The sequence below is a fragment of the Jaculus jaculus genome, chromosome 8, assembly GCF_020740685.1.
Source record: "Jaculus jaculus isolate mJacJac1 chromosome 8, mJacJac1.mat.Y.cur, whole genome shotgun sequence".
In the NCBI taxonomy this organism is placed as follows: Eukaryota; Metazoa; Chordata; class Mammalia; order Rodentia; family Dipodidae; genus Jaculus; species Jaculus jaculus.
In genome coordinates, this window is record NC_059109.1 from 74,584,648 (window position 1) to 74,728,826 (window position 144,179).

Here is a 144,179-nt window from a genome sequence, read left to right on the forward strand (position 1 = left end):
TTAGGCTGACCTGGAATTCACTATGTAGTCTCACGGTGGCCTCAAACTCATGGTGATCCTCCTACCTTTGCCTCCTGAGTGCTGGGATTACAGGTGTGCACCACCACACCTGGCTCTATGCCTGGCTTTTTATGTGGGTGCTGGAGATTGAACTCAAACCCTCATGCTTATGCAGCAAGTGAGCCATCTCCCCAGCCCCAAACCACAAAATTTAACTAATGCTTTCAGTGACTCAGTGTTGTTTCTTTTTTTAATTAATTTATTATTAATTTATTATTTTTTATTAACATCTTCCATGATTGTAAACAATATCCCATAGTAATGCCCTCCCTCCCTCCCCCAACTTCCCCTTTTGAAACTCCATTCTCTATCATATTCCCTCCCCCTGTCAATCAGTCTCTCTTTTATTTTTATTTATTTATTATTATTTATTATTTATTTGAGAGAAACAGACAGAGAGAGAAAGGTGGGGGGGGGGGAGAATGGGCAGGCCAGGGCCTCCAGCCACTGCAAACGAACCCCAGATGTGTGTGCCCCCCTTATGCATCTGGCTAACATGGGTCCTGGGGAATTGAGTCTCGAACCAGGGTCCTTAGGTTTCACAGGCCAGCGCTTAACTGCTAAGCCATCTCTCCAGCCCTCTCTTTTATTTCAATGTCATGATCTTTTCCTTCTATTATGATGGCCTTGTGTAGGTAGTGCTAGGCACTGTGAGGTCATGAGTAGCCCGGCCATTTTGTGTCTGGAGGAGCACATTATAAGGAGTCTTGCCCTTCCTTTGGCTCTTACATTCTTTCTGCCACCTCTTCCACAATGTACCCTGAGCCTTGGAAGGTGTGATAGAGATACTGCAGTGCTGAACACTCCTCTGTCATTTCATTCTAGCATCATGATGCCTTCTGAGTCATCCCAAGGTCACTGCCATTTGAAAAGAGAAGGTTCTCTACCAAAAGTGAGAGTAGCATTAATTTATGAACATTAAGAGAAGTGAGCATAGTATATACATTTAGCCAGACAGCAGCAGATATTACACCCTTAGGGCTCATGACTACCTGTTTTAGGTTTTCAGTATCAGGGATGTATTCCCTCCCATGGAACGGGCCTCCAGTCCAATTAGAGGGCAGGTGGTTTTCACCATGACAGACGTGCCACTATTGCACATGTTGACTCATTTGGCCTGGCTGGCCAAATATAAGGCTTGCAGTATCCACTGTTGAGTATCTTTAGTGAACTGCATGCAGAATGGCTTCTTCCAGCTTTCTGTCAGCTGGTTTACATGGAGGAGGTTGTCAGCTCAGTTCCAACAGGATTTCTCAGTGGCCTTGCAGCCCAAGTATGTGGATTCTTCATCAATAGGGTCTTACCATCTATTCCTGGTGGGAAACCAAGGGCCTTGGCAGTGGCCTGTAATGTTTTGGGGGCATCAGGGACTTCCCTGGCACAACTCATTGGAAGGTATCCCATCTCTGGCACTGAAAATTTTCTAGTAACATTCTATGGAGGAGTATTGTTTCTTCAACGTCTCTATTACAGGATCCCATAGGACATTTAGCCACCACCTTTTTTTTTTTGGAGGTGGCTTCCTCAGATGGCCTTAAAAGCTTTGAGAACCTGAGGCTATGTGGCACAATGCTCTTAGCTGGAACTTTGTTGACATTTGCCTTATGACTGGGGCTTTCTGAAATGGCAAAGACCATTTGGCAAGGTCTGTAATTTACTATGGTTGATGGCGGCCTTAACTATCTGGCTGGGGTTTCTGCTGAGTGATGGTCTTCCTCTGAGTCCATCCTCTCTGGAAGGAGTCACTGCCTAAATCACATGACTGGAGACCTAAGTCTCACTGCCTGGGGTGGAGCAGCTGGGTCAGACATGTGCCATACAACTGATTGATCACCAAGTGGTCCCACAGGATTCTGTTGCATGGTGATGTAGTTGTCTTAGCTTGGGCAACCACACTACATATTTCCACAATGATGAAATTGACCAAGCACACATCTCTCAGGATGTGTCCTGTTAAGTGATGCATGATGGGTTTTGAGGGCCATGTATGCTCTGGTTGTGTGCTGCCATGAGTTCACCTACTGGCCTGTCTTTGTGGAATGTGTTTCCAGGTACTAATTCATCCCTTATGTGTGCCAGCACAGATTCTTGTATACTAACACTGTGACTCATGCTAAGTTAATCACAACACAAGCTCTGGCAGTGGGAGCACCTTTGAGACACTTCACCCACATGGCTGCTGGTTGCTGCTCTGGACATTCCAGAATCACTAGGTGGCTTATCTGGTCTCTCTCCTGCTCAGTCCTGGAACCAGCCAATTCTCCAAGGAGACCAGGTTGCAGTCACTGGAGAATAGGGTTAGGAGCTATGGTCTAGGTGCTGGATGAGCTCCCAACCTGCTGGGATGAGAGGTGCCTGTACATCATATGCTGTTCTTTTGCAGCCGTTGCAGCTCTACTCAGCTGAACACTATCATTTACAGCCTACCACTGCATGGCTCTTTGTCACCTCCCCTCATTCACCTCTGGCCCTGGGAGTCACTTGCAACTTCCCTTTCCTTTTTTCATTTCTCTGGGACTATGTCCATCCTATTAAGTTTTGTGTTCTCTGGCTTTCCTACTGGCATTCCAGGGTTCTCAAAGGTGCCCATGAATCCAAGGCTGCTGCATTTTATGCCTCTCCCTCCTTTTCTCCAGTGGCATCTTGGTGCAAAGGGATTGACATTAGCCTGTTAACTCCGCAGCAGAGTCCATAAGGGAGACTGTAGGAAGCATGGCAAGGTCTCTGCATGTGCTGAGTCCTTCGTTGCCAGGTTATTTGCTCTCCAGGAGTTGGGGATTGCCATGTGCACTGCAGAAGTGTCATCAAGAAGGGGACAGGGCACCCGGCATCCTGTGGCTGAGAGAGTAACTGCTCCAAGTTTGTTTCTGCTCTTGCATCAGTTTTTCAAACTGGAAGGATGCTGTACTCAAAAGGCAACCTAGGTAGTTTCCAAGTTGGTGAGGGTACCACTTTGGTCTCATTTCTGCCATGGCCTCATCACCCACCATGTGATTTGCCCTGGGCAGGACAGAGGTCTCAGTTCTGTGATATTCTGGTGAGCAAGGAATCCTCTAAGTGCTTTCTCAAACTTTCCACATCAGTATTTGATGTTCATGCTTCTCCAAACTGTCCCTGCTGAATAGCTAATGAACTTGTAATTAAAGCAACTTTTCATTTGTAGAAGTGAAGCATGAGCAGCTTCTGACCCAAGAATGGTGCAGCCTGTCCTTCAGGGGACCTCTGCTCAGCTTGAGGAAACAATCCAGACTTCAGCGGACATGAATGAGCTAGGAATAGTGGTCCCGTGACCCTGACAGAGACGGGCTTTCTAATGCTCACTTTACCCATTGGCCCTGGTATTATGGGCATGGTGAACTGCTTCTGCTTCTTTGCACTTTCTTGGTCAACAGTACCTCAACTTTCTCTGGGATTGACATAACCTATTGGACATATCATGGTGCCAGCTGATATAGCCCAGGGACCTCACTGTGCCCACTGGAAGCAGTTCCCTGGAAACTGAATTCTGGAGTTGAAAGAAAATGGAGGCTGGGCATGGTGGCACATGCCTTTAATCCCAGCACTTGAGAGGCAAAGGTAGAAGGATCACCATGAGTTTAAGGACACCCTGAGACTACATAGTGAATTCCAGGTCAGTCTGGGCTAGAGCGAGACCCTACCTCGAAAAACAGAACAAAAACAAAAAAAGGAAAAGGCTGGGATGCACACAGCTCTGAGGCAGTGTAGCCTGTGGCCCATGGAGCCTGCCTGGGATAGCTCCTTATAGGTGAGGAGTCCAGGTAGAGACAGTGTGGAGGGCACAAGCCCTCCCTACTACCCTCATTCCTCATTGCTAAGGCAACCAGTGTTGAGAACAGCTTTGCCTTGAAGAGGGCTGTCTGGCTTGAGGCTGGTTTCTGGAACACAAACCCTGTGGAGGTCCATTTACTGCTGTTTCAGTAAGCACCTACCCTAGGGTCAGGTGTCAATTACTACCCTTAGAGAAGCCACAAACTAGGTCAGTGAGGCAGGGCTTGGGACCTCCCAATTCAGTCAACGGAGAAGCAGAGAAAGCACTAGAGAACTCATTATCTGCAAGGGGGTCTGTAGGTTCCTCCATCTTCCACTGTGATGCTGGATTACATGGACTCCATGTAGTACTGCCCTGGATAATATGGACCAAACACTAATGGTCATCTGAGACCTCAAAGCTACCCAGGTAGGGCATCACTGTTGCATCCCAAATGTCAAAGCTAATGTATTTCTGGGTATGGTGGCACATGCCTTTAATCCCAGCACTCAGGAGACAGAGGTAGGAGGATCTCTGTTGAATTCAAGGTCACCCTGAACCTACATAGTGAATTCCAGGTCAGCCTGGGCTAGAGAGTGTGCCTATCTCAGAAAATCAAAAAACAAAACAAAACAAAAATAATGTATCATTAAAACACCTCAATCAGACATGAGCCAAACAGAACCCCAAAGAACCTCATGCAGGCTGGGCATGGTGGCAGATGCCTTTAATCCCGGCACTTAGGAGACAGAGGTAGGGGGAATGCTTTGAGTTCAAGGCCAGCCTGGGACACAGAGTGAGAGTTCCAGGTCAATTTGGGCTAGTGAGACCCCAATGTGGGGGAGGGGAGCAGGGCAAAACTCCACGAAGGGCCCCAGACCTCACTGTCTGTTAGTGTGCTCTGGTGACAGAACAGGTATGTCTGCTCCACAGGGCAAAAGGAACTCACTATTCAGCTGGTATCTCCCTCCTTAGCTGACAGAGACTTTTCTTCCCCTCCCTCCCTCTCTTCTCCCTCTCTTTTAAAAAAATTATTAAAAAATTTTTTTTGTTCATCTTTTTTAAAAATTTTATTTTATTTATTCATTTGACAGAGAAAGAGGGAGAGAGAGGAGAGAATGGGCGCGCCAGGGCCTCCAGCCAATGCAAATGAACTCCAGACACGTGTGCCCCCTTGTGCATCCGGCCTTATGTGGGTACTGGGGAATCAAACCTGGGTCCTTTGGCTTTGCAGGCAAATGCCTAACCACTAAACCATCCCTCCAACCTCCCCTCTTTTATTTACCTGCAAGGAGAGAGAGAGAGAAAGAGAGAGAGAGAGAGAGAGAGAGAGAGAGAATGAGAATGGGCACACCAGGGCCTCAAGGCACTGCAGAATCGAACCTGGATTGTAAGGCTTTGCAGCCAAGTGCCTTAATCACTGAGCCATCTGAACAGCCCTACTTTCTTTTTTAAATTTTTATTTTATTTTTTGGTTTTTTGAGGTACGTCTCACTCTAGCCCCGGTTGACTTGAAATTCACTATGTAGTCTCAGGGTGGCCTCAAATTCACTGTGGTCCTCCTACCTCTGCCTCCCAAGTGCTGGGATTAAAGGCATGCGCAACCGGCTCTTTTTTAAATTTTTTAAAAATTATTCATTTCAGCCGGGCGTGGTGGCGCATGCCTTTAATCCCAGCACTCGGGAGGCAGAGGTAGGAGGATTGCCATGAGTTCAAGGCCACCCTGAGATGACAGTTAATTCCAGGTCAGCCTGGACCAGAGTGAGACCCTACCTCGAAAAACCAAAAAAAAAAAAAAAAAATTATTCATTTCAGTCAGGCTTGGTGGTGCACACCTTTAATCTCAGCACTCAGGAGGCAGAGGCAGGAGGACTGCCTTGAGTTCAAGACCACCCTGAGACTACATAGTGAATTCCAGGTCAGCCTGAGCTAGAGTGAGACCCTACCTTGGAAAACAAAACAAAACAAACAAACAAAAAAAATTCATTTCAGAACCAGGAGTGGAGGTGCATGTCTTTAATTCCAGCACTCAGGAGGCAGAAGCAGGAGGATCACTGTGATTTCAAGGTCACACTGAGACTACATAAGTGAGTTCCAGGTCAGCCTGTAGTGAGACCCTACCTGAAAAAAATTTTTTTGGGTTGGAGAGATGGCTTAGTGGTTAAGGCACTTGCCTGCAAACCCAGGTTCCATACCCACATAAGCCAGATATACAAGGTTTCACATGTGTCTTGAGTTTGTTTGCAGTGGTTGGAGTCCCTAGCATGTCCATTCTCTATCTGCCTTCCCCCTCCTTTTTCTCAAATAACTAAATAAATATATTAAAATTTATTTATTTTCATGTGTGTTTCACGTATGGGTGCATATGTGCAACTGTGGAGGTCAGAAGACAACCCCATGGTGTCTGTGCTCTTCTTCTACCTTCTTGGAGACAGAATCTCCTTCTACTGCCAACAAGCACCAATCTAGCTGGCCTAGCAGCTGCAGATTCTCCTGGCTCTACCTGCTATTGTCATAGGTGGATTGGATCATAGATGTGTGTGCCACTTTGTCTGGTTTTACATGGGTGCTGGGAGGATCAAACTTGGTTAAGTAGTCTTTTTGTTCATTTTTATTTATTAATTTGAGAGTGACAGAAAGAGAGAAAGAGGCAGAGAGAGGGAGAGAGAGAGAATGGGCGCACCAGGGCCTCCAGCCACTGCAAATGAACTCCAGATGCGCGTGCCCCCTTGTGCATATGGCTAACGTGGGTCCTGGGGAATTGAGCCTCAAACTGGGGTCCTTAGCTTCACAGGCAAGAGCTTAACCACTAAGCCATCTCTCTAGCCCTTGGTTAAGTAGTCTTTGAAAGCCAGAGCCTTTAACTGCTGAGTCACCTCCTCCACCTATAGAAGACACTTAATCCTGATTCACAAACCCAAACCATTCACAGTAGAGAACACAGAAGAACAAGGGGACTACCTGTGAGCCACCAAGGGCCAAATGCACACACAGGGCTGAACATAAGGACTGTTAGAATCAGCACTTGCTCAGTGAGCTGTGTGATCAGACATGAAACATAGTTACAGTACAACCATGTACAAAGCCAGTGAAGCTCAAGTGACACAGAGTATTTACAAGCACAGAAAGGCTAACTAACCTCCTTAACATGCAGAGAGCAGCTACAATTCAGTATGATACTGGGAAACAAACAGGCAGTGGGCAGGAATTCATTTAGAAATAATACTAGTGCATGCAGTTTTACACTTTTTGGTTTTACTTATTTATTTTTTTTTTTTTCAAGGTAAGATCTCAATCTAGCCGAGGCTGACCTGGAATTCACTATGTAGTCTCATGGTGATCCTCCTACCTCTGCCTCCCGAGTGCTGGGATTAAAGGCATGTACCACCACGCCCAGTTTAATTTTTTGAAATAAATTTTTATTTTATTTGAGAGAGAGAGAATGGGCACACCAGGGATTTTAGCCACTGCTAACAAACTCCAGACACATGTGCCACCTTGGCTTACATAGGTCCCGGGGAATTGAACCTGGGTCCTTTGGCTTTGTAGGCAAATGCCTTAACTGTGAAGATATCCTTCCAGCCCAGTTTAATGTTTTTTTTTTTAAAAATTAATTAATTAATTATTATTTACTAATGAAATAAGGAGGTCATTATAAGGCATGAGTAAGAAAATAGAAATAATGAGAAAAATGCCAATCAGATATACTAGAAAGAAGGCCGAAGCGTGGTGGTATAAGCCTTTAATCCCAGCACTTGGGAGGCAGAAGTAGGTGGATTGGCGTGAGTTCAAGGCTAGCATGAGACTACATAGTGAATTCCAGGTCAGCCTGGGCCATAGTGAGATACTACCTTGAAAAAAAAAAATCCTAGAAAGGAAAATCAGTGTAAGTCAAATAGAAAACCCTGTAGAAAGTCTCACCAGTAAAATGAATTAAGGAGAGGACAGAATATCTAAAGTAGAAGACCAGGTGGCAGATCTAATACAGTCCAACAAAGAGAAAGACAAACTAATAGGAAGGCATAAATGGGAGTTTCAAGACATTTGGGACACTGTGAAGATCAAACATAAGAATCCAGGGCGCAATAGGGGGAAAAGAATTTCACTCCAAAGGCATAATATGTATTTTCAACAACAAAATCATAGAAGAAACTTCTTTCAAGTAGGGAAAGTGACACCAATACAGATAGAGGAAGTTTACAGAATGCCAAACACACAAAATCAGGAAAGAACCTCTCATTATCATATCATAATTAAACTACAAAACATACAAACTGAAGAAAATATATATTGAAAGCAGTTAGAGAGAAAAATCAAGTCATATACAAAGGGAAGCCCATCAGGATAATAGCAGATTACTCAACACAAACTTTAAAAGCCAGAAGGGCTTAGAATGATATATTCCAAGTTCTGAAAGATAACAACTGTCAATGAAGATTATTTTATCCTGAAAAGCTATCCATTCAAATAGACAGACAAACAAGGACAATCCATAACAAAAGCAGGCTAAAGGAATATATGAACACTAAACCAGCTCTACAGAAAATACTAGAAAGGTAGCTGGAGAAATGACTGAGCAGTTAAGGCATTTGCCTGTGAAGTCAAAGGACCAGGTTCAATTCCCCAGGACCCATGTAAGCCAGATGCACAAGGGGCACACACATCTGGAGTTCATTTGCAGTGGCTAGAGGCTCTGGAGTGCCCATTCTCTCTCTCTCTCATCTCTCTCTCTCTCTCTCTCTGATTGCAAGTAAATAAAAATAAAATAAAACAACAACAAAAAAGAATACTAGAAAGGATCCTCCATGCTGAAGAGATAAAAAAGCACACACATAAGGAACCTGGAAAAAACAAACCATACTTGCCAGGCATGGTGGCTCATGCCTTTTATCTCAGCACTCAGGATGCAGAGGTAGAAGAACTGCTTTGAGTTTGAGGCCACCCTGAGATTACATAGTGAATTCCAGGTCAGCCTGGGCTAGAGTGAGACCCTACCTCAATAAATCAAAACAACAACAACAACAAAAAATACCCAGCTCTTAATATCAATGGTCTCAATGCCCCAACCAAAAGACACGTTTGCAGACTGGGTTAAAAAGCAGAATCCAGGCTGGAGGGACAGCTTAGCGGTTAAGGTGTTTGTCTGCAAAGTCAAAGGACACAGGTTGGATTCCCCAGGACTCACATTAGCCAGATGCACAAGGGGGTGCACATGTCTGGAGTTCGTTTGCACTGACTGGAGGCCCTAGTGTGCCCATTCTCTCTCTCTCCCTCTTTCTCTGTCAAGTACAGACACACACACACATAAAGAAGCAGGATCCAATTTGTTGCCTCCAAAAACCTCACTTTTCCACTAAAGATGGACACTATCTTAGGATAAAAGGTTGAAAAATGGTGTTTCAAGCAAATGGACTTAGAAAACAAGCAGGTGTCACTATCCCAATATTTGACAGGGCAGACTTCAGACCAACATTAGTTAGGAAAGATAAAGAAGGTAACTTTATATTGATTAAACGAATCCTCCAACAGGAGGACATTACAATCCTAAACACATATGCAACTAATATGGGGGCTCCCAATTTCATCAAACAAACAATACTAGAACTAAGGTCACAGATAACACCCAAACACAATTGTAGTGGATGACTTAATACCCCACTCTCACCAATTGGTAGCTCATCCTGGCAAAAAGTAAACAGATGCATCTGCATTAAATGAGGTCACAGAACAAATGGACCTAAGACATATTTACAAAACCTGTCATCCAAATGCAGCAGAGTACACACTTTCTTTTCAGCAGCACATGGAGATTCTCTAAAATAAACCATATATTAGGACACAAAGCAAGTCTTAAAAAATACAGAAAAATTGAAATAATTCCTTACACTATATCTGATCACAATGGGATCAAATCAATAGTAAGAAAAGCTATAGATCATACACAAAACCATGGAAACTAAACAACACACTACTAAATGATGAATGGGTCAATGAAGAAGTCAAGAAGGAAATAAAAAAAATCATAGAATCAAATGATAATGAGAACACAACATACCAAAACCTTTGGGACACAATGAAGGCAGTCCTAAGAGGGAAATTTATAGCCTTAAGTGCCTATATTAAGAAATTAGAAAGGTCGCAAGTAAACAACTTAATGCTTCACCTAAGGACTTGGAAAAAGAAGAAGGAAAGCCAAAAATCAGTAGACTGGAAGAAATAATAAATATTAGGGCAGAAATTAATGAAGTAGAAATAACAACAACAACAAAAATGTAAAGAAGCTGGGTGTGGTGCTGTACGCCTTTAATCCCAGCCCTTGGGAGGCAGAGGTAGGAGAATTGCTATTAGTTCAAGGCCACCCTGAGACTATGTAGTGAATTCCAGGTCAGCTTGAGCTAGCGTGAGACCCTACCTTGAAAACCAAAAACAAACAAACATACAAAAAATAATCAATGTAAAGAATCAATGAAAGAGTTGGTTCTTTGAAAGGATTAACAAGATTGATAAACCCTTAGGAAATCTGACCACAAGAATGAAAGAAGAGACACAAATTAATAAAATTAGAGATTAAAAAGTCACCATTATAACAAATACCAGAGAAATTCAGAAAATCATAGGGACATACAAAAAGATCATATACTCCACTGTTTGAACATCTGAAAGAAATGGATGATTTTTATATGATGTACCAAAATTAAGTCACAATGAGATTAACCACTTAAATAGACTTGTACAGAGATCCAAGTATTTATCAAAAATCTCCTGCTGGGCGTGGTGGCACATGCCTTTAATCCCAGTACTCGGGAGGCAGAGGTAGACGGATTGCTGACTTTGAGGCCACCCTGAGACTACATAGTGAATTCCAGGTCAGCCTGGGCTAGAGAAAGACCCTACCTCAAAAACAAACAAACAAAAAAACAACAAAAACCCCTCCCAACTAAAAAAAGTCCAGGCCCAGATGGATTCACTGGTGAATTTTACCAGTTACCAGTTCATGGAAGAAGTAACACCAATGCTTCTCAAATTTTACCATAAAATAGAAAAGGAGGGAATTCTACCAAACTCCTTCTATGAAGCCAGCATCACCCTGATACCAAACCAGAAAAAGATAGAACAAGAAAATTACAGACCAATCTCTCTCATGAACATAGATGCAAAAATTTTCAACAAAATATTGGCAAACACAATACAAGAATATATCAGAGCCAGGTGTGGTGACATACACCTTTAATTCCAACACTTGGGAGGCAGAGGTGGGCGGGGGGATCGCTATAAGTTTGAGGCCACCCTGAGACTACACAGTGAATTCCAGGTCAGCCTGGGCTAGACTGAGATACTACCTCAAAAAAAAAAAAAAAAAAAAAAAAAAAAAAAGAAAAAGGAATATATCAGAAAGATCATTCACCCCAACCAAGTAGGCTTTTTCCCATAGATGCAGGGATGGTTCAATATATGCAAATGAATAAATGTAATACATTATATAAATGGACTGAAGGACAAAAATCTTATGGTCATTTAATTCCATTCGATGCAGGAAAAGAATGTGACAAAATCCAACATCCCTTCATGATAAAAGTCCGACAGAAACTGGGAATAGAAGGAAAATATTTCAAAATAATAAAGGCTATTTATATGACAAACCTACAGCCAACATTATACTAAATGGAGAAAAACTTGGAGATTTTCCACTAAAATTAGGAACAAGGAAAGACTGTCCACTGTCCCTACTTTTATTTAATATAGTACTGGAAGTCTTAGCCATGGGCAAGAGACACACCTAAAAGGCATACAAATTAGAAAGGAAGAACTTAATTTATCATTATTTGCAGATGATATGATTCTATACCCAAAGGACCTAAAGACTACTAGCAAACTGTTACAGCTGATAAACACCTATAGCCATGAAACATGATACAAAATAAATACACAGAAATCAGTAGCCTTCCTATATGCTAACAACAAACATGCTGAGGATGAAATCAGAGAGTTACTCCCATTCACAACTGCATCAAAAAAAAAAAAAAAAAAAAGTAACTTGTACCTTGGAATAAGCCTAACCAAGGAAGTGAAGGATCCCTACAACACAAACTAAAATACTCAAGACAGAAATTGCAGAAGACACTAGGAAATGGAAAGACATCCCATGTTCTTGGATTGGAAGCATCAATATTGTGAAAATGGCAACCTTACCAAAAGCAATCTACACATTTAATGCAATCCCCATAAAAATTCCAATGGTGTTCTTTACAGAAATAGAAAAAACAATCCTAAAATTCATTTGGAAGCACAAAAAACCTCAAATATTTAAAACAATTTTGAGCAAAAAGAAAAAGGCTGGTGGTATAACCATACCTGATTTTTACCTTTATTACAGAGCCATCGTAACAAAAACAGCATGTTACTGGCACAAAAACAGACATGTAGATCAATGGAACAGAAGAGAGGACCCAGATGTAAGTCTGGGTAGCTATAGCCACCTGGTCTTCAACAAAAATGCTAAAAATACTAATTGGAGTCTCTTCAACAAATGGTGCTGGGAAAACTAGATATATATCTGTAGAAGGATGGAAACAGATCTTTATCTCTTTCCACGTAAAAGAATTAAGTCCAAATGGATTAAAATCCTTAATGTCAGACCTGAAACTCTGAAACTGCTAGAGGAAAAAGTAGGGAAAGGCTAAAGTGATGGCTTAGTGGTTAAGGCGTTTGCCTGCAAAGCCAAAGGACCTTGGTTCGATTCCCCAGGACCCATGTAAGTCAGATGCACAAGGGGGTGCATGCCTCTGGAGTTTGTTTGCAGTGGCTGGAGGCCCTGGTGTGCCCATTCTCTCTCCCCCTTTCTCTCTCAAATAAATACATAAAAATAAAAAAAAATTTAAAAACGTAAGTGGAAACCCTAAAACATATTGCTATAGGCAAAGACTTTCTGAATATAATTCCAGTTGCTCAGGAAATAAAACCACTAACCAACTATTGGGACCTCATGAAATTACAAAGGTTTTGTACAGAAAAGGACACTGTAAATAGAGCAAAGAGGCAACTTAAAGTATGGGAGAAAATCTCCACCAGCTATACATCTGATAGAGGATTAATATCCAAAATATATAAAGAACTAAAAAAACTAAATAACAAGAAATCAAACAACCCAATTAAAAAATGGGGCTATGGATTTAAATAGTTCTCAAAAGAAGAAATACAGATGACATATAAACATCTAAAAAATATTTTACATCCCTAGTCATCAGGAAAATTCAGATTAAAACTACAATACGGGCTGGGAAAGTGACTTAGCAGTTAAGGCATTTGCCTGTGAAGCCTAAGGACCCCAGTTCAATTCCCCAGGATCCATGTAAGCCAGATGCACAAGGGGGCACATGTGTCTGGAGATCATTTAGTGGCTGAAGGCCCTGCTGTGCCCATTCTCTCTTTCTCTTTATCTGCCTCTCCCTGTCTCTCAAATAAATACATTTAAAAAAAAAAAAAACTACCTTGAGATTCCATCTCACTCCTGTCAGAATGGCTACCATCATAAAAACAAAGGACCATAAATGCTGGCTGGGATGTGGAAAAAGAGGAATCCTTCTACACTGTTGGTGGGAATGCAAACCAGTACAGCAATTGTGGGAATCAGTGTGGAGGTTCCCGAGACAGCAAAACATAGGTTTACCATATGACCCAGCTATACCACTCTTAGGCATTTATCTTAAATACTCACTACCTTAGATATACTTGCTCAACCATGTTTATTGCCGCGCTATTCACAATAGCTGGGAAATGGAACCGGCCTAGATATCCTTCAACTGATGAGTGGATAATGAAGATATGGCACATTTATACAATGGAGTTCTACTCAGTAGTAAAGAAAAATGAAATTATGAAACTTGCAGGAAAATAGATGGACCTGGAAAGGATTATACTTAGTGAGGTAATCCAGGCCCAGAAAGCCAAATGTCAAATGTTCGCTCTTATATGTGGATCCTAGCTACAGATGATTAGACTTCTATGTTAGTAGGAATAAAACTCCATAGTAGAGGCCAAGAAGGGGATATATAAGGAATAGAAAGGGAGGAAGAGGGGACTTAAGAGGATGGTATTTTATATGTATCTAGGTAGAAGAACAGATTAATGGGGATGAAAAGGCCTAAGTGATGTCAGGGGAAGAGTTTGAGTAAAGGAAAGGTGGAGGGAGGGCTAATCAAAATCTAAGAGGATATAAATAAATCCTATGGAAACTTATTTTTGGACAATGGAACACTCAGGAGCCATAGATTGTTGCTAGAAAATTTTCAGTGCCAGGGATGGGATACCTTCCAGTGAGTTATTAGCCAGGGAGGTCCCTGATGCCCCCAAAACATTATAGGCCCTTGGTTTCCCACCAGGAATAGATGGCAAGACCTGATTGCTGAAGACTCCACATACTTGGGCTGCAAGGCCATTGAGAAATCCTGCTGGAACTGAGCTGATAACCTCCTCCATGTAGACCAGCTGACAGAAAGCTGGAAGAAGCCATTCCATATGTAGTTCAATGGGAGAAAGAGAAAACACTGGTGAAGATACTCAACAGTGGACACTGCAAGCCATATAATTGGCCAGCCAGGCCAAATGAGCCAATGGGTGCAATAGTGACACATCAGTCATGGTGGAAACCAACTGCCCTAATTGGACCGGAAGCCCGCTCCATGGGTAGGAATACATCCTTGATACTGGAAACTTAAAAAAGGGGTAGTCATGAGCCCTGTGGGTGTAACATCTGCTGCTGTCTGGCTAAATGTATATACTATACTTACCAAACTGCCCAGTAAGCACTTCTCTTTAATGTTCATACCCTTATATTAATGCTACTCTCACTTTTGGTAGAGAATCTTCTTTTCAGATGGCAGTGACCTTGGGATGACTCAGAAGGCATCATATGGTGCTGGAAAGAAGTGACAGGAGTACTCAGTACTGCAATATCTCTATCATACCTTCCAAGGCTCAGGGTCTATTGCAGAAGAGGTGGCGGAAAGGATTTAAGAGCTAAAGGAAGGGTAGGACTCCTTCCAACGTGCTCCCCCCAGATGTGAAATGTCCTGGATATCCGTGACCTGACAGTGCCTGACACTATCTACACAAGACCATCATAAGAGGAGGAAAAGATCATGACATCAAAATAAGAGAGATTGAGAAGGGGAGAGTGGAGTTTCAAAGGGTAAAGTTGGGGGAGAGAGGGTATTACCATGGGATATTTTTTTATAATCATAGAAGTTGTTAATAAAGTTTTGAAAAAACAAACAAAATTCTTAGAAGATATAAATTTATAAGTCATATGAAAACCTCCTTTTTTGGACAATGGAACACTCAGGAGCCAAAGATTGTTGCTAGAAAATTTTCAGTGCCAGGGATGGGATACCTTCCAGTGAGTTGTTAGTCAGGGAGGTCCCTGTTGCTCCCAAAACATTCTAGGCCATTGCCGAGGCCCTTGGTTTCCCACTAGGAATAGATGGTAAGACCCTATTGCTGAAGACTCCACATACTTGGGCTGCAAGGCCATTGAGAAATTCTGCTGGAACTGAGCTGATAACATCTTCTATGTAGACCAGCCTACAGAAAGCTGGAAAAAGCTACACTGCATGCAGCTCAATGGAAGAGAGAGAAATCAGCAGTGGAGATACTCAACAGTGGACACTGCAAGCCTTACAGTTGGCTAGCCAGGACAAATGAGACAATGGGCGCAATAGTGACACGTCTGTCATAGTGGAAACCAACTGCCCTCTAATTGGACTGGAGGCCCGCTCCATGGGAGGGAATACATCCCTGATACTGAAAACCTACAACAGGGGTAGCCATGAGCCCTAGAGGTGTAATGTCTGCTGGTGTCTGGTTAAATGTATATACTATGCTCACCAAACTGCCTGGTGAGTACTTCTCTTAATGTTCATACACATGTATTAATGCCACACTCATTTTTGGTTAGAGAAGCTTCTCTTTTCAGATGGTGGGATGACTCAGAAGGCACCATGATGCTGAAAAGTGACAGTGTGCTCAACACTGAAGCATGTCTATCATACCATCAAAGGCTCAGGGTCCATTGTGGAAGGGTGGCAGGAAGAATGTAAGAGCCAAAAGAAGGGTAGGACTGCTTACAATGCACTCTTACAGACACAAAATGGCCTGGATATCTATGACCTCACAGTGCCTGATACTACCTATACAGGACCATCATAATAGAAAGAAAAGATGATGCAATCAAAATAAAAAAGAGAGTGATTGAGACAGGAGGTGATATGATGGAGAGTGGAGTTGCAAAGGGTGAGTGAGGGAGGGAATTACCATCGTTTATTTTTTATAATTATGGAAGCTGTCAACACAAAAACAAATTTATGTATATATTTTATTGAGAGAGAGGAGGGAGAATACGGGTGTGCCCAGGCCTTCAGCCAGTGTAAACGAACGATGGACACACATGCCACCTTGTGCAGTTGGTTTACATGGGTGCTGGGGAACGGAACCTGGGTCCTTATGTTTCACAGGCAAGCACCTTTACTGCTAAGCCATCTCTCTAGCCCCTCAATTTCTGAGACCATGCTTGGAGGTTCTAGTGGGGAGGTACCTATTACTTGGCTGAAGAATGGTCGTATTAGGGAGGGATGCATATGGAGCACTGGATCAGTAATAGACAATGGAATAAAGATGTCCCCAACTTCATTTAATTTAAAAAAAATTTTTAAATTTTTATTTATTTATTTGAGAATGACAGAGAAAGAGGGAGAGGGAGGGAGGGAGGGGGGAGAGAGGGAGAACATGGGCATGCCAGGGCCTCCAGCCACTGCAGATGAACTTCAGATACATGTGTCCCCTTGTGCATCTGGCTTACGTGGGTCCTGGGAAATGGAGCCTCGAACTGAGGTCCTTAGGCTTCACAAGCAAGCCCTTAACCACTAAGCCATCTCTCCAGACCAGTAATTTTATTTTTTTTGAGGTAGGGTCTTGCTCTAGTCCAGGGTGACCTCAAACTCACAGTGATCCTCCTACCTTTGCCTCCCAAGTGCTGAGATTTCAGTGCCAGGAGTGTGATACCTACCAGTGAGTTGTTGGCCAGGGAGACCCAATGCCCCCAAAACATTACAGGTTATTGCCAAGTTGCCTACCAGAACTAAATGTTAAGACTCCATTGTTGAAGACTCCACATCCCTGGGCTGTAGATCGCTGAGGAACCAAGCTGGAGTTGAGCTGAAACCTCCACCCTGTTGACTAGTGATGGGAATGCTGGAAAGAGCTATGTTGCATGCAGTCTTTTGGGAGAGACATCATCAATGGTATTAAACAGCAGTGGACATTGTAGGCCCTTCTGTTGGCCAGCCATGCTAAATGGGTCATGTCTGTTGTGGGAGAAACCAATTGCTCTGATTGTACTGGAGGCCCTCTTCATGGGAGGAAATTCATTGCTGGTACTGAAAACCTAGTAAAAGCCTATGGCTGTGGAGGTCATGAGCCCTAAGGGAGTGATGACTGCTGTTGTCTGGCTAAATGTCCACCAATGTGTCCTCTAAGTACTTTATAATGCTTGTTAATGCCCATGTTAATGCTACGTTTGGTTAAGAAGCTTCTCTTTTTAGGTGGCAATAATTACTGGGATAACTAAAAACTCACCAAAGTGTTAGAAGTGACAGTGGAGTGTTCAGCACTAAGTGAGACATCTCTATTACAACCTCCAAGGTTCAGGGTTCACTGCAGAAGAGGTGGTGGTAAGAATGTAAGCATCAAAGGAAGGGTTGTACTGCTTACAATGTACACTGTTCCAGATACAAAATGGTCTGGATACCCATGATCTTGCAGTACCTGGCACTACCTACACAACTTTCATAATAGGAGGAAAAGAGGATGACATAAAAATAGAAGAGAGACTAATGTGAAGGGAGATTCAATGGAAGGTGGATTTGGGATGGGAAAAATAGGGTGGTGGGTGGGAATTGGCATGGTTTATTGTCTATATTTATGGGAGCTGTCAATAAAGTTTTTTAAAAAAACTTAAATCACTTTTAAAAAGGAAGTCTTTCCAGGCATGGTGGTACATGCCTTTGATTCCATCATCAGGGAGGCTAAGGTAGGAGGACTGCTTGTAGTTCAAGGACAGCTTGGGACTACATAATGAGTTCCAGGTGAGCCCGGCCTCAAAAGTACCCCTTCTCAAAGGGAGCCTTTTGGTCTTTCTGTCTCAGCAAGAATAAGAGTTTAGAGTCATACTGTGCTGGTGAGGATACAGAAAGGCAAAGGAACTGTGCAGTTAGCATGCCATTGATACTTGTGGGAAAGATGAGGTCTGCTTGAGACGTTTCCTGTGGTCAGCTGAGTAGTAACCCCATGAAGCCAGCAGATCAAGTTAGGTATACTCAGTATCAGGAAGCCCCTTAAGGAAGTGTTCAATGTGCAAACACACGGCAGGTGCAGGCTGCATAAACATTAACTCAGAAAAGCCACAGGTGCCGGGCGTGGTGGCGCATGCCTTTAATCCCAGCATTCGGGAGGCAGAGGTAGGAGGATCGCCGTGAGTTCGAGGCCACCCTGAGACTACATAGTGAATTCCAGGTCAGCCTGGGCTAGAGTGAGACCCTATCTTGAAAAACAAAACAAAACAAACAAACAAAAAAAGCCACAGGTGAGGAGGAGGCAGAGGTCTGAATATTGGGAAGCAGCCATGTCACAAGCACCCCAGGTGTGGCACAGAACAGGCCACCAGGGAGGTGATGATGACAAAATGTGTGTGGTGCATACATGGAGTGGAGGAGCCATTCAGGCCAGGTGGGGTTCTACTTGCCCAACACAGTCTGCTGTGCTGCTTTAGTCTCTAAGATCCGTGTGCATTTCTGTGTCCAGCAGGCCACCTTGGCCAGGCCCACCCATTTCTCATGGACCCTCATTGTCCAGGGTGCCCATTACCAGAGCAGGGCTCTGGAAGGGACCTCACGTTAAAGGAGGAAACACAGATGCTCTGGGTCTGGCACATCCAGACCTGAGGTGAACTTGAGTGATGGACCAGAGCCTGGCACCACCCACAGCCCAGGTCAGCAGGTTCTTGCTTCTGTACATAAGAGTACAAATACTCTTATGTGTCTACCACATCCTGCTGTAAGATCAAATGAATCATTCATGATAATATCAAGGATTACACAAACCTGCGTCTTCATTTCACAAAGGCACTGGGAGTGCCTTTTAACAGGCAGTACTGGCTCCCAGCAACATCTGCTGGAGTGCTGTCACCTAGGTTAAGGGCATTTCTAGTTGTGCTAGCAGGAGTGCACGGGTGCGAGGTCCTGGGGTAGTCCCCCCTCCCACAGCTAGGTAGAGGCCACTGACAGAAGTTTCATCGTAACTACTGGCCAACACATGCCATAAAAGAAGAGGCTGCCAAGGGCTGCTACTAGAAAAGGCATTTCCCCAGTTTATTTAATAATACATTTTCACAGAAATGCGATCTATTTACAAATATACAGGTGAGAGACTGCTGGTCAGAAATGTTAAACTGAAAATGTCATCAAAAATTAATTTACAAAAACCACTGACTGTCCCAGGAAAGTCAAGAGTGGAGAACCTGGATGGCCATGCGAAGTCTGCACAGAGCAAGCTGCTTAGCTCTGACTTTCCAAAGCAGCTGTTTTGATTCATCCCAGCATCTGCAGCTGCACACAAGGCTCTGTGCAGGGCTGGCACCACAGAACACAGGGCTGGCTCTCACACTGTCCTCTCAGGATGTGCTGGTTTGCAGATTTTTGGAAGCTGCGAGCATTGCTCTTACTTTGGCCATGAGATCCTGTGTGGAGAGAGATGGAAGGGAGCCTGTAACTTCCAGGGTATACAGCCATGAACATGTTCTGGGTTGCACAGTCAAAAGGTACCCTCTTGGTCTTGTCCTAGACCTCCTATAACCATGATTTCATGTAGCCCATAGCCCGTGGAGCTGGACTTTCACAGCATGGCAGCTCTGAGAGGAGGGAACATTTTCTGTGGGAAATGATTCAGCCCTCTCCTCCCAACACAAGCTTGAACAGTTGGGGCAGGTCCAGCACCACTGGGCCTACAAGTAACCAACTCAAGCCTTATCTGGATAAGCAGTGGTGAAACAAGGAACAAGAATGAAAGTTACAGCCAGGTGTGATGGCGCACGCCCTTAATCCTAGCACTTGGGAGGCAGAGGTAGGATGATCACCAAGAGTTGGAGGCCACCTTGGGACTACATAGTGAATTCCAGGTCAGCCTGGACCAGAGTGAGACCCTACCTCAAAAAACCAAAAAGAATGAAAGTTAGCAGTGAAAATGGGGTCCCCTTATACAAGATGAGAAGGAAAGGGACCACTCAACCATACCTGAGTTATTTTGCTCTGCACAGAGGAGACGATGGCGGAGGAGATCTGACCATCTTTTTCCTGAGAAACTCCCCTAACACAAAGAAAGAGACCAGAGGCACAGGCTCACTCAAATATCCAGGGGTAAGAAGACACTGAGTAACTTAGAAGCCACCAACACCCCATGCCCTTAAAGTCTTAAAAAACAACAACATATCTGTTTACAGTAACCAAAATAGAAAGAAGCTTATGAATACATATTTTATACCTATTTGGACCAAACAAATTTTAACCATCATTATATAAAACATTTGGGAAAAAGAATGGAAGTCAAGTAAGGAAGCCCTGGTCAGGTGAGGACCACCACTGGACTGGTATCACAGCCTGAGTAGCCCTCTGGCCCATGGACACTATCCACCTCTCCGGTGGCCAGAGCCTCCTACACTTGTTCTCATCTTCACCTTTTGGATGCTGACCACTTTAGGTGAGCTGTGGCTTTTGCAGGACTCAGTAGGACAGCCATGGCTCTGCCACCAACTGAGTGTGCCCTATTTATGCTTATCAAAGTACACACCAAGAAGAGTGATTCCTCTAGGGTATGCCAGGTTGTGGTGAACCTTTAAGCTAATTGGAAGACATGACCTTGACAGGAGCAGCCTCTTGACAGCTTCTCTGTCAATCCAAGACTTGTTGCATTCCACATGAGATGTAGGGCTTTGAGGGTGGGTGTAGTGTATGGGCCTTACATCCCTTAGTTTGTGGCACTGTTCTGAACCCCTTGGGCTCTACAGATGCCCAATATCTGGTCCTCTTGGTTTGATCACATGTGGATCAAGCAGATGGGGCCTCTGTACCACCTCCCTCTCACCCCTAGGACGAAACCAATGCTGTGTCTGGATACTGGCTAATTTAAAATGTAGCATCTCAGTGGCCTGGTGGCCTCCAAAAGGTGGAAATAAATGCTGCACCCCTCACAACCCTCAACTACCCAGAACTCCTCAGCACTTCAAGGGCTCTTCTATTTATAGAAGGCTCTGAATCACTGGATGAGTTATAATTTCTATGGCAAAGCTCTAACATGCTTGCATCTGAGGTTGGGACACTCATTTCAGGGCATGTAATTTCTCCTGTTCCCTGGAGTAACAGTGGAGCTCAACCAAGGTGCTCACTGCTGGTGTTCCCCAGGGCCTAGGTCCTAGCTACTACCCTCACTCTTTGCACGTTGAGAACCAACCAGTGGCTTGGGTCACCTGGAGCGTTCCTGACTGGAACCCCGGCTCTCCACAGGAGAGATGCTGGCCGAGTGGGCTGCAGAACGTTGTGCCACCTGCTTACTCGGGGACACTGACTGGGACCGGGCCTTGGCCTTGGTGCGAGACCTTGAACGCCTCTTCTTCTTTTTCTCATGAGGACTTCTGAAAAGAAAGTGTTCTTGTGAGGGTGGCATGGAACATAACAGAAGGCCCCTCTCTACATATGGGATTTTTTTTTTGAGGGTGTCGTGCATCTCAGGCTGATATGAAATTCAAATTCATTATGTAGCCAATGACCTTGATTCCTCTGCCTCCATTCCCTACCTCTACATTGCCAGGATTATAGGTGTGTACCACTATGCTGCTGGGGATCAAACTCAGTTCGTGCTAGGCAAGCACTCTAAATTGAGCTGTATGCTCAGCTACACCCATCTGCCTTTGAAAGTTATATTTTTAAAAATATTTTTTGTTCATTTTTATTTATTTATTTGACAATGACAGACAGAGGGAGAAAGAGGCAGATACAGAATGGACACGCTAGGGCCTCCAGCCACTGCAAATGAACTCCAGATGCATGCGCCACCTTGTGCACCTGGCTTACATGGGTCCTGGGGAATCGGGCCTCAAACTGAGGTCCTTAGGCTTCACAGGCAAGCACTTAACTGCTAAGCCATCTCTCCAGCCTCATTATTTCTTTAAAAATTTTTTTATTTTTAAGGAAAGGGAAAGAGGGAGGGAAGTAGAAGAAGGGAAGGACTGAGGGAGAGAGAGAATGGGTACACTAGGGTCTCCAGCTACTGCAACCAAACTCCAAACCTGGCTTTACATGGGTACTGGGAATCAAACTCTGGTTTGAGGCTTTGTAGGCAAGTGCCTTAACTGCTAAGGACCCCAGTTCGAGGCTTGATTCCCCAGGACCCACGTAAGCCAGATGCACAAGGTGGCGCATACATCTGGAGTTTGTTTGCAGTGCCCATTCTCTCTCTACCTATCTGCCTCTTTCTCTATCACTGTCAAAATAAATAATAAATAATAAAAAATATTAAAAAATATTTTTGAGACTTAAAGAAGCAAATGAACTCAAGATGCATGTGCTACTTTGTACATCTGGCTTTACACAGGTACTGGTAACTGAACCCCATCAGGCTTTGTAGGGCAGTGCTGACAATCCCCCAGCATTTCTTCTGACGAAAGGCTCAGTAGAGGCAGCCTAGGTCCTGCACAGAGGATGGAACTCTCAAGTCCAAGCTCAATTTCTTGTCAGATCACAACCTGCTCCTTCTCCTTAAGGCTGACATGTCCTAGTTGTTTCTACATTGTATATATATGCACATGTGTATGCAAGTACACAGCCACAACCTGGTAAAAGCAGTGTGCCAGAGACAGCTGAGCCTTTCCATTGTGGCCTTCTTTTAGATGTCACCTCAATACACGTGACAGCACCATTGTCGGCTTGTACATCTGTCTTCCACTGAGTTTTTTTTTTTTTTTTTTTTTTTTGAGGTAGGGCCTAGCTCTACTCCAGGCTGACCTGGAATTCAATGTAGCCCCAGGGGGGCCTTGAACTCACAGCAATTTTCCTACCTCTGCCTCCCAAGTACTGGGATTCCTCCCCTCCCCCTCCAAGTACTGGGATTTTTTACAGCCACCACGCCTGGCTTCCATGGGAAGATTCTTTAAACAAAATTAAGTCATAAATTTCTCATGTTTTTTTTTTTTTTTTTTTTTTTTTTTTGAGGTAGGGTCTTGCTCTCAGGCTGGCCTGGAATTCACTCTGTATTCTCAAGGTGGCCTCAAACTCATGACAATCTGACCTCGGCCTCCCCGAGTGCTGGGACTAAAGGCATGCACTACCATGCCAGCTCATGCTGTTTTTCTCCTTTTTGAGCCACACATGAATCCTAGCAGTGGGCCTGCAGGACCAGAGGACCAGTTGTCTGCTGGACAGCACCAGACAGTCTCCCTGCTTACCCACACTTTTGCTACCAAAATATATCCAGTTTGATGGAATAATGACATCTCACTGCTGGGCCCAGCTGAGAAGTCTGGGTTTCCAAAGGGATCAGAGAGGCAGAAAGACTATTTTCAATGTGCCCCCACCCCAGGCAGCACCAACTTCCACCTGGGCTTGATCCCAGTTCTGCCTCTCATTAGGCTGTAACTTCTTTGGCATCCTGCTAATGATAGGCTGTGCTTGGGGTCTGCAGTGTGCATGTTCCACTATGGAGCCCACAAGTGCTAATGAATGGACAAGGAGTAGCAGCAGGTCCTTGAACTTAGCAAGCACGAGGCTCCTGTGAACTCAGGTAAGTTATCCTCTAGCAGAGTAGCCTAGAGTAGCTGAGGGCCAGTGTTTCAGCCTGGGCTTCTTGGTACTGTCTGGGTAAGAACAGACTCTTGACACCAAGAAATGGGGTGCAACAGCATGGCCAGCCTGGAGTGTCCCACATAGCTTTATTACTCATAAGGAGGGCTATGCAGAGGAGCAACAGCGTGCAACTTAAATTCAGGCACTGGAAGGCAGCATCCTTGGCATCTTCTGGCAGAGACATGGCTGTAACTGAAGACGCAAGGTACGAGTACAAGCTGCTGCAGCACTGAAGGCTCTGAGAAGCATCTGTGCACATGAATGTCTGCTGATTTCAGAGAAGTAGCTCAGAATGATGTAAACCCCACATTGGCTGAGTGTGTGCACATGTATAAGTCAGGACTGAGAAGTGGATTCCCAAACCTAACTAAATGTGGCTCACTTGATATAGTCTGACTTTATAGACAAGGTCTTCCCAGCTTTTGCAGAAGTGAAACAGTTTGTTCATGTCTGAAGTTGCTGAGATATGCTCCTTAGATGACTTGAGTGGCCAAAGCAACACTGTGGCTCACCTGTTGTTCTGGAACATTCCCTAACACAACTTTCAGCCCAAGCCCCATATGCTCAGCGATGACTGACTTCTGGTGCACACACTAGCTCACCCTTGAATCCTAGTGTGTCATCAACTTGTTTGCTCTCAACTTGTTTGCTTATATGGATAGCAACACCACATGCAGGAACCCATCATTATCATCTGTTATTCGTTCTTCTGTGGACAGTGTTGGCAACCACACACACTTGCTTCTGTGGCCCAATGTCCAGAGTCTACACCTAGGAAGTTAAAAATTCCCTTTTGTGGTAGGATTTTCTGTATCTGAAAGAACTTCAGGCACATTCTGTTTACAAGGCTGATGGTTCTGGTTCTGGCCTTCACATTCAGATTGATAATCTGCCTTGCATATCCCTGTGCATGGTGTGCAGTTAGATACTTTTCATTCCAGTATCTAGTTGCTCAAATCCTGAGGAAACTCTATTGGCACTGTGGTATAGCCAGACTGGGCCACAGCATGGGTCTCTAGCCTGCTCAAATGCCCTACCTGCCTACACCATGCAGCTCGACTTCCACGACTTTCCAGTGGGTTTACGAATCTCCAGGTCAAAGCCTCCATCTTTGTTCTTTGCACTTTCATGTAAGTTTCAGGGTTTCAATCTGCCAGTTTCTACAAAAGACCTGGGGACTGTTGGGACTGGGTTGTATCTATAAATGAATGGAGAAGGGATGTAAAAGTGAAAATGATAGCTGGTATGTGATCTAGGAAGGATCATGGCATGTATGCTCTTCAGAGTACTGGCCAGTGCTGGCCTGGGGGCTAGCATCAATGGCCTTGCCAGGTAAGTCGGGGTGCCCCCATCTTCTTTAGAGAAGGTCTCTGAATGGTTAGCACATCCTTCCTACATGCTGTCCTTCCCTCCTACTTTCCTTCCTTCCCTTCTCTCTCTTCTTCTTTTTTTTTTTTTTCCTGAGGTAGGGTCTCACTGTGGCCCAGGCTGACCTGGACTTCACTGTGTAGTCTTAGGCTGGTTTTGAACTCAGTGATTCTAGTAACTCTGCCTCCTGAGTGCTGGGATTAAAGGTGTGTGCCACCATTCCCAACACCACCTTATTTTTAATTTTAATTTAATCTAATTTATGTTTTTTGAGGGAGGGTCTCACTCTAGCCCAGGCTGATCTGGAACTCACTATGTAGTCTCAGGGTAGCTTCGAACTCTCGGTGATCCTCCTACCTCTGCCTCCCAAGTGCTGGGATTAAAGGTGTGAGCCACCATGCTTGGCATCACCTTATAAAAATATGTCTATATTATATAAATATTTTTAAAAAATTTTTATTTACTTATTTGAGAGCCACAGACAGACACAAAAAGAGGCAGATAGATAGAGAATGGGTATGACAGGCCTCCAGCCACCGCAAATGAACTCCAGATGAATGCGCCACCTTGTGCATCTGGTTTATGTGGGTGCTGGGGAATTGAGCCTCGAATTGAGGTCCTAAGGCTTCACAGGCAAGTGTTTAACCACTAAGCCATCTCTCCAGCCCTGGGACTGTATTTTCTTATTTGAGAGTGATAAAAGTATGGGTGAGTCAGGGCCTCTTGCCACTGCATACCAACTCCAGACACATGTAACACTTTGTGCATCTGGTTTTATGTGGACATCGGGGAATCAAAATTGGGTTGACAGGCTTTGCAAGCAAGCACTTTTATCTACAGAGCCATCTCCCCAACCCTCTCTCTTATTTATTCATTTCTGGTTTTCCAAGGTAGGGTCTCACCCTATCCCAGGCTGATCTGGAATGTGTTTTGTAGTCTCAGGGTGGCCTCAAACTCAATAGTGATCTTCCGTCTGCCTCCTGAGTGCTGGGATTAAAGATGTGCGCCCTGGCCCCAGTCCCTATTTGGAATTTAATTTCTTAAGTGTCTTAGGACAGGGGACACACTTTCACTATCAGTCACTTCCAAGTATTAGTGAATTTCTCTGTTCCTTTTTCTTTTACCAAGGGTACACCAAGGCTCTTCTATTTAGTGTAGACACTTTGAACGTTGGCCCTCATGCTGGAACACCTTTCTTTATGTCTATCTCTCTATTTCTATCTCTAGGCATGCTAGTTCTAGACTGCTTGGCCTCACAGAAAGGCAGCCATGTCACCTATCTTACTATTAGGACAGTGAGGTAGGTCTTTTCTGTCTTTTAAATTCTAGCCCGTCTGTGTACTTATTTAAAATAGTCCCGTCCCCCCCCTCATCCGCCAAGGTAGGGTTTCACTCTAGTCCAGGATGACCTTGTACTCTCAGTAGTCCCAGGCTGGTCTTGAACTTACAGCAATCCTTCTGCTTTTGCTTCCCAAGTGCTAGGATTAAAGGCATGTGCCGCCATGCCTGGATACTAAAATGTTTTTATTAGGTTTGATTATGGTATTTTTCAAACAAATTACATTTTTGCTCTTCTCTGCCTTGTGCCCTCCTCCACCTACCAGTCTTGTTTCTGTTTTCTAAAAATATGCAATGCTCCACAAATCTGTGTGGCATCCTTGAGCAGGGTCAAGGTAATCTCTGTATCATTGCAATTTTACTATATGTTCTGCTGAAGTAAGTGCATGAATTTACTTTTAAAGAGTCTCTTTTGGAGACAGGGTTTCATGTAGCTCAGGCTGGCACTGAACATGCTATGTAAAAAAATGACCCTGAACTGTGATTCTCCTGCCTGTATCTACTGAGTGCTATGACTACATATGTATGCCACCACACCAGTTTTGTATCTTTTAAAAAATTTTTTTTTATTGTTTATTTATTTGAGAGAGAAGGCAGAGAGAGGGGAAGAGAGACAGAGAAAATGGGTGTGCCAGGGCATCTAGCCACTGCAAATGAACTCCAGACGTGTGTACCACCTTGGGCATCTAGCTTATGTGGGTCTCAAGGAATCGAACATGGCTTTATGTTGGTATTGGGGAAACAAACCTGGGTGGGCAGGCTTTATAAGCAAGCATCTTTAAGTGCTGAGCCACCTCTCCAGTTCCTACACTGGCTCTTTCGAGACAGGGTCTCATGTATTCCTGGCTGACCTCAAACTTGTTATGTAGTCTATCAAATTTCATCCTAAAAATACTCACTGGGCTCTTATCTTGACTTCTAAACACTTACTAAAAGTAGGGTTCCTTAGAGACAGAGCAGATCCCAGGCCAGGGCAAGGAAGACTCCATGTGAGCCTGGAACATCTTATGCAGGAAAACAACAATGTACAAAAAGCACTGGAATGATCAAAAGAATATCATGTCTGAGCCAGGTGTGGTGGTGCATGCCTTTAATCCGAGCACTCAGGAGGCAGAGGTAGGAGGATCACTGTGAGTTCGAGGCCACCTTGAGACTACATAGTGAATTTCAGGGGAGACCCTATCCTGGAAAAAAAAAAAAAGACTACCATGACTGGCTTGGAAGGTTCCCACTAACCATATCTGAGGCAATGTCATAATTAAAAAGAATGAGGCAATGGAAAACTGTACAAAAAACAAGACCAAACATCCCGATGTCCATATTGATGCCAACTAAGCAAGGGAAGGGCTCTTCATTTGAGAAGATGGCCAACTACCAAACATAAAGGAGTAGGACCAGACAGTAGTCAGTCTTGCCATCCCCAACTGATGTAGATAAGCTGTTGGGAACAGAGCCCATGGTTACACAGTGGAATCTCACAGGAGATTTACTTATTCTGAAAGGAAAAGATAGAGACAACCTTCCACGAGTGACTAGCTCAGTATCACTAATTATAGGACAAATGGACACTTCCATTTTTCTGATGGCATGCTGTGATGCTGGCTTTGTAGACTTCTATAGTACACCTGGCCTGGATTTTTCAGTATGTGGAAGAAGTAGTGAAAGAAGCAGCCTGAAGATCAGTCTGAAGAAATAATCCGCAAATCTGGGTAACAACTTTGCCCTACATGGTCTGAGTGATTATGAGCTCAGAGTCACAGTGAATTAGTTACATGCCTTTGGGTTAAAGCAGACCCAATCCATATTCTCAGATGGAAGGACAGAGACAGCTTGACAAAAGACTAAGAAAATCGGATGGCTAATTTTGAAATGCATTCTGATGTGCAGATCGGCTCTGCCCAGTAGTTGCACATATGGTCAGTGCCACTGGGCTCCCATGTAATAAGCCAGTCCTCAGCCCTGTGCGGACTCCAAGGGAAGCTCATCTACCTCTTCCATTCTTTTCTGGGATGATGTATTCTGATAGTAGGACCAGAGGCCACCTAAGTCCTGGTAATGAGCTGGTTGTGGCTGCCCTAGCCCCGTGGGGCCTTCACTACCACCTTCTCCTAACATCTCTCATTAAAAAAAATATATATATATTTATTTGAGAGTGACAGAGAAAGAGGCGGGGGGGAGGGGAGGGAAAGGAGGAAAGAGAGAGAGAGAGGGAGAATGGGTGCACCAGGGCCTCCAGCCACTGCAAATGAGCTCAAGACGTGTGAGCCCCCTTGTGCATCTGGCTAACATGGGTCCTGGGGAATTGAGCCTTGAACTGAGGTCCTTAGGCTTCACAGGCAACTGCTTAACCTCTAAGACATCTCTCCAGCCCCATCTCTCATTTTTTGAAGTAGGGTCTCACTCTAGCTTAGCCTGATCTAGAACTCACTCTGTAGTTCAGGCTGGCCTCAAATTCATGAAGAGCCTCCAGAGTGCTGGGATTAAATCCCTATCATCTCTTAATGCAGTGACTAATATGAAGGCAAACTAAGAACTTGGTTAAGAAAGACTTTTGGCCGGGCATGGTGGCGCATGCTTTTAATCCCAGCACTTGGGAAGCAGAGGTAGGAGGATCGTCGAGAGTTTTGAGGCCACCCTGAGACTACATAGTGAATTCCAGGTCAGCCTGAGCCAGAGTGAGACTCTACCTCGAAAAACCAAAAAAAAAAAAAAAGACTTTTGCAGTTAAGGATTAATTTTAGACCATGCCCTTTACATATACCAAAGGCAATTGATGAATTTCAAATTCTAAGCCACTTGCTTAAGGAATGAATTCTGTGCAGTAGTCACACATACTAACATGAGGAATGTGAAGATGCCAGAATGTGATTTAGAAGTAGGATGTTGATTTAAGAAACTTTCCCTAGCACATATCAGCCTTACAGAAAGCCTTTGCTGGATTTCCAGTTTAAGGAAGGAATCGTTTCCTCAATCAGCAGCCTGTCCTTTGACCAGCTGTGGAGCCATGTTTCCTATGGCTTCTGCTCTGAAAATCTCTGGAGAAGGCATTTCTGTGGTCACTGCTTGTGTTTTGTGGATAACAGACTGAGCAACAACTGGGATCCCAAGTGTGTTCCTGGGTTGTCCCATGAAGATTCTCAATACTGTGCCTATCCCTCAAGGGGTGGCAGTGCTGTTTTGCCACCACAGGCAAAGACCTGCTTACTCCTATCCACTTGGGAACAGAAACCTATCACATGACATCAGCTGGGAGAACTCAAGGAGGTTACACTATGACAGCACTCTGGTTGGGAAGGTAGCAACCTATGGAGGCTTATGGAGGTCAGTGGTAGCTACAGTAGATCTTAAATATCATAGGGTATAGGTCATTGAAGGGGACAGTGGGACCCTTTATTTTTCTTATAGTTCTTTTTTTTCCTTTTGGTTTTTCGAGGTAGGGTCTCACTCTAGTCCAGGCTGACCTGGAATTCACTATGTAGTCTCAGGGTGGCCTCGAACTCACAGCCATCCTCCTACCTCAGCCTCCCAAGTGCTGGGATTAAAGACATGCAACAACATGCCCAGCCCTTTAAATGTGATTCTCTTTGAATCCTGGCCATGAAGCAGGCAAGTCATCTGGTTTTACCACAAGCTGGAGGGTTGGCATAGTGGTTAAGGCATTTGCTTGCAAAGCCAAAGGACCCAGGCTCAATTACCCAGGACCCATGTAAGCCAGATGCACAGGTGGTACATGTGTCTGGAGTTTGTTTGCAGTGGCTGAAGGCCCTACTATACCCATTTTGTCTCTCTCTCTCTGTAAATAAATAAAATATAAAAAATCCTTAAAAAAAAAGAAATGAAAAAGTGTGACAAAAATAAACTTTTGCTCTTTGTAGGTTCATTATCTCAGGCATTGAGTTATAGAAGCAGAAGCAGAGACAGGTCCCACACAGGTCAGATGTACAGACATGGGCTCTCAAGTTAAAGAGCCAAGGAAGTGCAGCCTGGGGTTCTCACCAGGAGGCAGGTATCAGGAAACTGGCTCTTCAGACCAATGGGTAGTTCTGGTTATCAGTGGTGAGTCCCATAACCCAGTGGTTAGGGTTTCTGCCCTAACCATGGAGATAGCATCCAAGAGTGGTCTGGAGACACAGCATGGACGTGTTCCCTATCCCTGGTCACCATCACATACCATCCAGACCCCAATGGCCATTTCTGGAGATGAAGGAGGATGCTAAGATGGGGAATTTGTATTGTCATTCCCTACCTTCCAAAAGATAAGAAGGATGTAGCAGAGACAAAGTTCCTGGGTTAGTGCTAAAGGAAAAGGCCCAGAGAAAAGCCATGTGAGAGCTCTCTGGGACTGGGCACAAGTGGACTTTGGACCCCAACATATACCTGGCAACACTTTCTGCTGCTGGGCAAGCCTGGGCTTCCAGGGTGACAATACTATTCAAGACTTGATTATGTTCAATTACTCTGTTTCACACAAGCAGATGTAAGGCTTTCAGATGCTTTCACCTACAGATCCAAGTGTTAGCTTTACCTACCTAGAATGGGTCCGTTTCCTGCTGACCCCTGGGCTGCTGCTCATCCGGTAGGCAGTGGGTACACTTCTATCCTCCCGTCGTCTCTCAGGGGAGTGAGCTCTCCTCCGAGGGGACCGTGACCGTGACCTGGACAGAGAACAAGATGGCATTTAGCTCTAAGGTTTATTCTGTGGTGTGTACCCCCTACTGTGAGACAGAGACCAGACCCTGCCTGAGATGCAGGGTGCTAACAGCAGGTGCTCAGGCATCGTGCCTCCAGAAGCCCTGTTCTACTGACATCAAGTTTGGAGGCAAAGGTGCCTCTCCCCACCCCCACCCACTTCGCACTATGGCGTGGGTCTCTGGGAGGCTGCACTGGGACTGTTGCTGCCAAAAGGCTGTTCTTGCTCTTCCCTCCTCGTCTTTCTTTGCTCACTTATCTGCCTGAAAAATTCGGCTCACTGAAGCTATTAACCTCATGCAGGCTGAACCCTGCCCATATCTTAAGTACTGTCAGGAGGGAGGTATTGAAAGGTCATGAAGGAGAGATGGCAGATTGCACCTAGTCATCCCTCTGTCATCTTACTCTCAGGCCTCTAGCAGGACTGATTAGGGCCAAGATGCAGGTCTTACTAGCATGAAGCTCAAATCTGCACCTGCTCAGAACATGCCATTCCCCACAATGCTTTAATGATGTAAGTTTACATGAGGTTTCATGGACAAAAAACCATCCACTAATATTTTCTCTCAGTTCATGTTGGGACATAGTCTACATATAGCAACGAAGACCCTTGGGACCCTTATTCCTTTGAGGAAGTTGAGGTCCTTAACAAAGGGTTCTCTAATGATGACTCTGGGACTTTTATTTTAGTTATTATTATTTTTTTTAAATCTGTTTGGTGATAATTCTACTTCAGGAAAACCTGCAATAAGCAGAAATCTGGAAAAAAATACCCTTCTTTCTACTGTTTCTATGACAACTCACTCAAAACTATGTAAAAAGAGCAGTTTGATTTTGCTCTTTGAAAGTTTTCCATTGAATCATTTTAGTCACATTGAAACCACCCCAAAACAATACACTGTTGTTCCAATGGTCAAGTATAGGGCCTTTCCAGCCAGGCTGGCTAAGTGGCTTGCCTCCCCGGACCTTCCCTATAGCTACACACACTATAGAGGGGAAGGGGCAGTCAGACACCTTGACGGTTTACCAGGTTTCCCCTCAAAAGAGCTCCAGGAGTCAAATCTGCTCGAGGCCGAGGCTGCCTGATAACTCTGCTGCTGTGCTGCTGCCACTGCCGAGCTGCTGGGACAAGGCTCCGTGCTCAGGGTCCCTGGGGAGGCTGAGGGCCTGCGGTCGGAGGCACACACTTCACTTTCAGAATGAAATGTGCCAGGCTGGGCGCTACCAGAACCATGAGAAAGCTTCGCTTACTCAAAGTTTAGCACCTATGGATGCTTAACATAGAATTCTACAATAAACTCAACAATCAGGAAAAATAAGTTAGTTTTTGGTGCCTGCAGATTCAGAACGTTGAAGTACAATTCTGCTTTACAGTGCTATTAGCATTAAGATTTCTTTAGAGCAAAGTGGCTGTTCCCAGGAGATTTCAAGTGGTCTGGGAAGTAAGCCCACCTCAGAGCAGGGGCAATAAATAACAGTGAATAATTCTTTAGGTTGCACTTTAATTGAATAGGCCTTAATGCTTTAAATTTTGTTAACCAGGCTCTTAGTATTGGTGCCATGGCAGTTCAAGAACCGGGAATTCTATTTTAAAGGTAAACCATTGGTGTAGTATGGCTTTCTTAACGAAGACAAGATGGTCTAAATTAAAAAGTTTAAGTTTAATGCAATACAGACATATCTTCTTCCATAATAATAATGGTTTATTCTCAAAGGTACAAGGACTTTTTGTTCAGTGATAAAATTCTGGAACTATTTAACTGAAGGCCAGTGACTGAAAATATAGCTTCTTGGTAAGCTTAGTACTCTTGACTCTGAAAACAGCTTCTTTTCCTACTCTATTCCTTTCACTTTTCACAGGCCTCACTATAACTGTGTAAATCTGACAGGTGACTCAGCAGCCAGGGTCTGTATCTAACCTAGCATGAACTACCAAGAGGTTCCTACCTTCTGGTCTTGTATAACTTGGACCAGAGTTCATACCCCAGGCTTGGCCATCTGCAATGGTTGCTTCTCTCCAATATGCAAAGTGCAGACACTCAGGCGTTACTTAGGTTGGTCACAGGTCACTTCCCAACATAAAACTACTATCTCATACTAGCATGTGAGGAAATTTCAAGCATCTCATTTCTTCCCATAAGAAACAGGATTAGGTGACTGAATGATCCTTTATTGGCTTGCTTACAGAATTTACAGTGGGGAAAAAGAATAGTAAAGAATCAGTTTCAGGATGTGGGGGCAATCTGGCTATGACATCTGTCAGCCTATTGATTGCCATAGTTGATTTAGCTGATCTGGCTGGCTAGGTGGGTATCCCCTTCCTCCCTTCCGGCTCCATATGCGTCCCTCCCGAAGCTGCATGCTCAACCAGAGGACGATGTTCCCCAAATAGAGGACCTGGGTTCTGTCAAGGGTACACAAGTGGCTATGCTCCTCTGCTAAAACCTCCAAACAAGCTCTTAAGAATCAACTTTGAACCAAAATATGACCTTAATTTTTCCTGAGTTCTTTTCCCCTCCCTTTCTTTTATAGGGCTGGGCTTCATGTAGCCCAGGCTGGCCTTGAACTTTTGATCTCCCTGCCTCTGCCTTGTGAGTACTGCCACGATGCCTGGTTTGTACATGCTAGGCAAGCAGTCTACCAACTAAGCAATACACCCAGCTCTGACTTTTTTTTTTTTGAGGTAGGGTCTCACTCTAGCCCAGGCTGATCTGGAATTTACTCTATAGTCTCAGAGTGGCCTCGATCTCATATTGATCCTCCTACATCTGCCTCCCAAGTGTTGGGATTATAGGTTTAAAGGTGTGTACCACCATGCCCAGCTTGAGTTTTTTTTTTTTTTTGGGGGGGGGGGGAGGGTGGGCCCTTACATTCCTTTATTTAGAAACTTTTTGACAACCTTCATACATAGATAATGTATAATTATCATTTTGTCCCATCCTAACACCCTCTTGTTCCCCTGCCCCTGAGTCCCCCCCACACTGAATCTTTTTCTTTCCAAATAGTCTGTCTTCTATTTTGATATCATCAAATTTTTTCCTATTACCTGCATGTATTCTTGACAAATGCTAAGTAAAACTAGCATAAGGGCTGGAGAGATGGCTTAACTGTTAACGTGCTTGCCTGCAAAGCCAAAGGACTCAAGTTTGATTCTCCAGAACCCATGTAAGCCAGATGCCCAATGGAGTTCGTTTGCAGTAGCTGAAGAACCTGGTGCACCCATTCTCTCTCTATGCATCTTTCTCTCTCCAAGAAATAAATTTTAAAAATTGGCTTAAGGGTTGGAGGAATGGCTTAATGGTTAAGGCATTTGCCTGCAAAGCCAAAGGACCCAGGTTTGATTCCTCAGGACCCATGTTAGCCAGATGCACAAGGAGGCACATGTGTCTGGAGTTCGTTTGCAGTGGCTGGAAGACCTGGCACACCCATTTCTCTCTCTCTCTCTCTCTGTCAAATAAATAAAAAAAAATTTTAAAAATTGGCTTAAAAATTCCCATTAATCTTCATCTCTTACCCCGTTGAAAGTATTAAAGGAGTTATTTTTAGAAAAAAATTTATCTTTAACATTTAGCTCCTCTACACTAGAAGATCTTATAAGGACCTACTCAGAAACCTGGGACTCTGACTTCAGGAGTTACCAAATAAGTGTGGCTTCAACCTTCTGTCATAGAAGGTAGTTCAATACTACGTAAAATATATTTCATTTAACTCCAGGTATAAGAAAACTGCATATACACCTCTTCACCTCTAATGAAGACTGAGGGCTTGATAGAAACAAATGAAATATGAATAGCAGACATGGAAAAGCCTTAACACTTCAATCCATGTTGACTGCAAGACACTCAATACTAACTATCAAAACCAGTATACACACACACACACACACACACACACACACACACACACACACACACACTACATATATATTTCTTTTCGAAGTAGGGTTTTGATCTAGCCCAGGCTGGCCTGGAATTTATTATGTAGTCTCAGGGTGGCCTCAAACTCACAGTGATCCTCCTACCTTTGCCTCCCGAGTACTGGGAATAAAGGCATGTGCCACCATGCCCAGTACAGTGAGTTCCACATCAGCCCGGGCTAGAGTGAGACCCTTTCGTTAAAAAACCAAAATAAATAAATAAATAAATAAATAAATAAGACCCATTAAGTTGCATCAGGCCTGAAAAACAAGACTGACATGTCTAATGTACACATTATGTCTGTAATAGGTTAACTGTAATCTGAAAAGACAGTTACAGATAAAAACAGTGACAATATCATCACTATGTTCAATGTTGTGGTTAGGATTTAGCTGTTTTTAGATGTTAATAATTCATATTATGGAGAAACCACATTTCCTGTTTTATTTACAACTACAGAAAGTTTTTCTTTCTTTTAGACAGGGTTTCATTATGTAGCCCAGAATGGACTTGGGAATTTCTATCCTCCTGCCTCAGCTTCCTGAGTACTTCAATCACAGGCATGGTCACTGAGCCTGGTGTGACTGCAGCTTTAAGCTGGCTTGGATCCCTGGGAATTAAAAGTGCTTACAGAGCCTGAACTGAGCAGGAAGATCTGCCTCTAGTTTAGGAAAACAAAACCTACTCCATAAAGCAGGGGCCATCATTTTCAGGACTAAAACTGAGGCCCAAACCTGTAAGGTAAGATCATTGGGCCAAAGTCATGCCTCCCCTCCCCTGCAAGGCCTTGCAGCTGGAAGAATGTGGCTTCCACATAGCCAGGCTCTAGGGTGGAGTGTGGCGACTCACTGCTTTATATCTTACTTTATAGTAAGGTTCTACTTTGCCTTGATATTTTATCTAAAATGAAAAACCAAACAGAGGTCTGGTCTCTTTAGTGAACTTTTAAACTAAATTAATACAAAGGAAGGACTTGAGAAATCCTTGTCCTTGCTACTAGTTCATGTCTGGGAATAAAGGAATTATCCTTTCACTTGTTTGAGCCCTGAAGTTAAGGAAATTAGAATTTACTGCATAGGGTAAGCTTAGCATAGGCCTGCATTTTTTGTTGTTTGTTTTTTAGGTAGGGTCTCACTCTAGCCCTGGCTGACCTGGAATTGACTATGTAGTCTTAGGGTGGCCTCAAACTCATGGCGATCCTCCTACCTCTCTCTGCTTCCTGAGTGCTGGGATTAAAGGCGCTTGTGCCATCAAGCCTGGCTTGCATTATTTAGTGTGTGGGTACATATCTAAGTGTGTACATGCATGTGGAGACCAGAGGACAACTTGAAATGTTGTTGTCCAACCTTGAGTGCTGTCTAACCTTGGATTTTTTTTTTTTTGAGACAGGGTCTCTAGTCAGCCCAAAATTGGCCAAGTAGACAGGCTGGCCAGAGTTCCAGGGATCTACCTCATCCCCAGTGCTGTGATTACAAGCACATGCGACTACTACAATGGACATTTTTCTTTTCTTTTTCTTTTCCTTTCCCCTTTCCTTTCCTTTCTCTCTTTCTTTTGGTTATTTCAAGGTAGGGTCTCATTGTAGCCAGGCTGACCCAGAATTCATTTTGTAGCCCCAGGATGGCCTCGAACTTGCAGAGATCCTTGTATCTCTACCTCTTGAGTGCTGGGATTAAAGGTATGTGCCACCACACTCAATTTTTTTAAGTGTCTGAATGGTAGAATGTGACAGAACTTGCAAGAGCTAGAGCCTTGGAGACAGATCTAACAGAAGACTTAAGGTTTGATGTACATAAAGAGAGTATGCCTGCTTTTAGCACGTTTTCAGAGACTACTGTGTATTTTACACTCTTCAGGCAGAAAGAATACAGGACAGTTGCATTCTTCCTATGCAGAGAGACAAAATCAATTCTAGGAGAAACAATGGTGCCTGAAGTGGGTGATGTGTGAGAAGGTACTTGACAACAGTCTAGTGTACATGTAGGGACACTCTAGGCAGGATGAGAACTCCAAAGACTAGACAAGCCTTCCTGAAACTCAAGTTGGCCATTGCTGTGTTTCTCTTTCTTTTTTTTTGTTTTTGAAGTAGGGTCTTCATCTAGTCCAGGCTAACCTGGAATTCACTATGTAGTCTCAGACTAGCCTTAAATTCAGACAGTTAGCAAATGTGACAGGCACACTTCAAAACCTGTTAAACTTCATGTAATGCTAGCCCTTTTTTTGGATAGAATCTCATGTACCTGAGGCTAGACTTTTGCCTTATCTCCTGAATGTTGGGATTACAGTCGTATGCTACCATGCCCAGCAATTAGTCCAGAATGGCCTGTAGGTCCTACTGCGTGTACCTCCCATTACCGGGAGCTAGAATAATAAACATAAGTCAACTATTTCTTAATACCTGGCAGTAGTTGATAAGCTCTGAATTTTTTTGTTTTCCAAGAGATCTCAGCCAGCTGTGGTAGTGCACAGCTTTAATCCCAGCACTTGGGAGGCAGAGGTAGGAGGATCACCATGAGCTAGAGGCCACTCTAAGACTACACAGTAAATTCCAGGTCAGCATGGGTTAGAGTGAGACCCTACCTCACAAAACAAAAACAAAAAAATAAAAACAAAACAAAACAAAAGATCTTGTTTGGATTTGCAGGATATGCAGATATACACAGACTTACACACACACACACACACACACACACACACACACACACACACACCCTGTAATGAACACTGTGCTCATTTTAAACCTTTAAAGGTCCAGAGCACAGGGCATATGCAGGAGGGTATGAAGTGCCTGCACACCCACCTCGACCGCCGCACTGTCCGGTAGGCACTGGGCAGGGAGTGCTTTGCTTTTGAGTGGGATCTAGACCTGGACTTGGATGATGAGTGGTACTTGGGGGAGCGTGACCTAGTTCGAGACCGTTTTTTGTGCTTCTTCTTTTTCTTTTCTCTTTCTTCTCTTGGTGGATCTCTGCACCTGCTTGAAGGTCTTTCTGGTGGTTTAGCCTCAAATGTGGGCAAAGTTCTGCCTCCAGCCAGCAGAGGACAGGGCATGGCACTGGCTTCCTGGGAACACAAGCAAGCATATGAGTACCAATGAAGGAAACAGGACATCTAAAACGCAGAAATTTTAACACTGGGTACCTCACATCTTCAGTAATGTACCTGCTGTCTCTAAGGACCATCTTCCTTTTTGTGGGTACCTAGAAAAAGCTCCCTGCTGGGTGTGGCAGCTCACACCTGTAATTCCAGAACTTGGGAGGCTGAATCAGGAGAAATGCTTTGAGTTTGAGGCCATGACCCTGTCTCAAAAAACAAAATGACTGCTCAGATGAAGTAGATGACTACTCAACCTGCTTCCCTTACTACCAGGTTGCAGGTGACAAGTTAATGAAGGAAGTGCTGTTAAGTGAAAAGAAAAAAATGCACTAATTCTTTAATAATTCCCCACTAGAATGGAATCAGTCTATAACTTACAAAATTAGGTTTTCCATGAACCTGAAAATAATTTTGAGAGGTCTCAATTAAAGGAGGATTTAGCTAGACATGGTGGCACATGCCTTTAATCCCAGCACTTGGGAGGCAGAGGTAGGAAGATCATTGTGAGTTTGAGGCCATCCTGGAGCTACAGAGAGACTCTACCTTGAAACAGTAACAATAATATCATCATCATCAACAACAATAACAAAAGGAGGAGGATTTTTACATTTTAAGGGCACACAAGTCTCCACTCATGGCACTGAAGGTGACTTTTGCAGGAGCTGCACAGGATTAGCTCTGATGCTGCCACAATCTGTCTGGTCCCTCCCAGGACGCTGTGCTCAATTCTCTTGATGTGATTTTAACCATAGTCATTGGATGCCACACATGGAAGAATTCTCATTTTGTGCCTAGAGGATTCAGCAGTAAGGTTTATAGAAAAATTCAAGGCAGGCACTCTGGGTGGGTTGGTTTCTTTTTTTTTTTTTAATTTTTTCTTTTATTTATTTATTTGAGAGCAACAGACACAGAGAGAAAGACAGATAGAGGGAGAGAGAGAGAATGGGCGCGCCAGGGCTTCCAGCCTCTGCAAACGAACTCCAGATGCGTGCGCCCCCTTGTGCATCTGGCTAACGTGGGACCTGGGGAACCGAGCCTTGAACCGGGGTCCTTAGGCTTCACAGGCAAGTGCTTAACCGCTAAGCCATCTCTCCAGCCCATGGGTTGGTTTCTCAACCACTACCCCAGATGTTGTGACAAAATGTAGCAGAGTTACAAAGCCAGATACCTAGATGATGGGTGAAGATTTCAAAGGCAGCTCACAGGGCAACACCCATAAATGCCAAGGAACAAGACCAAATTATTTAGGACTACTTATAGCAGTTCTGACATGTAAGTTAGAACAGATATCACTTCCCTTCTACCATATTGAAAATAAGGTTGATAAATACCAGTGTGGAAGGGGCAAAAGGAAGGGCTGGTCAAAGGCAACCAACCAACCAAGTCATTTCGGAAGACAATTGGGAAGTGTCTCAGATTACAAAAGCAGCTTCTGGCTGGAGAGATGGCTCAGTGGTTAAGGCATTTGCCTGCAAAGCCTAACAACCCGGTTTGATTCCTCAGTACCCATGTAAAGCCAGATGCAAAATGTGGCAAATGCATCTGGAGTTCATTTGTAGTGGCTAGAGGCCCTGGCATGCCTATTCTTGCTCTCTGTCTCCCTCTGCTTGCAAATAATTTAATTTAAAAACTATTTTTATTTCATTTTACTTATTTATTTGAGAGAGAAAGAGGCAGATAGAGTGTGAGAGAGAGACTGGGCACACCAGGGCCTTTAGCTGCTGCAAATGAACTCCAGATGCATATACCACCTTGTGCATCTGGCTTCTGTGGGTCCTGGGGAATTGAACCTGGGTTCTTTGCTTTGCAGTCAAGCACCTTAATCACTAAGGCATCTCTCCAGCCCTATATATAATTTTTTTAAAAAGCAGCTTCCTCCAATTTGAGCCTCCCAAGTTCTAGGAGTACAGGTATGCACCACCATGCCCTGAAAACTGCTTGAGCAATTGGATTTGTAACAGGGCACTCGGGGTACAGAAAAGTCCTTGAACCCCAATAGGTTGGTTCCGAAAAAAAGGGCTAGAGATATGGCTCAGTGGTTAAGTGCTTGCCTGTGAATCCTAAGGACCTCGGTTTGAGGCTCAATTCCGCAGGACCTACGTTAGCCAGATGCACAAGGGGGCGCACACATCTGGAGTTCGTTTGTAGTGGTTGGAGGTCCTGGTGCACCGATTCTTTCTTTCTCTCTGCTTCTTTCTCTGTCTGTCGCTCTCAAATAAATAAAGGTAAACAAAAAAATTAAAAAAAAAAAAAAAGACTAAGAAGGACTTAAAAAAAAAAAAAACAGCAGCTTCATGGCCAGGGATATACTGCCAGAAGTGCAGAAGACACAGGACACAGATACGGTTCCAGCTTTGCTGTTCACAGCAGGAAAACAAACCAACCAGAAATGCTGACATTTCCAACACTGGGGTGGAGCTGACAAAGGGGCCACTTAAAGGCAAATAAATTACTAACAGTCATTTAGCCAACAAATATTTTTTAAGAGTGCCGAACACTACACTTAAGCATGGAAAGGAAAAGTAAGATGTGAGGATAATGCATAGGGTGTACATGGCCCATTACTTTGACATTTTATTTTATTTTATTTTATTTTTTGGTTTTTCGAGGTAGGGTCTCACTCTAGCCCAGGCTGACCTGGAATTCACTAAGTAGTCTCAGGGTGGCCTTGAACTCACTGCAATCCTACCTCTGCCTCCTGAGTGCTGGGATTAAAGCTGTGTGCCACTATGTCTGGCTCTTTTTGAAGACCTTTTTTGGGTGCCTTAACTTCTTTTTTTTTGGTTTTCTGAGGTAAGGTCTTGCTCTAGCTCAGGCTGACCTGGAATTCACTATGTAACCTCAGGGTGGCCTCAAACTTATGGCAATCCTCCTACCTCTACCTCCCGAGTACTGCGATTAAAGGCGTGCACCACCACGCCCGGCATTGGGTACCTTAACATTTTACATCTGTACAATGCTATATCTTCCCTACCCGGCTCAAGATTACACAAAAAGCAAGATGTGCCCCCAGCCACACAATAAGATATGTAGCCCTAAGAACAGAAAATTCTAAACTGGGTGTGGTGGCATATACCTTCAGTCCCAGAACTTGGGGAGGCAGAGGTAGGAGGACTGCTATGAGTTCGAGGCCAGCCTGGTACTACACAATGAGTTCCAGGTCAACCTGGGCTACAGTGAGATCCTACCTTGAAAATGAAACAAGACAAACAAAAAAAAAAAAGAAACAACAAAACCTCAAGAAATTCTGACACAGCTCACAGCATGGATGACCTTAAGGACACTGCTGAAACAATCCAGGACACAAAAGGACAAATTCATTAGCACTGCACTTGTAGTAGGAGCCTAGAGCAGTTAAATCCAGAGATAGGAAGCAGGATGGGTTGGGGACATGAGAGTTCTGTGGGTGGATGCCTGTCCAGAGGTGGTGGCTCCCCACCCTCAACTGTGCACCTGGAAACTGGGTTAAACTTCAGGCTGGACAGATGGCTAGGTGGTTAAGGTGCTTGCCTGAGAAGCCTAAGGACACATGGAAGCCAGATGCACATGGATAGCACATGAATCTGGAGTTTGTTTGTAATGGCTAGAGGCCCTGGTATGTCCATATTCTCTCTCTCAAATAAATAAGAATCACACAGAAATACTAGCATTTGGACCTTCCAAATGGTATGCATATACTACTTTTTATGAAAGGCAAAGCAAAAGTAGAGAAGTGTCAGTTTTTAAGGAAAACCAGTAGTGCTGTGGCTGTTTCTAGTGAATTATAAGCATGAATTACAGGCTCTTTCTCTCTCTTTTCTTTTCTTTTTAATTTTTTTTTTATTTTTTTATTTGAGAGTGACAGACACAGAGAGAAAGACAGAGAGAGAGAGAGAGAGAGAGAGAGAGAATGGGCGCGCCAGGGCTTCCAGCCTCTGCAAACGAACTCCAGACGCGTGCGCCCCCTTGTGCATCTGGCTAACGTGGGACCTGGGGAACCGAGCCTCGAACCGGGGTCCTTAGGCTTCACAGGCGAGCGCTTAACCGCTAAGCCATCTCTCCAGCCCTCTTTTTTTTTTTTTTTTTTGAGTCAGGGTCTCATATAGCCCAGGCTAGTCTTGCATAGGCTATTCAGCTGAAGCTGGCACTGAACCCCTGATCTTGCTGCCTCCACTCCTGAGTGCTGGGATTACAGCTGGATTCTGAGTTGTCCACTTGAGGACACCTAGCCACTTGGCAGGAATGGTCTCAGGATTGACAGATCTAGGGATGTTAACTCTTCCCCTAGCTTTTTGTTCCTAACTCAGGGTCCAAGGTGATCTTATCCAACAACCTTCTGGAGTAAAAACACTGTCTACGTCTATGCAGTTAACCAGGTGAAAGGTACTAGTATCTGTTAGTTAAGTGGACTTCAGGGCATCTGACAAAGTCAAGGGCAATCTGTTACCAGAAGATTCTTGAGAGTAAAAGCATTTTTGCATTTGACTTGCTTATGACAACTGCCAATTAATCACATCTTTTATTTATTTATATTTTTATTTTTTGTTTTTTTGAGGTAGGGTCTCACTCTGGCCCAGGCTGACCTGGAATTCACTATGTAGTCTCAGAATGGCCTCAAACTCACAGTGATCCTCCTACCTCTGTCTCTCTAGCAGCAATTAAAGACATTTATCACCATCTGCTGACCCTCTTCCAATTTTTGTTGAAACAGCTTTACAGAAATAATCTGTGTGTATGCATCCATATCCAGGAAGGTGGTCCCACAGACAACAGACTGGGCCAAGGCTAGAAAACAGGAAGGAAGATGAGCCCAGGGGAAAGGCACAGGCTGGGCCAGCAGCTTTGGCAGCTGTCACCAGGTCTCCAGTAAGCCAACAGTGAGTAACTAATGGTAATAAATGTCCACTTAAATTGCATCAAAACATATGCATCAATAGTGTAGTGTCATTTGTTACCAACTCTACTTGCAGATGTGCTTTATTGAACCCCTTTGATCACTGTACAAAGGACAGTGAGACATTCAACCAGCCCTCATGCATCTCTCCTATGGAAACAGTTCTGGTTTTAAGGTTCCTCCCTTCCTTGTTGTGCAAACCTTTTCTTTAGTTGCAACCATAAAGCAGCACTCACATTCTGTTGCTCCCTCAATGCACTGACAACACCGCCCCTGTGGCCAGTGCTCTCACATGCTTTGTTCCTTCAACACTGTAAGATTTTTTCTCAGAAATGAGAAAGACCAGAGGCCCTTTCTGAGGAGCCAGGAGGATGGCCTACCTCTGTGAGGCTCTGGGAAATTTGGGTGGTGGTGGTAGTGGTGGTGGTGACATTGCCTTCGAAGGGCTGCAAGTGTCTTCTACTTCTCTGAAAGTTCATTCTGGGATAGGCAATGCTGAGGTCAGCCCAAGGACTGATGAAGTGGGTCTGAAGACCCAGGAACTACAGCACAGACATCAGCCCATCACAATCTTAGACTCCACAAGTGATTCTCACTGTTCTTCCCAGTTCCCAGTGTTCTAACACCACTGGCCTATAGAGAGGCTCAGCCTTTCTTCAGCAGGAACTTAACTCTGAACACCAAGCATGGCCTTCACAGAACAAATTAGCCAAGTGATATGTGCAAAGGATGAATAGGAATAATGGTGTGGGATGTTTGGAAGTGTTAATTTAAAGTAAAAAGAACGAAAAAGCTGGATATGGTTGTGCATACCTGTAATCCCCATACTTAAGAGGCTGAGGCAGGAGGAGTGATGAGTTTGAGTGAGACTCAGTCACCAACAAGCCCCTAAGGCCAAACAAACCAACAAACCAAAACCAAAACCAAAACCAAAACAAAACCCCAGAACAGCTGGGTATGATGGCACATGCCTAATCCTAGGAGGCAGAGGTAGGATTGCTGTGAGTGTGAGGCCAGCCTGGGACTAGAGTGAGTTCCAGATTAGCTTGGGCTAGAGTAAGACACTACTTAAAACAAAACAAAACAAGACAACAACAACAACAAAAAACCAAAAGCAAACCAAATATCCCACCAAACAACTTGTATAACATTATAGGTAAAGCCTGGCACAGAAGATGTTTGGAGTGACTGGAGAAGAGTGGTGAAGGCTGGTAGGAAGTGATCAGCTTCTGTGGTTGGCATGTGTGGTAGTTTGAATGGATGTCATCCAATAGATATAGGGAGTTATTCAAGCTTGTAATTTAGATCTCCAGTCAACTGGCTGGAAGAGGTGTTACTGCAGGGTGGACCCTAGGGTCCAGCCCTAAGGTGTGGGAGCGGATTTGGAATTCTAGTCTAAAGGTATGCAAAGTGTCTGAGCTTTGTATGAAATTTCTGGAGTGTGCTTGCTTTAGGTGTTGGTGGTGGTTTTTCTCTCTTAGCATGGACCTGTGAAAATGGGCTAGCTTCTTCTGCCATTATGGAACTTCCCCTAGATCTGTAACCTTCAAATAAATGTCATTTCTCCCATAAACTGTGCCTGGTTTGGAAGTTCATCCCAGTGACCTGGAGGCTGTCTGCAACACCATGGCAGTTCCTGGGAGATGGCTCTTCATGTGGGAGGCTCATGCTACAGTACCTAAGGAAAACTTTCAGGTGGTTCAGGGAAAAACACAGAGTAACTGTATATACAGGGACACAGGCATGAGAACCTCCGCATACATGTCTTGGTATGGTGTGTGCCCACACTCACATACATGGACACAGACTCAAAATAAACAAAGTCAATACAAGTCCGTCTTTAATCTCAGCACTAGGGAGACTGAAGTAGGAGGACTGCCATGAGTTTGAGGTCAGCCTGGGCTAGAGAGAGATTCTACTTCAAATTAAAAACAAACAAACAAACAACTGAGACACAACATTGTCAAATTATGATTCCATACTCCAGCAGTGTTAGGATGGATTGATGAGACAACTGTTCAAATCTTGATGGATTTGTTTTCTTACTTAAAAAGAAAATAATGGGCCGGGCCATGGTGGCACACACCTTTAATCCCAGCACTTGGGAAGCAGAGGTAGGAGGATCGCTGTGAGTTCGAGGCCACCGTGAGACTACATAGTAAATTCCAGGTCAGCCTGGACCAGAGTGAGACCCTACCACGAACCCTTCCCCCCGCCAAAAAAAGGTCAGCCAGACATGGTCACATCTTTAATGCTAGCACTTAAGAAACTGAGGTAGCGGGGGTGGGGTGGGGAGGGTATTACCATGGGATATATTTTTTATAATCATGGAAAATGTTAATAAAAATTGTGAAAAGATAAAAAAAAAAAATAAAAAAAAGAAACTGAGGTAGGAGCATTACCATGAGTCCGAGGCCAGCCTGGGGCTACAGAATTAGTTTCAGGTCAGCCAGGGCTAATGTGAAATTCTGTCTCACTGGGCTTAAAGCCATGTGTGATCCTAACATGCTCATGACAATGGGAGGTGGAGCTGGGAGAATATGAAGCATGAGAACCAGCGTGTCAAGAGACCCTGCCTCAAACATAGAGCACAGGCAATCCTGACTTCCAAATGCATACTGTGGAACATGCCTGCTCATACATACACCTCCCATCCACATGTCTAAAAGATTTGGGGCTAGAGTTATAAGTCAGTAGTAGTGTCTGCCTGCTTCCCATGAGATCACTTACTCTATCCCCAGTACCTAAGTCCACTTAAAAAAGGTCTTAAAAATGACTTTAGAATGTTCACCGAATGACAGATTGCTGCTGCTGACAGTACCAGGCTTACTGAGGGCTCCTGGTTACCAGGAACTGTTTCAAAACCCTCCACATAGGAGTTTCATAAGGCACTGTATGGTGACCCCACTCAAGGCCAACTCTCAGACCCTACCTGTTTTCCTCCCTGGAAGGAGCTGGGCTTCTAGTGCCTCACTTAGGTTAGGGATCTATGGCAGAGGAGCCCACTCTCTCTCCCTCTTTCTTTTTGTTTTGGTTTTCCAAAGTAGGGACTCATGCTAGCTCAGGCTGATCTGGAATTTACTATGTAGTCTCAGGCTGGCCTTGAACTCATGGTGATCCTCCTAACCTCTCCCTCCTGAGTGCTGGGATTAAAGGTGCTCACCATTACGCCCGCCCAGCTTTTTTTTTTTTTTTTTTTTTTTTTTTGAGGTAGGGTTTTGCTCTAGCCCAGGATGACCTGGAATTCACTATGTACTTTTAGTCTGGCCTTCAAGTCACAGCTATGCTCCTACCTATCCTTTTGCCTCCCTACTACTGGGATTAAAGGTGTGAACCACCATGCCTGGCCACCACCCTCTTTTCACATACTATCCCAAGAATTCCACGGAGACTTCTATCAACTTACCTCTACACCGAAAGCACTCTCATCAAGTTTTCCTACTTCTGTTTCTGGCAGAGGGTTTTTTAATGTTTGTAAAAACAAAGCCGCTTTCCTTTTGCGTTCAGCCTGAAGCTGCTTCTCCTTTGATTCCTTGGATGCCTGAGCCAGCTTTTCCCTGGCAGCAGCAGCAAGGCGGTCCTCCAGTTTTTGCTTTGCTACAGCAGTAACAGAGAAAGTAGAGCCTAGAGCAAGCAGTATTTTTATCTTGCTATCTTAATTTTCACAGGCATCAGCAGGGCCAGACAATACTGCTATAATGTAAGCTTTACAACAGGTGGATACACAGACAAACCAAATTTCAAGACAATTAGCACCTAATGTCTTTTTTGGAAGAAGACATTTTATTTTCAAAGCCAAAATGTTTGATTAAGATTTCCCACTGGCAGAGATGGGTGCTACCTGGGTAACAGGAACTGCAGCATGGCTTTCCCATACATGCATTTAAAATACTTCGCATTGACAATGGAATCTTTAAAGAAAAGCACCTTCTTTCAGAGGACCCACCAAACTGCTGAGTTCACACACAGGGAGTATATATTTGGACATGTGTGTATCAACATAAACATGCTTAGAGAGAGCAACTGTGGCCCAGGGCAAGTTGCTGACATGAAAGTATATAGGTTAAAAAGCCACCCTTAATCAAGTATTGCTTGGTCTTTTTGTGTATACACACTGAAAAAGCAATCTAAGAAAACTAGTTAGAACAGATATGAGCACAAATACATTAATTAACTAACCACTTTAATACAGAATATAACTTATTATTTTAAATAATTTTATTTATTTACCAGAGAAAGTGTGCATATGGGCACAACCGGGCCTCTTTCTGCTACAAACAAACTTGACACATACTCCACCTTGTGTATCTGGATTTACATGGGTATTGGGGAACTGGCAGGCTTTGCAAGCAAGAGCCTTTAGCCGCTGAGCCATCTCTCCAGCCCATAACTTATTTAAGAGCAGAGCAGATATCTCACAAATGTCAAGCAAACACTTTAGTAACTAGAGTCCCAGTCCTAGCCCATGTCTCCAACACGCTGCTGGCTCTGAACCATGAAGATGAGCCAGGGCCAAGAAATTGGCTCAGGAATGCATCTTCAAGGGCTGATGGTTATGTTGTGATATAACCTCACACAAAAGGGCTTCTCTCAGATTGGTGCATTAACCCGAGCTGGGAATCTAGGCTGGGTGTCTGACCCCAGGGCTGTGGTCCAAACACAAAGTGAGTTTCCATTAGAGCTGTCTGCTCATCGCATTAGGCTACTCTGGGAACAGACTGCCAAGGGCACTGCAAGCTAAGGAGAGTGCAATAGAGTTGCATGCAGAGTGTTCTCAATGATCCCACATGACTGCAGGCTCTAGTTCAGTCCTAGAATTTCTGGCTTAGCACATATATCTTATATTTGTGTTTGTTTTTTGAGAACTTAATTTTTTTTATTATTGACAACTTCTATAATTAGAGACAATAAACTCTGATAATCCTCCTTCCCCCACTCTCTATCACTTCTGAGAACTTTAAAAGCTATTGACAAACCTTGCTTTGCTTCTAGCTCCTCCTGGGTAAGCTGGGGCTTCTTTTCCTCCACAACCACACAGGGTGGGGCTGCAGCTGGGATGGGCTGGGCAATGCTGCTCGAACTTTCCTGGCATTCCTTGCTTTCATCATCTTCTTCACTGTCATCATCCAGCTTAACTCGGTTTTTTTCCAGGGGAAGGAGGTCATTTTCTTTGGCCTTGATTGCAAAGCTAATTGGAGCAAATGAAGCTATTGGGAAAAGGTGAAAAGCATGACACACTTTTAGGGACTAGATGCAGAGTGCAGACAACAGGCTGGTCCTATCACCTACAAAGAAGAAAGTCAGTGGATGGGAAGGTGTGTATTCAGGGGCCTTTACAGGTAGGAGAGGTACTGTGTAGTGTCTAAAGGATCCTGCTTAAATGTTTGCTACAGGGCACAAGGCTGTGCTGTGTCTGCTGAACTGCGTCCAATACAGGCAGGTCACACCAATGAGTGCCAGAAAGGGGTCACCTGCAGTTTTAAGTGGTCAATTCTGACCTTTTTTTTTAAGTAACTGAATTTGTATGAATAGGCATATGGTATAACTCCACTATAACAGTATCTTAAAAAAAAGCCACCTACATAAAGTCTGTTCTTACAAGCAAAAACCATGTAATTCTTTTTTTCAGCTAATGTGACAAGGATTACATTAGAACACACTCTACATATGTAAGAAAATTTCAAATCTGGCATAAACAAACAGGTGATATAGTGTTTTGCTCTAGGTTATTTGGAACACATAATTTAAGAGAAATATAAAGGCCCTAAAGGAGAAAGCTTTCCTTTTACCCATTTGTTCAACAATACTGAGTTCCTCTGTCACCCACTATGTTAAGTGACCAACAGTCAACTGGACATAGCCAGACCCCAGAGATATCATTCATGAGAGGGATCTAAGGAAGCCATAACAAAGGCAAATTTTCAGTGTACTTCAAACTAGTTGGCTTTAAGAGTTAAGTGGATTGCGGGAAATAAAGGCAGGTTCTAGCAGGGTTGTGACTTACTGCAGTAACCTACCACTTGGTGGCTGACTCAGTCAACTACCAAGGCAATCTACCTAAGTGGGCCAAGGGTCAACCCAGCCTTAGTGTTCTGTGGTTCCATATCTCTCATGTGGTGTGACATGAGCCCATGACTGTGACACACACCTCTTTCCATGCCCAAGAATGGACAGAATAGACTTCTATGTCACACCTGATAAGCAGCACAGTGGTTAGCAACACTAACCAAAGGCTTTATCTTTCACAGTACACACCAACATAGCTATGTGAATACTGTGGCCATAAACACTTGCTTCAGAAGATTCTGTCAGTGGAATCAAGGATGGGACAGAGATGCAGAGAACATGGCCAGCCAAAGGCTGACTCCTCAAGTTGGGTGGTGAACATGTGATGGGGTAATGGCGTCACAGTACAGTGTGCTTTTGTATTAGCTGAAATTTTCCATAAGAAAACTAAGTTTAACAAAATAAGCTCTTTATTGCCTGTACTAACCCAGTTTCTTCAGTAAGCAAAAAAGGTCAAGAAACATTTTAAAAGGAGAGAAAAACTCATATAAAATGTTAATGAAATCACTTATGGTGCTAGACTAAAATATATACAAAAAGATTTAACAATTATTCCCATTCAATCTCTTCCTTCAAACCAGAAGAGAGCAGACAAGCAAAACATTACTATGAGGACTACAGAGATGGCTTAGCGGTTAACGCTTGCCTGTGAAGCCTAAGGACCATGGTTCAAGGCTCGATTCCCCAAGACCCACGTTAGCCAGATGCACAAGGGGGCACATGCATCTGGAGTTTGTTTGCAGTGGCTGGAAGCCCTGGAGTGCCCATTCTCTCTTTCTCTCTCTGTCACACTCAAATAAATACATAAAAATGAACAAAAAATAAAAAAAAAAAAACCATTTTAAGTACAATGATTGTGATGGGGAGGTAATATGATAGAGAATGGAATTTCAAAGGGGAAAGTGGGGGGGGGGGAGGAAGGGAGGGAATTAACATGGGATTTTTTTTATATTCATGGAAAATGCTAATAAAAATTAAAAAAAAATTACTATGAAAGCCTTGGAACATTTCCTGTGAAACAGGTGTTTTACAGTTAGCACTTACATAAGTAGACAGAGACAAGCAAGCACCACTACTCCATTGCAAAGTGACCTAATCAAAGAGCTATCTGACTTGCTCATTCTACATGCCCTGCCATCCCTGCTTAATTCTGATGACCCCTATCAGGTGCCCCTCTCCATAGATGAGGAACCAGGGTACAAAGATTAAGAAACTCAACTTAACAAAGGAGATACAATTAGTTCTTAATCTGGATGGAGTTATCCAATTGCAGTTTGCACATCGTGAGAATGAAACTCAAGCTCCTTCCCAAAGTAGCCAAGGTGCTGTGTGATGTGGCTACTCTGGCCCTTCTGCACTGTGCTTAGTCCAGGACAGTCATCTCTTGCTGGCTGCCTGTGTGCTCATTTCCTTCTGATTCATTTGACCCTTCAAGGACAGGTCAATGGTTCATCCTCAGACAGGAAATGCTCAGCATCCTAGCCTCTCTCCTGCATCCAACTCACACAGTTCTGTGCATAGGGTCTGTTTTCCCCAGACTGAGTTCAGGGTGGCTTGGATTGTGGCGGATGTAGCAACACTGTCCATGTTAACAGTATGGGTACACTTCCAGGTCAACACTGGCCATCCAATCATGTTTTCCAATCTCTCATGCCTGTTCCAGTTTCTTATTTTTTTAAAAAAACATTAAACCCTATGCTTATACCCTTGGGCAGACATCTTGGTGAGCCATGTTTTCAGGAACAGAAAGGCATTCATGTTTCAAACTAGTACCTACTGCTGGGCTGCTTCTTTCAGAGAGGATTATCAACTTAAGACTGCCAAAACTAGCATGCCCATGGCCTCTATTATCTAGTGATGTGTGTGTATTTTTATTTTTTCGAGGTAGAGTCTCTAGTCCAGGCTGACCTGGAATTCACTCTGTATTCTCAGGGTGACCTCAATCTCATGGTGCTCTTCCTACCTCTGTCTCCCGAGTGCTGGGATTAAAAGCATGCACCACCACACCCAGCGATGTGTGTGTATTTTGAGTCACGTTCTTGCTACTTTGCCCAAGATGGTCTTGAATCCTTGAAATCAAGACATCCTTGTCTCTGTCTTCTGAGTACTTTGGTAAGGAAGGTACACACCACCAGTGTCTAGGCAAGTAATAATATTTATAACTATCAATTTGGGAGCTAAAACCAGTATCTTGTTTAAAAAACAGTAATAACACACCAGACACCTGTTTCTTTTCTGAAAAACCTCCATGCCCTCAGTCTATTTTTCTTTTCTTTAATATTTAATATTTATTTATTTACTTGAGAGAGAGAAAGAAACAGATATACATATAGAAAGAATGGGTGCACCAGGGCCTCCAGCCACTGCAAATGATCACCAGACACCTGAACAACCTTGTTTTATCTGTGTATCTGGCTTTATGTGGGTACTGGGGAAGAATCAAACTCGTGTTCTTAGGCTTTGAAGGCAAGTGCCTTAATTGCTGAGCCATCTTTCTAGCCCCCCCCCTTTTTTTTGATGTAGGGTCTTTCTTTAGCCCATGTTGACCTGGAATTCACTATGTACTCTCAGGCTGGCCTTGAACTCATAGCAACCCTCCTACCTCAGCCTTCCGAGTACTGGGATTAAAGGTGTGTGCCACCATGCCTGGGATGGAGGGGGGAGGGAGGAAGAGAGAATACGTGTGCCAGGGCCTCCAGCCGCTGGAAATGAGCTCCAGACGCATATGGCACTTTGTGCATCTGGTTTACGTGGGCACTGGGAAATTGAACTTGGTTGTTAGGCTTTGTAGACAAACACCTTAGCTGCTGAGCTATCTCTCTAGCCCCCAGCCCATTTTTTCTACTGAAGTGATACCTTTCCTTCCTAATTTATGAAAAGTTATTTCTATAGTAAGATCATTAACCATCTATCTTCCATCCCATCAGAATTATTGCCATTTTGACATTATCTTTTAACTTTTTCTGGCCCTGCTTCCATTAGACATCAATATCTATGGCTTATGGCTGCAATTGTCAGAAAGGTCTTCCAAACTCTAATATTGTTAAAAATTATCTACTTTTTGTTCATTTGTTGTCTACATAAGACCCTGTCGTAAGGTCTTAAACTCTTTATCTTCCTGCTGTTTCTATCTCCTGAGCACTAGGTCTACAGGTCTGTACTATCATGCCTGTGTATATTTAAATATAGTTTATCTGGAATTAGTGTTCTCCGATATGATGTTAGTCTTGTTTGACTTTTTTTTTCTTTTTTCAAAGAGGAGCCTATCTGTCCAGCTTTAATTATTTATATACTACATAAGTTTCAGGAAGTGCCTTCTCAGTACCTACTAAGAGAAGTCTGTTCTGCAGATATGATGGACTGTAACAGAAGATGGAGCTGGCTACAATGGGACCTTGGAGCAAGACCCACTTGCTCATTCCTATTATTGCTTTGATTCATAACTGGATTCCACTTACTATTTTAACATTCATGTTTCTAAGTAGCTGTGGTCTATAGATTGTGGGCTGAGAGCTTCCTCATTCTCTCTCTGCTATAATGTTCTAGAGACACGTTATTTATTTATTTTGGTTTTTTGAGGTAAGGTCTCACTCTAGCCCAGGCTGACCTGGAATTCACTATGTAATCTCAGGGTGGCCTTGAACTCATAGCGATCTTCCTACCTCTGCCTCCCGAGTGCTGGGATTAAAGGCGTGTGCCACCACACCCGGCTAGAGACATTCATTGATGGAAATATTCTTTTCTTGAGGGTGATTCAAACCAACTTTTCATTTGTCTTGGCTTCCTGCCTGACTCTAGAGGCAGTTTACTAAACAACTGTTTAACAATCCTGTCAGACTATTATAGATCTATGACATTTTCTCCTCTCTTCTTGAAACAATTTTAGCAATTTAAGTTTTCTTTAAAAATAATACTTTTCAATGACTTTCAAATTCTTTTAAGGTTCTATTTGTTATCCTTGTGTACTTTACTGAATATCTGTATTATTTCTATTGAATATGCACAATCCATTTTAAGTCTTTAAAATTACTTCCTCTTTTTTTTTTTTTCCCTGAGGTAGGGTCTCATTCTAGCTCAGGCTGACCTGGAATTCACTATGTAGTCTCAGGGTGGCTTTGAACTCACGGCAATCCTTCTACCTCTGCCTCCTGAGTGCTGGGATTAAAGGTATGTGTCACCATGCCCAGCTAATACTTTTTTTTTTTAAATTTATTTTCGTTTACCAAAATAAACAGGTAAGGCTGTTTTTACTGGAATAATGTTACCGCCCTTTTTTGGGGGGGGGGGTGTGTGTATGTGTGATGTTGGGAATGGAACCCAGGGCTTCACACATGCACACATGGCATGCAGTGCTCTACAGCCAAGTCATGCCCAGGCCTTAATAACTCTTTGGTAAGTAACGTTCTCATTGTCCTTATTTTCATGAACTCAGGGTATCAAGGCACTAACATGTCTAAGTCCTTCTGCTCTAGGAGGCAGAATCCTTTTATCTGATGTGCCTTAACTGTCATCAGTTAGTGGTACAGAAAAGTTTGAGGCACCGACTTGCTTCTCCCCACTGCAGGACCAGAAACAGCCTGGTTGTTTCTACCTGAATGAGATTCCTCTATATCTGTTATTCCTGAGATTTCTGAGAACTTCTTGGGTTCCCTTCTCAATCTACTCTGACCCTCAGTGCTTCAATTATGGCTTAAAACTTGGCAATGTATGTCTAAGTAGTTTTATGTAAATGTACATGTTTTATAAATATTCAATCTTGTGGAAAGCAAATTAGAAACATAAGAATCTGCCATCACCTAGAAGTCTGTTTCAGAGGCGCTACAGGCTGGAGGCCCAGCTGTGTTTCCTGAACCTCTGCATTACAGCAGAGCCAGGTCTTTTTCCACCCTGAGCCTCATGGTGGAGCAGGTCTGTACTCTTCCAGAACTATCTGCTGGGAGGGGTGCTATTAAACATTGTGCTTGTCTGTTCTCACATCTTAGATGACCTGTATGTGTGGCTTCCCCTGCCAGAGCAGAGGGAACAAACTGACAGCTCGGTGATGCAATGTGTAGCTCTGGGGCACCTTGCTTGAGGCATCACAGCCCAGGGCAGGCCTGGTCTTCAAGGTGCTTCTTAAAGTACAGCTATATCCTGGTTGCTTCCTAGCTTGTTTCAGCCTCCTGCCTGTTCCTGGTGGCAGTGGCTTCCCTGTCTCACTAAAAGGTGTCTCTCCTCCCCTGTGAAGCCAGTTCTGGGTGGGCTACTGTCTTTTAAATAGGGGACAACTTTTCACAATGTTCCTGGTACAGAGGCTGTTGCTATCTGTTCAAGTCTATGTCTCTGCCTATTTCAGAGAGAGCTGAGGGTGGCCAAGACAGGTGAGAGACTGAACACACCTATTCATGTGATTTTCTAAACAATGCCTTCCTAGTGACACCTGGGTACTCTGAATCATCACCATTTCTGTCAGAGGAGGCCCTCCAAGAAGGGTAGGTGCTTCCACTGTTGTTCTTTTCTACTCTGGAGGTGTTAGCTTATGTACTTCTAATTCTGCTGCTTCAACAGCTCCTTCCAGCCTTTGTGTTAGCAAAGCCTCCAACAGACGCCATGCCTTCATCTCTTTACAAAAGTCACTGGCTAGATAAAGCCAACCCTTAAGTCCCATGAGCTGGCCAATGCCTCCCCACCCCCGATTGTGTTCAGGCCACCATCTACCTCAGACAATTGGATCACCTGTCATTTTGGTAAAGTGGCACAGTCAGTATACACCACAGTATTCTTTGGTGACCCTATTCATCTGTGAACACCCAGCCCCACACCCTTTCTAACACAAAGCCTCTCTTTCCCAGCAAGTGGAACTATTTGCTTCTTCACATTCTGGCACACAGGGCTCTGCTAATAAGCCTGTGCAAGGCACTCTCGTTGAGCCTCCTACTGTACTAGCCACTTACATGGTCTATTTTGCTAAATCAAACCCCCTGCTATGGAGATAGCAAGGAGGCCAAAAATAAGTGAGCATAAGATACTGAGCAGAGACACTCAAGGGCCTGCTCTGACAAAGAAAATGAATTTTACTGTTCAATAGTATGCATGTTTTACAGTTTCAGGGGCTAAAGGTAGAGCTTAGGATTCAGCACTGGCCTTGTATGTCTAAGCCCTGGGTATAATGCCAAGTACTGCAAACAACCAACCAACCAGTTTCAGAGGTCCAAGAGAGCATAAAATGTTATTCGAAAATTCATAAACATTTCCACTAAATGGCTTAGAACATGTTAAGCAAATGGATCCCCAGAATTAGACCGTATCTAAAGAATACCAAATGCCAAATAAGAAAAGCAGGGCAAGCTGGGCGTGGTGGCGCACGCCTTTAATCCCAGCACTCGGGAGGCAGAGGTAGGAGGATTGCCATGAGTTCAAGGCCACCCTGAGATGACAGAGTTAATTCCAGGTCAGCCTGGACCAGAGTGAGACCCTACCTCGAAAAACCAAAAAAAAAAAAAAAAGAAAAGCAGGGCAAAGTAAGCATGTCTGACAACAGCAGCTCTAAGACTGCACAGCATGAATCTCCCCATTGTGCTTCATGGCTGAGGTTCCTAGTCCCATGTCACTCAGGCAATCCACAAGGCCTAGGTTATACCCAGGTAGTGTACCTTTCACTAGCTTCCCATCCACGGTGCTCTTGCTGGATCCCGCGTCCTTCTTCCCACTTGCACTACCTCTTCCTCCCGCTTCTGCTACGTCCTCAGGCATGCTGTCTTCTCCAGCGTCGCCTGCCTTTTCAGCAGCAGTTTCTGCAGGAGCTTCTTCAGGTGCTGATACTGCCTGCAGAGAGACATTACTGTGCACTGTTATGTGAGAATCACATGGGTTTTTCAAACCACATATTCCATAGCACATGCTTGTAATCCCAGTACTTGGGATGTGGAAGCAAGAGGATGAGAAGTTTAAGGTCATCCTCTGGGACTACATGAGCTCTTGTCTAAAAAAATGAAACTAAAAGCTGGATGTGGTGGTGCACACCTTTAATCTCAGCACTCGGGAGGCAGAGGTAGGAGGATCACCATGAGTTTGAGGCCACTCTGAGACCACATAGTGAATTCCAGGTCAGCCTGGGCTAGAGTAAGACCCTACCTCAAAAAATAAACAACAACAACAAAACAACAACAACAAAACCCAAAACACTAAACTAGCCAGGCATGGTGGCCCACACCTTTAATCCCAGCACTTGGAAGGCAGAGATAGGAAGATCACTGTGAGACTGAGGCTACCCTGAGACTACATAGTGAATTCCAGGTCAGCTTGGGCTAGAGATCCTACCTAAAAAAAAAAAAAAAAAAAAAAAAAAGGTAAAAACAAACCAAACCAAAAAAACAAACAAAACCAAGAAACAAAACCCCAAGCCCACACTGTTCCTCCTGACATTTCCATATTTCAAATATAACTTGCTATTTTCTTCTTCTTTAAAAAATAATTTTACTTATTTGAGAGAAAGAAGCAGAGAGAGAGAGAAAGAGAGAAGGAGGGAGGGAGGGAGAGGGAGAAAACAGGCGTGCCAGAGCCTCTAGCTACTGCAAACAAATTCCCGAAGCTTGTGCCACCTTGTGCATCTGACTTACAGGGGTAATGGGGAATCGAACCTGGGTCATTTGGCTTTGCTGGCAAGTGCCTTAACTGCTAAGCCATCAGTCCAGCCTCTGACTTGCTATTTTCTTTGTTTAAAAGTTATTTATTTGTAAGCAGAGAAAGAAGAAAGACAGAGAGATGGGTGTGCCAGGGTGTGCTGCAAAAACTAGATATATGTACCACCCTGTGCCTCTGGCTTTATGTGGGTATTGGGGAATCAAACCCAGGTTGTTAGGTTTTGCAGCTAAGTGCCTTAACTGCTGAGCCATCTCTCCAGCTAGCCAGCCAGCCAGCCTTCCTTCCTTTCTGGTTTTTCAAGGTAGGGTCTCACTCTAGTCTAGGCTGACCTGGAATTCACTATGTAGTTTTAGGGTAGCCTCGAACTCATGGCGAGCCACCTATTTCTGCCTCCCATGTGCTAGAAGGCATGTGCTACCATTCCTGGCTCCCCCTTTCTTTTCAAAAAAACATTTTTCCTGTTTCTAAGGGGGGAGAGAGAGATAGATAGATATCAAGAATCAAGAGCATGGACGACACATCAGGGCTTCTTGCTGCTACAACAAACTCTGGATAAATGTGCCACTTTGTGCATCTGGCTTTACGTGGGTAATGGGGAACTAAACCCAGGTTGTTAGGCTTTGCAGGCAAGCGTCCTAACCACTGAGAAATTTCTACAGCCCCCATCATTTCTCTCAGAATAAGCTGAAAAAGAATGTTAAAGAGGCAGAGAATGTCAGGAGACAGAAGAAAGGATGACAGGGATAGGATAGTGAAGGGAACCATGCCAAGGACTATAGTGCATAGGGCATAGCTCTATCCTGAGAGGGTACACTGAGCAGCTACAGTGTCTGTAGCATAAGCCACATTTTAGTTCATAGCCTTCATGGAAAGGACTCAAAGGTAAGTTGGGCATGGGGGGGGGTGCATGCCATAATTCCAGCACTCAGAAGGTAGAGGAAGGAGGTTCAGGTGTTGAAGGACAGTCTAAGCTACATGAGACCTTGTCTCAACAAGATAATCCCACCCACCCCAAACACAAGGTCAAAAATAGTAGGCTATCAAAGTGCAAATGTCTAAAGAATATGAATTTATTTTATTTTATTTTGGTTTTTCGAGGTAGGGTCTCACTCTGGTCCAGGCTGACCTGGAATTAACTATGTAGTCTGAGGGTGGCCTCGAACTCTCGGTGATCTTCCTACCTCTGCCTCCCAAGTGCTGGGATTAAAGGCGTGCGCCACCACGCCTGGCATGAATTTATTTTAATTTGGAACAAAATGAACAAGTGGTCACCAATACACTATAAATGAGTGGACATTCTCAACAAATCAAAGACAAGTTTCAACTTTGAGAGGGGGACAAGTTAGAAACAGGCAAGAGATACACTAAGCTCTTTCCTGCACCTGAAATGAATAGGAAGTCATCTTGGCAACTGTAATCAGTTCTGTACCCTTCCTTCTCCCATGCCCATACCTGTGTGCCACTGCTGCGTTCTTTCTGTAGAAAGAATTGCTTCTTAAATTCGTAGTAGGCATTGTACTGGTGCCAGGGCTGAAGGAACTCAAATCTGTGAACAGAAAGAACCAGTTGAAGCTGGGCGTGGTGGCACATGCCTTTGATCCAAGCACAGGGGATGGGGGGCAGAGATAGGAGGATCGCTGTGAATTTGAGGCTAGCCTGAGACTACATAGAGAATTCCAGGTCAGCCTGAACTAGAGCAAGACACTTACTTCACTATCTAAAACAAACAAAGAAACAATAAAAAAAGAAGTTGACATGGCATGACCTATAGGCTATAGGGGTATCATGTGATTCGTGCTCTGTTCCAGGCACCTCACAGTGACTATCACCCCAACAACCTCACAAACAGTTTCAGCCCCATCCCATCCATTACACATGATGGAGCTGGAGGAACAGTAGGTCGTATCACCTGTTGCTAATGCAGGCCATGACTATCTGATTTGAAAACAAAGGGTATATCTACGTCTCCAGGGAGACCCTTGATAAGCATGAATTCCAGAACTTAGTCTTGGAGATGCATCCACATTTTTCCTTCACAGTGAAAACAAAAAAAAAAAAAGCTTCCCAACTCTAACATGATGAGCAAAAGTATGTCTATCTAAAGACACACCAGGGGAGAAAAGGGTAAAACATAAAGGAATTATGTGGCTACATTTAAAGAAAGCTTAGCGAAAATCTCAAATCTCACATATCAAACATGCTTTTTTAAAATTATTATTATTATTTTCAATATGGAGATCAGACCAAGATATTTGCACATGCAAGACAAACTTTGTAATGAACCAGACCCTAGCCTAATGCTTCAATTTTTATCTCACCTCTGATCATTCTTGGCTCGAACGCTGGTCTCAAATTTCAGGCCATTCCTAGCGACATACTCTGCCAGCTTGTCGATCACAGGCTGGATGTCAGGAGGTGGGGGAATGATAGTGGCGACAGGAGCAAGCGCACTGTGGAGGAAAGTCTGTGAGCAACGCTGTGCTGAATATAACTTGAGAGCTGGGCATTGGTGCAGGGTCCTCTCATGTTTTACGCACATGAATACAAAGTCATACAACAGAGGAGGAAGGGTCTTGGTATGAGAATGACATAGCCTTTCAGAACAAAGCCAGGTGACAGTGTACTTAAACAGGATCCAATGATCACTGCAGAGCTCTGTGGTGGTTCTTGGGGGTATTCCCAATATTGGACATGGGAGTGAGGGGCTGAGGCAAGAGGGTCTTGAGTTTCAGACCAGCATGGGCTACATAGCTAACTGCTCCCAGGTGACTATAGGAGTTTATTAAGAATGACAGCCAAAGTCATAGAAATAAGCTCCATTTTCCTCCTCATTAACATACAAAGTCAAGTCACATTAAAAAAAAAAAAAGGCTCCTAGCTGGGTGTGGTGGTGCATGCCTTTAATCCCAGGACTTGGGAAGCAAAGGTAGGAAGATTGCTATGAGTTTGGGGCCACCTTGAGATGACAGTGAATTCCAGGTAAACCTGTGCTAGGATGAAACCCTACTTTGAAAAACTAAAAAAGGAGGGGCCTCCCTTGTAGCCTAGTGCGGTGGCACAAGCCTTTAATCTCAGCACATGGGCGGCTAAGGTAGGAGGCCTCCCTGAGACTACACAGTAAACTCCTGGTCAGCCTAGGCTACAGCCAGACCCTAACCTTGAAAAGCAAAAACAAATAAATAAAAGAGATCCTAGTTGGGGATGGTGTGGTGGCTCATACCTCTAATCCTAGCACTGGAAAGGCTGAGGTAAGAGGAACATTGTGAGGTCTATGCCAGTCTTGGCTATAGAGTGTGTTCCAGGTTTAAAACAAACATAACAATAACACACCCTCCCCGCCACAACAACAACAAAAGCTGCCTAGCATGATTCAACTTCTAAATTTAATGTTTGATTTTCTCGGCAGTGCATCCCATGTCTGTATTCTACTTCATGCTGGGTTATGAACCGAGGGCTTCCCACATGCGAGGTGAGGGCTCTATTCCTTAGCTACTCCACAGCTTGCATGTTTCTCTCAGTCATATACAGGGTCATTTTTACAGAAATATCTGGGGGCTTTAGTTAGATTTTCTGAGAACTGGAAATAAGGCATGTATAGAGGGCTCCCTTCACAGGGGTGCTGAGCACTCTTGCTATTCTTGCAGCCAGATTCCAAGTGTATACCAATCCCACCTTCACCAAGCATATGAAAACCTGCTGTACTTTGCCAACAATTTTACTTTCACCTCAGAGTTTTGCCTGCTACTAAGGGGCAAATTTTAGCTCAGACGTACATTTACACAGGGTTAAATTGCATTTCTAACATTTTTTGTTTTGAGATGGGCCTTGTTCTGGAGTTAAGGCTAGCCTTACACTTTCTGCCAATTTTTGCCTTTTTTTTTTTTGAGACAGGATCTCAGATGGCCTAGGTTGGCTCTGAACTTGATATACAACCAAGAATGACCTTGGGACTCAATTCTCCTTCTCACCGCTTTAGCACTAGATTAGAGGCCCAGTTAGTCACGAACTTTTAATCCTCTGTCTCAGCCTCTCAAGTGGTGAGAACACGAGTTGGCACCACATTTGATTTTTTTTTTTGCTTGTTTTAAGGTAGAGGGGTCTCACTTTAGCCCAGGTTGACCTGGAACTTACTCTGTATTTCCAGGCTGGTCTCAAACTCACAGGGATCTTATCTCTACCTCCCAAGTGCTGGGATTAAAGGTGTGTACCACCAAGCCACACTTTTCCCCCCAATATTTAATTAATCAACTTACTTGAGAAAGAGGCTCACAGACAATGGGTGCCCCAGGGCCTCTAGCCAATGCCAATGAACTCCAGATGCATGTGTTACCTTGTGCATCTGGCTTATGTGGGTACTGGGGATTTGAACATGGGTCCTTAGGCTTTGCAGGCAAGTGCCATCTCTCCAGCCCCACACTTGGTTTTTTTCCCCCAAGGGTCTTGCTATAATTCAGAGTGACCTACAATTCACTATGTAGTCTCAGGATGGCCTTGAACTCACGACAATCCTCCTACCTCTGCCTTCCAAGTGCTGGGATTGAAGGTGTGTGCCACCATGCCCGGCTTTAATGAACCCCCTCCCCCTCACTGTAACCTGGGGACTAAGTAAAATCATGCTAATGATGCAGAACAATGGATGAAATTCAGTCACTGACTCAGATCAAGAACACAGAGGTACCATACATTTATCAAAACGAACAGGTGGCACCTGCACCTTGTGGTGGTGGTTGTGGAGGTCATCCCACTGCTTGTTTCGGCTGTGGTTGGGGGAGGTGGTGGCGTGGTCCTGGGAGGAGGTGGTGCAGTGGTCGTCACTCCAGGGGAGCTGGACACAGTTACTCCAGCTGGAAGGGTGCTGTAGTAAGTAGCAACATCAATCCCAGGTGGGGGTGGTGCCAGGCAGTAGGTGCCATCTGGCAGCATGTAGTAGCTGTAGTACATGGCTGCCACAGTTGCTGTAAGACATACAGTTTGTGAGTGAGAGACCAATGACATGGTTATGACTTGACTCTGAAACTCCCCCTTAGGCTTATGTTCTAGGTGTTTATTCCCTGGCTTGTGGTGTCATTTTGGGAGGCTGCAGAACCTTTAGGAGGTGGAGCTTGGCTGGCTGGAAATGGTCAATAGGAGCTTCTGATGGTTATAGCCCGGGCTGGCCCCCTTCCTCATGGTCTACCATAAAGTGAACAGCCACTGCCTTACCTGCCCACCATCACAGACAGCTGTTCTTGCCATGCCTTTCCAGCCACAATGAACAGAGACCTTGTGAACCTGGGAGTTACCTTTACTCTCTCTGTTTCTATACATGTTTATTCATATCAACAGCCCTGAGAGCGCTATTGAATACAAGAGGCTAGTCCATACTAAGTGAGAAAGAAACCTTTACCAAGTACAGTAGTATCATGCCAGCCACTCTGGTTCTCTCTTTAAAAAGAAATTATTTATTTATTTGAGAGAGGGAGGGAAAGACAGAATGGGCACTCCAGGGCCTCCAGCCACTGCAAACAAACTCCAGACATATGCACCACCTTGTGCATCTGCCTTATGTGGGACCTAGAGAATCAAACCTGGGTCCTTAGGCTTCTCAGGCAAGTGCCTTAACCTCCAAGTCATCTCTCCAGCCCCTCTCCCTCTTTTAAATATAGTTTTATTTATTTATTTATTTCTTGAGGTAGGGTTTCACTCTAGTCCAGACTGACCTGGAATTCACTATGTAGTCTTAGGGTGGCCTCGAACTCATGATGATCCTCCTACCTCTGCCTCCCAAGTGTTGGGATTAAAGGTGTACACCACCATACTTTTGTTTTTTGAGGTAGGGTTTCACTCTAGCCCAGACTAACCTGGAATTCACTATGTAGTTTCAGGGTGGCCTCAAACTCATGGCAATCCTCCTACCTCTGCCACCCAAGTGCTGCGATTAAAGGCATGTGCCATCATACCCAGCTTATTTGAGAGAGAGAGAGAGAGAGAGGGAGAGAGAGAGGGGGGAGGGAAGAAGGGAGGAAGAGAGAGAGAGAGAGAGTGAGATAGAATGGGTGCATCAGGGCCTCCAGGCACTGCAAACAAACTCCACATGCATGTGCCACCTTGGGTATCTGCCTTATGTGGGTACTAGACAATCAAACCTAGGTCCTTAGGCTTTGCAGGCAAGCACCTTAACTGCTAGGCCATCTCTCTAGACTAACTTCCCCTTTTAAACAAAGCACCTTTTTTTCATTTATTTGAGAGAGAGAGAGAGATAAAGGCAGCGGGGGGGGGGGAGAGAAAATGGGCGTACCAGCGCATCCAGCCACTGCAAATGAACTCCAGACACATGTGCCACCTTGTCCATCTGGCTTATGTGGGTCCTGGGGAATAGAACCTGGGTCCTTTGGCTTTGCAGGCATGTGCCTTAACTACTAAGCCATCTCTCCAGCCCCCTTTTAAAAAATTATTTATTTGAAAGAGAGGGAGAGAGAGAAAGAGAGAGAATGGGAGCACCAGGGCCCTTAGCCACTGCAAACTCCAGATGTGTGTACCCCTTTGTGCATTTGGCTTATGTGGGTCCTGGGGAATTGAACCTTGGTCCTTTGGCTTTGCCAAAGGCAAACACCTTAACTGCTAAGCCATCTCTCCAGGCCCCCGCGCTTAAGGCAAGGTCTCACTTTTACTCAGGCTGACCTGGAAATCAATCTATAGCACAGGCTCACTAGCTTTGAACTCAAAGCACTGTTCCTATTTCAGCCTCCAGAGTGCTGGATTAAGACATGTTTCACTATATAGGCTAGGTAAGCCAAGGTATACCCAGGTGTCAAATGGAGAATGGACAAGTGTAAGAATGTTCAAAGGAAGTCAATGTGAACATTACCTAAACTAGTTTACCATTTCAACAGATGCAGAACATGAAAGCAGGAAAACCCCCATTGTAGGAGGAAGTGAGTCCCTCATCCTATGTGGCCATGGTGGGCCCAGATAACCTGTGCTCTCATAGCAGCGGGCTTCCTTGCTAAGATACAAATTACACACTCTCTGGAATCTTTCTTTTTCACTCCAGGCTTCACCGCGGAATCCATGATGTCCACATTCCTAGGATGAAGGCATTCTATTCAGCTGAGAAGGCCAATAGTCTCTGTTGTCGTTTCTGACATATTTATTGTAAGCAGAGAGATAGAAGAGAGACAAAGCATGGGTGCTCCAGGGCCTCTAGCTGCTGCAAAAGAACTCCAAATGCATGTGCTACTTTGTACATCTGGCTTTACGTGGGTACAGAGGAACTGAACCCAGGTCATCAGGTCCTGCCAGCAAGCACCTTATCCACTGAATCATTGGACAGCCCCTGGCCTTTCTTCTTTTCAACACAGATGAATATCAGCTTCCTAAAGACTTTCTATACAAAAGCAAATGAATGTCTACTGTGTTAGCACAACAGTCCTGAAAGTTTAACCATCTTCTCCTTGGAAAATGTTTAAAATCAGCACAAACCACAGAGAGTTCAATGAGGTACTTTCACTTTTAGTATTCTTCGGAGGAGTCTAGCTTCATGAGGAATTAATTCCCTCTTCCTTAGAGAACTGTAAGAAGATTCTTCTCATGAAGGAATCTGTTAGGTGAGTGTCCCCTTCTTCTCTCACTGCTCCATGTGTGTCCCTCTCAAAGCTGTGCACTTGGTTGCAGAGGATGACCTTCCCAGCACAGGAGGCCCAATCTTCGGTCAAGGTATATGAGTAGCTGCACTCCTCTGCTATAATCTCCAAACAATCTTCAGTGAAGAAATCTTATTTTCTCACTTGGTTCATCTGAACATAGCTGCACAGTAAAATACATAGGCAGAGCTTTTACACTGACCAGCTTCCAATAATGCATGCCTGCTACTGGGGCCTATGTCACAGAGGGGTTAGTTGGTTTTTCTGCTCTGAGTGTGGAGACTGTAACCCCAAGTGTTGTTGGCACAGTTATGGCTGCTAACTATTCACTTCTTATTAGGCACACACACATGAAGTCCCCAGCATCATCCCAGCTCAGTCTCAGTGTGGTGCACAGGCACAGCAATACATTAGTTCTAGAATGGGCGATATGGTCTGATGTCCTTTCCACCTAATCTTGTCATAGGAACATCCACCATCACTTCTGTACATATTGAAGTAAACAGGGACGGGCTGCTCATGATGGGGCATACACTGCTACCGGCACCTCTAAAGGCAGACATCTTGTCTCTGGAACCTGTGTCTCAGCACTGAACACACAGTATTTGTTAGACAAAGCTGTATGGTGATTCAAATATATGCCTTTTCCCCCCCTCCTAGGTAGGGTCTTGCTCTATCCCAGGCTGACCTGGAATTCACTATGTACTTTCAGGTTGGAACATTTTTGTTTTATTAGAGTAGGGGTACAGATGCAGCCTGTGCTTCTGCAGGATTAGAACTCACCATTAAAGGAATGGAATTTCCATGCCTATCCATTCTCTAGTCTGGAGGAATAAAATCCCTATGGTTCCTCCTTCTTCGCTCAGCCTGTCTGGCCCCAGAACACCTCACCATTTACTTGTCTCTGGGAGGGTGTGGTGGGCCAGATAAATGCCTTCCCCTATTGGTCAGCCATCTCCCATGTCCCAAGCCTCACACTTCTTTTTTCTTTTTTTTTTTGGGGGGGGGGCAGGGTGTCACTCTAGTGCAGGCTGACCTGAAATTCACTATTACCTCTGCCTTCCAAGTGCTGGGATTAAAGGTGTGCGCCATCATGCCCACCTCAAGCCTCATTTCAGTGGGAAGGATAGAACTCCTATTTTGTATAGGCCAGTTTCTTGCCTAACAAGCCTCTATAGGGCTGGAGAGATGGGTTGGTGGTTAAGGCACTTGCCTGTGAAGCCTAAAGACCCAGGCTCAACTCCCCAGAGCCCATGTTAAGCCAGATGTACAAGGTGGTGCATGCATTTGCTTTGCAGTGGCTAGAGGATTTGGCGTGTTCATTCTCACACACACTCTTTCTCTAATAATAATAAAAAAATCCCCTTTATACAGTTAGTGAATTAATTGTGAGGTAGTAGTGATTACTGAAATCCAGAGTATCTCAAATGCTAGGCAAGCACTAGACCAGAGAGATATATCCACAACTTGTCCTAGTATATTTTATTTATTTATTTTTCGAGGTAGGATCTCACTCTAGCTCAGGCTGACCTGAAATTCACTATGTAGTCTCAGAGTGGCCTTAAACTCACAGCAATCCCCCTACTTCTGCCTCATGAGTCCTGGGATTAAAAGTACGTGCCACTACGCCTGGCACTTCCTAGTATATTTTATTTATTTGTTTATTTTTATTTATTTATTTGAGAGTGACAGAGAGAGAGAGAGAGAGAGAGAGAGGGGGGGGGGGAGGGAGGGAGGGGGAGAGAATGGGCGTGCCAGGGCCTCCAGCTACTGCAAACGAACTCCAGACACATGTGTCCCCTTGTGCATCTGGCTTACATGGGTCCTGAGGAATTAGAGTCTTGAACCAGGGTCCTTAGGTTTTACAGACAAGCGCTTGACCGCTAAGCCATCTCTTCAGCACCTTGGTATATTTTAAATAACAGTCACAAATAAGACATATGAAGTTGTAAAAACCAAAGCTTCTAATTTAGCTTCAGCTAAGTACACATAGTCCCAACACAATTTCCTTTTTTCCCCCTTCCTTCCTTCCACCTTCCTTTCTTTCTTTAGTATTTTGACATAGGGTTTCACTCTAGCTCAGGGTGACCTGTAATTCACTATGTAGTCTCAGGGTGGCCGCGAACTCATAGTGATCCCCCTACCTCTCCCTCCCGAGTGCTGGGATTAAAGGTGTGCACCACTATGCATGGCTCAACATAATTTTCTTTATGTATGAGGAGTAACATGTTTTCAAGATGAGCACCATTCCTTTGGAAGAACTAACATGTACTTACCAGTCTTGTTTCCTGAGTTTCCTGCTTGCCAAGCTAAGTGGGTGCTAAACTGAGCAGAATGGGCAAAATGGTTGATGTCTCTATACACCAGAGAATACTAGCTAGAACATGACCACTATTTAAAGCAGCAGAGCTCCAGAAACAAATTGGCTGGTGAAAAAGACCTCAGGCATACCCAAGACCAGACCTAGGAGCAATGAGGACTACTAGAGCTGGGCCTCTGGGCAGCACCTGTGAGGAGAGATGGTGTCTCCTGCTACCTGCCTCTCTATTTACCCACAACCTATGATGCTTCCCAACATGACTTCAACCCACATCACAAAAGGGAGAGCAGTGAGGATACCACCTAACCTTAAAACAACTCCAGAAGTGAGTAGAATGCCAGGAGAAGATGTAGGTGTGTCCTGCCAGTACAGATAGTCATGATATCAACACTGCTTTGGTACACACACTTCTTCCCATGACTGCTCCCAGATTCCTATTCATCATTCAGTGTTGGTGCTGGGAAGGTGTTAGGAGGCTGGATCGGTCCTTTTGCCCCAGGGGCACTGAGGTCAAGGGAAAGACCCTCCACAGCATGATCTGTGCCTGTACCCTTGAGCTCCTTAGACTTTTGTTTCTTGCCACTCTAAATGCATACTCTCCACAGTGTTGCTTCCGTCCTTGGCACATGTGCAGCATCTCTGCCTACCCTGAGGTCCCTCTTAGGTTTATACCACTAGCTAATATTTTTTGAAGCCTCAGCAGCCTAGGCAGAAGTAGGGGCCCTTATGCATACACCTTGAGGCAATTCCCTGAAACATTTGGTCTGTAGGCACTGCTTCTGCTCCAAGGGTCAAAAACAGTGACAATGGGCTGGAGAGATGGCTTAGTGGTTAAGGCATTTGTCTACAAAGCCAAAGAACCTAGGTTCAGTTCTCCAGGACCCATGTGAGCCAGATTCACAAGGGGGCATATACATCTGGAGTTCATTTGCAATGGCTGAAGGCCCTGGTGTGCCCATTCTCTCTCTCAAATAAATAAATAAAAAAAAATATTTTAAAAACAGTGACAGCAATCTCAGCAGGTCTTGTTGTGGTGGTTTACATTTATTGTTAACTTGAAAGGACCTAGAATTACCTGTGAGGGATCACCTTAAGTTAATTGAGGTAGGAAGACCTATCTTAACTGTGGGTGGGGTCCTGGGCTGTATGAAAAGGAGAGCTGGCTGAGCAGCAGCATTCTCTGTTCTTTTCTACTTCTTCACTAGTAGACTGAATGTGACTACCTCCTGCTGCCATGCCTTTCCTGTCATGATGGACTGTAACTAGAAACTGAAATAAACCCTTAAACTGATTGTTGTCAATATTTTTTTCTCAGCAACAAGCAAGTAACTGATAAAAGGTGCTTGAAGGGTATTCAGTGAGTGAATTCAAATCTGTGCTATTCAACACCTCAATGGTAAAACATTGCAGACCATGAACCCTGTGCTAGCATGGTCTTGGTTCAGAGGCCTCTTGGCTACATACCCTTTAGCAACAGTCAATAGCTTATGTGCCCTTAAACATAGGTCACAGATTTCCATACAGCAATTGCCTCAGTCTTCAAAGTAGCTGGGACTATAAGTGCACACACATCACCATGCCTGGCAGAGACTGGGTTTTGAAGTTAAATATGATGTGATAGGGTTGGAGAAATGGCTTAGTGGTTAGGCGCTTGCCTATGAAGCCTAAGAACCCTGGTTCGTGGCTCAATTCCCCAGGACCCACGTTAGCCAGATGCACAGGGGGGCGCACGCATCTGGAGTTTGTTTGCAGTGGCTGGAGGCCCTGGAGCTCCCATTCTCTCTCTCTCTACTGCCTCTTTCTCTCTCCGTCTGTTGCTCTCAAATAAATAAGTAAGTAAAAATTAAAAAAAAATGATGATGTGATATTATGTGAGTAAATATACTTCACAAGAACTGTAAAGACATGTACAAAATGAAGCTCAGAGAAATTCCACTAGGTGCATGCTTTCTAAACAACAGCAGCACAGAAAGTGGAGCTGTTGATGTGAGAGCTACTCAGAAGCTTTTCTTCCCCAACTGTGCATGTACTCTGACAAGTGCAGTGATCCAAAGTGAGGCTGATGGAGTCTGCTTAGTCATCTTAGTCACTCTTTTTCTTAAATTTGCTATGCAGCCAAGGATAACATTGAATTCCTGATTCTCCTGCCTCTACCTTCCAGATGCTATTATTAGTTGGGTACCAAGATGCCCACTTTTATGTGATGCTAGGAATTGAACCCAAGGCAGTGTGCATGCTAGGTAAGCACTATTTCAATGCAGCTACATTCCTAGCCCCTAGCTTAATCATTCTCCAAAGTCCCTTGATCCAGCCAGCTTCTTAGACAGCCTGAGTATAATTGTTTTGGAAGATAAGCTGCACAGATGTGTGCTGAGGGTGAGTAGAGCTTTCTTTCTTTCTTTTATTAAATTATTTTTACTTATTTATGAATCAGATGGTGTGGGGAGGGGAGAAGAAGGAATATGACACTGGGGTCTCTAGCCACTATGAATGAACTCTAGATGCATGTGCCACCATATGCATCTTGCTTATGTGCGTTCTGGGAAACTGAACCTGGGTCTTTAGGCTTCACAGGCAAGTGCCTTAACCACTAAGCCATCTCTCCAGCCCAACATTAAAAAGACAGCACCATAGCCGGGCATGGTAACACACACCTTTAATCCCAGCACTTGGGAGGCAGAGTTAGGAAGATCACTGTGAGTTCAAGGCCACCCTGGGCTAGAGCGACACCCTACCTCAAAAAACAAAAACACAGGCTGGAGAGATGGCTTAGCGGTTAGGCACTTGCTTGTGAAGCCTAAGGACCCCAGTTCGAGGCTCGGTTCTCCAGGTCCCACGTTAGCCAGATGCACAAGGGGGCGCATGCATCTGGAGTTCGTTTGCAGAGGCTGGAAGCCCTGGCGCGCCAATTCTCTTTCTCTCCCTCTATCTGTCTTTCTCTCTCTGTCTGTCGCTCTCAAATAAATAAATAAAAAATTTAAAAAAAATTAAAAAAAAAAAACAAAAACACAAAAAGCACCACCATCTTAGCTGCTCACATGTCATCAGCTGAGCACCTCTGAGAAGCTGTAGGGATAGCTCCTCAACCACCTCCCTTAAGGGTGTCCCTGGTAGGGTATCCTGACTCTGCCCTGGAGCTATGTCCCATTCTGGCCATACCTTTCAGCTTCCTTTCCCCATCTCAACTCCTCTGGTTGACAGGTGTCTGTGAGCCTCTCTGAGGCCAAAGGCTTTAACTTACTCTACTCTGAAGACTGAAGAGTTTGTCTTCAGTCCTGGCTGCACTCATCTTAGCATTCTGATTTGGACACCTCATATGTTTTTTCAAACTGACCATGTCTAGCACAGTCCTGAGTTTTCCTCCAAACCCTTTTCCTCCTGTAGTCCCTATGCAGGAAGTGCCATGTCTCCAAGAAGCCTGGATCCTGAAATTTCCCAGACTTTCTGGCTGATATCCCTGCCTAGTTAGTGCACAAAGGAGGGCCATTCCTCTTCCATGGGTCCTTTTTCAACCAGGGTACTACCAAGATCCTGGCACCAGGACAGAGCTGTGTGAGACTACTATGGGAGGTTCTACCATAAAGTCCCCCACCCAACTCCACCTGGGGCCTCTATGAGAACCAGACTTAGCTCACTTTGGACTGCTTCAGTTCTCTGGTCACAGGGGCCCTCCCTGACCCTACATCACTGACCTTTCCAAAACTCTGTCCCTGTATCCACTGTGCTGCAGGGACAACAGTGCAGACAAGTACTGAGCCCTGCATGGCTCTATTTTTTCCTGTACACTTGTACTTATTAGAGTTTCATTTACAGATTAAGCACAGCAGGACAGTCATAACAGAATCTAACAACTGCAATAACACACTGTAGTCAGGTACATGTGAATGTGATCTCTCTAAAATGACCTATTGTACTGAGCACACCTTTCTTGAGGTGACATGAACGAAGCAGGTGGAGTCCTGTGCAATAAGTAGCACTGAATGACTTTGGCACTAGGACAGAGCTGTGTGAGAGTACTTTGGAAGGGTCTTTTGAACATGACCTCTGTGTTACTACAAATTGAGCCGATACTGGTAACATGTGGTTCCTAAAGAACCAGCAGATAAAGTGATAACTCCAGTCTTGGGCGGGAAGGAGTGCAACAGTGCATGATCTCCCCATGCAATTCAGAATTGTGTACAATTTCAAGCTTGTGAACTGTTTATTTTTCAAATTTAAGGTTTAATCTTTTCAGACTGGAGCCTGTGGAAAGTAAATTACAGATGTAGGGACTACTGAATATTCACTGCTTACCATTTGCTCTATCTCCAGAAAGCCAACTGCACACAAAAAGGAGCTTTGCATAGGCACCTCTGGCCAGCACACACTGTTCAATGACTATACCATTTGCATGAGAAAGAACTAGGCTGTGTAGGAAATTAAGGCCAAGGGACAAGAGATGGTGGTACACAGCATGCCAGAACCAGAGAGGGGAAAGCATCCATGCCACAATTCTAGGTCCACTCTACTATCTATAATCCCATACAAGGGTAAAGTTGAGGCAATCTCAGATATGAAAGGATTAAAATAAGAAACATATTAAAAAAAACAAAACTTAAAAGCTGGGCGTGGTGGCACATGCCTTTAAGAAAGGCAGAGGTAGGAGAACTGCTGTGAGTTTGAGGCTACCCTAAGAGTACAGAGTAAATTCCAGGCTAGCCTGGGCTAGAGCAAGACCCTACCTTGGAAAAAACAAAACAAAAACAAAACAAAATACTTTAAAAAGCTGTAGAGATGGCTTAGTGGTTAAGGTGCTTGCCTGCTTGTGAAGTCTAAGGGCCAAGGTCTGACTCCCCAGAGCCCATGTAAGCCAGCTGCACAAGATGATGCACAAAGGTGGCGTATGCATCTAGAGTTTGTTTGTAGTGGCTAACGCCCTGGAATGCCAATTTTCTCTCTCATAAAAAATAAAATAAGAAACACATCTTTCTGTGTACTCATTCGTGGCAAGTTACTTGATGGTGTGTGCAGAAAAGCACAGAAGCAAACAAACAGAGGAGCCAACACATGAAATAATGAAGCCACAGGAAAGCCCAGAGCTGACGTGGCAGATCAGCAACCCACCTATGCCCACTACACAGCTGCACAGGCACTAACTGATGGGTAAACTCACTCTGTGTTCAATAACAGCAAGGAGATATGGAGAGATGGTACCAGCCTATGACAATTAATCTTGATTGTCAACTTGACAAGACTGGAATCAACTAAGAGTCAAGCCCCTAAAAGGGTCTGTGAGGGCACTCCTACAAAGTATTATCCAATGGAGTAAAGATTCTCACTTAAAGTGGACAACACTTTATATCTGGGTGGCCTAGATAAAAAGAGATCTGAGTAAAAAGCAGTGCTGCTGCCCTGTCCTTTGCTTTTGTATTCTTCTGCTGAATTCTGACTATACAACAAAGACTCAAATATACCAGGTGGAATGTTATATTCTGGATGTTGGGAGGTTTGGCAGGAGGCGCACTTGAGCTAAATTATCACCTGTCACAGGTGTGAGCTGTGTGGAGAAACTAGGGTGCAGATATAACAAGGGTGGACAGAGCTTCAGCCAGTAGTTCCTCACCAGTGTATCAGATTTTTCAAAGTATAAATATATGTCACTCTAATTTAAACAACAATTTAATCTATATTAATTATAATCAGAGAACAATGGGGGGGGCAGGGAGGGAGGAAGAGAACAGGCATGCCAGGGCCTCCAACTACTGCACACCAACTCCAGTTATGTGCACCGCCTTGTGCATCTGGCTAACGTGGGTCCTGGGGGATCGAACCTGGGTCCTTTGGCTTTGCAGGCAAGCGCCTTAACCACTAAGCCATCCCTCCAGCCCTATTTTTTTTTCCCGCCCTAGATAGGGTCTTGCTCTAGCCCAGGCTGACCTGGAATTCACTACGTAGTCTCAGTGTAGCCTCAAACTCACAGCAATCCTTGTACCTCTGTGCCACCATGCCTGGCTTAAGTTTTATAATTTTGAGACAGGCTAGTCTACAATTCACTCTATAGCCCAAGTGAACCTTTATTCTAGCATCCTCCTGCTTTAGCATCCTGAATAGCTGGGATTACACACTCCTTTTCAGTGTATGTGTATACCCCTCTTCCCTTGTCAAGTGAAGATTTGTGCTAGTCAGCTAGGCACTAGGGACATAGCAGTACAGGTGGCTGATAAGGTCACATAAGCTTAGATGGGGTTGAGTTGGGGGAGGGGAGGAACTCTAGAAAGCATAGATAGGGAGAGGCCACCTTTAACAACAGGTTTGGGAGAAAGCACTGCAGGCAGATGAAAGGCCAGTGGTTGGAGCCTCCTTAGCATGCTCCAAGTACAGGAAAGCCCTGAGATTTAAGTGGAACAGGATGGCACCATAAGGTTTGAGCTGTGAATGTGATGAGATGGGATTAATTTTTAAGAGCACACTGGCTGCTGATGAACGGTGGCCCAAGCTACAGCAGCTGAGCCAAGGCCTGACAGGTGACAGCCAAGACCAGGAGTGGAAATCTACAGGAAGGACATGTAATGGTGGAGCCACACAAGTCAGGGAAACTCTGAGCTGGCCTGAATAACTACTTTCTTTTAAAAAACATTTCCATTTATTTTGGGGGGTGGGCATAGGCATATCAGGACCTCTAGCCACTGAAAATGAACTCCAGATGCATGTACTAGTACATGGGTACTGGGGAACTGAACCTAGGGCACCAGGCTTCATATATAAGTGCCTCTGACCACTGAGCCATCTCTCCAGACTCTTGAATAGCTATTTTCTGAAATGGGTAAAGTGAGAAGTCAGTGTCCTTGTTTGGGTCCCCTAACTTTAAGATACTCAGGACATGTTCTAAGGGACAATGGTGGGTAAGTGAGGAGTGGCCAGGGTCGGAGATAGTAGAGGCTACAAACCACGCTGCTTCCACCGCCATGATGAACTACATTCCTTTGAACTACAGGTGATTTTCAAGATAAAGCTAGAGTGGGATATTCAAGTGGGATGGAGGTAAGGTTGATTGTTAAAAGACATTAAGACCCAAGAAGCCATCTATTAAATATGGGAGGCAAGGCTGCTGACAATAGCTTTTTGGATGAAGAACTGACTGGGAAATATTGCTGCGCTCTGGAATTTCTATCTGGGAAAGTTCAATTCACTCCTACAGCTGACAATCCTTTGAATGTGTTCAGTGTAAGAACAGCACATCAGAATCAGCACCTGATTTCCCCTTGATGACAGAAAGACAGAACATGCTGTGAAGATTATTATTTTTTTCCCCAAGGTAGGATCTCACTCTAGCCCAGGCTGACCTGGCCTTGAACTCATAGCAATCTTCCTACCACTGTCTCCCAAGTACTGGGATTAAAGGGGTGTGCCATCACGCCTGGCAAGATTTTTTTTTTTAAACTAAAACTTATACAGTCACCATTTTATGGCCAAAGGTAACAATTTAGTAGTGGCTGAGTGTATCTTCTTGGACCTCACAGATAATCCAGACCTTCAAGTTATTCTCTTCAGTGGGTCCCTATTCAGCTCCTTAGTTAATGTTATGGGTAATCTTCGATTGATTGGGTTAATTCAGATCTGTCCTAAGCTTCATACACCCACCTATTTTTCCCTCAGCTATCTGGCTCTTATTAATTTCTGTCACAACTAACTAATGAATTTTCTTTTCTTTTTTTTTTTTAAATATTTTATTTATTTATTTGAAAGAGACAAAGACAGAAAGAGGTAAATAGAGAGAATGGGTGCCTCCAGTCACTCCAAACGAATTCCAGATGCATACACCACCTTGTGCATCTGGCTTACATGGGTACTGGGGAATCAAGACTCAAACCAGAGCCCTTAAGCTTCACAGGCAAGCGCTCAACAGCTAAGCTATCTCTCCATCCCTCTTTTCCTTTTGTTTTTCGAGGCAGGGTCTCCCTCTGGCTCAGGCTGACCTGGAATTCACTCTGTAGTCTCAGGCTGGCCTTGAACTCACAGCGATCCTCCTACCTCTGCCTCCCGAGTGCTGGGATTAAAGGTGTGTGCCACCATGCCCGGCTTTTCTTTTCCTTTTTAAAGTTTTACTTACTTATTTATGGGAGGGCGGACAGAACGAGTGCACCAGGACCTCTAGCCACTGCAAACAAACTCCAGACACGTGCCACCTGTGCACCTGGCTTTATGTGGGTACTGGGGAATTGAACTCAGTTCCTTAGGCTTTGCAGGCAAGCACTTTAACTGCTAAGCCATCTTTCCAGTCTCCAACTAATGAATTTTCTGTGTGAAAATAACATTTTATACACATGCACATGCCAAAAAATAAAAACCAAGTCAAACCAAACTGAACAACCCAACCAAGACTACTTTGAAACTAAGGAAAGTGTTTTCCAAGAAGACAAATGGTATACTGCAAAAGCTGAATTCTTGGGCTGGAGGGATGGCTTAAGCAATTAAAACACTTGTTTGCAAAGCCTAACAATCCAGGGTTGACTCCCCAGTAACCATGTAAAGACAGATGCACAAAGTGCACATATGTATTTGGGGTTCATTTGTAGTGGCTGGAGGCCTAGCATAGCCATTCTCTATCTGTCTCTTCTGTGTGTGTGTATGTTTAAGAAGCTGAATTCTTGGCTGGGCATGGGGGTGTACACATTTAATCCCAGCACTTGGGAGGCTTAGGTGGGAGAATCACCAGGAGTGTGAGGCCATTCTGGGGATACACAGTGACTTCCATTTCAGCCCCAGCTTAAAAAACAAAAACAAAACCCCCAAACTCAAAATCTTAACAAAGCAGACCTCCAATGAAGTTTGTAGGGCTCTCATACAAAAAGAGGAAAACAAGAACATAGTCTCACACTGCATAATGCTGCTTCAGGCAATGAGGAACCACTCATATACAGTGGCCCATGATATTATGCTACCTAGCAGCATCCCATCCACCTTAACTCTCCAATGTTCATATGATGGCAAAACTACCTAACAATGCACTCCTCAGAATGCATCCCTGTGCTTAAGTAATGCATAGCTACTTAACAATCAGACAAGTTATTTAATTAACTTGGGGACAGAGTAGGGGCTGACATACTTTTTCTATGAAGATGAAGATAGTGCTTCTGTGTGCCAAAAGGATATAATGCAGACAGTTATATAACGAGAAAAGATGTCTTCTTTTGGCAAGCCAGGTGTACTAATGAAGAGACCAGCACTCTTCAGAAAGGATTACATTTCACCTTATGGGATTCACAGTTGGGGCCCCTGTCAGCAAGCATATGCAAACACAAGTGGAAAATCCATCTGACCCACAGATCCAGGCACCAGTCTGAGCACCATAACTGTGGTTATCAACCCTGGACAAAGGCTGCACACCTGTCCCTATTATTTTATTTTTTTATTTTCCAGGTAGGGTCTCACTCTAGCTCAGGCTGACCTGGAATTCACTATGCAGTCTCAGCGTAGCCTCAAACTCATGGCGATTCTCCTACCTCTGCCTCCCGAGTGCTGGGATTAAAGGTGTGCATCACCATGCCTGACTGCCTGGCCCTTTCTTAAAATGTCTTTTTTAATATTGTATTTTAAAATTAATGAATTAATTATTTATGAGATAGACACAGAATGGGTGCACCAGAACCTCTAGCCACTCAAATGAACTCCAGATGTATGTACCACCATGTGCATTTAGCTTATGTGGGTTCTGGGGAAATCAAACCTGGGTCCTTAGGCTTTGCAGGCAAACACTGTTAACTGCTAAGCCATTCCTCCAGCCCCTTATATTTTTATTTATTTATTGAGAGACAGAGAGGGAAGGAGAGAGGGAGGGGAGAGAATTGAATTGGAATATCAGGGCCTCTAGCCACTGCAAACAAACTCTAGATGCATGTGCCACAGTGCACATCTGACAAATGTGTGTTCTGGGGAATTGAACCTGGATCTTTAGGCTTTGCAGGCAGCCTTAACTCTTTCCATCTCCTCCACCTGGCACTTTCTATGAAACTCAAAGATGAAACACTTTTCTTTGTCACCCACATTGCCGTTTTTTTTCTTTGGTTTGTTTTATCTTCTTTGAGGCAGGATTTCACTCTAGCTCAGGCTTACCTGGAACTTACTCTTTGGCACCAGGCTGACCCGGACTCAGTGATCCTCCTACCTCTACTTCTCATGTGCCGGAATTAAAGGGTTGTGCCATCATGCTGAGCTAGGTTTTGTTTTTAAAAGCCAACTTTTTCTAAAAAGTTGGTTGAAACACTTTAATATTTGGCTGTCTGAAAAATTCAAAAGCATGGAAAGTCCTCGCCATATTATAATCAAACTACCAAACACACAAACCAAAGAAAAAATATTGAAAGCAGTCAGAGAGAAAAATCAAGTTACCTACAAAGGCAAGCCCATCAGGATTATAGCAGATTACTCAACACAAACTTTAAAAGCGAGAAGGGCTTGGAGTGATGTATTCCAAGTTCTGAAAGATAACAACTGTCAACCAAGGTTAATTTATCCTGCAAAGCTATCCATTCAAATAGACTGAGAAATAAGAACATTCCACAACAAAAGCAGGCTAAAGAAACATTTAAAGACAAAACCAGCTCCACAGAAAATACTTGAAAGGATCCTCCATGCCGAAGAGAAGGAAAAGCACAATATAAGAAACCTGGAAAAAAACAAGCCATACTCAAATACTAGTTAATGCAATAAAGCAAAGGTAGAACGGGAACTACAAAACAAGAAAAATGGCAAAAATAAATACACACCTTTCAATAATATCTCTTAATATGAACGACCTCAATGCCCCAACCAAAAGACAGAGGTTTGCAGACTGCATTAAAAAGCAGGATCCTTCAAGTTGTTGCCTCCAAGAAACTCACCATTCTACAAAGTAAAGACACTGTCTTAGGGTGAAAGGTTAGAAAATGGTGTTTCAAGAAAATGGGCCTAGAAAACAAGCAGGGGTTGCTATCCTAGCATCTGACAAGACAGAGTTCAGTCCAACATTAGTTAGGAAAGATAACGAAGGTTAATTTATATTGATTAAAGGCACACTCCAACAGGAGGACATTACAATCCTAAACATATATGTACCTAACATGTGGGTTCCCAACTTCATCAAACAAAAGCTATTAGAACTAAGGTCACAGATAACACCAAACACAGTGGTAGTAGGTGACTTCAACACCCCAATCTTATCAATTGACAGGTCATCCCAACAAAAAAGGCATCTGGATTAAATAAGGTCATAAAACAAATGGACCTAACAGATATATAAAGGACATTTCATCCAAATGCTACAGTATATACATTCTTTTCAGCAGCACATGGAACATTCTTTAAAATAGACCATATAATAGGACACAAAGCAAATCTTAACAAATACAGGAAAAATGAAATAATTCCTTGCAGTCCATCCGACCACAATGGAATCAAACTATAAATCAGTAGCAAGAAAAGCTATAGAGCATATACAAAATCAGAGAAACTAAACAATACACTACTAAATGATGAATAGGTCAATGAAGAAATCAAGAAGGAAATCAAAAACTTCACAGAGTCAAATGATAATGAGAACAAAATATACTAAACCTTTGGGACACAATGAAGGCAGTTGTAAGAGGTAAATTTATAGCTTTAAGTGCCTAAATTAAGAAATTAGAAATATCTCAAATAAACGACCTAATGCTTCACCTTAAAGCCTTGGAAAAAGAAGAACAAGGCAAAACGAAAATCAGTAGACAGGAAGAAATAATAAAGATAAGGGCAGAAATTAATGAACTAGAACCCCCCCCCAAAAAAAAATCCAAAAAATCAATGAAACAAGAGTTGGTTCTTTGAAAGGATAAATAAGATTGATAAACCCTTAGAAAATCTGACCAAAAGAAAGAAAGGAGACACAAATTAATAAAATTTAGAGATGAAAAAGGCTGCATCACAACAGATATCAGAGAAATTCAAAAAAATCATAGGGACATACTATAAGAACATATAGTCCACTAACCTTGAAAATCTGAAAGAAATGGATGATTTCCTTGATTTATATGACCTACTTAAGTTAAATCAAGATGAAATTAATCACTTAAATAGACCTGTAATAAGTATGGAGATCCAAGCAGTTATCAAAAATCTCCCAACTAACAAAAGCCCAGGCCCAGATGGATTCACTGGTGAATTTTACCAGAACTTCAGTGAAGAACTAACACCATTGCTTCTTAAGCTTTTCCATAAAATAAGAGAAAGAATCCTACCAAACTCCTTCTACAAAGCCAGCATCACCCTGATACCCAAAACAGACAAAGATAGAACATAAAAAGAAAAGTAAAGACCAACCTCCCTCATGAACATAGATGTAAAAATTCTCAACAAAATATTGGCAAACAGCATACAAGAATATATCAGAAAGATCATTCACCCCAACCAAGTAGGCTTTATCCCAGAGATGCAGGGCTGGTTCAACATACACAAATCAATAAATATAATACACTATACAAATGGACTGAAGGACAAAAATCAGATGATCATCTCTAATAGACGCAGAGAAAGCATTTGACAAAATCCAACATCCTTTCATGATAAAAGTCCCACAGAGACTGGGCATAGAAGGAACAAATGTCAACATAATAAAGGCTATTTATGACAAACCTACAGCCAACATATTACTAAACAGGGAAAAATTGGAAGCTTTTCCACTAAAATCAGGAACAAGACAAGGGTTTCCACTGTTCCCACTTTTATTTAATATAGGTCTGAAAGTCTTAGCCATAGCAATAAGGCAAGAGATACACATAAAAGGGATACAAATTGGAAAGGAAGAAATCAAGTTAACATTATTTGCAGATGACATGATTCTAAACATAAGGGACCCTAAAGACTCTACCAGCAAACTGTTAGAGCTGATAAACACCTACAGCCTTGTAGTAGGATACAAAATAAATACACAGAAATCAGTAGTCTTCCTGTATGCTAACAACAAATGCACAGAGGATGAAATCAGAGACTCACTTCCATTCACACTTGCATAAAAAAATTAAAAAAAAAAGTACCTTGGAATAAACCTAACCAAGAAATTGAAGGATCTCTACAATGAAAACTTTAAAAATCTCAAGTGAGAAGTTACAGAAGACACTAGGAAATGAAAAACATCCCTTGTTCTGTGGTTGGAAGAATCAATATTGTGTAAATGGTAACCTCACCACAAGCAATCTATACATTTAATGCAATCCCCATAAAAATTCAATGGCATTCTTCACAGAAATAGAAAAAACAATCCAAAAATTCATTTGGAATCACAAAAAATCTTGAATATCTAAAACAACACTGAGCAACAAAAATAAGCCTGGTGGTATCACCATACCCGATTTTAACCTATACTACACAGTAATAGTAACAAAAACAGCATGGTACCTGCACAAAAGCAGACAGATAGATCAATGGAACAGAACAGAGGACCCAGATGCAAGTCCAGGTAGCTATAAGCATTTGATATTCAATAAAAATGCCAAAAATACTCATTGGCAAAAAGACAGCCTCTTCAGCATATGGTGCTGGGAAAACTGGATATGTATCTGTAGAAGGATGAAAATAGATTCTTCTCTCTCTCCAAGCACAAGAATTAAGTCTAAACGGATTAAAGACCTTAACATCAGACCTGAAACTCTGAAACTGCTAAAGGAAAAAGTAGGGGAAGCCCTTCAACATATTGGTCTTAGCAAAGACTTTTTGAATATAACCCCAATTGCTCAGGCAATACAACCACAGATTAACTGCTGGGACCTCATGAAATTACAAAGATTTTGTATGGCAAAGGACACTGAATAACGCAAAGAGGCAACCTACAGAATGGGAGAAAATCTTTGCCAGCTATACATCTGATAGAAGATTAATATCTAGGATATACAAAGAACTCAAACACTTAAATAATAAGAAATCAAACAAGCCAATTAAAAAGATGGGCTATGCAACTAAATAGAGTTCTCAAAAGAAGGAATACAAATGGCAAATAAGCATCTAAAAGAAAGTTCTATGTCCCTAGTAATCAGGGAAATGGAGATTAAAACTACTTTAAGATTCTATCTTACTTCTGTCAGATTGGCTACCATCATGAAAACAAATGACCATGAATGCTGGCGAGGATGTGGAAAAAGAGGAACCCTTCTACACTGTTGGTGGGAATGCAATCTGGTCCAGCCATTGTGGAAATCAGTGTGGAGGTTCCTAAGACAGCTAAAAATAGACCTACCATATGATCTAGCTATAGCACTCCTAGGCATATATCCTGAGGGCTCATCTCATTACCTTATTGATGTCCCTCAACTGATGAGTGGATAATGAAGACATGGCACATTTATACAATGGAGTTCTACTAAGCGGTAAAGAAAAATAAAGTCGTGAATTCTGTGGGAAAATGGACTGATCTGGAAAGGATTATACTAAATGAGGAAACCCAGGCCCAGAATGCCAAGCGTTGCATGTTCTCTCTCATATGTGGATCCTAGCTACAGATGACTGGACTTCTGTATGAGTAGGAAGAAAACTCAGTAGCAAAGGCCAGTAAGCTATAAAAGATATAAAAAGGGAAGAGAAAGGGAGGGAGGGAGTACTTAATAGGATGGTATTGTATACATGTAAGTAGAAGAATAGATTAAAGGGGGTGAAATGGCCCAAGTGAGGTTAGGGGAAGAAATTGAATAAAGGAAAGGTGGAGGTAGAGCTGATCAAAATCTAAGAGGATATAAATAAATCATACAGAAATCTACATTTTGGACAATGGAACACTCAGGAGCTGTAGACTGTTGCTAGAAAATTTTCATTCCAGGGATAGGATACCTTCCAGTGAGTTGTTGGCCAGGGAGTTCCCCGGTGCCCCCAAAACATTATATATAGGCCTCTGCCGAAGCCCTTGGTTTCCCACCATGAATAGATGGTAAGACCATATTGCTGTAGACTCCACATAATTGGGCTGCAAGGCCACTGAGAAATCCTGCTGGAACTGGGCTGATAACCTCCTCCATGTAGACCAGCTGACAGAAAGCTGGAAGAAGCCATTCTTCATGTAGTTCAATGGGAGAGAGAGAAATCACCAGTGGAGATACTCAACAGTGGACACTGCAAGTCTTATATGTTGCCAGCCAGGCCAACAGGTGCAATAGTGGCACGTGTGTCATGGCAGAAACCAACTGCCCTCTAATTGGACTGGAGGCCCTCTCTATGGAAGGGAATACATCCCTGATACTGAAAACTTAAAATGGGGTAGTTGTGAGCCCTGGGGATGTAACGTCTACTGCTGTCTGGCTGAACGTATATACCATGCTTACCAAACTCCCCAGTAAACGTTTCTCTTAATGTTCATACCCTTATAATAATGCTACTCTCACTTTTTGGTAGAGAATCTTGTCTTTTCAGATGGCAGTGACCATGGGATGACCCAGAAGGCATCATGATGCTGGAAAGAAGTGACAGGAGTGCTCAGCACTGTAATATCTCTATCACACCTTCCAAGGCTCAGTGTCTATTGTAGAAGAGGTGGTGGTGAAAGAATTTAAGAACCAAAGGAAGGTAGGACTCCTTACAATATGACCCCTCCAGACATAAAAGGCCTGGATATTTATGACCTCACACTACCTGATAATACCTACACAAGACCATCATAATAGTAGGAAAAGATATATCAAAATAAAAGAGAGACTGACTGAGAATGGGAGGGGATATGATAGAGAATGGAGTTTCTAAGGGGAAAGGGGTGGAAGGAGGGCATTACCATGGGATTTTTTTAAAATAATCATAGAAGTTGTTAATAAAAATAAAATAAAAAGATAAATAAAAACATCAAATAACTCAAAAACAAAACAAAACAAAAAAAAAAAACAATCAAAAAATACCAGTACCACACTAAACATTGTGGTGGTGTTTTTTAAAAAAGCCAGTATGCAATTAAAGAGGATTCCACTGTTGTTACAACAACAACAACAACAACAACAACATACGGGAAGGATCAGTGGTTTGGAGCAGAGCTCAGTTCATATCTCCACAGCCTGGCAAAAGTAGAAACATGGAACAGTGTGCATAGGGCACTTAGCACAGGGGCACACTGGGTTCTGTTTTTTGGGAAAGGCTGGATCCAGTGTCATCTCCTTGCCTCATTACTGTCTGCATTTCATTTGGACCCCTAGAAAATCTTGCCCTTCTATTTTAATTTCACAATCAATCCACATTTTCTATCTGTCCTCTTCCCAATTGTGGACTTAAGTCAAAGGCCCAGCTCACATTCCCTGTCCCATTAGACATCTTTTAAGTGTCATTTTTTGGCTCATGGCCTCCTTTTCCTATAAATCTCCCAACTCCCTGCCTGTATGTAGCTGTCTCTCCCTGGTATCAGAAAATCCTCCTGCTATAGCTTCTTGAGGATTGAGGGTACATAAAGGAGCTACCACATGACCACAGACAATGTTTTGCATACACCAAAACATATGAGCCATAGCCTTTATAAAAACTTGCTTGACATTCAAGTTGACTAAGAGACGAAACAAATACAGAACTTTAATAGAGATATTGGTATATAAAAAATCTTAGCCATGGAAAGGTTAAGCAACCAGGAATTACAGAACAGAATATGTATTTATAAATTCTCACAACATGAAACACTACTAATAAACATCAAAAGTCAGAGTGGGGAGAAGTGAATTAAAGGTTTTATTTTGCTCTTCTTTCTCCATCCTATCCCCAACAAACAGCCCTGGGGGTGAAACTCAGGACCTTCGTACATGCTAATCATGTACTTCACAACTGAGTTACACAGCCCAGGGAAAATGTTTATGAAGACTAATTTTCTCTAGGATAAAAACATGTAACTTACCTCCTTTCTTCCCTTACTTCGAGATGCTAGGGTTGAACCTAAAGTCTTATGCATGACAGACAAACACTTACCAGAGCTACATTCCTGGCCCCTCCAGCTCTTCTTCTAGAGCAGAAAGGGATCTTTTGGAGACGAATTATTGAATTATAACACAGAATTTTACCTATATACTTCCCTGTAATCGAAATTACAAGGTCTTCGGTTGAGCTCAAGTAAAAAGTTTCTTTCTACCTTAGCACTCATTTCTCAGGGACACACTTGCCAAAACATCTTTTTTTAAAAAAAAAAAATACTACCTGTCTACCTGAGAGGGGGAGGGTGGGGAAGATTGGGCATGCCAGGGCTTCTAGTCACTGTAAACAAACAATGAACTCCTGATGCGTGAGACACCTTGGACATCTGGCTTTACGTGGGTACTTGGGAACTGAACTTAGATCCTTAGGCTTTGCAGGCAAGTGCCTTAACTGTTAAGCCATCTTTCCAGCCCTCTAACTTTTTTTTTTTTTTTTTTTTTCCTTCAGGATATTTTCTAACTTTTTTTTTGAGGTAGGGTCTCACTCTAGCCCAGGCTGACCTGGAATTCACTATGTAATCTCAAAGTGACCTTGAACTCACAGCAATCCTTCTACCTATGCCTCCCAAGTGCTGAGATTAAAGGCGTGTTCCAGCACACCAGGTCTTTTTTTATTTTTTTGAGGTAGGGTCTTGCTCTAGGTCAGGCTGACCTGGAACTCACTATGTAGTCTCAAGATGACCTTGAATGCATGGCGATCCTCCCACCTCTGCCTCCCAAGTGTTGGGACTAAAGGCATGTTGGTGCCATGGCCAGCTTAAAGTATTTTATTTTTATTTATTCCAAGAGGGTCTTTTATTGTACAGTGTGGCTTTGTGGAGATGCATCTGCTTAGGCCTGTGTCTCTTCAAGGACATTCACCAATGCTAACAGCAGCAGTGCTTTTTCTTCTTTCTTGTTCCCTTGACTTAAAATTGTATTACTTTATAAAGAAAATGCCATAATCAGCATCAAGCCAATAGTTTAAAAAACTGGGACAGAGAGGCTGGGTGAGTACTTGGGAGGCAATTTTGGGAGCAGATTCCCCAGTACCCATGTAAAGCCAGATGCACAAAATGGTACATGCATCTGGAGTTCATTTGTAGCAGCTAGGGGCCGTGGCACACCCATTCTCTCTGTCTCCTCTCTTCTACTTGCAAACATATAAATAATAAAAATATTTTTTACAAAACTGGGATAGAAGCAAACATTTTAAAAAAAATGTTGGGGGTTGGAGAGATGGCTTAGCAGTGAGTTTGCCTGCAAAGCCAAAGGATCCAGGTTTGACTTCCCAGTACCCATGTAAGCCAGATACACAAGGTGGCACATCCACCTGGAGTTTGTTTGCATTGGCTGGAGGCTCTGGTGCTCCCATTCTCTCCTTCCCTGTCTCTCTCCTTGCAAATAAATTTTTTAAAAAATTGTTAAGTTGTAATAGTGAACAATATATTAGCATTAATGCCTCTTGTATAATTTAATTATGTACATTTGCAAGGATTCTGCTAAATAGCATTAGACTGGTAATAAAAATAAACACTTGGGCTGGAGAGATGGCTTAGTGGTTAAAGCACTTGACTGCAAAGTCAATGGACCCAGGTTCAATTTTCCAGGACCCACATACAGCCAGATGCACACAGTGGCACAAGCCTCTGAAGTTTGTTTATAGTGGCTAGAGGCCCTGGCACACCCATCTCTCTCTCCCTCCAATACATACATAAATAAATAAATACATGAACAAATGAATAAAAATAAATAAATAAAGGGCTTGACTTTTTCAGGAGATTCTCTGTTATGGAGATTTTTTTTCCCATCTTCCCTCTCCTTTCCAGATTGGCAAGGAGGGGAATTCCCTTTTACTTGAGTTTTTCTAGTTTTTCCACTGACTAAATAAGCCCTAAAATTCATAACTAAAAAAATAAAATGAAGGGCTTGAAAACCAGTTCACTGTCAAGCTATGAAATGAAAGAACTTGTTAATTTTATGTATCTGTATTTAAAGAGTTTCTAGAAAAAAAGTCTATAAAGTAAAAATAGATGCTCTTCTTCCCAGACTGCCCAAACCTGGGAAAACCACTAGTAGTAGAAAAGTAAATGACAGAGTGCCTGAGTGTATCCTGAGGAGCTGAGTAAATACTAAGTGGTAGGCCAGGAGAATGGAGCACAGTAGTGAATCTTGGTGCTGCCAGACTCCAGGCTTTGCCAGTAGAGATGCTGTTGGGTTGTAGCTTTCTTGAAAACTGCACCTTAAAAATCATAGGCTGTGAAGAACTCACTTAGGATACTAGTTACACACAAATCTGTGTGCTGGGAAGGGGAGCCACACTACTCTAAGACCCAAGCAACTTTAATAGGCAAACCAGCTACTCCCAACCTCTGCCTTCTTTTAGCTCCTCTGAGTATTCTTACCTGCCCTTTGAGATGCCTTCCTTTCCTTTGTCTTCCCCTTGCCCTTTCCCATCATATCTATCCCTCTTCCTCAGAAACCACACATCCTATGGACCCTCACCCCCAACCCCATCCCCAGCAAGACGGGCAGCTCTGTTCACACATCCAGCTTTAGTGCCCAAGGAGAGAGCACAGTACCTGTCTGGGTTTCACTAATCCTCCAGTAAGTCCATTTTGGCCTTGGGCTACTATTAAAAGCCATACATATAAAAACATTCTTGTAGCTGTATCTTTCCACAAATACTGGCAAAGTAATGTGGAGATGCTGGGCCACAAGCTTGTGCCCTTGAGATTCTAACACACAGTACATGCTCACACCCACAGTCCCACTGATAACACAAACTTCTGTCAACTTTTCTCTCCTTCAGTGATGGTTCATGGCACGTCACTATAGGTTCTACCTGCATAGTCACTCACTTTTTTTAAGATATCCAAGCTTGTATGTGTAACACTTAAGCAGCCTCCAACCTGACTGCAAAGTGCTCTCTTTCCTACATAAGCCCTATTCAGCATTCAACCTTTAGAGTGCACAGCCATTTCTACCTCTGTGGATTATTCACACCACAGCTCAATTTCTGACTAGACTACCTATTTATTTACTAACTGTGAAAGCTGTTTATATATTCAACATTTCCTCCCTGATTACCCAATAATTTCTTTTTCTCTTTTAGTTGAGGCAATAAAGTATTGACTGTTGGCTTAAAACAGAAGACTCTTCCTCCTATTCAATCATCCTTATTTTCCTGAGATCCTTGCATTAGAAGTAGCTCTGTGCTGCACACGTGCTTTAGTGGGCTCTGTTTCTGAGATGCCATTCCTGATGCCTTTTGCTCTCAAGACACCCTTTCTGCCTGGTTGCTGTGTTCTCGTTGGAAAGTTCTTCTAGTTCCATCTGCTTCCCAACTTGCCTCTGCCTTTCCCTCTGCAGAGCATGCAGGTGCTGGGCCAGTTTCTGTGCTAAGACAGTGTTCCTTGATGGGCAGTGGCTCTGCCTTACCTTTGCAGTCAATGCCATCAGACTCCAGGGAGGGCAATCCTCTTTGGAAGGTAAAGATTCTTTTGTCGCATGTGTGCGCTTTTGTTTTGTGCCAGAGTCTTTCTTTTTATTGAGCTTCTGGGGCACCAACATTTCTGGGATCTATCCTCCCCTGGGAAACTGGAGTTACAAGTGCTGTGGTCAAGGGCCCAGCTATTTACAAGGGATCTGGAGATTCAAATTCTGGCAGTCTTGGGCCCCCTTAGGCTCTCATACTTGAGCAGAAAGCACAATTAACCACTCAGCTACCTCTTAAGACAGGGATTTTTTTCTTTTGCTAGTTTTTCCCTTAAACTTTTTTTTTTTTTTCCCCAGTTAAACTTAACTGTCATTGCTGGGCACTATGACACATTCCTTTAACCCTGGTACTCTGGATACTGAGGTAGGAGAATTGAGGCCAGTCTGGAGCTATATGAGTTCCAGGTCAGCCTGGCGTAAGGGGAGACCCTGTCTTGAAAAAAACCAAATCCCCAAATGTACTATAATTATGTATTTTTAGTTAAAATTTATGTCAACATGCAATTTGAAGGAGAGAATAGCTGTTTCTGTGAACATAAAGCCAAATGCGTTGGAAAAACTGGATGAAGAGTCAGTTGCTTTCAAAAGCTATAGTGCAATTATAGGAGGAATAAGTGACTGCTGAGGCCACAAAGAAACAAACAAAACACAAAGCCTGTACTTACCCCAGTGCTAGAGCTCTCAGTGCTCACCTACTGGGACAGAAATGCCCACTCGGGGAAAAGGCATGCTCTGCCCAAGGAGCAGCACTGTCCCTATGGTGAATTAAAACATCAGCCATTTCAAGGACTTCCAAAGTATTATCTTACTTTATTTATGACTCTTTTTTATTATGTTTCCTTTTCAAATTTGTCTTACTTTTTTAAAAAAAGATAACCAGTGAGATATTTTATAAAGAAAATAATAAAATCAAACCACCCCTAAAAACCCACTATAAGCTTCAGCAAATCTTACCAATGTGGGATCTTTGAAATATCCTAGATATTATTATCTTCACTTTTTTTTTTTTTTTTTTTTGTGAGGTAGGGTCTTGCTCTAGCTCATGCTGACCTGGAATTCACTACGTAGTGTCAGGGTAGCCTTGACCTCATGGCAATCTACCTCTGCCTTCCAAGTGCTGGGATTAAAGGTATGCACCACCATGCCCTGTCTATCTTCACTGTTTTACTCAGAATAAATTATACAAATAAAAACCCAGGGCCTGCCTGGAGAAGTAAAGCACTTACCCCAAGACTCCCAAGGCCTGACAAAGAACTGTGAAGATATCTTAGAAAGCATCCAAATAAACCTTCACAGCCTAATTCAAGGTAATGCCATGTGGTTGCAATGCTTCTTGTTGCACAATGAGGTTATGGGCTTGTTCTCCTTTAAGCTTTTCTATAGTTCCCCAATCAAAACACTTAATAACTTGGATTGCTTTCAGCCAGAAGGCCTCCTAGTGTCTGTACACTACACGTTCCAGGGGCCTGCCACCTTGTAGCTGCCTGTGATCAATAGGAGGCAGCTCAATGTTCTGTTATGGGATAGACATGTCCACTTGTCATCCTCCTGGCATGCCTGCCTCTGGGTATAGGCCTATGCCACTGCATGCTGGTGACAGGTAGGAAAGGTTCATAGTTTCAGCTGCCCATCACCTAGCTGCCAGGGCGTGTGAACACAGGTGTTTGTAAAAAGTGCATGAGCGTAGTGGTCCAGGTCATGTATCAACAGACTCTAAGGTACCTGTACAGCTCTTTTTTTTTTTTTCTTAGTCCATACATTTATTTACTTTGGGGAATAAAATCAATTGACATTACATTTAGAATGTCTTATTTATGGTCACTTTCTCCAAAAAAGGTATATTTTGAAATCAGGACACTTGTTTTATACATCCCTATAGAGAAATGTAGCCTTTCAGCATTCCTAAAGAACACACTTTAGCATTTGCTACATTGTAGGAAGAACATTTTCCTGCCTCCACTTGGTTTAATACCATTTCATTGTCCATTGAGATGAAACATAGATACTATACACTACTTCCACATTTCTCTTAACATACACACTGTATGTTATATGAATATGTATCAATCTTAATTGGCAGTGATTTCTTCCTTAGGGATTTTAATAATAACTGTGGATTTTATAATCACAGGAAACTTGGAACACATAGTTCAGAATAATTAAGGCTGGAGTAGTATCATGTCAACCTGAACCTGAGTGATAGCATGTCCTCAATTTATGTAATATAATTTGTGAAATCTGAGTTTACAAACAAATATCTCTCTGCCACTAGAAAGCTATTTTAATAACATTTTTTTGTTTGTTTTTTGAGGTAGGGTCTCACTGTAGCCCAGACTGACCTGGAATTTACTATGTAGTCTCAGGGTGGTCTTGAACTCACAGAAGACCACCCTGTACAGCTCTTTATTCCCGTGACAATGTAAGTGCTTCAGGAGCTTTTCTTCTTCATTTTATTAAAAAGTTACTTACTAGTAGCCATTCCTGAGAACCCTATGCCCTCATGGAAGGTGGCAATGGGGCTTCCAGCCAGCAACATGAACATGACCTTCATTCTTACAAACTATTATCCATAGAGGGATTCACACATGCAGACAGACACATGGAACAAGCTTTGGAATTTCAGTAAAGCAAACACACACTGGGCCATCTTAGTAAGGATTATACAACCACTGACTATCACAGCCTCTCTGTGGTCTTCTCATTTCTCTTTTACATTCACTTCAAGATCCTTTGAGCTAAATCTTGGTCAGCAAGACAAGTTCATTCTTGAGAAAAAGGTTGTAATCTTACAAAATCATGGGGCAAAATACTAATTCAGCATGTGGGCATGGTCTGACACAAGTCTTGCCCAGTCACTGAGGTTTTACACTCTGTGTCTGCAAGTCCTGCCATTGTTGTTCAAGATACCAAATCCTTAGGCACTCCCTGCCTCTGTTGTCACATCCCTCATGAATTGAGCAGTCAGGCTTGGTGGACACTTGCCTAGATAGGAGCAAGGTCCTCAAATGACAGTGCAAATTACACACATGTACTAAACCTTTCCAAGTGTCACCATATACCCTCTCTGCAACGAGAATAGAGAAGAAATTGGGAAGGATCTGCTGGACTTGGCTTTGTTGCAAACTGAAACAAAGCAGTCTGCTGCAAACATCAGAATCAGTCTTTGAACCTTTTAAAGTAGCACACTCTTGTGAAAATGTGGAAAGAAAGCACAAAGGGAAAAAGCCAACTACTATGCTGTTAGTTGCCTACAGGTAACTTGGAGCCAGAGCCTGGTAATTTAGGACATCTCAGCCACTGCCAGTTGGTTTCACTGCTAACACCTAGGCAACCCAATCACCGTATATGGATAAACTAAGAACAAAAGGACAAAACCAACAGCCATGACTGGTTTTCCTGTATTTGAGCTACATTTGTGAGTAACTCCTTATATTAATGGTTGGTTTGGTTACAGACCAAGTGTGGCCTACTTGAGCAGAGACATGTAACTTAGCCAAAGATGACCTGGACACACTTCCTTGCAAAATCAAGAAGGTAATGAGGAGGTCATCAGGGATGTGGACATGAGCACCTTTGATAGACCACAGAACTGTGAAAGGAGAAAGACAATATAAAGGAAGGCAAGGGCGTTAGCCAGCACCTGGCAGGTACAGCTGGAGACATGGAGAAGGTGGGCCTGATGATGCCAAGGCTGTTTCTGACTATAGCAAACATACTACCAGGGATGCTGGGACTTTCAGATCAGTGCGAGACAATGCCTCTAGCTGTGACCCCATTTACAGGCCTATCCTGATTTTTTTTTTCCCCCCTGTGATGTTTCATTGAGATTCAGATCCCAAGCTGTAACTGCTGGACCTCCTGGGAAACTGGACTTAGGCCACCTTTCTACATTCTTGGATCCTGGGCAGGCAGCTGTGGTCGTGGCTATGAGAGCTATGGTTTCTATCTATAAGGGTTCTATCCTTCGGGGTTCACACAGAAATGTGTATGAAACTTACAAACTCTATACTAGATCTGTTTGCTCTCACAACTCTAGACACTCAAATGTCTTATTGTCCATGTGCCCAGAAGTTCAAAGCAAGGCTTACTCCTACTGTTGGGTCAGGGGAGACATAAGTAGAGCCAGCCCTCAGGTAGATCACAGTAAGCTTGTGCTTCAGAGCCACAGGAGGGACTAAGAGACCCTGGGAGTCCTCCACAAACTGTCTGGAATCTGGCAGGCTGTTTGATATCTCCAAGTACCATGGTTGCTTCAGGTACTGACCCCACCAGACTAGGGATGATGTGTCACAAAGTGACAATTCTCGGCCTGTTCTACCATCCTGCCTTGCCCACAGGGCCTGTGCACACACTACCATGATCATCCTCATTCCATTTCTATTGCTCTCGTCTAGAGTCATGCAAAGGCTTATAGGGATATGTGCAGGCAATGCATCTGATTTAAGCAAATATGTCTATGGCCACACCACTCTACATATGCCCACTCTTGTCTGATTTAAGCATATTCGAGACAGGCTTGAAACAGAAAGCAGGTGTGCGTAAGGTGTGGTTGCACATCACCCCCTCCTTGAAGTGCACTAGACTGAGCTCTCTTTTGTCACCAATTTTCATCATTCACCAGTGCTCAGGGCTGCATGGGGTGTGAGGGTTATAGGCAGGCCATGCACATGACTTTCCCAAATCTGTCCACACTGTGAGGACTGGGTCAGCAGCAATCTCCAGGCTTCAAGAACAGCTGCTTGTGGTATGCTGACATCAGGAGAAAACAGCAGGACCGTATATAAAATGCAACTCTCCTACAAAAGAGCTCTCTGAATGGAACACTCACAAATTTGATTTGTCTTGGTTTGATCATCTAAACTACCTAGGTTCTTGACTCACAGGTTTTCTGGGAACACATGCAGGAAGTTTATGCAGTAACTGGTTTCACTTTATCCCATTAGGACAACATACCAGTGTGTACCAGTGCTGAATGAATGGGAAGTACAAAGAGGGAAATACCAAATAACAAGAGCTCTTCTCAGGTAAATGGAAGCTTCCTTTCCAGTAAAGGACTCCAGGCCCACCTCACGGCATCCGACTTTATGCAAAGATACAGGGTATCTGCAGCACTATACTGACAGCACACACAGATTCCTTTGCTAAAGGTCCTTTCCTCACGTAACCCTAAGCTTAAGGTCAGATGTTCCCAAGGGATTGTTCCACCAGAACTTCAGGATTTTTGCTTAACTAATGATCTTATATCTTCTCAGGCTGTACTACTATTGAAGTGACCTTGAGTTTAAATTACTCAGGGAAAAACTGCATTTGTATTGAGAAGGAACAAATTTTCCCAATGATCATAACCCTTGGACAAACTAGTATAACTAGTTACACAGCATCCATGTTGTCCTTTAAGCCCTCTAGTGAGGAGTATAGAGCCTACTGGAGGAGCGAATTAGAACAGACACAGGTTTTGGTATCTGCTGGAGAGGACTGTACATGCAAAGCAATCACAACAATCCTATCCTTCCCAGTATCTGTTCTCTTTGCACACTCCTATTGCCAATACCATTGTTTTCATGGTATCATCGCAAAACTGCCTACAGTTATAATACTGCTTATACAGTATTTATTATGTGTTTATTCAGTGACTGCTTTTCCCATTTTTTTTTCAAGGCAGTCTATGACCCAGGTTGACCTAGAACTCACTGTAGCCACAGGTTAGCCTCAAACTCACACACACCATCCAACTTTAGGCTCCTCAGTGCCGGGACTAAAGGCATGTGCCACCCTCCTGGCCCACTTCTCATTCTTAACAGACTGTGACTTGTGTAGGGCAGTAAAATATCCAATCATTAAGCCCAACTTCCCGGCTTCCTGTGCTCTAGCCAACCCAGTACTAAAGCCACACATGGTGTGGCTTTCTGGGAAGGCAGTGCTTGTTTTTCTGTCCTTGCCTCTTCCTTCCTTGAATTCAGAGCCATAGTACAATCAAAAAGAAGCCCTCTGGGTGCATCCCTCTGGACTGCAGGTGAGTTCTGCACTGGTCAGCTCCATACAGTTGCCTGATAGAAAGCACTTTGGTAGCAAGGCCCTGCAAGCTGGATGCACTCAGTGGGTACTCACAGTCTGTCGTGTACTCCACCTGCGAGGGCTGTGCAGGTGTGCCATCTGTGGTGGATTGGGCAGGAGAAGAGCTGTCAGCCTGTGCTTTACGGACAAGGGCTGCTAGGGGGTGATCAGGATCCACCACCTTCAAGGGCTAGGGATGGAGAAAACATGTAACTTTAATATTTTCTGTTTGGATACACTCAAAAGCTTCCAAGACAATGTTACTTGTGTTAGACCCAGAACAAAACAGAGCAGGGAGAACACAGACTGAATGCACATTGCCAATGACAATGATCAAAAAAGTCCCTTAAGAACCATGGCTTTGCACAAGAATGCTTTAGCAAACATGATTTTTCTACAGCTGTCTATTCCACACTGGCTTCCTGGTTACTGATCCTGCAGTCAGATAATGGCTCTGACATAGGTACATCCTTCTTTTCCTTTGAAAATCTCCATCTTCTTTTACCTTATTGAAATAATCACCACCAATATGAGCACACCTTCCAGACCACAATTTTTTGCCCACTCCTGAATACAACCTACTTTCTGAGAGCTACTGTGTTAATTTAGACTGATCACTCTACACACATCCACACACAGATCCTGCATAGTTATGGCCGAGTGTTCCAGTTGGCTGAGTACCAAAAAAACCAAGTAACAATTTCTAAGCCAAAGGCAGGAACATTGGTACCAGACTGCTACTCATAAAAGTGTGAAAGTTCAAACCAAGGAAAAGCTCGAACTGATTTCTCATGCTCTAATCAATCAAGAGCCTTCCCTCCAGAGATCAGCTGCACTGCAGGACTGCTGAAAATCATATGCTTCTATCTCACAGACTTCTCTTTTTATATTAAAAATGGCAGATTGAGCATGTCAGTGCACCAATGACTACCTCAGAAAGATGAGGGGGTCAGAAATAATAGCATTATTTATTTAGCAATTGCCTATGAAGGTAATAAAGGGCTTCAGAAAGTAGATATTCTGAATATCTATAAAACTCAATCCTACACAAAACAAATTCCAAGTCTTCACCAACAGTACTTAAAATATAAGGAAACAAAAGTAGTTTGCTTGTGAAATTTATAATATAGGTGGCCTAGAAAAAAGAACAAATGAGCAGTTTTGTTATGGCACAAAGACACACAGTTCAAGAACATGATAAAGACCTTCATCAGCTCTTCAAGGCGGTTGCTCTTCTTAGAAGCAAAAAGAGATGGGTGCAAGTAACTCCCATCTTCCTCATCATCTTCATCTTCATTGTCAGAGCTCACTCCTGACTCTGAAATCAAAATTCAACATTTTGCTTAGCCAGACATGGTGACTTAAACAGGAAAATCATCACAAGTTCAAGACCAGCCTGGTATACATAGACAGTACAAGGCCAATTTGGACTCCAGAGAGAAAACCTGCCTAAAAAAAGATTTTGGGTTAATTACACATGTGGATCAAATTATCACTTTCTACTCCATAAGTATATACAATTAATATATCTGTCATTTTCTATTCAATAAATACATACAAATAATATATTTAAATATTTGGGGGGGCTGGAGGGATGGTTTAGCAGTTAAGTTGTTTGCCTGCAAGTCCAAAAGACACAGGTTTAATTTCCCAGGACCCATGTTATGCCAGATGCACAAGGGGTTGCACATATCTGGAGTTCGTTTGCAGAGGCTGGAGGCCCTGGCACACCCACTCTCTCTCTGTCTCTCCCTCCCACTTTCTATGTCAAATAAATAGATGAATAAATAAATAAAAAGTGAGGTCATCCTGAGAGACAGAGTTTCCACTAGAGTGAGATCCTGTCTCAAAACAAAAACAAAACTAAATAAGAAATCAAACAACCCAATTAAAAAATGAAGCCAGGCGTGGTGGTGCATGCCTTTAATCCCAGCATTCGGGAGGCAGAGAGGTAGGAGGATTGCCGGGAGTTAAAGGCCACCCTGAAACTACATAGTGAATTCCAGGTCAGCCTGGGCTACAGTGAAACCTTACCTTGAAAAACAAAACAAAACAACCAAAAAATGATTTTGATACATGGCAAGAAAAGGTTCAAACCAAATATGGAAAACTCAGGAGCAGACAAGGGCACGGTTATATATGGTCACTCCTTGGTTATCTGTACACACTAATCTATGCAGAGAGAGAGCCTTATGGTTAACCAAATGTTCAGAAAAGGCCAGAGAGAAAGGTCATGACCCTTGCTCAACTTACAACCTACCTCTAGCATTTACTAAGGGCATTATAGTAGCCTAGCTTTTATTTTAAAAAACAAGGCAAAAACCTTACTTATTTATGAAAAGAAAACAACATTAAGCTTGGGGTGGTGGCTCATGCTTTTTTTTTTTAGATTTTTAAAAAAATATTTATTTATTTGAGAAAGCCAAGAGGGGAGAGAAAGAGGGAGGGGGGGGGGAAGGGAGGGAGAAAGAGAGAGAATAGGCACACCAGGCCTTTAGCCACTGCAAATAAACTCCAGATTCATGTGCCACCTTGTGCTTCTGGCTTAAATGGGTACAGGGCAATCAAACCTGGGTCCTTAGGCTTCACAGGCATGCACCTTAACCACTATGGCTCATGCTTTTAATTCCAGTATCTAAAACAACTTTTTTGTTTGTTTGTTTGGTTTTTTGAGGTAGGGTCTCACTCTAGCTCAGGCTGACCTGGAATTCCTTGTTATCTCAGGCTGGTCTTGAACTCACAGTGATCCTCCTACCAGTGCATCCTGAGTGCTAGGATTAAAGATGTGTGCCACCATGCCTGGCACAAATTTTTAACTTGGGAGGCTGAGGCAGGAAGACTGTCATTAGTCAGATAGGACAGAGTGAGACCTGCCTCAAAAAAAACAAAGCAGGGCTGGAGAGATGGCTTAGTGGTTAAGGCACTTGCTTGCCTGGACAGCCTGATGGACTGGGTTGATTCACCAGTACCCATGTAAAGCCAGATGCACAAAGTGGTCTGAAATTTGTTTGCAGCAGCAACAGGCCCTAGAGTACCAATTCTCTCTCTCTCTCCTTGCAAATAAATAAATAGTCTAATCAAATGTGGAGGTGCATGCCATGAATCCTAGCACTTGGGAGGCAGCAGTTAGGAAGATCACTATGAGTTTGAGGCCACCCTGAGACTACATAGTGAATTCCAGGTCAGTCTGGGCTAGAGTGAGATCCTACCTCAAAAACAAACAAACAAACAAACAAACAAACAACCCTCCAAAAACCAAAAACCAAAGCCCCAAATCAATCAATCTAGTAAACTGGGCGTCATGGTGCACAACTTTAATCCCAGCTCTCAGGAGGCTGAGGCAGGAGAATCAGTGTGAGTTTGAGAACACCCAGTGAATTACAAGTCAGCTTGGGCTACAGTGAGACCTCACCCACAGAAACAGAAGGTAAGAGTTAACACAACTGGGCTAGGGGTATAGATCATTGATAGAGCATTTGTCTACCGTGTGCAAGGCCATAGAAAAGAGGAATGATAGAAAAAAATTTCTAATGGAATTGACATTGGCTGAAAAAAAACAAGATTCAATGCAAGACATATGCAAGAGCCCTGTCTCTGGGTATTACATAAAATGGAGGTAATCAGCCTTATGAGTACAAATAGAGACCCTTAGAAAAAGTTATGGTAAACCAAGTAAAATGAAGCACCTTCAATTTTATAGATGTGTATAATTTTTTAAGTCCTAAATGCTGGTGTAAGTACATGTTCTTGTAGACTAATCTCCCAAAAAAAAAAAAAAAAAATCAAACCTCATTTCTTTTTTAAATTATTTATTTATTTATTTGAGAGAGACAGACACAGAGAGAAAGACAGATAGAGGGAGAGAGAGAGAATGGGCGCGCCAGGACTTCCAGCCTCTGCAAACGAACTCCAGACGCGTGCGCCCCCTTGTGCATCTGGCTAATGTGGGTCCTGGGGAAACGAGCCTCGAACCGGGGTCCTTAGGCTTCACAGGCGAGCGCTTAACCGCTAAGCCATCTCTCCAGCTCCTCATTTTTTTTAAATGAAAGATTTCCAACCTAGATTATGCTTGGATGGTATCAATATTTAATTGTATTCCAAACATCTGTAAAATAATAACTAAGAATTTACCACAGTGCACCAGCAGGGCTAATCAGTAGGACTTCATAAATATCTGAAGAATTGTATTCTCTATTTCAGCCACACATCTGAGAAACTGTAACTTCATCCTTTAGTAACTCCCCTCACTGACCCCATCTTAACACACAGACCTAAAGTCTCACCGGGAAAGAACATATTCACATACTTTTTTTCTCTTCACTCTTGTTTTCTGCCACCGTTGTGTAGCGTCCTTCTTTCATAGCTTTCTGGATGAATTTGTAGTAGGGATTGAGGTAGTGATCGAAGCGCAGGAAGTCAAACTGTGAGTTTCGCGCCTGCTTGGCCTTCAACATTATTTCAAACTGTGCTCCCTGTTTGCACACAAAATTGGCTGTGCGTTCAATAATAGCGTGCATTTTGGCTGTTGGTGGCTGGGAAAAAACACAGTTGTTCAGTTTGTCCTCTTTTCCATTGGTCACGTGATTTAATTAAAAGAAATAGTCCCAGTTTTACTATACCCTTGTAAGAGTTAAAGAGACATTTCAGCTAAAGTGCTCATTTTGGTTCCACCTGTGAGATCATATTCTACCTATTTCTGAGCTGTGCCTATATTTGTGAAGAAGAAAACACATCCATTATCCAGAAGTCATCCAAGTAATTTTAAACAGATTTTCTTGCTGTTATTTTTTTTTTTTTGAGGTAGGGTCTCACTCTAGCCCAGGCTAACATGAAACTCTGTAGTCCCAGGCGAGCCTCAAACTCACAGCATTTCTCCTCCCTCTGCCTGTTCAGTGTTCAGAGGATTAATATCCAGGATATACAAAGAACTCAAAAAACTAAATAAATTGCCAGGTGTGGTGGTGCACGCCATTAATCCTAGCACTTGTGAGGCAGAGGCAGGAGAATTATTGTGAGTTCAAGGCCACCCTGAGACTACATAGTGAATTCCAGGTCAGCTTTGGCTAGAGTGAGACCCTATCTTGAAAAAACCAGAACTAAATAATAAGGAATAAAACCACCCAATTAAAAAATGGGCTATAGAAGTAAATAAAGAGTTCTCAAAAGAAGTAACAATGGTGGCATAAACATCTAAAAAAATATTCTACATTCTTAGCCATCAGGGAAATGCAAATTAAAACTACTTTGGGATTCTATCTCACTCCTGTCAGACTGGCTACCATCATGAAAACAAATGACCATACATGCTGGTAAAGACACAGGGGTTACCTCACTTAGTATAATCCTTTCCAGAGCCATCCATTTTCCTGCAAATTTTATAACTTCATTTTTCTTTCCCGCTGAGTAGAAATAAATGTGCCACATCTTCAGCTGAGGGACTGTCTAGGCTGGTTCCATTTCCCAGCTATTGTGAATAGAGTGGCAATAAACATGGTTGAGCAAGTATGGAGGTTCCTGAGACAGGTAAAAATAGATCTACCATATGACCCAGCTATACTCAGCTCCTAGGCATATATCCTAAGGACTTGTCTCACTACCTTAGAAATACTTGCTAAACCATGTTTATTGCCACTCCATTCACAATAGCTGGGAAATGGAACCAGCCTAGACATCCCTCAACTGATGAGTGGATAATGAAGATGTGGCACGTTTACACAATGGAGTTCTACTGAGTGGTAAAGAAAAATGAAGTTACGACATTTGCAGGAAAACGGATGGATCTGGAAATTGTTTTACTTACTGAGGTAACCCGGGCCCAGAAAGCCAAATATCACATGTTCTCTCTCATATGTGGATCCTAGCTACAGTTACAAATGACTGGAATAAAACTCAGTAGCAGAGGCCAGAAAGCTAGAAAGGAAATATAAAGGGAAGAGAAAGGGAGGAGGTGGGACTTAAGAGGATGGCGTTGCATACATGTAAGTAGAAGAACAGATTAATGGGGAGATTAATGAAGAGACTGAATAAAGGAAAGGCAGAGACAGGGCTAATCAAAATCTATCAGGATATAAATAAGTCATATGGAAACCTACTTTTTTGGACAATAGAACACTCAAAAGCCACAGATTGTTACTAGAAAATTTTCAATGCCAGGGATGTGATACCTTCCAATCAGTTGTTGGCCAGGAGGTCCCTGATGCCCCTAAAACATTACAAGCCATTGCTGAGGCCCTTGGTTTCCTACCAGGAATAGATGGTAAGACCCTATTGCTGAAGACTCCACATATTTGGGCTGCAAGGTTACTGAGAAAGCCTGCTGGAACTGAACTGATAACCTTCTCCTTATAGACCAGCTGATGGGAAGCTGGAAAAACTACACTGCATGCAGTTCAATGGGAGAGAGAGAAATCACCAGTGAAGATTCTCAACAGTGGATACTGCAAGCCTTAAGTTTGGCCAGCCAGGCCAAATGAGCCAACGGGTACAATAGTGGCATGTCCGTAAATGGGGGGGGGGGGAACCAACCACTCTCTGACTGGAGTAGAGGCCCGCTCCATAGGAAGAAATGCATCCCTGATACTGAAAACCTACAACAGGGGTAGTCATGTAAAGTCTGCTGGTGTCTGGCTCACCAAACTGTCCAGTAAGCACTTCTCTTAATGATCATGCCCATATATTGATGCTACTCTCACTTTTGGTTAGAGAAGCTTCTCTTTTCAGATGGCAGTGACCTTGGGATGACTCAGAAGGCACCATAGTGCTGAGAAGAAGTGACAGAGGAGTGCTCAGCACTGAAATATCTCTATCACACCTCTCACTCAACCTAGAGCTGCTGTTCTTTCATTTTTCAAGTCAGCAAACCCCAGTGATTCTGCTCCACCCCAACAGGACTGGGGTTATAGGTGTGTATGTTATGCCCAGCTGTTTAAGTAGGTTGGGGAATTGAATTCAGATGGTCTCAGGCCCTCCCAGGTCCTTATGCTTGCACACTAAGCACTCTTAACCACTGAGCCATCTCCCCAACCCCCTAATATACTCTTAGCAACAAAGAAGATATTAATACTAAAAAACTACAGGGAAATAAAACTGGATATTATTCACATTAAAAATGGATGATTAAGAATTCAGTATGCTTATGTACTTTCAGAATCTGAGCCTTCATAAACTATAAGCAGCTTAATTCCCAGATGTAATATCTGAATTAATAATGTCCATCTCACTTGAAATATCTACAATCAAAGTTAGCTAGACCCTTAAATGAATTAGTTTCTATGCTAAAGGAAATTAAGTGTGCATTAAAACACAGACCCAAGCCAGGCATGGTTGTGAATGCCTTTAATGCCAGCATTTGGGAGGCAGAGGTAGGAGGATCACTGTGAGTTCAAGGCTAACTTGAGACTACCTAGTAACTTCCAGGTCAGTCTGGGCTAGAGTAAGACCCTTCCTCAAAAAGCCAAAAACATGGACCCAATGCAGATTTTCACTGGCTTTGTCTGAACAGAAAAATCCATTTTCAAAATGGTCTCTTCTGTAAATATGTCAATAAGCTATCACTTTGGAACAACCTTTAAAGGAATACGAGATCCCACCGAAGAGACACTTTTGGTGGGCCAGATCAACTTGTTTTATCAAAGGTCACAAAGAGGCTTCTAAATGAGAATATAATGACTAATATGTAATTTTATAGAGCAACGATGATCATATAAAATTACAGTATCTTATGGACATACTTCAAGATCTGCTACCACAACAAGGAGATAGGAGGTGAAAATATCTGCCTCAAAGACATTCTTTGCACCTTTACTATGCAGATCTTAGACCAATTCTCATCCCTGGTTATTCCAACAAGAAAACATAATTTTAAAGATATAGTGAGCAGGGCTTGAGAGATGGGTCAGTAGGTAAGATCACTTGCTAAGCAAGCATGAAGGCTATGATTGTCCAAGTTCTATCCCTCAGCACCCATATAAAAAGCTAAATGTGCCACACATGTCTGGAACTCCGGTCAACTCTATGTTGAGTGAGAGATTCTGTCTCAAGGGAACATGTGGATGAGAGTCAGAGGAGGACACCTGCAATTCTCCTTTGGCTTCTGTATGCATGCTGTGTGTACTTCTGCACACACAAATCACACACCATACATAATCTACAAACACATATATAACCACCCCCCCAAAAAAGACATTGAATAGGAGGAGCTAGGATAAAGCTCCATAGTGCAGCACATGTTTAGCATTTAGGAGGCTCTGCGTTTGCAACTCAGCATCAAGACATCCCAAAACAAGCTGGGCATGGTAGCACATACCTTTAGTCCCAGCATTTGGGAGGCAGAGGTAGGAGGATCGTTGTGAGTTCAAGGCTACCCTGAGACTACATAGTAAATTCCAGGTCAGCCTAGGCTACCCTTAAGAAACCATTAAAAAAAAAAAAAGAAAGCATCAAAGCAAAACTAGTCAGCCTGTAACTGTGTATGCATGTTACAAAGCCTATCTGACAAAAGGGAAATGTCTTTTTGATCTAATCCTCTGAGGGAGTTCTATTAAGAAGGCTCACTCAGCTAAGAAGGCAGGCTGAAATTGCACCTCTACACCAACAGCTTGGCACTAAACATAGAACAAGGAACTGCAAAGTGGGAGAGTGACAGACAAGAGGCCAGGAAGCATGCAAGGATGCTTGGGGTGGGGGGGAGGGAGGAGGGATTCTGGACTCAGATCCAGCAAGGCAATAGGGTGGCTCAGAAGAGAAGGTAGAAAATTAGTGAGCAGCCCACAAGGCCACAGGTTGTTCCTCCAGCAGGGGAGGAAGAAAAAAATAACACAACTTGTTTTGTACATAGATCCAAATAAGTACCATTGAGCTACATACACACAATATAAATGCTCACACAAAACCATAGAAGTAGTAGCAGGAAATATAGGAAAAATGTTTGCTATCTCTTGGGAGTGGCAAAGTTCTTCCAAACCAAGCTTCAAAACCCTGAGGTGCTAAGGATACATGGAAATCACCTGGAGAATGTTGCCCAGCTGCAAGAAAAAGCATTGAAGCAGCACCCACAGATAGTGAGCAAGGGGTCTATCCACTAGGGATAACAGGCGACTGACTCCATGAGAAGGCAGGTACGTGTACATTAGTTTCCTTTCTTTTCAAGCCATCCTGAGGCAACACAGCCCTATCCTATGATGAAGACAACAACCTTCCTGACACTTGGCAGAGCTAAGCTTCAGTGGCTGGAATCCTGGTGCCTTCAATTTCACCACTCTAGAGCTCAGCAGGCTGGGTGTGGTAGTGTATGCCTTTAATCCTAGCACTGAGGAGGCAGAGGCAGGAGGATTGCTATGTGTTTGAGGTCATCCTGAGCTACAGGGAGACCCTACTTCAAAAAAAAAAAAAAAGTTGGCTGGAGAGATGGCTTAGCAGTTAAGGCATTTATCTGAGAAGCCCAAGAGTCCTGGTTTGATGCTCCAGGACCCACATAAACCAGATGCACAAGGGGGCACATGTATCTGGAGTTTGCAGTGGCTGAAGGCCCTGGTGTGCCCATTCGCTCTCTACCTCTTTCTCTCTCAAATAAATTATATGTGTGTGTGTGTGTGTGTGTGTGTGTGTGTGTTTTGAGGTAGGGTCTCCCTCTAATCCAGGCTGACCTGGAATTCATTATGTATTCTCAGGCTGGCCTTGAACTCACAGTGCTCCTCCTACCTCTGCCTCCCAAGTGCTGGGATTAAAGGTGTGTGCCACCATGCCCAGCTTAAAATACATTTTTTTTTTTAAAGTTAAGATAATACATCTGGGGCGGGAGGGATGGCTTAATAGTTAAGGTGCTTGCCCGCAAAGCCAAAGGATCCAGGTTCGATTCATCAGGACCCATGTAAGACAGATGCACAAGGTGGCACATGTGTCTGGAGTTCGTTTGCAGTGGCTAGAGGCCCTGGTGTGCCCATTCTCTCTCTCTCAAATAAATAATAAAAAAATTAAACAAACCAAAGAAATGGGTCTGGAGAGATGGGTTAGCAGTTAAGGCACTTGCCTGTAAAGCCTAAGAACCTAGGTTAAACTTCCCAGAATGTATGTAAGCCAGATGCACATGGGGGTGCATGCATCTGGAGTCTGCAGTGGCTAGAGGCTCTGCCATGCCCATTCTCTCTCTCTCTAATAAATTAAAAAAAAAAAAAAAAAAAAAGGATAGGTTCGATTCCCAGGACCTACAAGAACCAGATGCACAAGGTGGCACATGTGTCTGGAGTTCATTTGTCATATGCCCATTCCCTCTTTCTCTATCAGCCTCTCTCTGTGTTAAGTAAATAAAAATTATATATATATATGTATATAAATAAATAAATAAATATATATATACACACACATATATACACACACATATATACATATAAATATAAATATAAAATAAAGCTCAGTGTTTCCCTTCTGGAAAGAAGCTAAGTGCAGAACATACTTGGCAGTTAATGCAATTTCCAAGCACGGAATATGGTCACAGAAGGTCCTGAACATACCTGGGACATGGTGTGTGCTGAGGAAATCCACCCCCCCTTTTTTTTTCCGAGGTAGGGTCTCACTCTAACTCAGGCTGACCTGGAATTCACTATGTAGTCTCAGGGTGGCCTCGAACTCTCGGTGATCCTTCTATCTCTGCCTCCAGAGTGCTGGGATTAAAGGTATATGCCACCATGCCCAGTTTAGGAAGTCCTCTCTCTTTTTTTTTTTTTTTAAATTTTTTTTGTTCATTTTTTATTTATTTATGAGAGCAACAGACACAGGGAGAAAGACAGATAGAGGGAGAGAGAGAGAGAGAATGGGCGCGCCAGGGCTTCCAGCCACTGCAAACGAACTCCAGACGCATGCGCCCCCTTGTGCATCTGGCTAACATGGGACCTGGGGAACCGAGCCTTGAACCGGGGTCCTTAGGCTTCACAGGCAAGCGCTTAACCGCTAAGCCATCTCTCCAGCCCAGGAAGTCCTCTCTTAATAGGCTGAAATGCTGCACAAAATAGCAATCATAGCAAGCCCTTTGTCCCTTTTCTTCCTGTCTAGTCTACTCTTTCAGAAACATGTTTTTACAGGCCTACGAAGCAGCAGGTCATCTGGACCCTATGCCTGGCTGATTGTTGGGACAGTGAACAAAACACAGTGCCAAATTGACCAGGAGCACCTGGAAAATACCATTCATAACTCAGAAGTCACTATGTTGGGCTGAGACTTCCATTTCTGCCATTAGCAATGTTTCAGGAGATATGCGGGAGAAAGTGGGTCTAATAACTGACTTCACCTCCACATGTTATCATAGCTGTTTGTGTCATATGACTACAGCGCAGTAACATAGCCATACACAGCAGAGGGCCCAGATGGTCAGTTGGGTGTGGGAGGACTTGGCATAAGATTGCATACATCATGTCAGAATACCCGATACAGAGCTATACATTTGGAGAAAAAAACAGGTTTCTATTTCTCATGGAACAGAAAAATATTCCAATGAAGGCACTATAAAAGGCTCAAAATCAAGGTGTCAGATTACTTGAAAGGGCCTGAGTCTACAGGCTCAGGTGGCATGGAGCAAGGGTTCATGTGGGGTCTACCATGCCAGCATGTGGACTAGTGAGTACAGAGCAGGGGGCAGGTAGGGACCCTAGGTGTCATGTGTTCAGTATGTCCTCACCCAATGGTTACTATAATCCAGGAACTAAAGAACACCTGCTCAGCCCCACCCCAGCCTTCCAGGTCAGTCTCGCCTGTTCTGTTGCAGAGGTGGTGCTAGTCCATATAATCAATTCATCACCCAGAAGTGCTGTCACAAACACTGTCGCCCACACATTCTTCAGTGATGTGGAAGCCCCTGGATGTGCATGACTTATACCATGAATAACTGCCCATACCCAAAGCTGAGAAGAATGAGACAGTGACCCACCAGAGGAAAAAAAAGGCAAATCAGACACTCAAGAATTCATGCAGGCCTCCCCAAGAGCTTCTGTCCAAGGGACTTCTTACAATTACACTGAAAGAAACTGGAATAGAGAACAAGTTCCCACAAAAAATGTTCCTTTTGCTCCCTGTGGGGTGGCAAATTTCAGGCTTAAGGCAGACTATGAAACAGCTTAGTAATGCTTACTCTGAGAATACACAGCCATTAACTATTATAATAGGAATTCCAAAAAAAGTTCTATTTTACTTTTGTGTTTATATTTGCAGACACATTAAAAAATTCTTTAGTATCAAAACTAAGTAACTAAGAATTCTAGCATTTGGAAAGTAGAAGCGGAAAGATAATGAATTTGAGGCCAACTTAGAATACACAGTGGGACTTTATCTCAAAAAACAAATGTAGCTGGGTGTGGTGGTGCACTCCTTTAATCCCAGCAGTAGAGAGGCAGAGGTAGGAGGATCACCATGAATTGATAGCCAGCCTGAGACTAGGGCAAGGCCCTACCTCAAAAATCCAAAAAAGATCTGCGTGTGGTGGCACATGCCTTTAATCCCTGCACTTGGGAGGCAGAGGTAGGGAGGATCACCATAAATTCATATTTTTAGCTTTTACTACAGTAAAACTATCAAAAGTTGTACATAGGAAAAAAGTAGTTATCATAATAGGCAAAACTCACAGGAACTTTTACCTGTATTTGGATAGAGGGAGAGCAAGTGAGAGAATAAATGAGTATTAGAGTCTAAAGGTAGAACAACATCCCCTTTCCTCACAAGATTCAGTGGTAGCTGAACTGAGGATGGCAGCAAGTGGTGGAAAGCACATCAGATGCTGTTAGCACAAGTGGTTTCTGACATCCACTGTCTAATACTGTGTGATTCAGTGTGCTAGATACAAACAAGTGCCTAGAATATTGACATCTATGGCACCTGCAATCCACTTAGGATAATGTTGAAGAAAATACTTTGTGCTAAGTATGAATCTTTGGGGACCCATTTATGGGGACCAAATATGCACCTGCACACACTGGGCATGGCAGTATATACCTGTAATACTGACATCTGGGAGGTAGAAGCAAGGAGGATCTGGAGTTTGAGGCTAGTCTCAGTTACCTAGTGAGTTTGAGACCTGCATGGGCTACATGAGACCTGTATCAAAAATCCAAAAGGGCTAGGAAGATGAGTCAGTGGGTAAAGTGCTTGCCTTGCACCTGTAATCCCACTGCTTAGGTGGAGACAGGAAAATCCTGGGGCTCAGGAGCTAGTTAGACTACTAGAATTGGTGAATTCCAGATTAATAAGAGCCTGTCTCAAAAATAAGGTGGATCATGATTGAAAGACATCTGACATCCATCTCTTGCCTACATATACACATACTTGCTTGTACACTTGTGTCCACATGCATGCACACACACATCCAAATACATATACATACATACATATACATATACGTACGTACATACACACACACACACACACACACACACACACACACACAGAGAGAGAGAGAGAGAGAGAGAGAGAGAGAGAGAGAGAGAGAGAGAGATAGATAAGATAAGATAGGCTGGAGAGACCAGCAGGTAAGAACACTCACGGCACAAGTGAGAAGACCTGGGTTCAATCACTAGAACCCACATAAAAGTCAGGCACGGGGGCTAGGGAGAAGGCTCAGTGGTCAAAGGTACTTGCTTGCAAAGCCTACTGGTTTGGGTTCAATTCCCCAGCCACTGAAATAAAGCCTGATGCAGTAAGTGGCTCAAGTATCTGATATCCATTTACAGCGGCAGGAGACCCTGGCATTCCTCATCCCCCCCAGACACACACATACAGGTATGGTTGTGCACATCTGTAACAGCAGCTCTGTGGGGTGGGTAGAGCTAGGTCAGCCAATCTGACCAAAAAGGTTAAGTGAGAGACTCTGTCTCAGGGAATTAAGATAGAAGAGCAACAGAGGACACCCAGTATTTTCCTCTGACCTCTGCACACACATGCATGGAGTAAATAAATTTGCACATACCCGCATATACCAAACACACCCAAAAATAAATTACAAGAGCCATAACCAAAATACATTAAACATCCTATTAGACTTATGACTCAAGAAGATAATCATGGGTTAGAGATCCTACCTGCTACTTGTCAGTCAGAATCTTTCTTTTTCTTTTTGAAACAGGGTCTTATTTATCCCCAGGTGACCTTAAACTCCTGATCCTGCTGCTTCCGCCTCCCAAAACTGAAATTGTAGGTGTGTCACCTGGCCCGTTAGCCAAATTTTTGACTTTACTGAGCCTTAGTCTCCTTATCTATAAAGGTGAGCTATCTGGTAGAGTTGTTAGCTTCAAATGAGAAGATACTAAAACAGTTTAGTACAGGCCTACAGTATAGAGATTCCCTCAATGAATTTGCAGACACTTAACCTTAACTTAATCCGATGCAATGCCTGTCATAGAGTGAGACTGGGTCTGAACTGGGCCTCAGCCCCAGTGGAAGCCAGCTGCAGAGCACTTCACAAATGGAGATGTACCTTGGCTTTCCTCCTCTGTGGAAGGGTGGTCTGCACATGTCAAAGTGAGTGGTCATAACCAAGTAAATTGTCCAGAAAATATGCAATAAAGACTAAGTGCCCCCTCATCCACTGCCCCAACTGTATCAGAAAACGCCAGAACCATGTTGCTGAGGGCAAAGCTGTCTTGAGTATGACTGTTTTCACATCTGCATGGGGATGACAGCACATCCACCCCAATTCTGGCATGGTTGGTAAACTTGGGAATCACTTTCCAAACAGACCTGCACAAGTCACTTACGTGCTAGGCTAGTTCCCTTTTCTCCTCATCTCTTGTTTTTTGGGAGAGGGGCTCATCTGTAGTCCATGCTGGTATGGAACTTGAGATCCAAGTATTGAGATGACATGTGTGCATGGTATTACTTGGAACTGAGTTTTCTTTTAATTTTTTTTCTTTTCTTTTCTCTTTCTTTCTTTCTCTCTCTCTCTCTCTCTCCCTCCCTCCCCCCCCTCTCTCTTTCTTTCTTTCTTTCTTTCTTTCCAGGCTGTAGCTCAGGCTGACCTGAATTCACTATGTAGTCAGTCTCAGGCTGGTCTTGAATGCACATTGATCCACCTACCTCTGCTTCCTAAGTGCAGGGATTAAAGGTATGCCTTATCATGCCTAGCAGGAGGCCATTTTTCTTTTGGAGGAAAGCCAGCAGAGTGTGATCTTTCCCCCTCCTAACTCCAGCCAGGATGTCCTAAATAGCAGATGCATTTTACTCCTATCCTCTCTCACATGCCACAATGAGCACTATCAAACAGCACTCATGATGGAGAGAGTCTGTGAAGAAGCATACGTACCAGCTCTACATCAGGTGGGACAGTCAATCCTAAAGGGGCAATGAAAGGCTCTTCATTTTCCTCCAAATTTTCAGTCTCATTTTTTTCTGTTAAAAAAGAAAAATGAAAACTTCAGAATGATGACTCACCAATGGAAGGCAACCACTGAGGGAAGGGCAGAGGTGTTCCTTGTCTCTTAACCTTTGCACTTCTAGAAACCCTTTCCAACTCCCTGCTCTCTACTACCAAGAGTCAGTACACTGGCTTCAGATTCTTAAAAGGTACTTGGGGTGAGCACACAGCATAGCTGAGACCAAAGCCATCCCAAAAGGTAACAGGGCTTACACTAGGTCAGTACCCACCGAAAAAGTCTGATATATAGGTCTGCATTGGAAGTGCTAATTGCACTTTCCATGATAGGGCCAATTAGACATTAAATCTGATGGATGGCTGGATCTGCTATTCTTAAATAAGCTATATTTTGGGGTTGTCGTTTCTTGCTTCCTGATTTATAGTGCCTTTGTCTCTTTCTCTGTCATCTGTGGGGGCAAGGTCTCATTTTGTCACAGGTTGACTTGGAATCATTTATAGATCAGAAATCTCAGTCTTCCAGTTGACAAGAGTAAGAGTGTAGGGCAACACACAGCCTTAGGGACTTTAACATTGTTAGATGATCTGTCTTTTTTTTTTTTTAAATTATTTATTTATTTATTTGAGAGTGACAGACACAGAGAGAAAGACAGATAGAGGGAGAGAGAGAGAATGGGCGTGCCAGGGCCTCCAGCCTCTGCAAACGAACTCCAGACACGTGCGCCCCCTTGTGCATCTGGCTAACGTGGGACCTGGGGAACCGAGCCTCGAACCGGGGTCCTTAGGCTTCACAGGCAAGCACTTAACTGCTAAGCCATCTCCTTAGCCCTTAATATCCACTCTTTCATAAATACTCTGTGTTGGTTTTGATTGCTTGTGTACACTATTCAGTTGAATTTTAGAATTTGCCTGTATTTTGCTCCACCCAGCCTCCAAACCCAACACCTAGAGTCACTTTTGCTATTATTCTGAGAGTCATTTAAGAGTCACACCTGGCAGTGTAAGCTCCTACCTGGAAGACATGTAACGTCAGATTTACACATCTAAGAATACTGCAAATAATTAGAAATCCAAGCATCAAATGAATCTACATTATAAGAAAAACAAAAAAATTCAAGACAATATAATTCTACCAAAAATTATAAATTCATCAGAATGATCTCCAGTGAAAATGATTTAGGTAAAATGCCTGAGGAAGATTTCAAAGTATAATTAGAACTATGTTCAAAGAAAACACAGAAAACCAACTTAATGAAATAAGGATGGCAATAAAGACATGAGCAAGGAAATAGAAATGTGGAAGAAAAACTAGTCAGAAATATTAACAATACAAAACACAGTAAATAAAAAACTCTGTAGAGAGTCTCACTAGTAGAATGGATGAAGGAGAGAAGAGAACATCTGAACCAGAAGTCCAGGTGGCAAATCTAACCCATTCCAACAGAGAGAAAGACAAGCTAATTAGAAGGTATGAATAGGAATTTCAAAATATTCAAAGCACTATGAAAAGATGAAACGTAAGAATTCAGGGTATAGTAGAAGGAGAAGAATTTCACTCCAAAGGCCTATTAGGCATTTTCAACAAAATCATAGAAGAAAATTTCCCCCAATTTGGGAAAGTGATGCCAATACAGATACAGGATGCCTATAGAACATCAAACAGACAAAAACCAGGAAAGAAACTATCACCATCATATTATAATTAAATTATCAAAAACACAAACCAAAGAAAATATATTGAAAGCAGTTTAGAGACAAAAAGCAAGTCATTTATAAAGGCAAGTCCATCAGGATGACAGTAGATTACTCAACACAAACTTTAAAAGCCAGAAGGGCTTGGAATGATGCTTTCCAAGTTCTGAAAGACAACTGTCAACCAAGGCTACTTTATCCAGCAAAGCTATCTATCCATCTTGATGGAGAAATAAGAACATTCCAAACACACACACACACACAAAACAAAAAATACAACAAAACAAAACAAAACAAAAAGACAGGCTAAAGGAACAAATGACCACTAAGCCAGCTCTACAGAAAATACCTGAAGGGACCCTTCATACCAAAGAGAAAGCAAAAATAAACAAAATGCAAATAACAGTTAATATAAGACAGTAATATATATAATAATAATATGTATCAGAGAGTAAAGGAAATAAGAATGGTGGGAATAAATACATACCTTTCAATAATAACTCTTATTAACAATGACCTTAATGCCCCAAGAATAAATGAACACCTTTCAATAACAGCTCCTAATATATCAATGGCCCCATTCAAAAGACACAGGCTTGCAGATTGGATTAAAAGGCAGGATCCTTCTGTTTATTGCCTCCAAGAAGCTCACCTCTTCATAAGACACACACTATCTTAGGGTGAAAGGATGGAAAACAATACTTCAAGCAAATGGGCCTAGGAAACAAGCAGGTGTTGCTATCCTAATATCTGATTTCAAACCAACATTAGTGAGGAAAGATAAATAAGGTCACTTCATATTGATTAAACAATTCAACAGGAAGACATTACAATTCTAAAAATATATGCACCTAACATGGGGGTTCCCAATTTCATCAAACAAACACTATTAGACTTTAGGTCACTGATACAATCAAACACAATTGTAGTGGGTGATTTCAAAAGCCTACTCTCATCAACTGACAGGTCATCCTGTCAAAAAATAAACAGAGACATCTGGATTAAATGATGTCATGGAACAAAAGGACCTAATAGATACCTACAAAACATTCTATCCAAGTGCTGCAAAATACACAATCTTCTCAACAGCACAGGGAAAATTCTGTAAAATATATCATATACTAGGACACAAAGCAAATCTTAACAAATACAGGAAAACTGAAATAATTTCTTGCATTCTATCTGATCACAATGGGATTAAACTACTAATCAGTAACTAGAAAAACTACACAGCATACACAAAATCATGGAGAATAAACACTAAACTACTGAATGCTGAATGGGTCATTGAAGAAATAAAAATGAAATCAGTACATTCATAGAATCAAATGATAATGAGAAGACAACATACCAAAACCTTTGGGACACAATGAAGACAGTGCCTCCATTAAGAAATCAGAAAGGTCACCAGGCGAGGCGGTGCATGCCTTTAATCCCAGCACTTGGGAGGCTGAAGTAGAAGGATCACTGTGAGTTCAAGGCCACCTTGAGACTACATAATGAATTCCAGGTCAGCCTGGGCTAGCTAGAGTGAGACCCTACCTCGAAAAACCAAAAAATAAATAAATAAATAAAATATAGAAAGGTCACAAGTAAACAATTTAATGCTTCAGCTTAAGGCCTTGGAAAAAGAATAACAATGCAAACCAAAAATCAATAGACTGGAAGGAACAGTAAAGATTAGGGCAGAAATTAATGAAATAGAAACCAAAACAAACAAACAAAAAAAAGAAATCAATGAAACAGAGTTGGTTCTTTGAAAAGATAAACAAGACTGATAAACCCCTTAGGAAATCTGACCAGAAGAGAGAAGAGACACAAATTAATAAAATGAGAGATAAAAAGGCATGATTACAATAGATACCAAAGAAATTCAGAAAATCCTAAGGGCATAATTTAAGAATATATACTCTTCTAAGTTTGAAAATCTGAAAGAAATAGGTAATTTCCTAGATTTACATGACATACCAAAATTAAATCAAATCAAGATGAGATTAACCATTTACACAGACCTGTAACAGGTAGAGAGATCCAAGCAATAATAATAACCAAAAATCTCCTGCTGGGCATGGTGGCACATGTCTTTAATCCTAGCACTTGGGAGGCAGAGGCAGGAGGATCACTGTGAGTTCAAGGTCACCCTGAGAATACAGAGTAAATTTCAGGTTAGCCTGGGCTAGAGTGAGACCCTACCTCAAAAACCCAAAAAAATCACTAAACTAAAAAAAGTCCAGGCCTAGATGGATACAGTGGTGAATTTTACCAGACCTTCATGGAAGAACTAACACTTCTCAAACTTTCCCATAAAAAAAGGAAGGAATTGGTCTGGAGAGATAGATGGCTTAGCAGTTAAGCGCTTGCCTGTGAAGCCTAAGGACCCCAGTTCAAGGCTTGATTCCCCAGGATCCATGTTAGCCAGACATACAAGGGGGCGCATGCATCTGGAGTTCGTTTGCAGTGGCTGGAGGCCCTGGTGTGCTTTTCTTTCTCTGCCTCCTTCTCTCTGTCTCTCTCAAATAAATAAAAAACAAACAAAATTTTAAAAAGAAGAAATCCTACCAAACTTCTACGAAAGACTCCTTCTACCAGACAAAGACAGAACAAGAAAAGTACAGGTCAATCTCCTTCATGAATATAACTGCAAAAGTTCTCAACAAGATATTGGTAAATAGAATACAAGAATATATCAAAAAGTTTATTCTGCTGGGCATGGTGGCACACACCTTTTAATCCTAGCACTTGGGAGGCAGAGGAATGCAGTGAATTAAAGGTCAGCCTTAGACTACATAGTGAATTCCAGGTCAGCCTACACTAGAACGAGATCCTACTTTGAATAAAAAAAGATCATTCACACCAACCAAATAGGCTTTCTCCCAGAGATGTAGGGAAGGTTTAACATACACAAACTGATAAATATAATATGCTATATATAATGGGCTGAAGGCTAAAAATCACATGATCATCAATAGATGCAGAAAAGGCATTTGAAAAATCCAACATTCCTTCATGATAATAGTTCTAAAGAAACAGTGAATAGAAAGAATACATCTCAACATAATAAAAACTACTTGTGACAAACCTACAGCCAACATAAAAGCAAATGGGGAAAAAATTGAAGCTTTTCCACTAAAATCAAACAAGACAAGGGTGTCCACCGTCCCCACTTTTATTTAGTATAGTATCAGAAGACATAGGTACAGCATTAAGACAAGAAACACTCATAAAAGGGATACAAATTGGAAAAAGATCATGTTATTATTTGCAGACGATATAATTTTATATATAAGGACCCTGAAGACTCTACCAGCAAACTGTTAGAGCTGATAAACACTTTTAGCAACATAGCAGGATACAAAATAAATACACAGAAATCAGTAGCTTTCCTACACACTAACAACAAACATGCAGAGGTTAAAATCAGGGAAGCACTCCCATTCACAACTGCATCCAAAAAAAAAAAAAAAAAAAAAAGTAAAAGTACCTTGGAATAAACTTAACCAAGGAAGTGAAGGATCTCTACTATGAAAACTTGAAAACCCTCAAGTGAGACATTACAGAAGACATTAGGAAAAGGAAAGACATTCCATGTCCTAGGATTGGAAGAACCAATATTGTGAAAATGTCAATCTTAACAAAAGCAATCTACACATTTAATGCAATCCTCATTAATATTCCAATGGCATTCTTCATGGAAACAGAAAAAAATAATCCTAAAATTCATGTGGAAGCACAAAAAACCTTAAGTAGCCAAAGGCTGGTGGTATCACCATACCTGATTTTAACCTATACTACAGAGCTATAGTAACAAAAACAGGATTGTACTAGCACAAAGAAAGACACGTGTATCAATGGAACAGAATAGAGGACCGAGATGTATGTAAATCCGGGCAGCTATAGCTATTTGATTTTTGATCAAAATGCACTGGAGAAAAGACAACCTCTTTAACAATGGTGCTGGGAAAAATGGATATGTATACACGTAGAAGGATGAAAATAGATTGTCACTTCTCTCATGTACAATAATTAAGTCAAATGGATCAATGACCTCAATATCACCTGAAACTCTGAAACTACTACAGGAAAAAGTAGGGGAAACCCTTCAACATACTGGTATAGGCAATGACCTTCTGAATATATCCCCAACTGCTTAGACAATAAAATCACTAATCAATTACAAAGCTTTTGTTGAGCAAAGGACACTGGATAGAGCAAAGATGCAACCTACAAAATGGGTGAAAATCTTTGCCAGCTATATATCTGACAGCAGATTAGTATCTATGATATACAAAGAACTCAAAAAAACTAATAAGAAATCAAACAGCTCAATTAAATAATGAGCTAAGAAACTAAGTAGATTTCTCAGAAGAAGAAATACAGATGGCATATAAACACCTGAAGAAATGTTCTACATTCCTAGCCATCAGGAATGAAAATATATGGGCACACCAGGGTCTCCAGCCACTGCAAACAAAGTCCAGATGCATGTACCCCCTTGTGCATCTGGGTTACATAGGTGCTGGGGAATTGAACCTGGGCTCTTAGGCTTTGCAGGCAAACACCTTAACCACTAAGCCATCTCTCCCGGCCACTTTCCTCTTTTTAAACAGATTCTCATTGAAACTGACCAATCATAGTGTCTGAGGTTCACACCACTGTTACTAACAAAGGAAGACTGGTATGTGCTATCATGATAATGGCGCTCTCCTGGTTTACAAAAGTTAAGTAAGGATATTTCTTCTTATACTATAGAAGCCTGGATTTTTTTGGTATTGCTGTTATATAATACTTAAAGTTCCACAACTTGGGGTGAGGCAGAACCCACCAAAACCTTCATTTTACATTAACAATCTTGTGTTTTTTGTTTAGTAATAATAAACCCATGAATATCTTTCCACTAGATATTTGCACTGAGGAAGGGCTATGTAGAAGCAGTTAGTAGGAAGGAAAGGAAACATTAATGTATCCTAGTGAAGGCCCATCTTGCAATGCCTCCAAAATAAATCACTGAGGATATGACAAAGAGTGATCAATCCAGAACCTAAAGTGGGGAGCCTGCTATCACCTACACTAAGAGGCACAAACAAGAAACTGGATGCAGCACAGCTAACCAGTCTGAATCCACTTTCCACCCACCAACTCATTCTCTAATTTAGTTATATTCCACAAAAAGAAGGAACCCCATTGGTGTCTCAGTGGTGCTATGGTCAGTGTCCACGTGAGACAGGCTATCTTCCTCTTACCTCTCTGTTTAGAAGGCTCCTCCTCTTCTGTAGGCTCTGATGGGTCGTAATAGTCACTGCCGTAAGTGAACCCCACGGCACTATAGTTCCCATCCTCTGCCAGGGCTTCACTCAATCGCTTGTATTCTTCCTCTTGAATAAAAATGAGAATTTTATTAACAAAAGTGGGCTCACTAAGAAGTTTTATACATTTGTAAAGTTGTAGCTACCAGTAAAGCATACAACACATTTTTCAACCTCTTTTTGAGGCAAAACATTTATGCAACTACACACTTTATGTCTATCAATATGTACTTTTGCCAGTACATGTTTACCCACAGACAGCAGAATACGTCTTTTATGGAAAATTTCTTCCTGCTGAGGAAATTTTGGGATTAAGAGCTGTATTAAAAATTATTAAAGCAAAAACAAGAACATTAGTTTTAATTCATACGATACTGTTAAAGAAGAACAGTTAAAGAGTTTTTTTTTTTTTGTTTTTGTTTTTTTCAAATCCCAGTCTGCCCTCAAAAGCTGGGAAAATTCTTTGTGGCTCTACATATAAACTATCCTGAGGTCCTCTCAGAACGCAAAGACTCTTGTTTTTCCAATCCACTGGGTACTGTCAAGATAATATCAGAAAGAGTGAGTATAAAAAAATGAATGGGAATAAATCTTTTAAATACTTAAAAATTTAAAAAGGTGTGGCTAAAATAAGTCTTTCTTGAGCAGTACCTTGCCTTGCCTCCTCCTCAAGCAAGTCCGTATGCAAGGCTAAATACCTCTCTTCATCACACAGCGCCTCTACCCGTGCCTCCTCTTCTGACAGCTGGTAGTCTCGGTTCCACGTGGCATACTCAGCATCGTAGGCAGAGAGGTCATGCAGGTGACCACGCCCGTCGTATCTGTAATGCGAACATGCTGGTCAGCAGAAGGAAGTCAACACTCAGGCTGATTGCGTGTAACACTCTAAGTATATACTTACCAATTAAAGTGGTGAAATAAAGTATTAAACCAAAGGCAAAACTCTTCAGATTAATATTTAACATGGCTAGTCATAGCTCTACTACTTTTAAATGAAATCATCTTAAACACAATCTCAGGTCCTTTCTACAGCACAACAGAGCTTATAGCTAAAGGCAGACAATCCTTCAGAGCATAAATGTATCCCCCTTTCTAGCGGTTCTTACCGTGTATGCTTTGGTCAACCATTCAATGCAATTTGCAAAAAAAAAAATTTTTTTTCTGAGAAGTTAAATATCACAGCTTACATTCACACAGACCGAGTCCATAAATACCTATCCGACAGAACCAAACGGGCGAAATTTCCACGCTTCTTCCTGCTAGTCCCGAACTCTCAGGAGAGATCTTCACCAAAGAAACTTGCGTCCATTGGAGGTAAAATCTTGGCTAGGCTCGCCCCTAGCCACTTGGCTGAGGAAATAAGTGCTGGGTTATGTGGTAGAGAGACACACATACATAGGAACAGTGACATATACATGCAGTTTAAGGAGGTTCACTGGAAACAGGGTAAAAATCATTAGAAGGTTGAAGCATCAGTATTTCCCTTAAACTTTATTCCTCAGGAAATGAAATGAATGAAGACACATCTGTGTTTCTCTTGCATGGACCACTAGGCACTTTACAAACTAGGAATAAAACAAGAACTTTCTGCTATACTTTTAACATATCATTTGATGATTATGTGGTCAATGTGCAACTCTCAGATAATAAATTTGTAATCTTTAAACATCCAGATTTAGGGTTGCAAAACAAATACAGAATGATGAATAAAAGTCTGCCTAATTTATCAATACTGACTTTTGTAATGGAGACCAAATTAATGAAGAAATGCTTTTACAGGAAAAAGGCCAAAAATTCCATGGAACCCCAATTGTTTCATTTTATTAATTCTTAAAATTGGCTTTACTTTGATGTAAACCTCCTTAACTAACAAATTCAGATTTCTGTTTTAAAATATTACACATGTACATGTGTGGTGTTTGCTCCCCACCAGTTTTGGAAGGCCTAACTCAAATTATGTACAAAACACAGAAGCTGTGTAAGGAGCTGAGACTTTGGTGGTTACCTAACTTTAATACATAACACAAAGAATGCTTGGGAAGTAAGCTCATTATTTCAGGCAACATCACTGGCTATACACAGTTCACAGGTATAGTGCAATTGAACAGAGCCATACCCTTAGATCCAAAGCTGATCTGACCTGTAACACTCCCTTCACAAGTCCTTTCCTTGTTTCCTAGTGAGGGATGGCAAAAGGCCTACTGATCATTAACACACCCACTCTCATCAGTTCAGGTCATCCCTAGTCATGTATGCTCCAGGTCTTTGCAGAATCCAGTTTTACTTGTCTCAAACGATGGGCTTCCTTCACTTGGAAAGACTATTCACAGCTTAATGGTTGGTCAGTTTAGCATTTCAGTCCAGGGCCCCAGAAACAGCATTAACTCAATGTGAGAAAATGAAAACCCAAACCCGGGTGGGGAGGAGAAAAGGGAGACTGAAAAAGTAAGAGGGGGGAGCAAACCGCCTACATCATGTAATGTCATCCTTTTCAAATCAACCACCTTTAGACATCCCCTGCCCCGCCCCTCCGCCCACAACGCCGAACACCCTCAGGGTGATTCTCCAAAGCAGGTGTGATTTGAAAAAGAAACAGAGGTAACCCAGCTCCTCCCTTCCGCTAAAGCAGACAGTGAAACCAGCCCTAAGATTGCTATCCCTAAGAGCAAGGTCAGGGTCCACACAGAGTCGACCGGCCTCCAATTGCTGGCAAACTTCACCTACTACCGCGGTCGGTCGGATTATCCCGGGGACAGAGGCTCGCCGGGCGCCAAAAGTCATGCTGGCCAGAAGGCGCCGGGTCAGAATCGGTTCAGGCTAACTCACGGGGTCCAAAAGAGGCTTCTACCCGTGGCCTCAGCGTGCGGCGATTCGGAGGAACAAAAGCGCGCTCCCGGACTCCCTCCCGCACAGCTTCCACCGCGCGAAGTCGCCAGCGGCTGCCCAGGCTCGAGGGGCTACGTGAGCAGAGTCGATGCCTCCGGCGACAGGCGCGGTGCCGGCTCCCGCCGGAGCCTTAGGACCGGTTTCACCGTACCCTCCCCCCGGACGCCGGGGGACGTGGGGCGGGGAGGCCCCCGGATCCCCAGGAACCGTAAAACCCCTTTTCGGTCCTTGTCATCAAGTCAACATCAGGCGAAATCAAGCGGGTGAGGGAGGGGAGGAACCGACCTGTCGATGAGGATCTTGTGGTCCCCCATCCAGGGGATGAGGTGCTGTCCCTGTTCCTGGGCCAGGGCCCGCTCGTCATCCCGGAACAGCTTGCAGGCATAACCGAAAACTAGCAGCTCCACCCGGCTGCCCCCAACGCCGGCGCCACCCTGTCCGGCCTCCTCCTTTGCGTTGCCTTTCCTCTCTTGTTTGGCGCGGCCTCCACCTGCGCCGTACATGACAGCGTTCCCGGGGTCCGGCCGGGTCGGCTGCAGTGCCCCACGACCTCCTCTGTGTCTTGTCTGGCCTACGTCCTCAGTCAAAAGCGCCGCATCCCCGCCGCAACCTAAACATCGCCGCCATAGCGGGACACAAAATGGAGGAAACACAACTTCCTGTAGGAGGAACGTCTCACTTCCGGAAAGACAGGGCAGATTCGCCACGACTCCGATTGGTTTGAACATCTAAAAAGATGTAGGTATTATTTCTCGCATTAAAATTATCAGATTACATATGATTGGAGCTTCTGTTCACAGAGAGCATTTTATTTTATTTTATTTTATTTGGACGGCCATCCAGGGCATGGCGAAAGCGCCGCGTGGCGTCTGTCGTCGACTTCCTCTGAGACAGGTGGCCCCCATCTATCTTGGCGGGCTGGGTTTCCAGCTTGAGGTCCAAACTGTTGCAGAGCGGCCAGTGATCTCTTTCCCGTTTAAGAGGGTTCACTTTCATTGTACTCTTAATTGGCCCCAACACCCAGCCTCGGAAGTTTTCCAAGGCTTGCAAGCCAATGCACGCACATGGCGGGATTTAGGGCGCTGTGGCCTGTCCCGAAATAGAGCTCCCGGATGTTTCCGTCTGGGCAATAGTTTATTTTTTAATTCTTTTTCTTCCTCTTCTTTCCTTCTCCTTCCCCTCCTCCCCATCCTCTTCTTTTTTGAAAAAAAATGCATAATATATATGTGTGTGTGTGTGTGTGTGTGTATAATATACAAAATAAAAAAGAAATACATATATATACGTGTGTGTATTCTTTTTTTTTATTTTTTAATTTTTTTTATTTAGAGAGAACTGGTGCACCAAGGCCCCAGCCACTGCAATGGAACTTCAGATGGTTGCACCACCTAATGTCCATGTGCGACCCTGTGCTTGTCTCAACCCTTGTGCATCTGGCTTAGTAGGATCTGGAGAGTTGAACATGGGTCTTTAGGCTTCGCAGGCATGCACCTTAACTGTTAAGCCATCTTTCCAGCACTTGAAAATATTATTTATTTGACAGAGAATGGGCACGCCTGGGCCTCCAGCCACTGCAGAAGACCTGCAGACACACGTGCCCCATTGTGCATCTGGCTAATGTGGGTTCTGGCGAATCGGACCTGGGTCCTTTGGTTAGGTCCTTTGGTTTTGCAGGCAAATGCTGTAACTGCTAAGCCATCCCTCTAGCACTCCTCTTCTTTTTAAATTGAGACAGGTTTGTCTGTAACTCGTGGTAGTCCTCCAACCTTGCCTAGTAAGTGCTGGAATTACAGGTATAAATCAGTGCAAGATACTGGGCTATAGTTTTTCCATCTGTTTTTTTTTTTTTTTTAACTTCCTCTATTTGTTAAGATTTGCTTTGTGTCCTAATATATGGTTTATTTTAGAGAATCTTCCATGTGCTGCTGCAAAGAATGTGTATTCTGCTGCATTTGGATGAAATGTCCTATATATACCTGTTAGGTCCATTTGTTCTGTGATCTCATTTAATCTAGTTTCATCTCTTTATTTTTTGCCAGGATGACCTGTCTATTGATGAGAGTGGGGTGTTGAAGTCACCCACTACAACTGTGTTTGGTTTTATCTGTGTCCTTAGTTCTAATCCTGTTTGTTTGATGAAGTTGGGAGACTCCATGTTAGGTGCATATATATTTAGGATTGTAACATCCTCCTGTTGGAATGTGCCTTTAATCAATATAAAGTGACCTCCCTTATCTTTCCTAACTAATGTTGGACTAAAGTCTACCTTGTCAAATATTAGAATAGCCACACCTGGTTGTTTTCTAGACCCATTTGCTTGAAACACCATTTTCCAACCTTTCATCCTAAGATGGTGTCCATCCTTTGTAGAAGGGTGAGTTTCTTGGAGGCAACAAATTGCAGGATCCTGCTGTTTAACCCTGTCTGCAAACCTATGTCTTTTGGTTGGGGCATTGTGGCCGTTCATATTAAGTTATTATTGATAGATGTATATTTATTTTTGCCATTTTTCTTGTTTTGTAGTTCCAGTTTTACCTTTGCTTTGTTGTGTTAAGTAGTATTTGAGTATGGTTTGTTTTTTTCCAGGTTCCTTATATGTGCGTTTTTCTTTCTCTTCAGCACGGAGGATCCTTTCAAGTATTTTCTGTAGAGCTGGTTTTGTCTTAAAATCTTCATTTAGCCTGCTTGTGGTCTGGAATGTCCTTATTTCTCTGTCTATTTAGATGTATAGTTGTGCAGGATAAAGTAACCTTGGTTGACAGTTGTTATCCTTTAGAAGTTGGAATACATCATTCCAATTCCTTCTGGCTTTTAAAGTTGGTGTTGAGTAATCTGTTGTGATCCTGATGGACTTGTATGTGACTTGATTTTTCTGTCTAACTGTTTGCAATATATTTTCTTTGGTTTTTATGTTTGGTAGTTTTATTATAATATGGTGAGGAGATTTGCTTAGCAGGTTTTGTCTGTTTCATGTTCTAAAGGCTTCCTGTATCTTCTTTGGTATCTCTTGTTCAATTTGGGGGAAGATTTTTCTGTGATATTATTGAAAATGCCAACTATGCTTTTGGAATGAAATTCCTCTCCTTCTACTATACCCTGAATTCTTATGTGTGATCTTTTCATAGTGTCATGAATATGTTGAAATTCCCATTCATACTTTCCTATTAGTTTGTCTTTCTCTTTGTTGGACTGTATTAGATCTGCCACCTGGTCTTCTAACTTAACTCTTCTCTCCTTCATCCATTCTACTGGTTAGATTTTCTACAGAGTTTTAAAAATTTCATTGACTGTTTCTTAGTGATTCTGACTGGTTTTTCTTTATTACTTTCATTTTCTTATTTATGTCTTATATTGACCTCCTCATTTCATTAAATTGGTTTCCTGTGTCCTTTTTGATTCTTTCGATATCCTCTTTTTTTCCTTTGTTTTCCTCTTTGATTTCTTTTAACATATTTATAATCATTCTTTTGAAGTCTTTGTTAGGCATTTCCTCTAAACAGTCTCACTGAAGGTCATTTCTGATTCATTAATACTTTTTGGTGGATTTATATTGTCTTAAAGTTTTGTGTTTCTTGTGTTATAATGTATATATTTTTGCATCTTGGATTAATTTACTGCTTATATTTTCTAATTAGCTGCAGTATTATTAGATGTATCAATCAATCTGATGTTATATATCTTCAGTGTAGGAGCTTAAGGTGTTGGGTATGGGTCTTAAAACTCTCAGGGTAACCACAAAAGTGACCCTAGATGTTGGCTTTGCCTGTTATGAGAGTATTCAAGAAGGCTGAGTGGAACAAAATACAGACGGGTTCTAAAATTACCTAAAAAATGTACACATTCAATGAAAAACAGCACAGAGTATTTATGCAAAAGCTGGCATTATGACTACCAGATCCTCAAACAAAGTCACTCTCCCTTAGAATGTGTGTTGCCCCACACCCTTAATCCTGTCAACTAGGAGGCTAAGCTTTCTGGTTTGTTGAGGGTTCCAAGTCAGCTTGTGACCATGTTAGACTCTTTCCTAATGAATGTCAGAAGAGGAAACAAAGGCACTATAAACCAGGAAGCAACAAATGAGAAGCCCAAAATATAGCTTATTTAAGAATGGCAAATCCAACCATCCATCAGATTTAACATATAATTTATCCTGACATGTAAAGTGCAATTAGTACTTCTGATTAAAGCCTATGTAGCTGGTTCACTTGGTGGGTACTGACCTGGTATAATCCCAGTTGCCTTTTGGGATGGTTTTAGTCTCAATTATGCTGTGCTCCTGCTTGAGTCTCTCTTTGTTGCTCTTTGGGTTCGGGTAGACTGGCTGGGTTATTGGGTCACTGATCTGATCACTTGTGCTGGGTGTTGTGTAGGTGAACTCCCTTCCCCAGGTCTCTGGTGCTTGCTGGGCATTAATATATGGGCATAAACACATGTGTTTAGAGTTTGGTGGGCATAATATATGCATTTAGCAAAACAATAGCAATAATTTCCCTAATAGGCATTATGATTCTCCCAGCCCTATCTGAATTTTGACTCCTTAATTTTTAGTCGGAGAGTGAGACTTGAGGCCCAATTCTCTTGGCTTAAAGTTGAGATAATCCAGTTTATTTTTCAGTTCTATTTATTTTTATTTATTTATTTGAGAGCCACAGAGAGAGAGAAAGAGGCAGATATATAGAGAGAATGGGCATGCTAGGGCCTTCAGTTACCGCAAACGAACTCCAGACACATGCGCCCCCTTGTGCATCTGGCTTATGTGGGTCCTGGGGAATCAAGCCTCGATCCAGGGTCCTTAGGCTTAACAGGCAAGCACTTAACTGCTAAGCCATCTCTCCGGCCCTTATTTTTCAGTTCTAAGAATGAACCCATGACTTCACACATGCTAGTCAATAACTCTTACTGAGCTATATCAAGACAGGGTCTCATTCGAGGCCTGGCTGACCTAGAACTCACTCTGTAGTCCCAGGCTGGCCTCAAATTCATAGTGATCCTCCTACCTCTGCCTCCTAAATGCTGGGATCAAAGGTGTGCACCACCATACCTGACTATTTTAAACTTTTTATTGACAACCTCTGTAGATATAGGCAATATTCCATGACCATAATTTCCTTCCACCACCCTCTTTATTCTCATCTCCCCATTCCCTTCTTTTGTAAAGGGATACTAGGGGTCCAGGAAAGTTTTTTTTTTTTTTTTGTTTTGTTTTTCGAGGTAGGGTCTCACTCTAGCCCAGGCTGACCTGGAATTCACTTTGTATTCTCAGGGTGGCCTCGAACTCACGACGATCCTCTTACCTCTGCCTCCTGAGTGCTGGGGTTAAAGGCATGTGCCACCACGTCCGGCTCCAACCAGGAAAGTTTTTGAACTCCAAACTCTAGGTTTGTTTCTAATTTTAATCAAAGAATTGAGTAAAAATGAGACTGAGAGAGATAATTATTAAATTACTATATTTATTGAGAGAAGTACAGAGCCAAGAAAAGGCACCTATGTGGCAAATGTCCCATGTGCAGGGCCTGGGGGAAAAAGTGTAGAAAGAAAAGAGAAAAGAAAGTTGAAGGATCTCCTGCCATGTGGGGAACTAGAGGGGATAAAAGAGCCCATGTAGAGAAGATCTAGGGGGTCCTCCTGGCTCTCCTCCAGCCCAGGCCCAGCTGAGGGAAAAACTCACCCACAGCTGGAAGTTCCAAGTGATCAGGGAGCCTGCTTTTCCTTGCAAAGATATTTGTAACCTTTTAGTGGAGGTGGGCTGTCTTCTGACTCAGCTGAACCAGAGGGCCAGCTGGTTGGTTAGGGATAGGAGCTGTCTCAGGAAGAATTTAGCCCTGACACCAAGTTCCGGGGGCTGAACCTGACCAACCACAATGTTTAATTAAATCCTATGAAAAACCTGCCTCCTAGGAAGGGTCCTGGTTAATTGTGGAAAAAACAGGTCTAGGGGAACTAGGCAAGAGATAAGAAGTTAAATCATATTTGATTTCTAGGATGTGCAAACTTTCCTGGGCTTTTTACCTTCAGGGGTTGAGTCACCCTAACTCTACCCCCTTCTCACTCTGAATCTTTTCTTTCCAAGCAGTCATTCTTCTATTTTGATATCATCATTTTTTCCCTCCCATTTATGCAGGACTTATGTAGGTAGCATCAGTCCCTGTGAGGTCATGAATACTGCAGCCACTTGGTGTCTTGAAGACAATATTGCAAAGCAGTCCTCCCTTTCTACATTTTTTTTCCCATACTTCTGCAATAGTCCCTGAACTTGTAGGGTGCCGCTAGAAAAATAACCAGACATATTGGAATATCTACAACAGAGGAATTAGACTTCACTGGAAGACAGTCTAATCATAGACACTTTATGTGTCAGCAGCAGAAACTCTGGAATGTGAGATGTTCACCTAGCATGTGGACAGAGGAGGTTTTATGTTCAAGGAGAGGGGGCATGGGAGAAGCATTAGCAGGTGTGAAGGCAGCAATCTTCTTTGAACTTCTTTATTCCCAGGTCCCCAGACAAGTATCTGGCTCCCCTGGGGTTGTTGAAATAGCAGAGGTCAATCTCCTAATACATTTCTTGGCTTTCACCAATAGGAGGTTGAATTTTTGACCTGCTACATTAACTCCTTCAGGTGACCCAACACTTTTTTCCTTAACTTTCACGTGTGTGTGTGTGTGTGTGTGTGTGTGTGTGTATACCAGGGACTCTATCCACTGCAAATTAATTCCAGATGTTTGTGTTGCTTTTTGCATCTGGCTTTATAAGCACAAAAATATTTATTTGCATATGTAGGTAGGTAGGTAGGTAGATAGATAGATAGGATGGGAATGGGCACCCCAGGGCCTCTTGCCACTGTAAACAGTCATTCACCACTTTGTGTGTTTGGCTTTACTTGGGTACTAGGGAATCAAACCCAAACCATCAGGCTTTGAAAGCAAAGACCTTTAACCACTGAGCAATTTTTCCAGCCCTGCATTTGGCTTTACATGTGTGTTGAGGAACTGGATTCAGGTAGGTGGGTTTTTCAAGCAAAAACCTTTAACTACTGAGCAATCTCTCCAGCACCCCCAACACTTTTTAATTTTCTTTTTAAAAAATTTGTAAAAAATTTTTTTGGTTTATTTTTATTTATTTATTTGAGAGCGACAGACAGACAGAGAAAGAGGAAGAGAGAGAGAGAGAGAGAGAGAGAGAGGAAGAGAGAGAATGGGCGTGCCAGGGCCTCCAGCCACTGCAAACGAACTCCACACGCATGTGCCCCCTTGTGTATCTGGCTAACGTGGGTCCTGGGGAATCAAGCCTCGAACTGGGGTCCTTAGGCTCCACAGGCAAGCGCTTAACCACTAAGCCATCTCTCCAGCCCTCTTTTTTAAAAATTTATTTTCATTAGTTATGGACACACTTAGCATGTAAACAACACCTGTTGTACCATTCTTTCCCTTATCCCTGCCCCTTTTCCAAAGGGGCCTTCCTCATTGGGGATGCAGGTCACCCAATGGGGACTATGGGTCATGACTTGTGGATGCAGCATTCAGTTATTGGGCAGAGGCAAAGTCTGTGTGCATAATGTCCCAACTGTGGCTCTAACAGTCTTTCCACCTCCTCTTCTGCAAAATTTCCTGAGCCATGGTGTGAGCATTTTAAGTCTACTTCAGTGGTGGGCTCTTAGGAGCCTCTGGATCTCTGATTTTGTAGGTGTTGAGTGTCCTCAGTGTCTTATCTTCTGAGATAGCATCATCCTTAGTTGCCAGGCAAACCTCAAACATCAATTTTATGTCAGCCTCCCAGGTAGCTGGTACAACATGAGTATGCCACCAACAGTGGGTGAGTGGAGATCCATTAGTTTCCACACCTGTAAATCTGTATGACATCAAGATGGACACTGTCTTGTCTTTTCTTCTTTTCTTTTTTTAAAGTAATTAAATGAAAATGGGTACATCAGGGCCTCTAGCCCAGCAAATGAACTGAACTCCAGTTGTGTGCACTTCCTTGTTCATCTGGCTTGACATGTGTACTGGGGAATCAAACCTTGGTCATTAAGCTTTGTATGCAAGTGCCTTAACAACTGAGCCATGTCTCCAACCTGATAATGTATTTTCTGTGCATGGGATTCCTTCTCCATAATATGACTTCTTTGTATGTGTGTGGGAATGAGATGATGTGTGTGAATGGTGTATGGTTTGAATGTACTCCCCAATTTTATGTATTAGAAACTTAGATGAAAAATTTGTTTGCTAATGATGTTTGGAGGTCAGACCTTTGGTTTCGCATTCATAAATAATTATTCCAATTAAGGGTTGTTGGGTTGAGAAAGTGAATTTTTTTTTTTTAAACAATAGTGAGGTCCTGAGTTTGTGCCTGGCGTCCTCCACCATGTTGAAATAGCAGAAAGCCCTCACCAGATATTGGTATCATGCTCTGCCTAGCCTTTGGTAATGTGAGATAAATAAACTTGCATAAGTTCCCTGCTATTAGGCTTATCACTATAGCAACAGAAAACATGAGGAAAATGTTATCAAGTCTTTAAAATTGAGCAACAAGATAAGTTTCTATGCAAGATGGTGGCATAATAGCCACACCAAAGCAGCGTAGGGGAAGAAATGAGCAGAAAAACAACAAAATACACTCTTCTATCAAAAAGTAAAAGTGTATAGGGAATTATCAACCTCAGCAGAGAAGCAGAAGAGACCCACAGCTTCTAGAAAGCAGGCAACCAGCCAGAATTGGCTTCTGCTGTGGCACCAGTCCAAGTGACCACTTGGTTCTGCCTGAGCTGCAGGTGAAGCCAGGTGAAGGAATTTTCCACCCATACCAGCATCCTCACAAAGTCAAAAACCTGATGGAGAAGGTAACATGGACCAGCTGAGCAGCTTCTGAGGAAGAGGAACACCAGCTACATAGCTCCTGTACAACTTCAGGCACCCTCCACAGCCTCCCTTTCCCCAACCACCAGCAACCAATGGAGACCTGGGGAAGGAATCTCATTTACACAACACCCAGCACAGGCAATCAGAGCAGTGGACTCATGGACCCGGCCAGCCTATCTGAGCCCATAGCACAATAAAGAGGTACCCAAGCAAGTACACAGCATAGGTGAGACTGAAGCCATCCCAAAAGGTAACAGGGCTTAGTTACACTGGGTCTGTTCCTGTCACAAAGCCTGGCATGTAGGCCTGCATTGGAAGTGCTAATTACACCTTTCATGTCAGGGCAGGTTATGTGTTAGATCTGATTAACAGTCGGCATTGCCCTTCTTACATAAGATGTATTTTGGGGTTGTCCTTTGTTGCTTCCTGATTTATAGTGCCTTTGTCATCACCTTCTGTTATTCTTGAGGGCAGGGTCTCACTTGGTCCCAGGATGACCTGTGTTGCAGTCCGGGTTGCATTGCTGGTAGAAATCACCCAACAAAGAGCAGCTTCTGGGAAAAAAGATTTATTTTGGCTTACAGGCTCGAGGGGAAGCTCCACGATGGCAGGGGAAAATGGTGGCATGAGCAGAGGGTGGACATCACCTCCTGGCCAACATAAGGCAGACCACAGCAACAGGAGGGTGTGCCAAACACTGGCATGGGGAAACTGGCTATAAAGCCCATAAGCCCGCCCCCAACAATACACTCCCTCCAGGAGGCATTAGTTCCCAAATATTCATCAGCTGGGAAACTAGCATTCAGAACACCAAAGTTTATGGAGGACACCTGAATCAAACCACCACAACCTGGAACCCTTTTCAAACCAGAAATCTTAGCCACCCTGTTTACAGGATTCAAGATGTGGGGCAAAGCACACTCTTAGGAACTTTGACTTAGTTAGATTATCTGTTTGTTTTAATACTCTTACATTAATACTCTGTGCTGGTTTTGGTTGAATGTGTTTATTGCTCAGTTGAATTTCAGAATTTGCCTATATTTTGCTCCACCCAGCCTACTAGAATACTTGCATAGCAGGCAAATCCAGCAACTAGGGTCACTTCTGCTGTTAACTCTGGGAGTAATATAAGAGCCACGCCTGTCACCTTAAGCTCCTACCCTGAAGATATATAAATGTCAGATTTGCACAGCTATACTGCAGATATTTGGAAAACCCAATCATTAAATTAACTCAAGATACTAAAATCTCTACATTATTGTAGGAGACAGCCTCAGGTTACTGAGATAAACTTCTAAATCAGGCACAGTTATGGAGGAAGAGATTTATTGAAGATAAAGGAGAAGTTCCATAATGGCAGAAAAATATTGACCCTTGTTGCAGTCTGGTTCACATTGCTGGTAGAAATCACCCAACCAAGAGGAGCTTCTGGGAAAAAGAGGTTTATTTGGCTTACAGGCTCGAGGGGAAGCTCCACGATGGCAGGGAAAAACGATGGCATGAACAGAGGGTGGACATCACCCCCTGGCCAACTTAAGGTGGAACACAGCAACAGGAGGGTGTGCCAAACACTGGCATGGGGAAACTGGCTATAAAGCCCATAAGCCCGCCCCCAACAATACACTCCTTCCAGGAGGCATTAATTCCCAAATATCCATCAGCTGGGAACCTAGCATTCAGAACACCTAAGTTTATGGGGGACACCTGAATCAAACCACCACAACCCTCTTTCACAAGACCAAGGAAAGACAGAGAGAGAGAGAGAGAGAGAGAGAGAGAGAGAAATGCATCACCACAAAGTCAGCAAACACACTACAGGAACTCCAGGCAGAACTTATGAACTTTGCATATTTTAAACTGGAATTTCAAATCCACACCATACCTCAGGGCTAGATCCTAACATTCACCAAGTGATACCTCCTCCAGCCAGGTGGTTGCATATCTAAATTTCAAACTTTAATAAGCTCCTGAATATATTGGTGGCCATCCATTCAAACTACCACAATTATAATACAAGAAACAAAAAATCAGGAGAGTATAATTTCAGCAAAATTATAAATCTATCAGAAATGCCTTCTAGTGAGACTGATGTAGATGAAATAGCTGACAAATATTTCAAAAGAATGATTACAACTATGTTCAAAGAAATCAAAGAAGGAGCCAGGTGTGGTGGCACACACCTTTAATCCCAGCATTCAGGACGCAGAGGTAGGAGGACTGCCATGAGTTCGAGGCCACCCTGAGACTCCATAGTGAATTCCAGGTCAGCCTGGGCTGGACCCTATCTCGAAAAACAAACAAGCAAACAAATCAAAGGACAATGAAGAAAAGAAACTCCTGAAGGAGAACATAGAAAACCAACTTAATGAAATAAGGTCAATACAAGACATGAGTAATGAAATAGAAATACTAAAGAAAAACAATCAGAAATATTAGTAATAAAAAACACAGTAAATCAAATAAAACCTCTGTAGAAAGTCTCAATAATAGAATGAATCAAAGAGAGAACAAAATATCTAAACCAGAAGGCCAGGTCGCAGATCTAATACAGTCCAGCAAATACCCAAACTAATAGAAATGTATGAATGGGAATTTCAAGACATTTGGACATTATGAAGTGATCAAACATAAGAATTCAGGGTATAATAGAAGAAGAGTTTTACTCCAAACGTGTAGTAGGTATTTTCAACAAAAATGTGGAAGAAAATTTTCCCCAAATAGGGAAAGAGATGCAAATACAGATACAGGAGGGCTTTAGAACAAAAAAACCAGGAAAGAACCTCCCCATATTATATTTAAACCACTAAATACACAAACCAAAGAAAATATACTGAAAGCACTTAGAGAGAAGCAACAGAACACATACACCCATAAAGATAACAGCAGATTGATTAGTCAACACAAACTTTGAAATCCAGAAAGGCATGGACTGATATACTCCCAGTTCTGAAAGATAATAGCTGTGAGCCAAGATTACTTTATCTAGCAAAGCTATCCACCCAAATTGATGGAGAAATAACATTCCACAACAAAAACAGGCTAAAGGAATGTATGACCACTAAGCCAGCTCTACAGAAAATACTTGAAGGGATACTTCACACTGAAAAGAAAGGAAAGCACACGTAAGGGAAAACAGGAAAAATAGACCATATCCAAATAATAGTTAATAGAAGATAGTAAAGGAAAAACAGGAAGCACTACAAAATAAGAAGAATGGAGAGAATAAATGAACATCTTTCAATAATAGCTCTTAATATATCAATGGCTCAACCAAAAGACACAGGCTTGCAGACTGGATTAAAGGGCAGGATCTTTTGTGTGTTGCCTCCAAGAAACTCACCTCTCCATGAAAGACAGACACTATCATAGGGTGAAAGGATAGAAAATGGTATTTCAAGCAAATGGGCTTAGAAAACAAGCAGGTGTTGCTAACCTAGTATCTCACAGGATAGACTTCAGGCCAACATTAGTTAGGAAAGATAAAGAAGGTCACTTTATCTTGAATAAAGGAACAACAGGAAAACATTATAATTCTAAACATATATGCACCCAACATAGGTGCTACCAATTTCATCAAGTAAACACTATTAGACTGAAGGTCACAGATATCACCAAGCACAATAGTCATGAGTGACTTCAATACCCAATTCTCATCAATTGACATACCATCATGTAAAAAATTTGCCATACATCTGGATTAAATGATATCATAGAACAAATGGTTCTAAAAGATATCTACAAAACATTCCTTCCAAATGCTGCAGAATACACATTTTTTTCAGCAACACATGGAACATTCTCTAAAATAGACCATATATTAGGACACAAAGCAAATTTTAACAACTACAGGAAAATTTGAAATAATTCCCTATACTCTGTTGGATAACAATGGGATTAAACTACAAGTCAACAACAAGAAAAACTACAGAAGGCCGAATGTGGTGGCACATGTCATTAATCCCAGCATGTGGAGGTAGAGGTAGGAGGATCACTGTGAGTTTGAGGCCAGCCTGAGACTACATAGTGAATTCCAAGACAGTGTGGGCTAGTGTGAGGGAACAAAACAAAACAAAACAAACAAACAAACAGAAAAAACTACAGAGCAGACACAAAACTATGGAAACTAACAAATAAACTACTGAATGATGAATGGGTCATTTAAGAAATCAAAAAGGACATTAAAAATTCACAGAATCAAATGATAACGTTAACAACATAGCAAAACCTTTGTGGCACAATAAAGGCAGTCCTCAGAGGTAAATTTATAGCTTTAAGTGCCTATATTAACAAATTAGAAAGGTTTCAAGTAAACAACTTAATGTTTCACCTTAAGGCCTTGGAAAAAGAAGAGCAAGGCAAACTAAAAATCAGTAGAAAGAAATAATAAAGACAGGGTCTGGAGAGATGGCTTAGCAGTTAAGACACTTGTCTGCAAAGCCTAAAGATGTAGGTTTAGTTCCCTAATACCCGTGTAAGCCAGATACACAAGGTGGCACATGCATCTGGAATTTGTTTGCAGTATTTGGAGGCCTGGCATGCCCATTCTCCCTTTTTCTCTATCTGTCTCTCTCAAATAAATGAATGAAAATAATTTAAAAAAATCAGCAGATGGGAAGAAATAATAAATACTAGAGCAGAAATTAATGAATAGAAACAAAAAACCATACAAAGAATCAATGAAACAAAGAGTTGGTTCTTTGAAAGGTTAAACAAGATTGATAAACCCTTAACAAATCTTACCAAAAGAATGAGAAAAGAGCCAAAAATAAAAATTAGGGATGAAAAAGGCATCATAACAACAGATACCAATGAAATTCAGAAAATTATCAGGACATGCTTTAAGAGCATATACTTACCAAGTTTGAAAATCTGAAAGAGTTGGGTGCAATGGTGCATGCCCTTACTCCCAGCACTTGGGAGGCAGAGGTGGGGGATCGCCATGACTTCAAGGCCACACTGAAACGACATAGTGAATTCCAGGCTAGAGCAAGATGCTATCTCTAAAAACAAACAAAACAAAACAAAACAAAAAAAAAAACAGAAAAAGCAAATTTGAAAGACATGGTTTATTTTCTTGATTTATATGACCTACCAAAATTAAATCAAGATAAGATAAGCCATTTAAAAAGACTTAAAGGGGGGGGATGGAGAGATGGCTTAGTGGTTAAGCGCTTGCCTGTAAAGCCTAAGGACCCAGGTTCAAGGCTCGGTTCCCCAGAACCCATGTTAGCCAGATGCATAAGGGGCACACACATCTGGAGTCAGTTTGCAGTGGCTGGAGGCCCTGGTGCACCCATTCTCTCTCTGCCTCTCTCTGCCTCTTTCTCTGTCTTTCTGTCACTCTCAAATAAATAAAAATGAACAAAATTAAAAAAAAAATAAAAAGACCTATAGGGCTGGAGAGATGGCTTAGCAGTTAAAGTGCTTGCCTGCGAAGTCTAAGAAATCATGTTTGAATCTCAAGGTCTCACATAAGCCAGACACACAGTGACACAAGCATGCAATATTGCACATACTTAGAAGGGGGCACACACATCTGTAGTTCATTTGAGTGGCTGAAGTTCCTGGCATGCCCATTTTCTCTCTCTGCATCTTTCTCTCCCTCTCTCTCAAAAAAAAAAAAAAAAAAAAAGAGCTATAGCAAGCATGGATATCTAAACAGTTCTTAAAAAAAATTCTCTCACTAAAAAAAGGCCAGGTTTAGACAGATTCACAGGTGAATTTTACCAGACCATCATGGAAGAAATAACACAAATGCTTCTCAAACTTTTCCATAAAATATAAAAGGAGGGCTGGAGAGATGGCTTAGTGGTTAAACGCTTGCCTGTGAAGCCTAAGGACCTAGGTTTGAGGCTCCATTCCCCAGGACCCATGTTAGCCAGATGCCCAAGGGGGCACAAGTGTCTGGAGTTTGTTTACAGTGGCTGGATGCCCTGGCACACCCATTCTTTCTCTCTATCTGCCAGTCTCTCTCTCTCTCTCTCCATCACTCTCAAATACATAAATTAAAATAAAAAAATACAAAAGGGGCTGGAGAGATGGCTTAGCAGTTAAGCGCTTGCCTGTGAAGCCTAAGGACCCCTGTTCGAGGCTCGGTTCCCCAGGTCCCACGTTAGCCAGATGCACAAGGGGCACACGCGTCTGGAGTTCGTTTGCAGAGGCTGGAAGCCCTGGCGCGCCCATTCTCTCTCTCTCCCTCTATCTGTCTTGCTCTCTGTGTCTGTAGCTCTCAAATAAATAAATTTAAAAAAATTTAAAAAAATACAAAAGGAAGGAATACTACCAAACTCCTTTTATGAAGCCAGCATAACCCCAGTACCAAAACCACACAAAGATAGAACAAAAAAAGAAAATTATAGACCAGTTTCTTTCATGAACATAGATGCAAAAATTCTCAACAAACATTATACAAAAATATATCAAAAATATTTTTCACCTTGACTAATTAGGCTTTATTCTAGAGATGCAAGGATGGCTCACCATCTGTATTTCCCTGAGGGCTTTTAGATGTTTATATACCATCTATATTTTTCTTTTGAGAACTCTCTATTTAGTTATTTAGCCTTTTTTTGTGTGTGTGTGTGTGTGTGTGTGAGGTAAAGTTTTATTGGGTAAAAAGAAAGAAAAAGAAGAAAGCTGGGGTATCAGGTCTGAATCCCAGAGTTCAGGATTTCAGGATGCAGCTTTTAGCCCATTTTTTAATTGGGTTGTTTGATTTCTTATTATTTAGTTCTTTGAGTTCTTTGTCAGATGTATAGCTGGCAAATATTCTCTCCCATCCTGTAGGTTTCCTGTTTGCTCTATTCACATTGTCCTTTGCTGTTAAAAAAAAAATTAGTAATTTCATTAGGTCCCAGTGTTTAATTAGTTTTTTTATTTCTTTTATTTTTCAAATTTTCATTAACAACTTCCATGATATGTAAAAAATACCCCATGATAACACCACCCTCCCTCCCTCCACTTTCCCCTTTGAAACTATATTCTCCATCATATCCCTTCCCCATCTCAATCAGTCTCTCTTTTATTTTGATGTCATGATCTTTTCCTCCTCTTATGATGGTCTTGTGTAGGTAGTGTCAGGCACTTTGAGGTCATGGATATCCAGGTCATTTTGTGTCTGCAGGGAGCACGTTGTATGGAGTCCTATCCTTCCTTTGGCTCTTAACTTCTTTCTGTCACCTTTTCTGCGATAGACCCTGAGCCTTGGAAGGTGTGATAGAGATATTATAGTACTGAGAACTCCAGTCACTTCTTTCCAGTATCATGATACCTTCTGAGTTGTTCCAAGGTCACTGCCATCTGAAAAGAGAAGATTATCAACCAAAAGTGAGAGTAGCATTAATATAAGGGTGTGAACATTAAGAGAAGTGCTTACTGGGCAGTTTGATAAGCATAGTATATACATTTAGCCAGGCAGCAGCAGACGTTACACCCCTAGGGCTCATGACTACCCTTTTTTTTTAAGTTTTCAGTATCAGAGATGTATTCACTCCCATGGAGTGGGCCTCTAGTCCAATTAGAGGGCAGTTGGTTTTCACCATAACAGACATGCCACTATTGCTCCCATTGGCTCATTTGGCCTGGCTGGCCAAATATAAGGCTTGCAGTGTCCATTGTTGGGTATCTTCACTGGTGATTTCTCTTTCTCCCATTGAAATGCATGAAGAATGGCCTCTTCCAGATTTCTGTCAGCTGGTCTACATGGAGGAGGTTATCAGCTCAGTTCCAGTGAGATTTCTTAGTGGCCTTGCAGCCCAAGTATGTGGAGTCTTCAGCAATAGGGTCTTACCATCTCTTCCTGGTGGGAAACCAAGGGCCTCAGCAATGGCCTATAATGTGTTGGGGGCATCAGGGACCTCCCTGGCCAACAACTCACTGGAAGGTATCCCATCCCTGGAACTGAAAAATTTCTAGTTTTTTTTTTTTTAAATTTCTTAAGGAACTGGGGTTATATACAGAAAGTCATTTCTTTTTTTAAAATTATTTATTTATTTATTTGAGAGCGACAGACACAGAGAGAAAGACAGATAGAGGGAGAGAGAGAGAATGGGCGCGCCAGGGCTTCCAGCCTCTGCAAACAAACTCCAGATGCGTGCGCCCCCTTGTGCATCTGGCTAATGTGGGACCTGGGGAACCAAGCCTCGAACCGGGGTCCTTAGGCTTCACAGGCAAGTGCTTAACTGCTAAGCCATCTCTCCAGCCCCAGAAAGTCATTTCTTATGCCAATATGTTGAAGGGTTTCCCCTGCTTTTTCCACTAGCAGTTTCAAAGTTTCAGATCTGATATTAAGGTCTTTAATACATCTGGACTTTAATTATTGTGCATGGAAAAAGAAGGATCTGTTTTCATCTTTCTTCAGATACATATCTAGTTTTACCAGCACCATTTGTTGAAGTGGCTGTCTTTTCTCCAGTATTTTTGACAATTTTGTCAAAGATCAAGTGGCTAAAACATAAGCCCACTCTCCAATATCAAGCTACCATCAATCATGGGGTACAAGAGGGCCCACACCTATTAAAGTCTGTATTAAAAAAGTAAGGGTTATCTCATTTGTCCTGTTGCTAACTTACTCTCCATTGGAGATTCTGCTTCTCTTTTTCAGATAGATGCAGATCCTAAGGAGAGAGCCACCCCATCATACTTCAAAAAGGCCCTGAATGAAACTAAGGAGAATTGGCAAAACAAGCAAAGGTGCTGTTTTCCTGATGGACCGGATTCCAGCATGAGGGGAGGGGTGGTAAGGAGACCAACACAGAGAAAAATCAACTCCTACCAAATCAGAGAGCCAGAGCCTCAGAGGCCCCCAACACCTCATCACTGAAGCAGACCAAGAATGAACCCAACATGGCTCAGGGAGATTTTGCGGAAGAGGGGGCGGAAAGTATGTCAGAGCCACATGTTGGGTCATGATATGCAGACATTTATAGTACCAGTAACTGTGGGCTAACTCCACAATGCACGACCCATACACATCAACAAGGAGGGGCCATTAGGGAGGGGATAGGTCACAGATGAGCCTAATAATGGTACCAAACTGCCTGTATTTGCCGAATAGAAAACTATAAAAAAAAATTAAAAAAAAATTAGAAATTGGGCCAGGGGGCTAGAGACATGGCCTAGCATTTAAGGTGCTTGCCTGCAAAGCCAAAGGACCCAGGTTTGATTCCCAAGGACCTATATAAGTCAGGTGCAAAAGGTGTTGCATGTGTCTGGAGTTTGTTTGCAATGGCTGGAGGCCATGGTCAGCCCATTTTCTCACTCTCTCTTCTCTCTGTCTCTCAAATAAGATAAAAAAAAAAAAAGATCAGGTGGCTATAGCTACCTGGACTTACATCTGGGTCCTGTATTCTGTTCCACTGATTTACATTTCTGTGTTTGTGCCAGTATCATGTTTTTATTACCATGGCTCTGTAATATAGGTTAAAATTAGATATGGTGATACCACAAGCCTTATTTTAGTTGCTAAAAATTGTTTGAGATATTTGAGATTTTTATGTGCTTCCAAATGAATTTTAGAATTTTTTTTCTGTTTCCATGAAGAATGCCATTGGAGTTTTGATGGGGATTACACTAAAATGTGTAGATTGCTTTTAGTAAAATTAGCTGTTTTATAATATTTACTACTCCAGTCCAGAAACATGGGATGTCTTTCCATTTCCTAGTGTCTTCTGAAATTTCTATCTTAAGTACGTTAAATTATTTTTTTTTTTAAGAGAGAGTGAGAGAGAGACCAACAGGGAGAGAGAGAGAATTGGCAGGCCAGGACCTCAGCCATTGATATACTTGCACCATGTAGTGGGCACGTGACCTTGTGCATGCCTCGCCTTTCTGCATGGTGGGATCGGGAGAGTAGAATAGAACATTGCTCCTTAGGCTTCACAGGCAAGTGCCTTAACTGCTAAGCCATCTCTCCAGCCCTGCTTTTAAAGTCTGAATTGTAGCCCCGCCTGCCCCATGTATGGGTGATATACTGCGGCGGTGTCAGGGTGAGGGACGGCCGTAGCGCTCGGCCGGGCGTGGGGACGCGGGCCCGCCGCCAACGCCGCCGCCGCCCTCGCGGCCTGGCCGGTCTGCGCCCGGCGCGCCCGCCGCTGCGGGGGGGATGTCTTATGAGCCGAACCTGACCGCGCACATGCCCGCCGCCGCTCTCAACGCCGCAGGAAGCGCCCACTCGCCTTCCACTAGCACGGCGACATCCTCCCAGCACCGTCAGCTGTTGAGTGACTATGGGCCACCATTGTTAGGCTGTACTCAGGGAACCGGGAACAGCCAGGTGCCTCAGAGCAAATATGCCGAGCTGCTAGCCATCATTGAAGAACTGGGAAAGGAGATCAGACCCACGTATGCATAGATGTATATATACATATACATACATATATATGTATATATACGGGTGTATACATATACATATACATATACATATACATATACATATACATATACATATACATATACATATACATATACATATACATATACATATACATATACATATACATATGCAGGGAGCATATGGAGCGGCTCAAACACCCGAGGGCTGGTTCGGGAGAGCTTGGCTGAGACAGGACGCAATGCCAGATCCTAGTCTCATTAGATCTGAAGGGCCTGTCTTTCTACAAGATGGGAGGTCACAGTTCATCTCTCCTGTTGAGACAAAACTCTGTTTTCAAAATGGTAACAGTTTAGTTTTTTCTACCATGGTTCACTAAGCTCTATACCTACACCCTCAAAGACTGGGAAAAGATTTTGCAGTAAAATTTGCATTTTAAGTCGTTAGGATGACCCAAGTTTTAAAAAATTTTATTATTTTTAGCATTGACTTAAAGATGCATGTGACATTACTTTACAGCAAACTGTCCTAAAGCCAGTGTCTCCCTCTAACCTTCTTTTGAACACATTTGCATCACCTGACTTGGTCTGCTCCTTTTCATAAGCTTGTCTGACTCTGAGGACTCGTTGTGCACACTGACAGCACTTCACTCCTAGCTGGCTCACCTGCCACACTGCAGATCCTGCTCAACAGAGCTTTGCTTAAGCGTTTGCATGACTGAGTGCTCTGAAGTCAGTCTTAAAGATGCACAAGTTATAAATACGAAGAAAGAGCAATCTATCAAACCTAACATGTACCCTGAACATTTTCATACTAAGAGTCTAGATTTCAGTTCTATGTTTATTGTAAGTTGATCAAAACATCTGGAAGAAAGTGACTAAAATTGTTTGCATCTTTGTATGTATTTATTACTTGATGTAATAAAGCTTATTTTCATTAACAAAAAAAAAAGGTTGAATTGTAACGATCCTTCACTTCCTTGGTTAGGTTTATTCCAAGTTACTTTATTTGTTTTGAGTCAATTGTAAATGGGAGTAACTCCCTGATTTCATTCTCAGAATGTTTATTGTTAGTATATAGGAAGGCTACTGTTTTCTGTGCTTGTTTTGTATCCTGCTACATAGTTAAAAGTGTTTCTCAGCTCTAACAGTTTGCTGGTAGAGTCTTTAGGGTCCTTTATGTATAACATCATATCATTTGCAAATAATGATAATTTGATCTCTTCCTTTCCAATTTGTATCCCTTTTATGTGTGTCCCTTGCCTTATTAGCTAAGACTTATAGTACTATATTAAATAAAAGTGGGGACCATGGGCACCCTTGTCTTGTTCATGATTTTAGTGGAAAAGCTTTAACTTTTTCCCCATTTAGTATTATGTTGGCTGTAGGTTTGTCATAAATAGCCACCATGCCCAGCTCAAGATCTTAGTATTGTAAGCCTTAAACATAAGAGTAAGAAAACTGGGTATCCATATTTAATGTCAAACTGAAGCCTGTAAGTCCAAATCTTGTTTACATTGTAATACTTTTGGTTATAATCTCTTGTTGGGTGATTAAGACCATGTAGGTAGCCAAAAATTAATTCAATAACCTAAGACCAATCTCTGTGCCAGTAATTATTTTTTAGATTTGTTAACATTATTCAAGTTTATTCAAGGGGTAAAATTTAAGAGGCAAATTATAACAAGGAAAAGTTAACCAGTTATCTCTCCTATGATAAAAAGAAGCATCATTTATGACACATGATAATTCCACCTTAACATTTCTGAATAAAGCTATAATAAGTTCTGGGTGACAGGATATGTGAACTGTAATCAGAAATGGATAACACACAACACCTCAAGAAAAGGAAGAGCCTGGCATGTTTACTTCAGGTGGACTCCCTGCAAAACCTTTAACTTAACACTGCTACATGTATCCAATCTGAATTGCCTTATTTCAATATTTATTTTCCTCAAAAATGTTTTAACTTTTAAGTTTTATTTATTTATTTCTTTGGTTTTTCAAGGTAGGATATCACTCTAGCCCAGGCTGACCTGGAATTCACTATGTAGTCTCAGGGTGGCCCTGAACTCATGGCAATTCCCCTACCTCTGCCTTCTGAGTTCTGGGATTAAAGGCAAGTGCCACCACACCCAGCTTTTTTTTTTTTTTTAAACTTTTTAAATTGACAACTTCCACAATTATAGATAACTACCTCCTCTCCCCTACTTTCCCCTGCACAAATACACTCTCCATTATTGAAGGAATATCATATATCTATGTTTCTAGTTTATATTAGTTTAGATGGAATATAATCAATTTATCTGTAAGAAATATAAATGCACCTAGGACTTTCAGTGAAGCGATAGATGTTGCACTTCCCTTCTCTGACACTGAAGCAGGCAAGATTCTTTTGATGGTAGCTAACAAGAATTCTGTGGCTGAGCCTGACCCCTTTGGACAATATGTAACTACCTTATCTCAGAAGACAGCTGCCTGTACTTAATCTTATTTGACAGAACCCTACACTCATGGGTATAAATCTCTCCCCTCTCCAAGCATAGGAGAATTCAGACACAGGATTGTAAAAGGTACAAAAGTCTAGCAAAATCTGAGTTCAGGACCTCTGACAGTTTTTGTGTTAGCCAACAGAGGTTCATGCATGAATGAAGGGTCTACCCCTCTCTCTGAAGTGGATTTTGCCTGATTGTTCTCATTGATTCATTAATTCCCTTAACACAATCATATGCCCTCCCTCTCTCAATGAGCTTGTCTTATTTCAATGTCATTATCTTTTCCTCCTATTATGAGGGTCTTGTGAAAGTAGTACTAGGCACTGTGAAGTCATGGATATTGAGGCCAATTTGTGTCTCCAAGATTGCATTGTAAGCAGTCCTACCCTTTCTTTGGCTCTTACATTCTTTCCACTACCTCTTCAGAATAGACCTTGAGCCGTGGTTGGTGTGATAAATATGTTTCAGTGCTAAACCCTCCCCTGCAATGTCCACTGTTATTACCACTGATGACTTCTCTCTTCCATAGGGCTGCACACAGCATAGCTTTTTCTAGCTTTCTGTCAGCTGGTTTAGAGGGTTTAGGTTTATTTATTTATTGAGGTAGGTTGTCACTCTAGCCCAGGCAGACTTGGAATTCATGATGTAGTGTCTGGGTGGCCTAGAACTCATGGTAATCCTCCTATCTCTGCCTCCCAAGTGCTGGAATTCAAGGCATGTGCCACCACACCTGGCAGAGTGGAGCTTTTTAGCTCACCTCCAGCTTGATTTCTCAGTGACTTTGCAGCCAAAGCATGTGGAGTCTTCAGAAGTATGATCTTACAATCTATTTCTGGTGGGAAACCAAGAGCTTTGGCAAAGACCTATAATGTTTTGGGGTCATCAAGGACTTCCCTGGCCAAGGACTCACTGAAAGACATTCCATCTCTGGCACTAAAATTTTTCTAGTAACAATCTATCGCTTCTCTATGTGCTATTGTCCAAAGAAGTAGGTTTTTGGCTTATTCATAACATCTTAAATTTTGGTTAACCCTCCACCCACTCTTATTTTACTCAATCTCTTCCCTGACTTCACTTAGGCCCCAGTACTGTTTATCCACATACATAAATACAATACTATCTTCTTTTTTTAAAAAAAATATTTATTTACTTATTTGAGAAAGGGGGGGAGAGAGAGAAAGAGAGAGAGAGAATGGGCACACCACGGACTCCAGATGTATGCACCCCCTTGTGCATCTGGCTTATGTGGGTCCTGGAGAATTGAACTGGGGTCCTTTGGCTTTGCAGGCAAATGCCTTAACTGCCAAACCATCTCTCCAGCCCCAATGCTATCTCTTTAAGTCCTCTCCTCCCTCCCTTATAGCCCATTTCTAGCTTACTGGCCTCTGCTACCAATTTTCACTCTAACTCACATATAAGTCTAAACATTTGCAGCTATGTTCCACATATAGGAGAGAGAACCTGTGGCATTTAGCTTTCTGGGTATGGGTTACCTCAGTATAATCCTTTCCAGATCCATAAATTTCCCTGGAAATTTCATAGTTTCATTTTTCTTTATTGCTAAAGAGAACTCAATTGTATAACTATACCACATCTCCATTATCCATCAGCTGAGGTACATCTAGGTTGATCCTATTTCCTTGCTATTGTGACTAGACCTGCCATACACATGGATGAGCAAGTGTCTCTAAGGTAGTGAGTAGAGTCCTTAGGATATATACCTAGGAGTGGTATATCTGGGTCATATGGTAAATCTTTTTAGCTGTCTCAGGAACCTCCACACTGATTTCCATAATGGCTGTACAATTTACATTCTCACCAACAATGTAGAAGTGTTTCTCTTTTTCCACATCCTCAAAAGCATTTATTGTCATTTGTTTTCTTGATGATATCCATTCTTCCAGTAGTGAGATGGAATCTCAAAGTAGTTTTGCTTGTGTGTGTGTGTGTGTGTGTGTGTGTGTGTGTGTGTGTGACAGAGAGAGAGAGAGAGAGAGAGAGAGAGAGAGAGAGAGAGAGAGAGAGGGAGAGAATTTGTGTGCCAAGACCTCCAGCCACTGTATTCAAACTCCAGATGTGGGTGCCATGTTGTGCACATACATGTCCTTGTACATGTGTCACCTTGTGCATCTGGCTTACTTTTAAAATAATCAGAACAACGTTCACTAAAAATTTTAACTCATTTAAATTACACTTTATTATTTCACACAATAATTTCAAAAATCAATATTGAAGGACACGTTTCAACTTTTCCTTCAGTGTTAATAACAAGTGTTAAAAGAATGATCCTAAAAGTAGCTTTTTTGTTTCCTAAAAATAACCTGTTATACATTTTACTATATAATCCTGATAAGGAAATCTGTTATTTTTTTGTGGTAGTAAAACAAAAATTCATGATGATGATTCATTCCTTTGGAATCTTTATTTCAACCACTCAATGAAGTTACTTATTCTTGGAGTCAAGACACTAAAAAATGTTATTAGCACTGACAAGTCTGGTTTGGGTGTTACTGCTTCAGGTGATAGTACCTGAATTTAAGACAGAAAAACATCTCCCACTAAATCTTATGTTGAATATTGCAAAATTTATACAGAAGATAGATTCATAGAGGCTGTACAGCTTACATCTTAAGTAATTCACCCTTGAAATGAGTGCAGGTTTTTAGATGAATCCAGTAACTTTTTCCTCTAAAAATAAATGCCTCTACTTTTTATTGTTCCCATTCAATATGACATTTGAGAAGCTTAAAAATTTTGCTGTAAAAACTATCCACTTTTAAAAACCAAAAATGTAAAAGGAAATCAAATGATACAAACTTCACAGTTAACAATAAAGAAAAGCGGAGACTTCCGGTTAAGATGGTGGTCTATGAACCACACCAAAGTAGCCTAGGGGAGAAAAAGCCAAACAAAACAAAACAAAACAAAACAAAACAAAACAAAACAAAACAAAAACCCCCAGCAAAATACACTCTTCTACTAAAAAGTAAAGTATATAAGAAATTACCTCTGGCAGCAGAGAAGCAGGAGAGATCAGAGCATGTACAGCCCACACAGGCAGGCAGAAGTGGCTCCAGCAGTGGCGGCACCAGGTCCGTGGGGCCACAGGTACAAGGCCCAGCTTGAGCCATAGGAAAAGCCAGGTGAGGGGATTTTCCACTCACACCAGAGCTCCTTGCAAAATCAAGAAATGTGAAGTGAGGTCTGCAGCAACCAATGGAGGAGCAGATCATGAGGCAGAGGATAACATGAACCAGTGGGAGAACTAGAGCCACCATCCATAGCCTCCCCTTCCCCACCGCCAGCACAAGCACCCACAAGCACCAGAGACCTGGGGAAGGGAGCTCACAGCACCCAGCCCTGGTGACTAGAGCAGCAATTCAGTGACCAAGCCAGTGTACTTGAACCCACAGCACGCCAAAGAGGGACCCAAGCAGGAGTGCAGCATAACTGAGACCAAAATCATCCCAAAAGGTAACTGGGATTACACCAGGTCAGTACCTGCCAAATAAGCCTGGTATATAGGCTTGAATCAGAAGTGCTAATTGCACCTTCCACATTAGGATAAATTATATGTTAAATCTGATAGATGGTTGGATTTGCCATTCTTAAATAAGCTATATTTTGGGCTTCTCATTTGTTGCTTCCTGATTTATAGTGGCTTTGTTTCCTCTTCTGTTGTTCATTAGGGAAGGGTCTCATTTGGTCACAAACTGACTTGGAACCCTCACACCAGATTTCTTAATCTCCTACTTGACAGGATTAAGGGTGTGGGGCACCACACACCCTAAGGGACAGTGACTTTATTAGAGGATCTGGTTGTCATAATGCCTACTCTTGCATAAAGACTCTGCGCTGTTTTTGATTGAATGTGTAAATTGTTTAGTTAAATTTTAGAATCTGCCTGTCTTTTATTCCACTCACCTTACTTCAGTACTCTCATAGCAGGCAAATCCAACATCAGGGGTCACTTTTGTAGATACTCTCAGCATATTAAGAGCCACACCTAGCACCTGAAGTTCCTACCCTGAAGATATATAACATCAGATTGACTGATACATCTAATAGTGCAGCTAATTAGAAAATACAAACAGTAAATTAATATAAGATGCAAAAATATGTACTTTATAACACAAGAAACACAAAACTTCATGAC

General features: G+C 42.6%; 1 protein-coding gene and 1 non-coding gene across 7 annotated transcripts; both read right to left on the reverse strand.

Annotated features, from left to right (window-relative positions):
- Positions 1-19,224: 19,224 nt before the first annotated feature.
- On the reverse strand, positions 19,225-118,995 carry LOC101602550 (splicing factor SWAP). Of its 6 annotated transcripts, none has more exons than XM_004668868.2 (19): positions 118,632-118,995; positions 116,112-116,281; positions 115,398-115,529; positions 108,397-108,482; positions 97,426-97,651; positions 94,325-94,437; positions 93,174-93,309; positions 61,454-61,694; positions 59,058-59,189; positions 58,192-58,285; positions 55,749-55,920; positions 48,027-48,257; positions 46,457-46,647; positions 37,882-38,144; positions 32,179-32,331; positions 31,005-31,130; positions 21,399-21,563; positions 20,170-20,242; positions 19,225-19,616 (listed from the first exon to the last, which is right to left on the reverse strand). In XM_004668868.2, exons 1-19 carry the CDS (start codon positions 118,847-118,849, stop codon positions 19,551-19,553), a joined length of 2,988 nt encoding a protein of 995 aa, XP_004668925.2. In that variant the 5' UTR covers positions 118,850-118,995; the 3' UTR covers positions 19,225-19,550. The 6 variants fall into 6 exon arrangements, with proteins under 6 accessions (XP_004668925.2, XP_045012393.1, XP_045012395.1 ...); XM_045156458.1 differs by having other exon boundaries at positions 32,179-32,385; XM_045156460.1 differs by having other exon boundaries at positions 32,179-32,385; positions 116,159-116,281; positions 118,632-118,650.
- Positions 26,759-26,861, reverse strand: LOC123463157. The gene has a single exon (XR_006638763.1). It is a non-coding gene; the product is annotated as a U6 spliceosomal RNA (small nuclear RNA).
- Positions 118,996-144,179: the final 25,184 nt, after the last annotated feature.

What these genes read in the sequence shown, in the direction of transcription:
- LOC101602550 (XM_045156458.1), bottom strand. Translation starts at nt 118,849, where the DNA reads ATGTACGGCGCAGGTGGAGGCCGCGCCAAACAAGAGAGGAAAGGCAAC. An exon ending in TCCCACCTGATGTAGAGCTG is followed by an intron (nt 97,652 to 108,396) that starts GTACGTATGCTT and finishes GTTTTTTCCCAG; the next exon opens with CCACCAACAGCCAAAATGCA. An exon ending in GCCTTGAAGAGCTGATGAAG is followed by an intron (nt 93,310 to 94,324) that starts GTCTTTATCATG and finishes CTCCATCCCTAG; the next exon opens with CCCTTGAAGGTGGTGGATCC.